The sequence below is a fragment of the Juglans regia genome, chromosome 3, assembly GCF_001411555.2.
Source record: "Juglans regia cultivar Chandler chromosome 3, Walnut 2.0, whole genome shotgun sequence".
Lineage (NCBI taxonomy): Eukaryota > Viridiplantae > Streptophyta > Magnoliopsida > Fagales > Juglandaceae > Juglans > Juglans regia.
The window spans coordinates 6,115,003-6,253,205 of NC_049903.1; the positions used below are offsets into that span (position 1 = coordinate 6,115,003).

A 138,203-nucleotide genomic window follows, 5' to 3' on the forward strand; every position below is an offset into this window, starting at 1 on the left:
TTTTTGCTTTGAGGTTTCATTTAGATGATTGCGATGGAGGATAATATAATTATTTGAATATGTGCTTTCAAATTCACTAGAAATCAGATACTAGTATTCTTAAAGCTACACCATTTGGTGATTGAGGTGGCTTATTTCTGGAATTCTCTCGAGATTTACACGGAGGGTACGATATGTTTACTTCAAAAGGATGCTGCAATTTTACCTTCGTGTTAGATTCAAAAGCATGCCAAACAAACTTTTTCAAAAAATACAAGCCAACAACCTAGCTACCCACATGGTAGAAGTTTGGATTTCAATATATACTTTGGTGCGTCATAAATGGCGGGTAGTATGGATTTATGAGACCATAATATTTCTAGGTATGTGAAATCGACGTCGAAGGCATGACCGTCATTCCATCTTCCTCTTCCCCCATTATGATATTGAAACTGAGAGCCCCAATAAGAGGACTAGTCAAGCATAGAATTTGGATTTTAAGAAAAATGATCCAATCAAAATGTAAAGATCACGATTACATTCAAATAGGATGAAAAACAAGGAAATTGTTAGCTGAGGTAAGTTTGTATGTAAAGTAGGTGATGAAAATCAATGAATGCATAGTACATATCAATTTTAGCATTTTAGTAAGAAATTATGAGTGAAAGAGTCAGGGAATTCAAACATAATCCATATCATAATTCTGAAATTTCTGCTACAAAGAATAATAGTATCTCACCACAAAATGCCATAAACCCAAAGAAATCAATATCGCAATGAGATATCCACTCTGATTAATTTCTATGGTCATGGTATCCAAAATCATCTCTTAGAAAAAAAAGAAAAGTTAATTTCTCTTTACAAATTCACTCTCTCTCTCTCTCTCTCTCTCTCTCTCTGTGTTTTGCCCCTCCGATCTGTGCAGACAAGTGTTCTCCATAAAGAACTAGCAACAAGTTTTTATGTTCAATTTCGGCTCCATATATTCAATCAGGATGTAATAAAATTAAACGAGAACATTATTATGAATGTTACAACAGGAATTGATGGTTATCCAACTTTTCCAAAGTATCGTAAACTTTTCCCTCGGGAACTTTCAAATTATGCAAAAAAAAAAAAAAATAAATAAATCAAACTTTAACATCATTGACCAACCCGTTTGTTGAATTGTCGGTTTACAATAAGGAAGCAAACCCCTTGAATTTTACTTTCTTCAACCGCATTTTGCTCGGAAGGTGAAGGAGAGACAAGGCATCGGGCTGTTTGGGAGGACCGATCTGATCCAGCCAAAAAGTACTAAAAAGAGAAGGGAAGAACATCCCTTAACCTATTGTTAAAGCAAGCAATTAGGATTGTAATCGAGCCGAGCCGGTCGTTAGCTTGCCGAGCTCGACTCGACTCAAAATACTTGAGTTTGAGATTTTTATTTTATTCTTTGTTCGAGCTTGACTCGATAAACTAAACTCTCAACTCGAACTTGAGTTCGTCTCACAAATGAGTTCGAGTCAAGCCGAGTTTGAACTCGAGCTGAAATTGTTTATTTTATTTTTTATTTTTGAATAAGATTTAATAATTAATAAATTAAGTAATAATAAATAAAAAAATCTAATATTGAATTTATACAGCTAACAAGTAGAACCTTAATTGAATTATAAAATTTAAAAAATTTAAAAATAATTAATATCTAACTTGTTGATATTTATCCAAAATAACAATATATTATATGCCTACATATATTATTAATACATACACTTAATATGATAGCATATATCTATTTCATATATGGTTCTCACATACTAGTATATGAAATTACTAAATTTTATCGACTAATTATTATACAAATTATAAAATATATCTATGAAGTATATTTACTATATAGACATAAGTAATTAGATTACATATTATATATTTAATTATAAAAGTGATATGTTTTTATTATTAGCTAACACACACACATACACACACACACACACATATATATATATATGTATGTATATATACATAGGTGTATGTATATATTTATCAATATACGAATGGGTTTTAATCGAGTCAAGCTAATAAGTCGACTCGGCATAAACGAGTGAGCCTTAACGAACCTTAGTCGAATCGAGTTTTGTCTGGTATGTGTCATTTACAAATCGAGCAGGTATATGGTTTCACGAACGAGTTATTTTTTTATTTTTTTTTATTATTTTTTTCACGAGTCGAGTTCGATTCGAGTTTAACCGAGCGAGTACCGAGTGAGCTATCGAATAGACTGGTTCATTTACAGCCCTACAAGCAATTCAGCCTTGCTAGACCTGCAAGCGGTGTACCAACAATATTCTGGGTTCAACAACTGGTTAAGATTTATGACACAACATTGATCTTATCCTATAGTTATCACAAAATCATTCTTTATTCTCGGCAGAAATACTTGACCCGTGCAACGAGCGGCGAGTGGTCCCCAAGCTTCAACTTGTGTGAAGAGCATCGTGCGGCGACTGCAGGGGCCTATAGGAGTGCTGGGCAGAGCGGTGCCCTGGGGGGTGAATGCGGGGCGACAGGGCAGAGATGTGAACGCGGGTCATGTGAGGCTTTTCGAAATTTTATTCTAGGCAAGACAGAGTGAGCGTTTCATTCAGGTAAAGGAAAAAAAGTGTTGCGTCAGGGGTTTGATGTTAATGAACAATGGCTGATGTATAGAATAACTCAGCACAAGGTGTTTAGAACAAAGTCCTAATTAATTTCGGAGGTACACAAGTCCTTGGTAAAAAGTCTTTCGTAAATGTACATTGGATATGTTAATGTAAAAAATTACACAACAGACCAAAATGGAGGAAAGAATCATCCCCGACCCAAGAGATGATTTGGACGTCGATACGGTGCTTTTCACATTCATTTATGAAATAAATAATAAATAAACAAATAAAAATAAATAAATAAAATAGAGATACAAGAATTTGCGTGGTTTGGCACAAAAGCCTACGTCCACAGGTTGTTTGGGGGCAAAATTCACTATAACATGTGATGATTTTACAATGTCTCATGACATCACATATCACTCAATATAATAGGAGAATTTAGTCTCAGGAAAGTCCCTCTAGAGAATTGGTGGAGAGTGCATGGAGAGAGCCTCTCATATTTGTGGGGGAATTGCTCCTCATATAGAGGTTATTTCCTTGGAGTGATAGAGTCCAACTTGATTTGTGATACATTTTCCTTTTAGGAATCTAAACTAACTTTTTTGACTTATCTCTTTCCTGCCTTATCTCTCGACTTAATGTCTTTCCTTAGTGATAGGTTTCCAAAAGGTTTGGCCAAGTCAATTTATTCTTGAGAACCACTTATGGAGATCTCCATTGCATAATAGTGAAAAACTACGAACCAGTTACCATAATTTTTTTCTTTTTGCAGGTTACCTCCACCACAGTTAACTTGAAGATTCTCAATGCCTTCTTTATAAACAAGTTGACCTTAAGAATCGATGGCATATGTTAGAGACTAAATTGATTGGGTCAAACCCTTTGGAAACCTATCATTAAGAGAAGTAGGGGTGTTACCCGTCCCCTACAGGACGGGGTAGCCCCCACCCAGCCCCCCGCCCTCGCATGGGTGGGGGAGAGAGTTTTTTCCCCATCCCCCGCCCCCGGAGTGCGTGGGCGGGGGACCTTATCCTAGATAACGGGGTGCGGGTGGGGGGGTCATCCGCCCAGGATAAAATGGCTTTTGGGCCATTTTAGGCCTATAAAAATAGATTTTGTTTTTTGTTTAAAAAAAAGTTAAAGAAAAAAAGTTACATGAATAAAAATAAGATATACATGACACAAATTTATATAATTAAGACTCTAATGAAGTACTACTATAGACTACAAGTCTACTACCTAATAAACTAATAAATAATAATAATAACTAAGCTATTATAAAAATAAAATGGAAAGTCTAAACAATTACAAAATTACAAAGAAAAAAGTGTCTAAGGGACATTGTATCAATATTACAAAATTACAAATTAAATACATAATATGTACAACTGATTCAAATTTCAATATTTTAAGAAATTAATAATCTAAAAGTAGAGGCGAGTTGTTTGGGTCTTTATATTTGGGGCGGCCGGATGGGTAGTCTTTTGAGGCTTAAGCACATATTCATATTGCAGTGGAGGTAGACATCATCTGAGTCGTCTCATGTGTTACTACAATAATTAATACTAAAATTAATACTGATGAAATCGAAATGAATATAAATAAATCAAAATAATAAAATAAAAATAACAATTACCAGATGGTCCAGATCCAGACTGATCATCACCCTCTTTGTCAGTCTCTTTAAAATCTAAAACATTCGGAACATAAATATCATTTCCCATTGTCCAACTCTGTGTGCATATCAATGCCTCTACAATTGTAGGAGACAATGAACTATGTAAATGATTCAATATGCGCCCTCCGGTACTAAAGGCAGACTCCGAGGCAATGGTGCTAACAAGGATGACCAACATACAACAGGCAATCTCAGAAAGGATGAGATATTTCTTTGATGCTGCCTTCCATCATCTTAATATGTCAAAATTATCATCATCTTGAATAAGATCTCCTGACAAATAATTGTCTTAACTCTGAAACCATTTTCGTAGATTGACAGACTAGTGTGAGATTATGTGCGAGGATCTTAGTCCATACCAATTTATGCTTCTTTGTTGCCTCGGTGTCTGGAGGAGGTGTTGGGATAGGTGCAGGTGTCGTAGATGCAATATCACCCTTAATTGCATTAAACTCATCATATAATTTATAAAGGGTATCTCGGGCCATCTCACTAATAAGATTAGTTCATGTCTGATCGTGCACAAGTCTCAAACCATATAAAATGCCTGGAATTTTCAGACGGAGATCAAGAATTACAGCCACATATAACAAAATATGTAATCTAATCAAATCTCCCCAATACTTGTCATATTTAACCCTTATGGACCTATGGTCAATGCCATCCCCTCATCCTTAGATTGAAACCCCTACACATATCGTCTAATTCTTCTTTCACCTTACATATTTGTTAACAAAATTCATGAGATGTAGGATGCAAAGAAGCAGATAACTTCAATATGACATCATAAAAAATCCCGAGAAAATCAACAAAAGTAGAAATTACCTCCCAATCATCATCATTAGGCTTTCCTAAACCCCTATGCTCATCAAAATATTTGACATATTGATGTCTTCATCACCTAATAATTGAAAGGCTACCTCATATTGTTGGGCCGCCTCCAACATCAAGAAGGTTGAGTTTCATCTGGTAGGAAAGTACAAAAACCCTTCTTTGATGTTATGCTCACAATCTTCGCAGCAATCTTGAATTTCTCTAATCTAGAAGGAGAAGACCTCACAAATTGCACAGCCAGTCTAACTCGTGCAACTGAATCATCAACATCTTTCAACCCCTCAGTCACAATTAGATTTAAGATATGTGCATAACATCTAACATGCAAATATTCACCACTCAAGAATGTCTTATTTGCCTCTCTAAGATAAGTCTTCAGATATCTCAAGGCAATATCATTAGACGAGACATTGTCAACTGAAACTGTCAAAACCCGTGCCAACCCCCGCTCATTTATTAAGGCATCCAAGGCCTTCCCAATCGTCTCACCCTTGTGATCAGTTATTTGACAAAACTTAATAATCTTTTTATGAAGAATCCAATCAGAATCAATGAAATGAACAATCAAAGACATATAATTGAAATTTTGGACAGAAGTCCAATTATCGATAGTGAGGCAAACTACCAAACCCGCCAATTGGCCCCTGAAAACATCTTTATCTTTCTAGTACATCTTTTTAATATCCTTTGTCATAGTGTGGCGAGAAGGAAGCGTAAATTTAGGTTCAAATTCTTGGAACCCTCTCTCATCCACAAACTGAAAAGGTAGCTCATCTATGATAATCATACGAGTTAACTTCCTTCTACACTCATCAACATTATACTTTGTATACCTCTTCAACATTAGACCCCCACTACTTTCATCCACAATTTTTTTAGTTCAATTTCTAGTCTAGATTGACTATTCTCCAGTAAGAATTTTAATATTGGACTCTTCTTGCATTGTTCCTCTAGATGGACCTTTAACTGAGATGTACCATGCTTCATATAGTGACATCCATATATTTTTTCCACAATAATTACATTTAATTTGGGGGTTATTGGGATCACCACCTTCTAGTTTGGTAAAATGAGACCAAAATACGTAAACAAATTATTTGCTTTGTGTGGGCTGGGGGCAGGGCAAGGTGTACTCTCACTCCCAAGGGTTGTAGTAGGGTCAGGTTCTGGGGCAGGGGTACTGGTAGGGGTAGGAGAGCTATCAGTGAAATCCCTTTGAGAAGACATTCCTGATTCCACAACACAATAAAAAATTATAAAATCAATCAACACACGACATTAGAAAATCATAATAATATACCACACATGAAAAAAAGGCAAAGTGCAACATCAACACAATTTTGGGGTTTCAATTAAATTTTAGAGGTTTTGGATTGAACTCCTAAATTGATTTAGGGGTTCAATCTGAAACCCCTAAACAAATTCACAATTTAGGGGTTTCAATTAAATCTTAGGATTTCGAATTGAACCCTTAAATCGATTTAGGGTTTTGGATTGGAACCCTAAATTGATTTATCCGAAACCCTAAATCGATTTAGGGTTCCAAATCTGAATACCTAGAGGCCATAAATAGTAAAATATAAATTACAAAAAAAAAAAAAAAAAAAAGAATCAAACACATGCACAAATTTCTCCACAACACACAAATTCACAATTATTCTCATCCTCCATCTCCGATTCAATCCATCATTCCTTCAATCTCTAATCCAAAATTAAAAAAATAAAATCTAGGGTTTCGAATTTCTTACCTTTGAGTGGCGGCGAATGCGAAGTTTCAAAATAAGTTCAAACGACGGTGGAGTGATTGGAGTCCCGATGGTGTTGCTCGTGTAGTCGTGCGAGAGTGAGAATAGATCAAGCGAGAGAGACTGAGAGAGCGCGAGAGAGATCGAGATAGAGAGAGTGAGTCAGAAGTGAGAGAGAAGGGAGTTCGAGAAGGAGAAGGGCACGGGGGAAAAGCAGAGCGGGGCTTCGCCCCCTCCTTCCCTCGCGTCCGCACCCAGCTTAAGTGGGTCGAAACCCCAGCCCCGCATGGGTGAGGGTGGGGGGAACGGGGGCGAGGCAGCGGGGTGCGGGGCCCCACTGCCCACCCCTAAAGAGAAGAGATAAATCCAAGAGATAAGACATGAAATAGATAAGGCAAAGAAGTTGACTCTGACTCCTAAAAGGAAAATATATCACAAGTCAAGTTGGACTCTATCATTCCAAGAAAATAGTCTCTATATAAGGAGCAGCTCCCCCACAAATCCGAGAGACTCTCCATGCACTCTCCACTAATGCTCTAGATGGACTCTCCTGAGATTAAATTCTTCTATTGTATTGAGCGATATGTGATGTCATGAGACACTGTAAAATCATTACCTATTATAGTGAATTTTGCCCCCAAATAACCTGTGGATGTAGAATTTTATGCTAAACTACGTAAATTCCTGTATCTCTATTTTATTTATTTTTATTTACTTATTTATTATTTATTTCATGGATAAATGCGAAGAACACCGTATTGACATCCGAATCATCTCGTGGGTCGGGGATAATTATTTCCTCCCTTCTTTGTGCAATTTTTGACATTAACAAGATAATTTGAAGAGAATTTTCCGATCTGGATCAGTAGAACAGTAGCATTGAAGTTTATTTATTTCCGCACCCTAAATAATTCACCAACCCTCCTGTGATGATCATGGACAAGTAGCTAGTCGCCCCGGCGATATCCAAAACTGTAGATAAAATTTCATCTTGAGAACAAAGTGGATGTCACCAATGACATTAGACCATTTGAGTTGGGTTTGCGAAGACAAAATTAACAAAGATTGATGATTATGTACTAAAGTTTTTCCCTTTCTTTTTGGAATGATCTCATCTATATATATTTCGTGGAAGCAAGTAAAGAAAAAAAACTAAATTTCACTTAATTACAAGAAACAAAGTCGTCCACATGATCTCTCTCTCTCACGCACACACAGACAGACACACCCTACAACATTCCAAATGTTTTCTCAAACGCTTGATCATATACCACGATAAGCTACCCTCCTAGAGTTTGAGGTTGAGATCAATGCCATCCTCTCCTGCCTCATTACCCTTCTCATCGTTTGAGCTAAGGGTAAATTCTTTCCAGCCCATCTGCTCCTTTGGTTGGAAAAAGCCATGAAAGGATTTTTCACTATCTAATCCACCCATTCCTGACCTTTGATCTGAGTCCTCCATGCTTTCCTTCAAGTTGTAATTTGGGTAAACATTATACAACATTCCAAAATCTCATAATCAATAAAAAAAAAATGAACTTCATTTATGTTTGGGTAGTGAGAAGTGTTGAAAATGTTTGTAAATAATAGTGAAAAAGTAATGAAAAAGTAATAATAAAATATTAAATAGTAGTAAAAAGTAAGTGAAAAGTAATATTGAATAGTAAAAAATAGATAAAAAGTAATAATAAAGTAAAGAATAGTAGTGAGAGTAGGTACTCTCTCACTTGCCAAACAATTTAAATTCCCCTGGGATTTTCAATTGGCTAAAGATGGTGGAGTACTATAATCTTACTCGGATAGCAAGCTTGTCAAGTTTGGAGAACTCCCTTTCATGAAGACTGTGTGCCATGGGCGCCGGAGGATTATTAGCAAGGCAGCCAAATCTGTACAAATTGTTTTCGGGTAAATTATTCATGTATGTAGTACTAAACTTCTTCGAGTTGATATCCGATGGGCCATCCCCTCTTGTACCTCTGAGATCGGTATTAAACGGAATTTCAGGCAACAAAATGGAGACAGATTGAAAAGAGTGAACAAATGAAGATAAAGCTATACCAACCTGAAGACTAATTTGTTACTGGGGCCAACATTAAATGCACTACTGCAACTATACCACGAAGATGATTGATCTGGTGTGGGGACGCGAGGATCAGTCAATTGAGGAACTTGGAAATGAAATTGAGGACCAGCTGCATTGTCTTCTGAGAAGGGCTTTGGCCTCGTCATGCCATGCACCTGTACAACGCAGTAACCAAATATATGTGCTCGCCATGAAAGATTACTCCATTTTTATGCACGTTTCCTCTTCTTTCTCAATTATATAAAATGGGGGGAAAAACTCAAGCGGAAAAATCCATAACAACAGAAAAATCAATGAAATCAAAGGAGGAAAGTATGTCTATGCCGGAACAATTAATCCTACAACATAAATTAGCAGAACAATATAAATGATCAGGAAATCGGACTCGCCTTCACTTCCTGCGGCGAAAGAGACGTGTAGTTGTAACTAGATCTTTGGTTTGAAGGGGGCTCTATATGATTATAAGGTTTGGCAGGTGATACGTCTGACGAAGATGGTGTGGCAGAACCAGGAAAATTACGATTTACCTGTAATTAGTTGCACGTGTTAACATTATTCTTCAAAAAATGAAGTGAAATAACATCAACTACCGAAAATCAACATGCCAACCACCACCCTAGACACTGGTAATTTAGCGTCTCATGGGAAAGGGGCAGGAAAAAAAACATGCAGCTGCAGGAAACTGATCTTTTGTTACCATTATAGAAGGATCGTGGCAATGTCTCCTTTGCAGTAATTTAGGGGAAGGAGACATTGGAGTGGATTCATTGGCAATATGAGTTGGTAATGGGATACCACAGACTGAGTTGCTTCCTTCCACCCCATCCACACTGGACTTGCTAGAAGCCCACGTTATGGCAAATAAGGCCTTCACGGGCAGAGCCACAGGCGCCCCGCCAACCACAAACACGCCACCGCCTCTTCCAATTATTGTATTACTGCTATCATTGCCATGAACGGAAGTCATTAATGGCGGATCAGGTGGTGGTGGGTTGAACTGAGCAAGATTTGGTACTAAACAAACATGTCGAGACGGAGAGGAACAGATAGTCGGTGTCGCTGGGTGCATTGTAGTTGTGATTGGAGGTGGCGGTGGCCGAGGAGGAGAGTTGATCAGGGATTGAGAATGATGATAAGGGTCGGGAAGAGAGGAAACGAAGCGTGACAAATGGCCATCCAAATTGGCATTCTCGGCAGTAGTACTAGTCCAGTCTTTCTTTTCCTGTTCTCGTAGGATCTTCTCCAGTTCAGCCACTCCTGGTCCTCTTCTCGGGATCTTTGGGCGCTTCAGCCGGTTATACGACCCCGGCGTCCAACCACCAAGGTCGCCAGCACTATCAGCAGCAGCACCGCTGCTAGTATTGCTACACATTACTCTCCTGATGATCTACAGGTACTTTTTTTTCTTTAATCCTGTGTACATGCATTGAGCAGAAGTCCATGAATCTAATGTATAAATATACAAAGCGTATTAAGCAAACCCTAATGAAAGAATGCAGAGTAACAAAGATACCGAGATATATGGAAAGGAAATCTCAAAGGATGTCGGTGTAGAACTCGGACGAGCGGCTATGTTCAATGAACAAGCGCAGAACAAGACACCCTTGTTTTCGGGGCAGAAAGATCTTAGAAAGTGAGACAGAGAAAGTGCCCGAACTTCCGGGATTTTCTCAGTTCATTTGCTTTCTCCAAGAAAAATGTACGAGTTTTCAAAGCGCAGAAATCCAAGCAATCATCATAATCTTCTCATATCTCGATTCTTTCGCTCAACTTCTGTCCCTCTATCTTTTCCCGTCTGAAAGCAAGATTTCTTAAGGGTTGTGCTGAGTCAATACTCCCTGATCATGTACAGAAATGTCAACCTCAAGGCCTCAGACACATTTGGCATGCATGCCTTATTTTGTCATCCAAATCTCCAGAAATCTTTGCCAAAGTGGGCGCTCAGTTTGGTGTATGTTTCGCCATCATCCCCCCAGTTTAAGATAAGCATGCAGGAGGTGCCCCTGCCCGGGGATACTACTAATTTTATAAAAATTACCAAGCAGAGACTACTACTTGGGTCAAGAGTACTACGTAGTAAATTAAAGAACATGTCATGGACATGCATGGAGGTATGAGATTTTGTGTTAAACTTGATTCTTGAATTAGTGAATACCTTATTTGGTAATAATCCGATGTGATCTCCAACCTGGCAATTAATTAAACCCGTACGTACGTTTTGCATATTTAATGAGTGATCAGCATCTTGATCATGAAAAAATACACATGACTAGATCATAATATATATATATATAGTTCTATAATAATGCCCAAATTTTCTGCAAACGAATTTAAAACTCCATTACTCAATTAATAGTATAATCTTTCTGCCGAGTGTCAATCTTGAATCATGATCATGTGAATTAAGCTTTAAAGTTTAATATATACAAGGGAATTAACAGTACTAATTAAACAATATATATAATATTCTGTGGAAAGCGACTTAATTTGGAGGACATTCACATGGGTTGTCAGATTATAATCTTGTTTCATTATGAAGAGGATCCCGACTTGATCATCCCCAAGTACTCCGTTATCAATACGTCTCGTTGGTTGCATGTAGCTGCAGATTGCAGAGTCTAATTAGAGAAAAATGATCATAAACGACGTCACATGACATATGAATCCTTTTCACAACACTAATTTACATATATAATTACATCTTAAATGAATTACATTTTTATAAAAACAACTTATAAAAATATCACCGACGTCTTAATTAGAAAAATACTCCAAATTTAAAACAAAATTGTGTAAAATACTGTAAAAACTGAAAAGGGTTGTGTTATAGAAGTTAAAATTACTGTTTATGAAGCTAGCTAGTAGCTTCATGAATATTTGTGGTTCTCTTTTATGTGGCCGAGTGCATCTAATAAATGCCGGACGGCCGAGAGATCAATTTCCTGTACACGATCATATGATCATCGATCGATCAGCTAAAATATAATTGAATATTATATCGTACTAATAACTGATTCTGATTCTGATTTTTTAAAAAAAAAAAAAAAAAAAAACAAACAAACAAGCTGCATGCTGCTAAAACTCCATTTTGACGTAACTCGAATTGGTGAGTACTACTTTGGCATCGATCTCACTTCATTTGAAATTTATAGGGTTTGGGTTGTGCGAAAATTCAGTGCAATTTCTGGCTAAATCACGTACACTTGATATCTACCTATCTTAATTAGCACCGCCAAAGATTCTAACCAAGAATTATATCTGTTTATTAATTTTATCAAGTTGTTGGTCAAATCCCATCAAACGACTCGTTCCATCTTAAGATAAAGTACTAAAACTCTGACCAGTTTGTTTTTTTTTTCAAATGTCAATGATCATTAAGAATTCACAATTTGTTCCTTGGGTCCATAAAATTAAACGCCCTTCCCCTCTATCTTGTGAATCCAAACACATTCAAATGCTTGAGCATGACGGTGGTGCATGTATATATAATATAATATAATATATAAAATTTTATACATGCACCATCATAATTTCATCCTACTACGCAAGATGTGACATATTTATCATTCCAAAAGTGAGAGTGTTGTGTATATTGTATAACATTACTATATATATATTATATATATAATTAATCATATTTGAAGATCCACAAAGGCATGAATTAATGTTAAGCGCGACTAGAAAGATATATAGACTCGCATCTATATATATCCATCTATTGTATTAATATTTGTCTAGAAAAAATAAAACACCACTAATTAAAGCATCGATCGGAATTTAGATATCATTCGCATACGATGCTATTTGGCAATATTTAGACCTATAACTTTGTGGCCTGATTGAAGTGAAAAATTTCCACAAAATGAAGCAGATGTCCTCTACGATCGTGCATCGATCGCAACATTCTTTTGCATACATATATGAAAATGGAAAACTACATGATCAAACGAATAAATCAATCAGTGCCAAGCTGCATGGTCATCATATATATGCAAACTGGAAAGGAAGCCGTAAGTACCAGTACTACGTGCCTCATTATATATATGGTAGAAAAGACACTTCATATCATGCATCATCCAACATAAATTTCGAACACCCCATAAATTTATATAAATAATATTAAAATTTTATTTACCTATACTAGTTTATGATCTTCGATTAAGGTGATCATATCAATATATAGGAGGCAATCAATCATTGTCTTTCCAGATCTTCTGAACCCACTTCATGATCTCCACAACTCTGAATCCTCCTCGACGATCTGCCCCTACTAAGCATCCTCCGAAAAGAGCTTAATCGTGAGCCTGAGCCTGATCCGGATCCACCTGCCTTCTCCAACTCGGCAGCACCATGCGGTATACTATTCTCTATAGGTGGAGCTGTGGGACGTTGGACCCCGGCAATAATACCTTTGTCATTGCGTTCTGGCTGGACCTTAGGATCAGCCACAGTACGGCAGACGGGGCAAGTTTTGTTTGAGTTGAGCCAAACATCGATGCACTCCACATGAAACATGTGCTTACAGTTTGGTAGAAGCCGAACCATGGCCTCCTCTTCTATGCTGCTCAAGCAAACTGAGCACTCTATAACTTCACTTTGATCGAGTGAATTAGCTGGTTTGTAGGTGAACTTAGGTAGTGAGGCTATGACGAATGGATCGAGCCCTCCGGCAGTCTCCGCTGGTGGATCGACAGAATCCATGTCGACCGATGCAATTTGAGCTAGTGTACTTACCCTATTCAAGATATCACGACGTGTTCTTTCTTGGCTTCTTGAGAGATACCTTGCATATGTACGGATGATGATGATAAAAACCACTACGGCAAGTAGGGAGAATATAGCAGCGATCAAGATCTCCCGGCCGACACCATATTTGCTACCTTTATCATCGTCATCAGAACTCATCGTTAATCAATTTGAATGATCGACCAAGGTGTATGGCTTTGCCTCTCTTTCTTTGATGATCAATTTCTCTATACAGTTTGCTTGATTAATTAACAGCAACGAGTTTTATTTGCTTTACGTACTACTTTGTTCTTGCAAATCGCGGAAATAATTAGTGGGGTTTCGAGAAATTTGTTGGGTATGGAAATTTTGTACCCCATGACTCCATGAGGTTTGACATTTTTGGAGCTCCGTCTTAGTTTCTTGGTGATTTCACATCTATTCCTTGATTTTTTGGTCCGACACGAGGAAAAAGACAAATATAAGAAGCTTCTCATACGTTTGTCCCTTTGCCCACGCAACTCGATCGATCCCACAAAGACTAGCTAGGAGCTAATGTGGGACTCTTGGAAAAAGAATATATATATATTTATAAAAAAAAATTTACTTATCATCTAATAACATGAATTAAGAAAAAATAATGAAACAATTGATAACGAATAGCCTTACTCATTTTTATATAGAAGAAGTATGTATGTATTCTTTTGCGGGTTGGAGGATGCATTTGGTACGTAAATTTTAGGCCTTGAAAGTCACAAGAGATGGACGTCATGACTTTGACCAATTGCCCCGTGTTTTACGGAACTGTAAGCCTTTGAATTTCCAATTCGAAAGTTTTCTAAGGCCACATGCATTCCATTAAAATCAAACAATTTCAGCCTTTAGCTTTCAAACCTGAAGATCGATGTATGTAACTAATTTCACTAATTACGTGGCTTAGAAAAAAGGAAGAAGAATTTGGAATGTTTGATTATTCACGTGGACGCCCCCGGGGACTTGCAGCGAAAGTTTTTCTTTCGATTCCCTTGGAGCATTATCAATGGCTCATATATGTAAAATACATTTTTTTTATAAAATATAAAGAAAGTTTATCAAAAGACATTTTTAGTGGATTTTGTATTTTGATATTTATTTTACAATCTTCTATATGTAGAAAATATTGTTAACAATTTTAAAATATTAATTTTAATTATTTTCTCTCTCTTTAGACTCTTCTCCGATGCTTTTGTCCATCAGTATTTCTGATCATTTCATTTCAGCCCCTATTTTTCTTGGAGTGAAGCTGTTCCTCGTCGAGTCCATTGCAGCCGTTTTTGTGTTTCCAGTCAAATACCTAGGTGCGTGAACAAGGACTTCACCATTGTAGGTGAACCTGCCAATAAAACAAAAAAAAAAATTTATAGATGGGTCAAACTTTTATAGATTGCTCAATTGGTTAACTTTGAAAAATTATAAAAAACTTCAGAATTAAAAACCTCTTTTTCATCATACTTTTAGCTACCAAATAGTTGTTTGTGCTTTGAAGGAAAGGTGTGTATGTCTGGTAAAAATCAGATATGAAAATATTGTAAATTCATAGTTAAGGAAAATATTTGAAATAAATAAAAAGATATTAATTTTTTTAAAAAATAATATAGACAAAAAATAGATAAACTGATGTATGACCTATTGTAAAAATCAATATGTAAAATTAAAAAAGTAAATTTTAGTAATGTATTTTAAATAATCGGATAAATAAATTAACCATTGGAAATGCTCTTGGGATGAAAGAGCTAAAACGATTTATTTTTTATTTTTATTTTTTCATTTATCAGGAATATTTAATAGTCTTTGTTGAAACATATATAATTAGAAACTTGATCTCTAACTTCATCATTACCTATAATGTAATGAATTGACAATTTGATATCGTTAATGTTCATTGGATCTTAGGAATATATCCTTATTTGTCATTACATGAAGAAATAATTTATTCTATTTCCTTTTGTTCTCTAGCGTCCTAGCTAGCTAGTAAGTACTTCGATCTAATATATTTGTTTTATTTCCTGAATTATTCCTAAGATTTAGTAGATTTATAGCTAGCTAGCCTATATATAAAGACTTGTAGCGAATTAACTTATAATTTCATGAAGTTTGTTGTAGTTTAATTTGTTTGATTAATTCGAGCCATCCCTATCGAGCCATTACTTAATTCGGCCCTTGTGTAATATGGGGGGGACCTCGATCGTACGTACCTACTCTCTAAAATTAATTGATATTTTTATTTATTCATAATTAAGGCTCGAAATCTCACTATATATCAACCTGATCATTGCTTGAGAAATTGATTAGGATGAAATTGTATCTTAAGAGCCCTATGTGCATGCACCTTTAATTTGATGCATGTGGTTTATCAGAATTTCTGAAAATAAAATCACTGTGTAGATTATAGCTTGCAAATTTGGTAATATCTTAAGTGAGAGTAATTACCAGTTTCTTCCTCCTCTTATTTTTTTTTTTAGAATTAATAACGATCTTGACATTTTAGAAAAATCAACATGCTTGAAGAAGATTTTCAAGAAAGTGAATCAACTATATATATATATTGATTTTCTCACAACATATATCCAATATCACAACCACAAGTAATCTCTAATTACATCACATTAGTAGTTGGCTACATTAAGTAAAAAAACAGATGCGCTAACGAACAAGCAACGGCGTGAAAGTCGACGAAATCATGACCATCACAAACACTAGTTTAAACACGTGAGGATTAGTGTTGAGAATTAGGCAAAGATGAACTAACAGCTAATGCTCATGTCTAACAGACGAATTATATTAGTTTTGTTGATCATGATGGACATATCAACTAATAATTAATAGTGGGAAAAAGAATTGATCATTTTCTATTGGGTTGGTCTATCTATCTAACCACCCATTAATTTCTTTATTAATGAAATTTGCTAATTTCAACTAAAAATCCTCAACAAATTCTCCTGATATGACTTGCTGGCCATTTACGCTGACTACTACTATTTTAATAAGGGAATTATATCATGATATCCTTGATAGATTCTCATCTATTTCTTTTTTCCTAAGCTAAAGATTGTGGCATACATGACATCCTTGTAATGTGCATCTTCAATACTAGTCTCCGATTATCCTCGTTAATTAAGAAGATAGCGGGGAATGTGATTTCTCATGACTTTTATTATTTATATATTTTTTATAAGAAAGAGGACGGTATTCTATACTTCTAACTCTCGACTAACATGTGATTGTATTATTGATATTATTTTTTTAAAAAAATATTTTTATTTTTAGATCCAGTTTGAATTGAGAAATTATTTTAACTAATCTCATTTTATCATTACAATTTTTTTAAATTTTAACATAAAATATAATAAATAATTCAATTTTTTAAATTCCAAAATATGAAAATTAATATTAAAAATTAATATTTTAATAATATTTTATTTAACTCATTTTATTTCATCTCATCTTTCAATCGGTAATTTTTTTTATATAAGTAGTTGATTTATAAAATTAATTTTCTACTATTTTTAAGTTACTTTCTTAATTAATTTTTGCCAGAAATCTCCAACTCATATACGGCCCAATAAACTTTGACAAATTGAATTCGCAAGTAGCTCCAAATCGCAGCCGATACGGAAGGCATCCCATCGCCATCAAATTCTGTCACAGTTTGTTTTGATGTCGCTGTAGCCTCCGTTGTAGGCTGAGCTTTAAAGGAAAAAACAAATATCATAATGTTCATATTCGTCGATCCACGAGTTGTAGCGTTCGTTGAGCCTATGATTAAGGAGGGAGAGTCAGACAGAACAACGCACAGGAGACAGAGACAGAGGGATTTTATCATTTAATACTATGATATTTTTTTTTTTTGTTCAACATCTTTCGAGGAAAAATACAAGTAAAAATAAAGAAATGCAGAAAAGCTGGTGTTGGGCCATGGCAATCCTTATTGCTCACCCACCTTTTATTCTTTTCTCAAGCCTTTCTTCTCCGTTACTTCTACTAATACTATTGTCATCGGCTTTTTGCTCCGAGATCTTGAGTGCCCATTTTCTAAAACTGTCTGTTGGACCCATTGGAGGAGCCGTTCTCTGGTATGTCATACTTAACCGGATACTCTTCTTTTGCATTTTTTGTGGGTTTTTCCCTCTGTTCTGGGATTCCAAATGTGAGCTTGAGATACGTATTTGATGTTTGGGAGGGATGGGTGGGATCTGGAAGCTAATTGTAAGCAAACTAGAAGGACTAATGCAGCTTGTTATGGAAATATGTCGTTATTTTCTGCCACTTGTTGGTTTGGATGTGGTTTATTTTTAATCATATTATTTTTATGTTTTGAATTTTTGGCAAGTATGATAGTGTATTGGACTCGTCTAAAGTTAGTTAATGATCAATTGGTGAAGTGTATTTGGCATATTTTGTTGTGGAATTATGGTTCTTCTCATTTGAATTGAATGTAGTTAATGATGCAATTTTTTTTAATCATTTTGTTTATGTTACTTCCGTCGCTGTTTTTTTGTAACAAGATATAGCAGCCTCATATTTTGTTTGTTGCTGCGAGGTCGAGGAAAAGAAAACCTGAACACTATAAATGCTAAAACTTGGTCTGTTGGATGTCTTTTAATGGCGATTTTGATTAGATCCAAATTGGAATTACTTCAGGGGCATGTTAAATCGGACACAGATTCTTAATCGCAGAGATGGGTTCTGGAGATTGGTTTAAGACTATAGTCCGCCTAAAGAAACCGAAAGATGGCAGGTCAAAAAAAGCGAAGGTACAGAGCCCTTTAATTGCAAACTCATTAATTAACTTTAACTTGGTTGAAACCAAGCTATGTATTTGCTTAATTCAACTGAGTATCCAAACTGTCAAGTTGTTTATTCCAAATCGAAAACGTATTTGTTATTCCCTTGAATGTCCTCGTGAATTGACGTATCTTAACTCTAGTTTGCAATGCCTCTAAACAATGGCATTTGCTCCTTATTAATTTAGGTTCAGACCCAAACTGAGGAGTTGTTTCTGCCTTATATATACACATATCTCTGCGTATATATACTTGAAGGTTGAGGCGATAATTGGGTAGGAATTTAGGAAACCCAAATAGAGTTTGTCGAGGTTTGGATTTTTAAGTATCTCTTTTCCAGTCTGAAATGATAGAAGCTTCGAAAACTATAGCTAGGTTAATGTCCATGACTTTCTACTTTTAGTTGTCAACTATAGCTAGGTACTTCTCATGTATACTCCTTGTGTACTTGGGCTTTGCCTATTATTATGAATAAAACTTCTTGATTACCAATAAAAAAAAAGTCTCTCTTTTACAGTCCTGTTTTTACTTGTCTAACAAGACATGCTAGAAGGTATGGCTTAATCTACCATTGGTATGATAAATATGAAGGATGTTTAATTTTTTTGGATTGAATCCTCTTAACTGATCATAAAAGTCATAAGATCATCAATCAATTGGTAGCATTGTTACTCAGAACTAAAGTTGGTTAAACTTTATCTGTTGGGAACGAGAAGAAGAAAAAGTAACATGAAAAACGAAATCAATCACACATGCCACACTAGATTTACATGGTCCAGCAATGTGTCTACGTCCATGGAGCTGCAGATGATTTTATTATCTTGAAAGTCGAATATACAGTGCGAGAATACAATATGTGGCCATACAAAATAGTACAATATATAGATGCGGCGAAACCCTAATTAGGGGTTGGGTCGAACTGGTTTAGGAGCTATAACCAGCCCAAACCTGCTCTCCATGGCCCAAGATCATTGAAAATACACCAAAAACCGCAACGAATTCTTCTCGGGTTGGGTCATCAAATCAGACCGCCACAAAAATAAACCAGACTCCACACAAACAAGCCCAACATTATCATCTACTTGATACCTCAGTATTGAATCCAATATAAATTTGCTATTTCTCATGTTTTCTGGTGCTTTGTTACAGGGCTCCTCAGTTTCTGCAAAATCAAAGAATCATCTGCGGAAACAGTCTCTTGGCAAGCCAACTGAGGATATTGCTGCAACACGTATTCAGACTGCATTCAGGGCTTACATGGTATGCTAGTCATAAGCCATACACACTGAAGTCATAAGTATATAGATCTAAGATGATTTGTTTTTTATGTATATTTTCCTTTTTCCTTCTTGTGGTACCAATCCATGAGCACTTTCACTGTTTGGTTTGCATTTCTCGTGGGTACTGATAATTGCATATACAGCAACACACACTGCCACATTTACAAAATATTATGTAAAAAGTGTATCCGCATGATTATAAAATCCGTTTAACATCATGCCTTGACAAGAAGTTTTAATTTGGTCGTAGATGGTTAACAGTAGGAGATCCAATTAAAAGAAAAGAGCCTCAAGTGGAGGTCTGATATCCAATTAGTTAAGTAGGCTGGAATTAATACTGAGCTATTTCTTTGGCAAATGATGTCAACCAATAGTGTTTTGGTTGAGTGGTCTAAATCAGATCTCATTCCTGCATAGTGAATTATGAAACACGGTTGAAAGAAAGTGAAGAAATCCTAATTGATTAATCCTTATAAAAGAATTCACATCAATTGACAATTGAACGGGATATCTTTGGCCCTGTTATGAGAGCTAAGAAACATGCATGGAGGAGAGAATGCTGATATTTTGAGAAGTAGGTAAAATGATATACATCTTATGTTTTCTAGGCATATGCCTGAATTGGATTGTAGGTATATGGTATCTACTTAAGTACTAGAAACATGTTTCTTTGTATTTTCGAGGGCATTATGAAGTTAGTGGGCAACGGTAGTGTTGGTTTATTGGGGAGGATTTAAGGATGGTTCATGTCAATTGTGATCTTCTTCTGACTAAGATTAGCAGATTGGCATGATTTATTAAAACAAGAATATGTTCCCCTCTTTTTACTGCTCAAGAATAGTGCACCTATGACTGTTACTTTTTTCTGCTTAAGAATGTGGCATGGGCGTTATTTCGAAGGCTTCAAAGCACATTTCCTCTCATTTCAGGACATCCTTTCACAATTTTAGCAAATTTTTGGCCCACAAAGATGGAGCCTGTTCTCTATTTGAACTTTTCACACTTGATGGGGCTCATTGGAAATGTCTATTCTTCCTGATATCCAAGCAATGCTGTTCCTGCTTTTTAGTTTCACATTTTTGCCTTGTTAACTGTAGTTACAGAGGCTATATGAACGATCAGCAATTTGCTTATTTACCTTCTAGTTTCAGAATTTGTAATTGATCTTTGCTGTATAATTGGTGACAATTTTACTCTACTAAACCTCGCTACTAAATACTGCGGTCGGTAGCTGGCCACTATGCAGTGACTGGGCAAAGAAGAACCTTACAGTTCCTTCTGAACAAATATTAGGTGGCTATCTCATCAACTCCTATAAGAAGTTAAAGAAACCAGAAGAGGAACTGTATAGCCATTCATTGCCAATTATTGGGGCCATGAACTAGCTCCATTTTTTTTTTGGTGCTTTTGATTCATTTTGCTTTATTTAATGTCTTGGGGATTTATTTTGTTGCTTGCAGGCTAGGAGAACTTTACGTCGTCTGAAAGGGGCAGTAAGACTACAGGTCCTGACCCAAGCATATTCTGTTAAGAGGCAAGCTACAACAACGTTAAGCCATCTTCACACTTGGAGCAACATACAGTCCCATATAAGAGCTCGTAGACTCTGCATGGTGACAGAAGGCCGACTTAGACAAAAGAAACTAGAGAATCAGATAAAACTTGAGGCTAAGCTTCATGACCTGGAGGTTAGACCACCTGCTCCCTGTGTGTGAGGACTTGCATCATGAACTTGTGATTGATAGTGCCAAATTATCGTTGGACTGAATGGCATCTCCTTCCTTTAAAAGGCTATGTTGTGTTTCTGAAAATGATATTGAAATTGCTTGGTTCCCACATCAAGGAACTCTTGGTCCTTTAGAACTTACCATTTCTCAGGAATCAGGATACAAAGTCCGAGATTCTTGATCCTTGTGTCGTAGGCACTTTCTTCAAATAGAAAAGGAAAAAGAAAAGATTTAGACTTAAAGCATCCAGTTTACCGACTGTTGCTAGGCCCTGGTGTCTGATTATTATATTTAATACATGGACCTTTCTGAACGCAGTCAACTCATTCTCTCTTGAATTCTTGAGTAATTAATAGTCTGAATGGATAACAGGTAGAATGGTGCGGTGGCCCTGAAACGATGGAGATAGTTCTTGCAAGGATACATCAGAAAGAAGACGCAGCAGTTAAGCGGGAGCGTGCTATGGCATATGCCTTTTCTCATCAGGTATGTCATTCTCCAGGATGAAAAAATGTCATTCTCGTTATTTAGGCTCACAGGACCAATTGACATGCATACAAATCCCATGATTTTCAGTGGAGGGCTAACTCCAGTCAGAATCATGGGCTGGGTAATTATGAACTTGGTAGAACTAATTGGGGTTGGAGCTGGTTGGAACGGTGGATTGCTGCTCGCCCATGGGAAAGCCGTGTCCCTTCCAAGTCTATTACCCCAAAGAAAGCCCAGAGTAGGCAGCCTAGCAAGGTTGGTAAAAATGTAAATTCTCCGACACCGAAAAAAGATGTTTCAGTCAAACCTCCTGTAACCAATGGGAAGGGAACCACAAAGGCCCGTAGATTGTCTTACCCTGTTGTTGAAAAATCAGCTGCGCATGAAGGGAGCATTAAAACTGAAGAGGCAAACAATAAGAAAGAACAGTTGGTTTCTTAGTACCAAACCAATAATATGGAATAGAAATTGTTCTATTGGATTTTCTGAGTAGTTGAAATGCTGAAATGTGAGGGAAAGCAAATTTGTTATTTATGTTTCTCGTGTCTGATTTTGTGCCTAGGGGAGTGGCTTGGAAGAAAATCTTGTTTTGTCTGCGGTAATAGAATAATTGGAATGACCTGGATATGGAACTGACCTAGTCATTGTTTCCTCGTCCTTATATTTGTTTTTCCTTTGCCCATGATGTATATAATGAAAGGAAGACAATATATATATTATTTCATTTAGAATGTAGATATTTGTTGGCGATGTTTCAAAGAATGTTTGCCAAGGCTGTTATTGCGCCTAATGTTTGCTATCCTTCCATACATGTTTTTGCCAGTGTGCTGAGATTGGATTAAACTGCTGTAAATAAGATTGTAATTTGAGTTACTTAACAATTTCTTCATTTTAACTAAGTAGTAGAATCATGAAGTCATACTCTGTATTCTTCCTTCGTTCGTACCAAACTATATTATGGGGTAAAGGTATTCCCATATTATTACACTTTTCTCTCATTTCTCCACATATAAAAATAAGAAACCAAATTTCTGAACATTTTGAAAAAAAAAACACTCTCGATATGGTCTCTAATGCCCAAGCAGTTCACACCCACGAGTCACGACGTCCAGGTATTTCCTGTTTGGTTACCCGAAAATGGTGGAAATAGAAAGAAAAAGTTGGGAGTTTGAATATGTTGCTCTTGGGATATTTTCATGAGCTTAAACTGCACTCATAAGTCATAACTCATTCAGTAACTAAATGGGTTCTCATTCATGAAATAAAAGAGGCATTGTCTTGCTCGTAGAATCAAAATGCAGTTCAAAGGTTGCCGAGGAATTGCTGGGTTGAACCGGTTAATGCAGAATTAGAAAGTTACGTTTTGTAGTTTTGTTTCAGGGAACATAGGCTTGGTGGAGGGAATCTTCCCCCTCCGCAGTTCTTCTACGTACAGGGAAGTTCGCGCAGGGAATGCGCACGAACTTCCTCTCATTTCCACGTCAATTATAATTAAAAATAAAATAAAATAAAAATAAAAATGACAAAATGCATTTCGGCATTTCCTTGCTATTTTCTTGCCATTCATGTAGAAGAACTGTAGAAGGCTGCCTGTTCGTGCACACTGCAACCCATCTCGGCATTTTCTTGCCATTCACTCTGTCTCCCTCATTTCCGAAACATGAGTGAGAACGTTGGGTCGCAACCCATTTCCGAAACCCAGTCGTCGGTAAGTGAGTTCATTTTTCCCAAATAATTTTGTTTTCATGAAGTGGCATTGGTGAGCACGTATTTATCTTACAGTTTTTTTTAGAACTCTTGGTGCCAGTGGAGTGTTTTCACTTTTCTAGGTTGTTTCTATTTTGTCTTCTACCCCACCCAGATTTCATCACAAATGTGTTAGGTACGATGGTCTAAGATTACTTTTTGGGGCATTGTTTTTTCTAAAAATAATATTATTCTAATTTTATTAATGGACTCATTCATGCGTTATGGCAAACAAATATGGGCTCTATCAAAGTTGTTTGACATAACATTATACTGAAATTAGCAACCCAAAGCTATAGTTCTACTGGGAAAAAAAATAAGATACCTGTCTTTGATGTTAGCAGTGGGTTGCATAATTTCTTGCTTGACAATTAATCCGTATTTTGTGGGTGTAAATTGCAGAAAAATATAATGCCTCAATTTCACTTATCAGTTAACCTGTCGATTGGCTTACACTTCGCAAGTCCAAGCAATGTTGAAGAGATATTGAGTACCACACCTGACTAAAGTTTGTCTACATTCACTATTCCTGATACTGTTGAATCCAAAGATGACGATGAGTCTAGGACACAGAATATAGTGCATACTGAGGTGAGCGATAATATTGAGGAGCCGAAGCTAGGGATGATGTTTAAATCTGAAGAAGAATTATTTTCGTATTATAAGAAATATGGAAAACAATGCGGTTTCGGGGTAAGTACGCAGAGAGTAGTAAGAGGTTCAAGGATGGAACTCTCAGATATATCACACTTGGTTGTGCTCATGGAGGGAAGGCACGAAATCGAACATCAAATGTCGCCAAACCACGTCCGACATAAAAAACAGAATGTAAGGCAAAGATAAATGTTACGTTTGTTGATGGGATGTTGAAAGTGTTGAGTGTACACAATGAGCACAACCATGGCCTAAGTCCACAGAAATCAAGGTTCTTTCGTTGCAATAGAGAAGTAAGCGAGTCTGTAAAGAGAGTCTTAGATACAAATGATCAGGCGGGGATCCGAATGAATAAGAGTTTTGCCTCTCTTGTACAAGGAGCGGGTAAGTATGAAAACTTGTCATTTTTAGAGAAAGATTGTTGTAATTACATTGACAAGGCACGCCGCATTCGAGTTGGGAAAAGTGGCGCTGGAGCCCTCCATGAGTATTTTGCTAGGATGCAATACAAGCATGATGCATTTTTTGCACTAATGGATTTGGATGATGACGGTAGGTTGAGGAATGTTTTTTAGGCAGACGCACGGAGTAGGGTAGCCTACAAATATTTTGGCGATGTTGTCACATTCGACACCACATATTTGACAAATAGGTATGGGATGCCCTTTGCACCGTTTGTGGGTGTAAATCATCATGGATAATCAATCATTTTGGGGGCAGGATTGATTTCTGGTGAGGATACTGAAACGTTTATATGGTTGTTTGAGACTTGGTTGAATTGTATGGATGGTAATGCCCCGAAGGCTATTATCACGGATCAAGATAGAGCAATGAAAAATGCCATTGCTACTGTCTTTCCAAATTGCCGATATAGACTTTGCTTGTGGCACATACTAAAAAAAGTACCTGAGAAATTAGGTTCCCACAATGCATATAAAACCGGGTTGAAAAGTCAGTTGCTCAAGTGTGTGTATGACTCACAGACCATTGAAGAGTTTGAAAAATGTTGGGACATGTTACTTACGACTTACAATTTGCAGGAGAATGCCTGGTTGCAATCTCTATACACTGAGCGTACTTATTGGGCACCAGTATTCCTTAAAGATTTTTTCTGGGCTAGAATGAGTACAACCCAACGAAGCGAGAGCATGAATGCTTTCTTCGATGGGTATGTTCATGCTAAGACAAACTTAAAAGAGTTTGTTGATCAATTCGATAATGCATTGAGGAAGAAGATTGAGAATGAGAATGGAGCGGACTTCCAGTCATTCAACTTCAAAATCCCAATTGTAACTGTCTCTCCATTCGAGAAGATATTTCAGGAGTTGTACACAAACTCTAAATTTAGAGAAGTTCAACAAGAAGTAATGGAGATTGTTGGTTGTCTTCCAGTTCTACAACAAAAGAATGGTGTAATTGCAATATACCATGTAGAAGATGAAATCCATGTTGATGGTTTCATCAAAGAGGTTACCTATTCTGTATACTTTGATGAGGCTGAGTATGAGGTGAAGTGTTCTTGCAGATTGTTTGAGATGAGAGGTATATTGTGTAGACATATATTTGCCACTCTGACGGTTAATCGAGTTCGTACGCTGCCTAAGAAGTACATATTGGACCGATCGAGAAAAGACATAAAAAGAAAGTACACCCTGATAAGTAGTAGTTTTGATGTAGTTGATGCGAGGCTAGACGTGAGTAGATATTCACGTATAATGAAGATATGTGGTGATGTCGCAAGTAATGCAGCTTTATCTGATGAACATGCTCAGGATATGATTGATAAGTTGCATGCAATGAATGAGGTCTATCTCACCAACAAGTCGCCAATCCAAACTTGTTCCAACGTTGCAATTCCAACAGCAGATACAACTGCATGTACGAGTTCGAAGAAAGTACTAAGTCCCCTTATTGTGAGAGGCAAATGCAGACCACCATCTCTGAGGAAAGCTTCCATAATGGAGAAAGTGTGCAAACCCAAGACCAGAAAGGCTACGCAAAAGGGAAAACATAGACAGGTAATTAATCCTTAATTGTTTTTGCTATATTGTCTTACGTTGTTTTTTAATGGTTTTATTTTTTATTCATAGATGCATGGAAGAGATATTGAAGTTGTTGACACGCGTAGGAATTTGTTTGGCGAAACATTGGTTGGGACTCAAGAGAGTGTTCCTATTCAGGTTTACAAACTCTTCATATTTAAATTATATTCTATTTTATTTAAAAAAATATTCTATGTACTCGGGTTAGTTTCATCTATTTTTTTTTTATTTAGCCGCGTGGAAACATTTCCGAGATTTTTGACTCTAGTGGAACCTAGTTTGGCGAATCAATGATTACGACTCAAGAAAGTGTACTTACTGATTCCATTTTGTTTCATCTCTACTTGATATTGTGGTACTTGATTTTGCTTCATCTCTAGTTTATAACTGCTACATTTTGTTATATTATCTTTACAAATGTATCTTGGAGTGGATGAAACACAGCCGGATAATGAGGATGGAGCACAGCCAGATCTTAGGGATTTTGATTTATGATTTCAAGATCTATTGAGTGTATTTTCTTTTTTGTGTTGTGATTGTAAATTCATATGTGAATGAGTGATTGCAATACGTGAATTGTGAGTAAGTGATTGTAAAAAAGATAATAAATATTTTGTTATATAAGATTTATCAGTTTCTACAAATGAAAGAAGCTTTTTTGTGGTTTTATAAATCAACCTGTGTCCAGTAACACATTCTCATAGTACACAACAACATTCCAAATAGTTTCATAATACACAACATTCACAATTTCGTTCCATAATACACAACAACATTTCAAATAGTTCTATAATACACAACAACATTCCAAATAGTTCCTTAATACACAACATTCCAAATACATCCAGTTCTACACAGTCGGATGTCTGCTTGTCGTCTTCCAATTTCAACTCCCTCTTCACAATTTATTCTCCTCTTTTCTGAAGCTCTTCCTCCTTTCAATGCAAGTCAGCTTCTATCTTTATCAGTTTTTTTTCTGTCTTCACTACTATCAGTCCATTTCTTGGCGTACTGTGCATAGCCTCGTAGTGTTGGTAGTGATAGCCACCAGCTGAACTAGTGTTCAATATGGTAGATATAGAAGCCCCAGAATAACTAGCCTTTATATAAGACTCGGTGCTGCAATTCTTACATGAAGAATTAGCATGAAATAACTGCCACTTCACAAGAAGTTATGGTTTCTACACCCTCCTTATTCTCATCCTTCATGCTCTTTGCCTTTTTACAAGCCACGCACAGAGAACCAAATCATTCAACTGCCAAAAAATGAAAAACCAATAGAATGGGAAAGGTAAAATTAAGCCACTAAAATTAATAAAAAAATATGGAGTCTACATGCATTTACAATATTTGGTGTTGCAAGCAACGCCCGCAGATCTCATAGGTTAGAAAAGATCATCTACAGTTAAAGCTATTGGCTTTCATGATAGACCTCTTCACACCATCACATTACACACACACACACAGGAAATATCATTTTTAAAAGGGAACTGATGGTGCAAAAAGTCCAACCCATGGGCTATATTCAACAAACCAATGATTAACTCCCAAGTGCTCAGGTAGGGAAGTGAATACTAGAGATTTTAATAATTTCTTCAACTAGAACTTGAAAAATACAATGCATCAGGTTTAAAGAAAAAAAGCATTGAGCTCAATATAACTTTTTATTAGTTATAAAATCATTGGAGTAATATTTCAAGAATTGCCATTGTTTTTTTTTTCCCAATATTTCTAACTGGAAATGATCCCATCAGAATCTGTGAGAAGCAAATAAGTTGGACAAATCTGCATCAGAATCTTTGAATTCAGTCATGAAACCTCTATCTCCTTAGCAAACCAAATCACCATTCCTCCATATAGATAAAAAGACAAATTGTGTTTCTTCCCTTTTCTATTATACAGAACATACTACCTCACTTTCTCCTAAAAACAAAAACCTTGGGTTCTATATGCAGACTCCTATCCATAGCTTGAAAAGCTACTAACAAGCAACATAATACACCCAATAACAAGTGACAGAGCTCCAAAAATTGTCCAAATAATTCTATAAAAAACAGAGTACAAAAATGCTGTCAAAAACAATTGTCCAAAATGACAAGCCACAGAGCTCCAAAAATTGTCCACATAATTCTGAACAAACAGAACAGAAAAGATCAAGATACCTTGCTATATTACAAAGAATAAAAAGATGGTCTATTATTTCCACGCTAACTTTGCATGGGCAACATGGATACACCACAACAATCATTCTCTTTCTAAGATTGTCCACTGTTAAATTCTCCCACTGCATCAATACATGTACAGGGAAGCAGAGATAAAATCATTCGAAATGCTTTTTTGAAGGAGAGAGGCACTATGAAACTGAAACTATTATTTGACAGAAACCGAAACTATGACGCCAAAACTTTCTCAAAGCCAAAATTAAAGCATATTTGAAGCCAAAACTATGACAGAAATCGAAATAGGCAAACAAGACAGCTCATAATTTAGGACAAATTGCTCATAATCCAGACCCAACGTGAATGAACTTGACCTCTTCGGTCAAGAACAAAATGGAATCAACCTGAGAGAGAGAGTGAGAGAGAGAGAGAGAGAGAGAGTACCTTCATGGGATCGAAGAAAAGCCTTGTTTGTGGCCGTCAAACGTTTCTGCTTTGGAGATGGTGGAGGTTAGGGTTTCTGGGTTCAGAAATCATCTCAGGTCTTGGTTGCCACTTCGGAGATGGAGGAGAGTGAGAATGGAGGAGGGAGATGGGAGGTTTGTCGGGTCTGGGTTTGTGCGAAGAGATGGAGGAGAGGAGATGGATAGAGATGGAGGAGCGATTTCGAATGTTTGGGTTCGTGTGAAGAGATGGAAGAGGGATTTCGAATGTCTAGGTTCGTGCGAAACGCACCGTATTATTTTCCACGTAGACGTTCGTGCGCAAACCCTGCACCAAGTCCCCTGCCTATATCATTTTCCTTTCTTTTAATGTTTCTGAACATTTATTAACCTCTTTTTTCATCGGCTAAGTCTAATATAAGTATGATTCTTAAATGTGCCTCCCAAATATTTTCACTCATATATTTGAAAATCTTTATACTATACATCATCCATAGTACTGATATCATATTTACTCATTTTTTTAAAATGAGTGTGTGAGATTTACACACACTAAGACTGTATAAATCATTTTCCATAAATTAAATAAGATCTAATATCATTTGAAAATTCTATTAAGATTTTAAATCTTTCTTGGGTCTCGTTTGATTATACATATTAGATTAGAATATAATTTTTTAAAAAATTCTTTTTATCAGTCATTATTTATCATCCTACATCTTATGAAAAATACCTACACACCTTATGAAAAAACTATAGGTGTGGGGTGTGAGAGTGAATAATGGCTGATGTATAACATTCCTCAATTTTTAATATTATTTTTGTTTTGAGATTTGAAAAAATTGAATTATTTTTTATATTTTGTTTAAGAGTTTGAAAAAGTTATAATGATTAGATTAGATGAAATGATTTGTAAAAACAAATTAGGCCTTAAAAGTTGGTTTATTGTTTAGTCACAGTTTTTCAATAATTTCAAACTTTTAAGTCTCTATGAATGCGAATGTTGAAAGAAATATTAGATTACACTGTATTGTTATTAGGGGTGTAAATTTAAACCGAGAAATCGACCCAGACCAAACTAAACAGGACCGGTTGGTTCGGTTTTGAACCGGTTTGGTCCATAATCGGTTTCTATATTATGAAAACCAGCTAAACCCGGTCCGATTTCGGTTTCGTAGTTTTCGAGACCGGACCGGACCGGTTGGAAAAATATATATATAAAATATATATTATACAAAATATTTATATATATAAGTTCTATATATAATATATAACTATATATTAAATTTTTATATATAATGTATATAATTATATATTATATATGAAATAATTTCATATTATAATTTATAAATTATAACATAAAATGTTAATCTTAAATATGAACATTTGTAATTTGTTTGATTATATGTTATTAATATAATATTATTATAATTTATAAAATAAAAGTTTAATCTTAAAGATTAAAATTTAATTGCTCATATGCTTTAAATAGAATATATGTATATATAAAATTATTAATAACATTTTATCATAAGAAGTAACACTTTATTATATATTTTTTACATTTTAAAAAAATCAGAAAATCGGACCGGACCGGTAACCGGTAATCGGTAAAATCGAAGGTACCAGTTTAAGAGGGTAACCGGAAGCGTAATCGGTTTTGAAAAATGTAAAACAAGTACAAACCAGTTCAGTCCTAAATTTTGTCTAAAACCGGACCGGACATGACCGATTACACCCCTAATTATTATGATCTTGGTAGATTAAAAATTTAAACAAATTAGTATCCAATAGTTTTAAGACTTTTTTATTAATAGTTAGATTTTTAACAATTAGTATCAAAGCAGGAACTAGGGGTGTAACCGGTCCGGTCCGGTTCGGTTTTGGACAAAATCTAGGACCGAACCGGTATGTACCGGTTTTGTATTTTTCAAAACCGATTACGCCCCGATTACCCTCCTAAACCGGTACTTCCGGTTTTACCGGTTTCCGGTCCGGTCCGGTCCGGTTTTCCGGTTTTTTTTTAAATGTAAAAAACATATAATAAAATGTTAATTCTTATTATAAAATATTATTAAAAATTTAATATATATATTATGCTTAAAGCATATGATCAATTAAATTTTTATCTTTAAGATTAAACTTTTATTTTATAAATTATAACAACATTATCTTATATATAATTATATTAATAACATATGATCAAATAAATTACAAATGTTCATATTTAAGATTAACATTTTATGTTATTATTTATAAATTATAATATAAAATTTTTTCATATATGATATATAATTATATATATTATATATAAAAATTTAACATATAATTATATATTATATATATAAATATTTTTATATATATTATATATAAAAATTTAACATATAATTATATATTATATATATAAATATTTTGTATAATATATAAATTAATTTTTATATTTTTTTTTTCCAACCGGTCCGGTCCCAAAAACTACGGAACCGGAACCGGACCGGAACCGGCCGGTTTTCATAAAATAGGAACCGGTTCCGGACCAGACCGGTTCAAAATCGGACCAACCGGTCCGGTTCGGTCCGGTCCGGACCGGTTTTCCGGTTTAAATTTACACCCCTAGCAGGAACTATGTCAAAAGTTCAAGTTACGGAAGAGGTGACCTATTGACTAGATTAAAATGCCTTAGTATGTGTATAGTGTTAAGTTATTGAATATTGATAGATAAGTAAAGCTCTTAAAGGATAAATGGTTACTACCAGGTCAATATCAATAAAGTGGGCCGCCGTTTATGTCGAATTCGGAAACTTGATGGAATATTATGATATTAATAGATTAAATATTTAACTTAAATTAGTATACAACCGTCTTAACATTTTTAGATTAATGATGGAATCTTTTAACACATATAATATTTATTTATTTTTAAAATTATTACTACCAAGAAGAATATCGCCATCTGCATGTCAAGAGTATTAAGCGGACGTTACAACGTGCGCTCATCGATAAATCTGGGAAATCAAACTCATAATAATTGAAAACTCAAGTAATCAATTTTTTTTGAGAAGGAAAACTCTGTTAATTGTTTCAGTAGTTTAGACCGAGTAAAAGCCAACTGGCAAACTCATCATTCCCAAATCCCATTATTCGAAACGTATCCAAATCCGTACCCTCCCCAAGCCCACTCTTCAAGCTCATGGATCCGTCCAGCTTCGTCGGATGTTCTCCGAGACTCGTCGCCTTGTCCCAACAGCTGCGCCTCTACAAGCCACAGCCTACCTTCGAGGACTCCGAGGAGCAGGACCTCGAAGGAAGCGCTGTGAAAGTGGTTTCCCAATCCCAAGTCGGTTTTGCGGAATCGGCCACCCCAATTGCACAAGATCCAGAAAGGTTTAGACCCAAGAGAGCCGCTGTTTTGGTCTGTCTCTTTGAAGGGGATGAAGGGGATCTGCGTGTCATTCTCACTAAGCGGTCTTCGAAGCTGTCCACGCACTCGGGTCAGCGGAACTGGAGTCACCTTTTTGTTTTGTTCCTAAGAGAAAGTTTGGAACTTTCGTTCATTTTCTCGGGAACCAAACAAAAATAACCAGATTGACTATTGGTTATTGAGACTCATTGGGCGTTTCTTTGCTGCAGGTGAAGTATCATTGCCTGGTGGGAAAGCTGAGGAGGGGGATAAGGATGATGGGGATACGGCCACAAGGGAGGCAAGGGAGGAGATTGGGCTGGATCCTTCACTTGTCAATGTTGTCACAGTACTTGAACCATTCTTGTCTAAGGTATCAACTTTTCGCATTCTTTTCTTTTTAAAGCGACTGTTGTACGTATCGATTGAGATCAAGTTACCATGAACTGTGTCAAATGGGTGAATGCAGAACTTAGTGGGTTCCAATCATGTAATATTTTCACATTTTCAAAATATGATGCGTTCAATTTTACCTGTAGGCAGTTACTAACGGTTATTCTTTTTTTTTTTTTTGGGTTATTGTAAATGGGAATTGAATGCTTCTAGGAAATGAACTAATCCATGGATCTTGATTATGTCTGTTTTATATAGGTTAAAAATCTTATCTACATTTTAGGGTTCCGGTTTCGAAAATAGGGGGAATGACTATTATGTGGATATGAGAAGACTATTTGCGTGGCAAGACCGCTTCAACTTATTTCCCAAAGTTAATCTTGAAGACTATTTTAGTGTCTGATCTTAATTATTTGGGTTACAAATGTTTCTCAGTGTTTCATACTTTTTAAGTTCGACTAGAAAACCTTTGTACTTCTGAACTCTGCATTTTACATTGTTCGTTGTGTTGAGATCTCTATGAATAATTTGAAGCCTAGGTTGAAACTCAAAATTTAACTTTGCCTGAGCATGAAGTGCGACATCAAATTTGGCACCTTGAATATTGTTAGTGAACAAAATAGTGAGGTTCATGAGTAATAATCATTTGGAATTTAATGATGTCATCATCAACTGCTAATGATGGGTACAATAGTTATTATCATTTGAATTTTAATGATTCACCTTTCCCTTTGTGATTATGATTTATGTGCTTTTGTTTCATGATAAATTACAATCCATGCATGCTATTGTCATAGAATAAGTTTGAAGCATGGAAAACTACATGTATAGAAGAATGCATTAGGTTCTCCCCCATTGGGAGGTTCTTCTACCATTGGCTTTTGTGTGCAGCACCTCCTGAGAGTTGCACCTGTCATCGGCATACTTAATGAAAGGAACTCATTCAAGCCTGCTCCAAATCCTTCTGAAGTGGAAGTGATATTTGATGCTCCCTTGGAAATGTTTATCAAGGTTTTTCTCTTGACTTTTGCTTCTTGACTTAGGGTTATGTAATTACATTTAAAAAAAAATCTTTGATGTTCTCTTTATCCCATATTTGATTCAGGATGAGAATCGGAGAGCAGAGGAGAGAGATTGGATGGGACAGAAGTATATCCTGCATTTCTTCGACTATGAAATGGAGAATAAGAAGTACATGATATGGGGTTTAACAGCTAGCATCTTGATACGGGTTGCATCAGTTGTATACCAGCGGCCACCAGCTTTTGTAGAACAAAATCCCATTTTCAAGTTTCCGAAAGTTATTGATAATGATACCGTAGTGCCTTAAATTCAAGCAAGTATGTTTTGGGTTGTAATTACCCGTAATCATCCTTCCTGCAATAATGTCCCCGCAACTAGCAGTTGTTGGACTAGTATTTTGTATTGAAGTTAAATTTTGAATTTGATGAAAACAAGGGAAAAGCTCGATCATGGCTTCAGGTGTGGAAGTTTAAAACTAAAGAGGCTGAAATTCTTTAGACTCAAGGAGGCAATCGGCATCAAATATCTATGCCTTTTCGCTGAGAATAAGTAGTCTGAACAAGCAGTATGGAGCTGCGCAGCTGAAGCTGAAGCTAAAGCTAGTCTGAACAAGCAACCGGGCATGCCCGCTTCACCTTTCTTCAGGTCAGTTCTGTTGCAGGACCTGATCTCATGAACGAAGAGATTATCCGGTTACTCCATATATCACAAGCTTATCTGCATCAAGAGCTTTGCCTTGTAAAGTTACAGAGGGCAGAGTAATAAGACCACTATAATTGACGCTAGTGGGTTGATTGATGGTGAAAACGCATGCGAAATTCTCCTTTGTTATCCGCTGAGATGAACGATAACATATATGGAACGAAAATATATAGGTACAGAAAACATTGCGAGGAAGAACGCAGAAGAAAAAGGAATATGAAAAATTGACGTGGTTTGACATTCACGACCTGTGAAGTTGGAAAGGTTTAATGTTTATCACAAACTTGATATATTATTGCGTTCTTGACATTCCTGCTTTTCTGCAGACTCATAAGATCATATGTGGTAACAACTGGATGCCCAGAATTTTAATCTCATATCAGCAGGGTGACAGCCCACTGGATGTCAAGAATGATCATGTCTGGATGTCAAGAATGATCATTGTTATACCCAACTTCATGAGGACTTTTCATTTCTTCTCAGGTGGTGTTGTGCATCTGAAACCTGAAAGCCATGTTTCCTACAGATTTAAGGAAAGAGATTTTATTTCTCTGATGAGTTATACTAGTAAAGGGACGGGTAGTGAGAATGCCTAAGAAGTGTTACACACTTCAGCTGAGTAATCCAGATCTAATTTACTAGAGGGTTTCTTGACCTGGTAAATAGTTGGCATTTAGCAACCTCCATAAGCTCAGAAGAGGAACCTTAGAATGGCTAGGCTTGGCAAATCTTATCACAAGCTCGTTTGTAAGAAAAGGACCTCTACACATAATGGATTCTTCAACTTCATGCCCCCGATACTACTATGAAAAATTAATATTCCCACAAAAGACTAGATGAAACAACAATCTGTTGAGAAAAACTTAAAGACAACTCCCTCACTAAGTAAAAAAAAAAAAATCTCCCTCAGCTAAACACCTCATAGAATTTTTCAATGACGAGTAAACCCGAGTCGATGGACTCCAAGGGATCCTTCCGAAGGCGGTGTCTTAAGCAGTTAGGAATCACAGTAGCAATATCTTCCGCCGTTACCTTATCTCTTCTCTTCAGAGAAGCTAGCGCTTTTGCAGCTCTATTTGTCACAATGTCTCCTCTCAACCCATCAACATTCAGTTCAGAGCAAACCTTGGAAATTTTCACCTTGAGATCATGATCAATCTGAACGGAGGAGAGAGAACTTCTAGCTGCGGAAATCTGTTGTTGAAGCTTTTCTTGCTCTGCCTTGTAAGAATGCCTGAATTCCTTGGGGTTTCTGTCAAATCGAGCTCTCTCCTCCACAATCTTGACTCTCAGCTCTGCATCCCTGACAGTCCCCACTTGTGCATGCATTCCAAAACGATCAAGCAGCTGTGGCCTGAGCTCCCCTTCTTCCGGGTTGCCTGATCCAATGAGAATAAATCGAGCAGGATGTGAAATTGAAATACCCTCTCTCTCCACTGTGTTCCAGCCTGAGGCAGCAGAATCCAATAAAACATCCACCAAGTGGTCATCCAAAAGATTAACTTCATCCACATAGAGAATTCCTCTATTAGCTTTAGCCAGAAGACCGGGCTCAAATGCCTTGACGCCCTCAGTGAGGGCTTTCTCTATGTCAATTGTTCCACAGACCCTATCTTCTGTAGCACCCAGTGGCAAATCAACCATGTTGATTTTGGCCAACACGGTAGGTAGTTTCTCTCCTTTCATAATGCTTTCTCTGACTTCCATGCCCATGGATTCTGGATCTTCTGGATCTGAATTATATGGATCACGAGCAACCACCTTGATTTCAGGAAGCAAATCCACCAAAGATCTAACGGTAGTGGATTTTCCAGTTCCCCTATCACCCATGATCATGACCCCTCCAATCTTAGGATCAATCACATTTAGCAGAAGGCATAGTTTCATCTCATCCTGTCCAACAATAGCAGGAAACGGATATACTGGCCTCTGGCTTTCCTTTGCAGCAAGCTTCTGGGCCTGGAAATCATCAAGTACACTCCTTGGGTTTCTTTTTTTAATATCTTCAGCAAAAATTTTCTTCCAAGAAACAATTCTTCCACGGGTTTAATTTCCTTTATTTTTTATTTTTTAACAATGCTAAACGTGTTATTCATTAACCATAAATCCTTTCGACAAACATCTAGAGTGCGCAAGGTCCACAAATCTTATTCAAACACTAAACAAGAACGCAGAGTACTTTCAATAATTCGAGTAACGGATTAGCTATAATATATGCACATACGGAAAAGCTAGCAACAAACCAAAGTTTGACACCAAAATAGCATAAATCAAGAACATTAGTACCAGCTCAGCAGAGTTTATGTCAGTGGCAACATTTGTAATTGCAACATGGAACTGAGACCTCCCCCTCTTACTATGAATCCCAATCCCTCCATAAAATTTCCTCCCGTTGCCCTGCCCTGAAAACTCATAATTGTCAAAATCAACAGTAATCCACTGATAAAGATAAAGCAAGACACATATCTTATGATCATTGCCAACGCCTAAAAATCAACAAATTTTAAAGATTGAGAACATAGAACCATAGACAAACTGGGTCTGTCGCATATGTACTCAATAAGAGGATGAACTCCCAGAAATTGGTTTCAGAGACCGAAAAAAATGAAGCGGGGTTTAGTTTCTTTATTCAGTGACATGCCTGGTGTTAAAGTGAGAGTGGAAACGGAAGGCTTTGGGGTCGGAGAAGTAAAGGGCCGTGAAGCCAATATTGCAGTTGCGGAAGTTCCCAGTACCGACGCCATGGGCAATTGATTATGAGTGCAGTCGGCGTAGCAGCGTTTCTTGACCTTCACAGCTTGACATGGTTTCTTACTTCCTTATTGGTTCGTTACGTTCCGGATAAGACGATAGATAGGGAAATAGTATTATCTATGGTACCAATAGATTATCTATGGTACCAAATTTCCTCTGCTCTTTACCTCTGCCTCGTCATATTTCGCTTATGATTTTTTTTTTTCCAAATTGCAGTGCATTGCAGGGACAAAAATACGCAAAAGCAAAAGCAAAAGCAAAAGCAAAAGCAAAAGAACTACGTTGAAGAAGATAAGAAAGGGAAATAGTATTAGTTTTTTCTTTGGCTTTAAAAAAAAAAAATTATATATCACTATTAAAATAATCAAAACTTTATATTACAAGGAAAAAAAAAACAGTGCATTGGTTGACCATGATCACTCTCTCTAAAGTCTAGATCCATTGGTATATACATACAGAGTATTGATATATACACAATATATTATATAATATATTATATAATAATATTATAAAATAAAAATATTTTATAAAAATATTACTCATATAAAATGTAATTATATAAAATATTATATATAAATCATTTTCTATACATTATATAAATCACACTTTATCTTTTTAACACGCCCTATGTATTAGGCTCCAAAAAGAAAACTTGTTCAAAGCGTCGTATGCCAGTCTTTTCCAGCATGCCTACACAAGTGACAAGAAGGCAGTTGGTTGGAAGCAAACGTGAAAGACGAGTAATTTAGTGGCCAATGCTATTTTATAAAAATAAATTTATATAATTGAATTTATTTCTATAAATTTACATAACTTGATATAGATTGTAAAATTATTTTATTATAAAGTAACTAAATCTAACTTATCATATAAAATTATATCAATTTATTAATTTATTTCAACGTAATTTATATCTGCAACACTTCTGAAATAAGAATTGGAGATAGATTTTTTATTTACGAACAACAATTCGGCCTGTCTGATTTTGCATATGTCATGCAAAATATACGCACAATAGATAATTAACCGCAACATCGACTTGATCTAATATCTAGACGACCCAAATTCTTGGCTGCTGCTGCTAAACTTCTTCATCTCTTCCCTGAAAGCAGGCATTGCACTCTCTTCCAAAGTCACTTGCACCTTGAAACCATCTCTACTAATTCCAGCACTAGCCGAAGAATAGGGCAAGAAAAAGCTAGGCTCAACGCTTCCAAGGAGGTTCCTTGAGAGTGGCAAAACAGTAACAGGACCACCCCATCCGAAATCCACTGTCGAGTGGCCCAAGTGCCTCCAGTCCGTGAATCCACTCACTCCTTTCCCTACTGTGATCCCATCTCCATAATGTAGCTCCTGGAAGTCGATAAAGGAGCGAACGTATTCGTCTGTGGCTTTGCTCTTGCTCTTTCTGATCAGGTCCGCTGTTTCCCAGATGGGTTTATCCAGCAGCTCTTCGGCGCTAAGCTGCACGTACATTGCAACGCAGCCATTTCCCCAATAGCCGATCGGTAATGGTGGCTCTACCTGTTTCCTCATGTTGATTGAATATGCAAACTTCACCTGCTCATCACCTGGAACCCCTGAGGCTTTAACCCTGTTCCGTCAATGGCGAGTAATGGAAGTCAAAATTTCGAATACTCCAGAAATGAGTGAATGCACACTTTTCAGCTGGTTTTTACAAGCAAATAACAGTGTTTCTCAGAATGCTGAAAGTTAAAAGGCATAAGAAAGCACTTACTTGGCCCGCCATATGAAAGCACCCAAAGCTTCAAACGTGGTGAATTTCGAGCCAGATCGCTCAAACAGCACGGTCTTGAACCGGTCCAAGCACTCGTCCCTCACAGGAATCCATTCCCTCACAACCGGACCAATCGTCGCCTGGCTGTACGGCGAAAACCCCTTATCCAAAGTCAAAAACTCGTGGACCGGCGCCTCAACTCTGGGCGGTTTTCTGGACCCCAACAAACTTGCCCGGTCCCACACCGGCGCAACCGATACCCGGTTCGCCCCTCGAGCTAACTCAGCCATAGCATTAAAGAACTGAGTCGCACCGAGGCCATCACACAACGAGTGGTGTATCGCTGCCCCGAGAGTAAAGCCGCCACAATTGAACACCGTGACCTGCAGCATACACGGGTCTACCAGCCCATCATCCGGGTTCGGGTCGGGCACCAACTTCTCTACGAACTGTGCATCCGCGTCGTCGAGGTAGTTCAGGGAGTCAAGAGTACAGTCCAAGGCGGCATGAACAAGAGGGACGGTTTGACCGGGGGAGCAAAACAACTCGAGGCGGTTGTCACTGTGGCGGAGGCGGAGAGTTGCTGCAAGAGGGTAGTAGAGGACAAGAGCGGAGGAGAGTGCGGTGGAGATGACATGGAAGGGATCGTTGGAGGAGTGAGTGCAAGCAGGGGTGTTGAGGTAGACACGGAGGTAACGGAAGGTGACGTTGAGGTTAGGGTCGGTATCGAGATGCGAGAGAGAGAGGACATGATCTTTCTCGAAGGGTTGCGGAGAGGGGGAGACGAGGGTGGTGTTTGAGATTTTGACATGCATTGTTACCGATCGGAGCGTGGGTTTTGGCAGCTGGGGATGGAGTGGCGGTTGGTATTGGGGGGTGGGGATTTATGGATGGTGGTTGATTCCCCAAGGTCGCTCTCACACCAAACCGAGAGAGAAGGGAGGCGTGATTCAGAGCTGCGAAGTTGGTGGGGGAGACGTGGAGCACGCTGTAACCTCAACTGCGCTGCCAGCGTGGAAGGGATATAATATGTAACATCGCTGAACTATAATTTCTCGACAACTATCAACAACTACCACAGGCCTCGCTTGGGTCGGCTCTTGGTGTGCAGCTAAAGTGTCGTGCTACATAGCATCCTTTACACGCACACTGAGTGACAGCGTGTTATGTTTTATATTTTTCAGAAGAGTGATATAATATAAATTAATTATATAAAAGTAACTTTATAATTTAATATAATTTTATGTGAATCGTCATGTTTATTTAAAAAAAAAAACATAACAATTTTAAAAAAATAAACATAACAATTCGTTCGTCCAGTCTATTTGAAAAAAACTACATTTTAAATAGATTTAAAAAAAAAAAACCGGGGCTGGGATGTAAGGTAGATTCCCAATCCGTCCCGCTTCCTTCTATTTAAAAAAAATTACATTTTACTTGGTTTAAAACTTATTTTTTAATCCAAAAATAATTAAAAATATATTTTTAGACCCAAATTATAAATTTAAATTTTTGTAAATATGACTATAATTTAAAAACTATATAATTTTTAAAATTGCTAGTGCATATTTTGTGTAAATTGTAGTGTATTAATTTTTAAATTATGTAGTTTTAAATTTGTCAGTGTATATTTTGTGAACAAGTTTAACAAATTATAATATATACATAATTTGTAAAATATAAATATATATTTATATTTACATATAATATATATATATATAAATATAAGCGGGGGTGGGGCGGAGTTGGGCCCTCCTTGCCACCCTCCCTCGCTAGGGGGCTTAGATGCGGGGTGGGGGCCTTTCCCCTGCATGGGCGGAGTGGGGTTGCCTGCCCCGCCATGTGGGGTTGGGGCAGTAGGGACGTCCCCTCTGCCCACCCCTAATTCTTTGCATTTATTATTATTATTTATTAGTTAAATTGTGAAGAGATTGTACAAGGAGTTGGTGAACTTTCATTATTCTTCTACTAAAAGGATAGAGAGAGATGAGAGAGATGCATAAGATTTTAATCGTAAGAAAACATTGAGATCGAGTGAGATGAAAACATTTGAGATATAAAATGAGTGTTTGTTTTTGTAGACTATCTACATACGAAAACATACAAAAAGTTTTGTGTTTTATTTCTAAAAGAAAACGAGGAAAAGGGAAGAAATTTACACATGAAATCAGGAGGCCGGAAAAGGAAAGAAATTCAAAACTTGGGAAGAAAGTAGCCATTGACGTAGCAATAGAAGAAACGATCGAGACTACTGGCAAGGAAACAAAAGCTGAGGGGGGGGGGGGGGAGGGACAATAAGCCAAGAAGAAAATTTTACCTCTTGTTTTGCACCTGTTTGTTCTCAAAAATTTTAAACCCGACTTGCCACGTAAACAAAGTTTGTAGTGTGCATTTTTAGGTTGACTACTGAGAAGAATTTTTCAGGCCAATATATAAGGAAAAGATCCCCTCATCGTGCTTAAACAATTCAACTTAGGCTCTAAAAAAGGAGAAAAAAATTATATGTTCAAAAAAGATGTTGAAAATAAAATTAACAAAAAAAAAATATAAATTAAAAAAATATATAATATAAATTTAAAAAAATATTGAATAGGACTCCAAGTAGAATAGGGAAAAATCTAGGGATGTGCAAAATACCCGTTGGACCCGTCAGCCCATCTGACTCGATCAGATTCGTTTGATAGAAGATGGTTTTGCATCAACGTCAGGTTGAATCCGGTAAGTAACGGGCAGACCCGACTCTTATAAAAAAAAATAAAACGCTTCAGATTGTCTAACATTCGAGTTTTCAGACACAAACACATCTCACTCCCAGAAGAACAACAAAGTCTTTAGACACAAACGTCTCACTCCCAGAAGAACAACCAAGTCTTCACCGACAGTGAGGCACTTGACGGGCCTTGTGTGAATCAGAATCGAGAGGCAAACGTGGGCCCTATTCTGCTCCTCCCATGTCCACACGCAAATATTCTTATTAGCCGACCCACTGAACACCAGATTTCCAGCCGTGGCAAGGCACAACGCCGCCAACTTGTGGCCCTGGAGATTCCCACCGTGAGACAAAACCTGAACCAGGAAGTGCTTGGTTCTCTTATCTTGTAGCTCCCTCCGCCATACCTTCAAAGTTTCATCTGTCGAGCCCGTGAACACAAATGCATCGAAGCCCTCGATGACATTGTTTACGACATCTTCATAGGCGTTGATGGACTCCAAGGATTTAGAGTTTGCGATGTGCCAAACCTTTAAGGTTTTGTCCCAAGAACCGGAATATAACAAGCCAAGCTCTTTGTTCAAGTTCATGCACGACACTGCGTCAAAGTGTTTGATGGGAACGACGTTGCGATGGCATCAGACTTCTGCATTGTTCTTCGGATTAAAGGAGCTCTTGAGGAAGTCCTTGAATGTGGGCAAGCTTCCGATACAATTCAAATTGCCGTTGTGCGAAAGTTTAGACCTGATCAGCATATTACGGGTCGGGTTGTTTTGGACTGGGTATTCAGACGAGGTTGGGTCGGGTCCAAAAACAACACGGGTTGGACGAGTTGCAGGCCTAGAAAAATCATAAGTAATGAGTTTTTTAATCTATAGTTTTTTACTTTTCAAATATTTTAAGAGCCAAAATTTTATGTTTTTGAGAAAAAATTAGTATTTTTGTTAGATTTGGGGCTACAATGTAACAAAAGCCTAAAATGTATATACTTTAACATTTTTCTAAAAGGGTTAAGATAATTTAGAATGTATTGATAAATAAATTTAAATATCTTAGAGTTTTCAATTCAAATTTTGGAGGCTAGATTTACCACTTCCCTTCTATTGTTAACGTGTGTATAGACCCTATCAATAGACTTTAGAGTCTCCTTCACAAATTCCTCCAGTCCAACCATTATCAATACCAAAACACTGGTGCACGCATGGCTCTGATCAGTAATTTGGTAGAAAGTGAAAATTAAGAACATTAGGGGAGGTTTGGATAATGAGTTGAAATGAAAGTTGAGTTAAATAAAATATTGTTAGATTATTTTTTAATTTTATTATTATTTTAGGATTTGAAAAAGTTGAATTTTTTATTGTATTTTGTGTGAAAATTTATAATGATTAGATGAGATTAGTTAAAAGACTTTTTGTATCCAAACCTCCCAGATCATCATAATTTGAGTTCATGATCTTATACTAAATGTTTGATTCGTTGTCAAAGTTCTTAAGTGATGAGGCAATTTTGGTTTAGTTATGTTTAGAACCAAAAGATAAGTACATGATATTACAAGAAAACTCTTTATTTGCTGTCAGTTATTTTCTGTCAAAATGAGTCTATTTTCTTTACAAATAGTATTTTTTATCGCAAATAACTTGTTACAAATACTTATTTTTCTTGTTGACATATAATTTGCGGTGAGATAGTTACCTTAAATTTTCCTTAATGTCTGAGCTCAAGAAATGCAGTTTTGTGGTCATTCCCTCCATACTTGAGATATATTAGAGCGTTAAATTAGCTGATTATAGAAAAAATATTAAAATTATTGGCATAGTAGGCTTTAACTTTATTAATGTTGGTAGTTGTATTTTCAGCCACGGGAGAAGTAACATAGGTTCAAGCATGAAAGTTTAATAACCTTTGTGACCATGCCTAGCTATGCTCCAAAGGTGCATTAATTTGGCATGCTACAATGATTTTAGTTGATATGTTGATCTAACTAGCTTAAAGTACTACTTGTGATATTGATATTAATAGACTGAAAAAAGATCAGCCACGTGTTTGATCATTAGAAGACGATCGATCGAGGATCCTAAGTATATATATAAATTTGATGAGGTCAAATTCACTAGTTAAGAAAAATTTATTAAGAGAAAAACTTAAAAGACAATGCATATGTATATGTGCATGCATATTAAAATAATTTCTTAGATGTTTATACATTTCCCCTATTTAAAAGAATCTCTGATCTTGATCAATCCAAGTTTTCCTCTCGATCAATCATTACAAAAATAAGGACTTTTTCAGCGTTCAAAATCGTCGCAAAAACCCCATATAATCGTTGCATTTGTATATTTTTATCGATTTTTAGTTCGTTGCATTTTCGATGAAATTAATTCTTCACTTTTGAGTTAACCAAGCAATAGGCAAAAATCGTCGGAAAAAGCTGATATTCTCGACGATTTTAGTTCGTCGCAAATGTCTAAAAAAACGACGAAAATGACGTTTCCTTTTACCATTAAATTGTTGAGAAAAGTCAATTACCGCAATATATATCGTTGCAAAAGGTTAATAAATCGCCGAAAATGACTCTTCTTTTTTCCAGCAATATAGAATTATTGTTGGCCATTATGTATTCCCAGGTAATTGTTGCCGCAAATAGACCACAAATCGCTATAAATATGCGTGACCTTTTTCAACGATTATTATTTTCATTGTAGTTGAATTTATTTCCAACGCAAATCGTCGTAAAAGCTATCCTCTCTGCCGCAAAAAATTAATCTCGATGATTTAGTTGGTCATCGGTATAGATATCTACAATTGATATCCACTTGTTATGTCGCATACAAATTGCCGGAATAACCTAAATTGCATCGATTCTTCACATCGCCGCAATAGCCAACATAGCTTGTTCTTTTCAGCAATCACGAATCGCCGCAAAAGATGTGTTCCAATTTTCAAGTGCTCTTTTCCAGCAAGTTTGAATTTCGCCGCAAGGCTGCTTTGGTTCATTTTTTTTCCTTCACCCAGACATGGTGGCTGGGCTTCATTTTCAAACTTCATCTAAATAATGTTTATTTTATTAATACGTGATTTATCTTATTTCAGGTTAGTCACTAAATAATTAAGTCATGTAAAATAATATTATTTCATCATTCATTGTGGAACACTTTTCAGTCATAATATTATGAGTTAATTTCCAATCATTTTCACCTAATTTTTTCTTGAAATAAACTGACTTCTAGAAGTGTTTATCCAACACTCATGCCTTATGATATTAAATACTTAGAAATAGAAAACATAAAGGAAAAAAAGATTGAACTTTCATTATATGCACTGATGAACATGTAGGATTCCCATCTCTCCAACATGACTGCATCAATGCCCTTATACTTTTGGGATATTTCATATTTCCATCTCTCCAACTCCAATCTGGCAATTATACATAAAATGCATTAGTACATAAATATTATACCAGTTATAGAGGAGCAGTGCATTCGTTGTGTTGACCAATTAACAAAAATAAAATATGAGATGGTCATATAAAAAAATATTGCAATATTATGTGGCCTACCAACATAATGCCAGCAACAGAAGTATGTAAGCAAACCTAAATTATTCATAATCAATCAGTCATCTCCAATACCCAACACTCAGATTTAGATGTTGGGGCTTATAAAAAAACAAAACCAAACGACTAAACCATAAGGGTATAGAGAATCCTAAAACTCATTGTGTTTGACTGTTGAACCAAACTCAACTTAGCTGAAACTATCATTAATAAGATCGTCATCGCCAACCAAACTTAAGGTAACATACCCTACTTTTCATCATCAACCAACATGTACCGATGTTAGCTTACACAAACAAAAAATTTCGTAATTAGATAATAAATCCATTCAGTTATATATGATGATTTTTTCCTGAAAGATGCAACTCCTAATTAATAGTAGATTGGAAGCTGGTCAAACCATTTCTATAACTATCCAACAAAGGATGATAAATGAAGATGGTGATCAACAGCAGGCTCCCTTATTAGCTCTTGGATTCTGCTTTAAGAACTCCTAAGCCGAGAAGCATTCTATCTCTATAACTGGTCATATATTAGAGGCCACCTTAATATAACCAAAAATGAAAAAGAAATCGACATGAGTGGATAAGTTTAACCATCTCAACTTCTATGCATGTTGGGGGAGCCTTAAGAATTTTCCAAAATCATTCAAGTGAGACTGTTGGGTTCTTATCATGCTGATTTCTTATGTTGCTTGCTTTCTAACTGTTTCCACTTTCCACTATCTTGCCACATGTAGAGGAGAAGTTACTGTTGGATATTGCCTTTAGGTTTAGTTTCTAACATTTCTTCTATGATTTTCTTGGCTGACAAACCAGTAATATATAAACTAAAGATGGAAGGAAATACAACAATTGTAATAGCAGAGATTACGAAGTAAAAAAATGCTTACGAGATGGGCAACGAGTATTTTGTGCTCAGATACAAAACATTAGCCCGAACTAGAGGGTTTGCTGCCTATACACACATAGAGAGACACAACAGGCGTGTCATCAGTTGCCACTCAATAAAACAAGAAATTATATGCATGTGTGGACTTGGTAAATAATCAAAAAGTGTACAAATTAATAATTGACACATACTTTAAGTACAGGTACTGTTACAGATCCATCCTTCAAAGTGAAAATATCCAAAAGTGACAAGGACTGAGATGTTTCACCATGTCTTGATTGATCATATTTTTTTTGGGTTTGTGGTTGTTTTCATTACTATAAGAAAAAAAAACCACTTCAGAGATGTACGCGCGTAAGGCTTGAATAGATCAACAGTACTACACTAGGTGGAATCGTGGATTACAAAGTTTGTACAACATCTAGCAAACTTTGACGTTGTAGATATCTATTTTATGATTGTAGTAATAAGGAAGATGAGCTAAGATTGTACGTGCAAGATGTAGACATAGAACTAGAGGTTGGATTTGAATATGAAAAGTTTACATCTGCATGAACAATACATGTTGAATCTGTTGATCAAGAGCCTTGGAAAAGACAAATTTGGAGGCTTATGATGGTAGTAGATCGAACATGATTGATTCCAACCGTTTATGTATTTTGCTTATAATCAAATGAAAGAATATTAATGTTAATAAAATATTAAAATAAGAGTTCTATCATATTATGCAAAAACAAATCAATATGCATTTAATTAGTTAATTCATTAAACTGAACTGATCATCTATTAATTTTTGTGGCATGATCACTATATCTTTTCTTTTTCTTTATCTCTCCTCTATAGAAAGACTAGGGGATGATACGTGGTGCACTATACCTTAACGTTTGGAAAATTTTTTATTTTTCCCGGCGAAAGATTTCGCTGCAACAACCCTATTATTTGCTGCAAATACAAAAATCAGGGGACCACCCACTTTAAATCGATTGTTGATGTAAAAACGCTACGACAATTCTAAAATCGTTGAAAAAAGTGACCTATTGTGGCTATTGTTTTTGCAACAATATAAAAATTGCCGCAATTGGTGGTTTTTCTTGTAGTGATCGATTGATGCCCATGCATGTGCTTCTTTACCTACTTTAATTTGGATGATACTTTCTAATTAAATACAAGTTCTTGGAATATTTCTCTTCATCACTCTTCACTACACTTGAACCGGTCAATTTCTTTGGGATGTCTTGTTATAAGCATGCATGCATGCATATAAATATATATATATAATATATATATATATATATATATATATATATATATACGATTAAAAACAAGGGCTTTTTTTGAGATAAAGTAGAAAGTATGGAATAAATTGCAAAATTGGAAAGACCAACTTCTATCTAAAGGGGGCAAGGAAATTTTGATAAAAGCTGTGGCTCTCTCAATTCCAACTTACTGAATGAGTTGCTTCCTATTACCTGGAACCTTATGTAAAGTGCTGGAATCTATGATGGTAAAGTTTTGTTGGGGTCAAAAGAAGGATGAAAGGAGAATACATTGGCTTAGTTGGAAAAAAATGTGTGAACCAAAAGCTAGAGGTGAGCTGGGTTTCAAGGATTTGCAATCCTTTAACATAGCTCTTCTTGCCAAGCAGGGCTGGAGGATCCTATAGGTAGAAAACTCATTGCTCTATAGGATATATAAGGCGAAGAACTTTCGACAAAGCACTTTCTTTGATTCTAGGTTGGGTCACAACCCTTCATATACCCGGAGAGGGATATGGACAGCTAAGAAATGGTTATGGAAAGGATGTAGGTGGAGGATTGGTGATGGCAAAATTGCAAAGTTGTGTTCTGAGACTGGGTTCCAGGGCATCCAAACCTTATAAGGGTTGCTAGTGCAATAAGGCCAGAGGAGGATATGGAGATAATGGACAGTCTATTTGATAATATGGGGAATGTTGGTTCAAGATGGTGGAATGTAGAGAACGTCAGAACCCTCTTCAATCCAAATGTAGCCTCTAATATCTTAAAAATTGTAATAGCCCTTGGATATCAACCATATAGGTAGGTATAAGCACAGGAAATGAGTGGAATCTTCAGTGTAAGAAGTGCTTACAGACTTATTAGAAAGCAGTTGTAAGAAAATTCAGGGGAATGCTCTTCAGCTAGCAGAGAACAATATTTGTGGAGGACCCTGTGGAAGATGAAGATACCTCATAAGGTTAAGGTGTTTGCTTGGAGGGATTGTAAAGATGGGCTCCCAACTCTGTCAAATTTGAAGAAGAAGAATATGTCAACCGAGGATGTATGCTATTTGTACAAAATAGGTATTGAAACCCTTCCTCATGCTTTATTTTACAGCACTCAAATTAAACCTTATTGGTGTAGTTTATTGCCTATGGTGGGAGTGTTGGGAAATGAATTGACAATTATGGATATGGCAATAAAGATACATGAGGATGGTAGGGATGATGATTTAGCTGTACTCTTCCTGGTAGTATGGGGTTTTTGGTTTAGGAGGAACAAGTTGGTAAATGAGAAGATCTGTATGGAGCCGAGACAAGTAACTGAGCATGCTTTATCCTTGAAAAAGGAGTTTTGTGCAGTGAAATCTGTGCTGAGTAGTGAGTTAAAGAAGTTTTGCAGTTGGAAGTCTCCTAAATCTAGTTTTCTAAAATTAAATTTGGATGGGGCTATGTTTAGTGATTTACATAGAGCTGGTGTTGAGGTGGTGTTAAGGGATGATAAAGGAGATGTCATTATGGCGGCTAGAAAGGCAGAAAATGAGGTGGCAGATCTTAAGGATCTTGAACTCTTAGCTATTTTCAGAGGTCTTCAACTATTTGCTAATATGGAAATTCAGAAGATTATTGTTGAAAGTGACTGCTTGTTGTTGATTCAGGACCTTCAAAAGGAAGTTGGCTTGTCATCTATGCGTATTATTATGTTATTAGAAACAAGGAAACTGTTATCTTTGTTTACTGAATCTAAATTTCTGCATGTTGGTAGGTCAGGCAATAAGGTTGCTCATAGACTAGCTTGATATGCTTGGAATGTTGAATCACTTGATATGTGATGAGATTGTTTTCCAAATTTTCTCTCTCAAGCTATTTGGCTTGATAGCTAAATATCTGTAAAATATTTTTTTTATTATGAATGAGAATATTTTATTATCAAGATATATATATATATATATATACATGATCGGTTTTGTTCTTTTGGAAGGGAGATTAATGATCACGAGTACGTACTCCTCAGGCCTCATTTGCTTTCAGGGATAAAACTAAAAATTCTAAAAACTTTTTAAGTTTTGTATGGTTAGACTATATCTGAAAACAAACATTCATTTTCAATCTTATATTATCTCTTCTCATTTTATCTCTCATTAATTTATTACTGTTTATAAAATTTACGAAAAAAGCTGGTCTACCCGGTTCTTGTTCTGTATGGTTAGAAAAAAAAAAAAAAAAAAAGGATCTGACCCTTGGTACTTGTAGTTGTTGTGTTGTACGGTTAGAATATAGCAACATCCAGGAAAACGCCGGAAAAAAGTCAAGCCATTTATTACTGTTCATGCACCGGCTTCAACATTTTGGCAATATTTTATTATAAAAAATTAATATAATTATAAGTGGATCCTACCAGTATTAAAAAAAAATATTATTATCCATACACTACATACTTATTTTTATTTTTTTCTCTTTTTTCTTAACTAGTATTGGTGTAGTAATAACGAGTAACAAAAATCATTACAAAATATTAGGAATAATTCTGTAAAATATTTGATAAAAGGAATATATTTTAGAAATAATTATGTGTAATATTTTTTAAATGAGATTGTGTTTTTTTTTCTTACAAATATTTTTAATGACTCAGCAAAATATTTGATAAAAAGGAAAAATAATTACACATAATTAGTTAATAAATGATGCACAAAAAAAAAAAAAGGAAAAAAAAGAAAAGCAAAACGCAACACATGATCCCAGGAAAATGCCGAAATGTTAGGAAAAAATATTTGTACCAGTCATGCGCGAGCTTCATCTCGTTTCAGCGCATATGTAATATAATATTATTGATATAAACAGCTGTGGATACTTCAACCATAAATACTTCTAAAAAAAGATAAATTAATCACATCTTATCTTTATAAATAAATACATATTTTATCTTATTTCATCTTTACTTAACATATTTTAATACTATTCATATATATCTTAAAAAATTTTATTTCATCTCATCTCTAGAAACAAACGAGATGTAGTCTCTACATGACAAATTTTACATGAGACCTGCTAGGGCAAAATTATAATATTGTTGATTCAAGCTTAATTTTGAACCCTGAGGGGATTTCTTGGATCTATCCCGCTTAACGGAGAAGTCAACTACTGAACGTACGTAGTGCCTCGATCGACACGTGTAAATCCTGATGATCAACTCGATCCTCATGAACTTCTGATTCGAGTATGCATCGAGTACTCTTGGCGGAACTCATACAAATGATCTCAGCTGAAGAGAACAAACTTTGCTCTCTAATATAAGAGCTGGCAAGAAGTTACCTGATCTTTCTAGCTTGAAAATTTCAAGGTACTGTGTGTGTATATAGGTGTATAAATATATATAGTAATCTTCTTCAGTCATGCCTACATCTCGGAAAACTTGATGATTCAGCTTTCAATGCCTGCATGTGATCTTCAGTATACGTAGGACTATTCGATCTATATATAGGAGAAAAACAAGTTCTGTCGAATTCTACTTGAGAAATAATTCATTGGGAAAGTACTTCGGGCCGGGGAAAACGGGAATTACGTACAAGGAAATATGAAATTGAAGATTGAGAATGATCTTTTTCACAGTACTGATCATGAAACAAATGTCTCCAAATATTTCATTGAGCGGAAAGTATATTTTGAGGTTTTATATTGTAAAGCAATTCCTCATGATCATAATTCATAGAGATCTATCGTAATTAATGATGTCACGGCGGCAGTGGTTATCCAATTTGGAACTTCTGAAAAATATATCATGATAAGTACCATGATGAAATATTCTGGGACGATTCACAGACCCATTAACGATCTTGGAGTGATCTTGTGAATGCGCCAACCACTTGTGATTTAAAGCACTGCCAACCGGCCGGCTGGCCAATCCGGGGAGCAACACTAGAGATTGAAGAATGCATAAAACGAAAAAGATCATAAAGAATAGAATTATGTGCGTGGGAGCCATCGACTAATGTAATTACATGAACTGAATGTGGAAGTTTGAAAGTCGCACCAAACATATATATATATATATATATATATATATATATATATATATTTATAGGCTTAGGATAAGCTGGGTGCTTTCGGTAGCAGCCAATAAACTGCATGGGAGTTTCAATCCATGTGCGGTGGAAGCTTGGAATTAAAGAAGGAAAAATACAGATTAGAGCTTAATTATAAGTAGGCCTACTCGGGCTTGTTTGGAAATAGATCTCATCCCAAAATTCTCATCTCATATTCTTCTTAAATATAATTCAAATACAAAATTTTCAAACTAATCATTATATGAACTTTTTCGAATTAATCATTACAACTTTTTCAAACTTTTATGCACATGTCGACATGATTACAATTCACTTGAGGGAATTGGATTGAATATATTAAACTGAGTTGGTATTTACCAAAAACATTTGATTGGACTGGGGGATCCTAGCTAGGAATCTCTTGTTGAAAACTTGGTGATCTATTAATGGCATCACAGTGCTGTTTTCATGTGGTCACCATGATCTTTTTCTTATATGATTAGTAGGGAATAGTCGACAAAGCTACGTACGGAAAGTGCTTACAAAAACATACTTAAAATCATTCGATAGTTCTCTTTGGAATTTCTATTCTACCCACTAGCTAGGACTAATTTAATTAAGAATATTCAGTACAGCTGCTATATATATCTATATATATAACACCTGCATATGTTCAGGTTGAGCCCATACATACTATTAAGCTTAGCAATTTCAAATCCTAAAGGCTGAAGATCAGTGAAAATGGATAAGTTGAGAATTTGTGTCCATCTTGTACTAGTATCGCTTTTATTCTTGAGGTCTGAAACTCGCCATCTTAGTCCAAACACGGTGGGTAGGAACCAATTATCCGGGTTATTGCCAGCATTGATCAAAGGTGACAAGGAAAGTACGCTTCAGGATCAGTATCATGGGTTGGGAAATGAAAACTCAATCACAGGCAGGTATAAACCCACACGAGAGATTCCGGGAGGTCCTGATCCAAAACATCATTAATTATATACATCAAGGTAAAGGAATTCATGAGATGTAGAGGCCGTGGGTACTGTACGTAGTTGGTATCTTATCTTGAAGTACTAGTAGTTTGATATGTTAATTTAATGAATAAACGTGTTTCATGAATTCACGTACGTACTCGGACTGCATGGGAAGTTTGTTTAAGAGCTCCTAGTCATGGAGTTCGAGAGTATCCATGATGTTTCATGTGGCTTTTGTACCATGATATATACATACATATATATATATATATATATTTAAATGATTTCCAATCTTAATTATGACTAATATTCTCCTTTATATATATATATATATATTAACATACAATGCAGCAGCAACGTATGATTAATTAATGTATATATAAGTACGATTAACAATTTAGCTAACCTAAGTATTGCTATTTTTAAACCACTTTTGGGATAATGATGGGCACGAAATAAGCATCCTTATTAAAGAAATATCGCTTTCCCGAGTTATAAAGTGCAGAAAGAATCCTATAAAAAAAAAAAAAAAAAAAGTGCAGAAAGAATCGCTTTCGTGCTGCGATCGAAGTGCACCAAAAAATTTGATCAGCTCATAATAAAATTTATTAAATTAACTAATTAACCATAAAAAGTAGCTTCCGGTCCAGGGCTGTTAATCATTCTCATATGACGCCCTTTACAGTAGTACTGTAGCCTGTAGGGGATCGTAGAACGACCCTAACAGATATAGCAGATAATTAAATTTGAAATTCTACATGCATCCTAAATATCTCGTATTTTAAAAATAAAATAAAGTATTACGAATGGAAATTAAATATTTTCCATCTTAAATATGTCATGGAGAAACCCCAATCAAATATCATATTTATTTTACATGACAAGCAGTACTTCAGTGATCTCCATGCAGCTTGTTCCTGTAATTAAACAATCCCTTTACGGCCAGTATATTAATTATACTTCCATTAATATTAGTGAAAGCTTCATGCATGTACCCTTTTTCTTTTTGTTTACGTGTGTGCACGCGCGTTTTCTAATTGGTAGCGTGGTTGTATACCTTCCTCTGTTTTGGAAAATTCGAAAATAAAAAAATTAATCTGAGAAACAGAAATCAGACATTTCCTAAATTTCTAAAATGGACATGCTCATTATTCATGAAGTACTCATTCATCAACGAGGATGTAAAATCAGTGTTTTAATCACAAGATCAGCGACTTGAATGGGAAAACACTACAACAAATTTTTGTTTTTGGGACGAAATGAAAATCGTCCCAAAATATGCTTTTTTAAGGGCGAGATTCAAATTTCATTTCAAAAAATTGACGGATGTCGTTATCCGTTTGAACGTAAAATTTTGTGTTCGAACGGAATATATTGGGATAAAAAAACTTGTCCCTAATTGATAACTTGTTTTACATGTCATAGTTTATAATTTCTCTTGCTAATATTTATAACTTCTATACAGGAGTGAATTTCTATAAACAAAACAAATAGATCGAATTTGATGATTTATCACCATGCAGGCTCAAGATATTTGCATCGCCTCTCTAAAAAGTTGGTAAATTTATTTTTTACTCAAGTTAATTGTTTGTTGTAGTCTAATGACTTTATATCTATATAATATTTGTCGTGTAGCAAGACTCATAGCAATTACGATCTGACAAAATTATATGCTGCATTATATATTAATTGTAATGGAGAGTTGACTCATCTCGATACCCATGAAAATTATGTAAGTATTATTATCTGTTTTAATTAAACTTATTTATATATTTGTAGCAATATTAATTATTTCTCTTATGTGTAGGAAAAAATGGTTGTCATGCGGGCTGAATTTGCAACTGATCAAAATTCCACAACAAGTTATGTGAAATTTTTTACGAAGGTTCTGTGTCCACGTTAGGCTACTTGAGGGGTTTGGGTCATTGCATCAAGCCTTCTAGCTCGTCCTCATCGTTCAGTAATGCCAACACATCTAAAGAATTAGAGGAAGTAAGGTCAAAGATCGAGAAATTGAGGACAAGCCAACATGAGTTAGCGGCCCCCTATGAGTTGACTTGACGATGCAAATGAAACAATAAGAAGAGCAACAAGTGGAGTTCAAGAGAGAAATATAACTCCAAATGTAGATGCTTATGCTACAATTCAGGTCTCCAAAAAACTAATTTAATTTATAGATCAGATTTTCAACTGTAAGCTCTTGTATTATGAAAATTATTGTTTTATTTAGTTGGTTTGCATTTATGAGACTACATTTATGATTGCTAAACATGTACTAATGTATTTTAAGATGTTATTTTTGTATATTCTGTTATCTATTAATGAGTTGAAACAAATATTATACTGTTCGAACACAAAAAAAATATTGTTTAAACAGTTAATAAAAACCAACCATTTGAACGGTGTAATAAAGACATTCAAACGTAATGCATAAACTGCGTTCAAACAACCATGGACAAATCAAACATTACATAACCGTTCGAATAATACGCTAAACGTTCGAACGAATTTGAATAGTAAAATGTTTAAACGTCAAAATTGAAGTTCAAACTATCAACTACATATATTTGAACATAAATATCTTTATTTTGAACATTCAACTATATATGTTTGAACATTATATATCGTTCGAACTTAAATTGTGACGTTCAAACGTAATACCGTTCGAACCAAAGTTATTCAATTGAACAAAAAATCTAACTTGTTCGAACCTTTAAATTTGATCGTTTGACCGACTTTCTAGGACAAAATTTTCAAAAAAGAATTCCGTTTGAACCTTCTGGGACAGTGATATTGGGATGAATTTGCGACCTTTTTTTTTCATCCAAAAAACTGTTTTGGGACTAAACAATATCTTTTTGGGACGAAAGAGACAAACCGTTATAGTGAAACCAAGTTTTGATAAACACTTCCAACGTCTGTATGAATTAAGGATTTGAGACCTCAGATCAACTTATACAATAATAATCCCTTTGAGACCCCCTGGCGTATATAATAATTATATAGTGCTTGTGAGACTAATTAAGAGCCACACATAACTCAAATTAAGAGCCACACACTCTTATCGAATGAAAAAACAAATAGTCTTTGCGTAAGTTTCGAGAGGGCACTTGGATTTTGCCCACATATAAAAGATGCTGGACGGGACATCAAGCTAGCCCACCAATATGATGCGGGTAAGGTGTGTGTATATATATATTAGAACAGAAGTATATATATATATATATATATATATATTTTTTTTTTTTTGAAATCAACGCAGAAGTATGTTGACGTTGTAAAGGAAAATTGTACTGTAATTATTTTTATATGTTTTGTGCATGCATGGACCACCAATATTAATGTTATGTATATATTAATATATATTAAAGTACTTCCGACCGAAAACGAGGAAGCCAACCATAAACCACCGGCCACTAATATATATAGTGCTGCATGCCTAGATCAGTAGTGCTGTTGTTTTTTTAATTTATTAGGTCAACGAGAAAATGAAAACAACGGCTTAATTAGCCATGTAGTGTAAGCGCTTTCCAAACATAGGAGGACAAGTTAAATCGATGCCTTCAATTTTCCTACTCTCTCACATATACATATTATATATATATATGGCCAAAACTCCTGACTGGATCTACTGCGCATGCATTCAGCTATATATCGATGTTACTGAACAAACGCCATTGGAAAATTATGAGAAGGAAGAACTCAAATTGAAGACTTCAAGCCCATGCAGTTTTGCTCATATATTATATATTAGCCTAATGGCAGCACTACACGATCACCTATATGGCATGGTACTTGTTATCAGTCGGCATGACTCTGTTTTATTGTGTCGAACGGAAATAAAACTCAACCAAAGATAAGAAGACAAACACCAGAAAGGCCTATAAATACCAGACGACCTGACCCTGCCCTTTGAGAACCTCCACACCAGCTCGATCGATCTTCTTGATCCCCCATATATAAGTTATAACCCTAATTGAGACTTGAGAGAATATGAAAAACTCAAGGTCTTGGTTGTGCATCATTCTATTGTTTTACTCACTTGCAGTGTCTGAACCTCGCCAGCTTTTTTATCCAAATTTTGGGACGAGAAATCCAACCACCAAAGCTTACCAACCTGCTGCAGTGGCCTTGCGTGTCAAGGAACTCGGGTCGCTACTCAAGGCCGGAACAGCCAAGAACCCGCGAAGGACTCAACGCATGAGTCCAGGGGGCCCCGATCCGAAGCATCATTGAATAATGCTCAATTAGAATAACATAGTATCTTCTTGGGAAGATTGTTTTCGATAATGAATAATGTCAGTTCAAGCGGGTACTGTGTGGTCATGATGAGATGATCTCTCCTTTGCTTTTATCATTTGATCTTGAATAAAGTGCGCATAATGCTGTTGAAACCATGTATAACCAGTGCTCATATTCTAGGCGCTGTTGCGAATGGGATGTGTACGTACGTGATCCTGAATTTGATACCTAATTAATTATATATTTCTAGTAATTATTTTTTTCCATAGTTGGCTATATATAGTAAAAGGTTAAACAATGCAACCATATTATTATAATTATTTTTTTATTGCTATATATTATAAACTACTGAATATATAGATCATGGTGCTCTATGCATGAATATTGGAATATGATTATTGGGGAATTAGTACGGCTTGGGGATATGCAAGCTTATTAATATAGCTTCTTCATTCATTCTTAAATCTTATAAAAAGGATGGTGGCAACTTTCATAGTGCTTGTGAGTAGGTACATAGCATGATCGATAAATGAAATTGTTAACATAGCTAGGGACCAATTAATTAAGAAATTAAAAGAGTGAGATAGGCAGACAGAGATTTGAAAAAAGTTATATATATGTTAAAAATAAATAAGGATGTCAACTAGTATGCTAATGATCGGTCGATCGATGAATGAGTACTGCATATGGCAGGGATACACTTGGGCTGGCGAGCAGGAGCTCAATATATCTCCCATGATTCAATTAATAAACAAACGTACATGATATTGATCTGCATATTAACACTGACCAATACCAAAATCAAGGGTTGCTAGCTAGCAGGCTAGGATCCAAAAAGAAATGTGGAGGGTTTAGATTCTTGGAAAACGAAGATATTCTCAACAATTAAAACGCCATGCATATTAATGTTTCGAAATTGATGTGGAAATAAGAAAAGAAAACAATTTATCTAAGCCAACTTTTGCTGTCAAGTCCATTGCATGATCATGACTTCTCCATATCCTCAAGTGTAATATATATCTGATTCTATCAGGAAAAGGTTGGACTTAATTTACGGGAAGCCTCGAACAATAGGAAGTTTCTTTGGTCACTTGGAGTTGCAGTACTGCATGCTGAAAAAGCCAGGCCGAGTCTAGTACGCATGCATGCAACTCCTCCATTCCCAATAGCAGAAGTAGAAAAACCAAGATCAGGAAGCTCCTCGATCCATTTTGCCGAACCTGAGCATCTAATATATCATGCACCACCATGATTTACGTGTTGATGACAAAAAAAAAAGAAAAAAAAGAAATCAAGAAGTGCATGCAAATTGAAGAGTGGCCGAAAAGAAAAGTTGGAATTCAAGAGGAGATTGTCCTCAGTTCAATTAAGGGTCCTGGCCCCAGGCCAGGCTAGCTGTCTAATGCTTAAAAAATATATTCAAACTAGGTTGCAGGCCGTTGACATTACTTTTCTCATCGTTAAGAAGATAGGATCACAAGGCTTACGAAAATGACCCACCCACAAGCATGCATGAAAGAAGCTGCAATATTGCACATATATTGCGCTATCGATTATCAAGGCCCCGGCCTTCGACCATTGCATTAGATGATCATGAGTAAGATAAGAAAATTAAAGAGACGAGCTTCGCGAAGCTTAATTATGCTGCTTAATTATAGATATTACTTGCTAGTTATAGATATTATATATAGGGAAGATATATATACATGGAATGGTTTTGGCCGATAATCGATCAAAACGACACAGTTAACAAACCTCAGATTGAATAGGAAAAAAAGAACATGTAGATTTCATTAAAACATGAATTGATCATGAAGTATCTCCAACATGAAAGTATAAGTTGATGATACATATCTTAATGCATGCACGCGTTGATCAAATGTCATTTAAAGCAGCCGCTAAAAACGCTTAATTAACGAACGAAAAAACTTCTTAGAGAACGGTGTCTCGATGAGAGAGAGAGAGAGAGAAAGAGGCAGCATGTCTCCAGAGCCCATGCATGCATGGTCATGAGTAGCAACGATGCATGGCTTGAATTAAGCAACATGCAATTAGGGTCAGTGTAATTATCCTTTATTAATAATCTCTTGATCAGGAAACTCGATAAATGATAAAGTCTTTTAGTTATTTTCGTAATATTATATTGGGGAGTTATTTGTTAATTAAATTAAAACAAAACCTTACTATCCAACGAATTAAACCGAAAAATTATAAACTGATCGAATAGCTATCTAGCTACACTTAATTATTATATACGTTCTTGATCTTAGTGCGGGTGGCATATAGTATTTCAATTAATCAAAGGTAATGAATAGGAATTTGATCCATGCATTAATCACGCATGCATATGCACTGGAGGCCACTAATATTACATGAGTATTAATAATTTAATACAGTACTATCATCGAAATGCTGACAATGCTGTGCTTATCTATCTTACTTGCCGGCCGTCACCAGCATTAAGATCGAAGCTGTGGACACTACAAAATTGTCCCTTTCACTTTTTTACACTAAAACCAAGTTTTTCTTTTTCTTTTTAACGGTCTTAGTGCTTATCCGTGCATGCGATCGATCAGGGTCATCATGATCTGGTCAATGGACGTGGAATATTGATTAATATATTACAGCTTAAAGCTAGCCAGCGATGATTTTTATTTATTTATTTTTGAAGCCTCCCCAATCTCTTCGCAAGAGAAGCAGTCCGCCGAAAGGTGTTTATTAGAAATAATATTTGAAACGAAACCCATGCAGAACGACAAAGCTATAGAGTGATGATCAGTCGCGGATCGAGGACCTGACCCACGTTGACAATCATTTTATCCTTGCTAGGTTCGCTATATATCACGATCATCTGATTTCCCCTTTCATGTAGAGGGTATCTACAGGTGCATGTTACTCAACTAGGTCAGCGATATATATATATATATATATATATTACCAATATATAATACCATATTATATATATATAGCACGTATTCACTTCGTACATATATATGTTCTTTATTTAATTGATGTTTTCTAACCTCTGTTTTGAGGTACAAAAAATAATATGTTTCGTACTATATATATACTTTCTCTTCGTTCTTGAAAAAAGAAGGCTGCAGCCTGCATGGATTATCGGCTTAATTAGAAAACCAAAGGTCCAAAACAAATAGAAGCTGACCATCTCGCAAAAGTGAATATTAAAATTAAAGCTCGATATATACCCATGCGTCTAACAGCGTTAATGTTGTAGGCTTGTAGAATGGGTACTTCACTTTATATCTTTGATGGTGGTCTACTTTTCATAGATATTAATTACAGAAGCTAGCTGGTTCGATATCCTTGAGATAATGGGACTGAAAGAAGGGCACGTAAACGTTCTATGAATTGTTATTGAATATTGCTAATGTTCCCAGCTAGCTTGCACGCCTGTCTAATATTATATACAAGGTCGCGATAATAAGCTGGAATCCAAGTAAGTGCCAACTACAGCAGAATCCATGGGGCCTCGATTCTCTTTTTCGTTTTTTTTAATATGCATTTGACCTTAATGATAGCCTCCAAAAGTACTTCTGACTTTTAAACATGAACCGCCGGGCAATAATAATTTAATCCAGAAATAAGCCCTGATGATCAGGCCAGTAGTTGCCCATAACATGATCAATATAGCAAGCAAAACTTGAAAGAAAAATCAAGAAAGCCTTGTATATTCTCAATTTGTGAGCTCTACGATAGCTCATCTCGATCGAGTATTACCACACCGCACTACTAGATCAGTACGTTTATAATTTGCTTCTTTACTGATTAAGCTGATCACATGCATGGATCGATCATACATCGCAGCGATACATGAGTTAGATACTATTAGAGATCAATCAGATCAGACTAGAGACCAATATATATAATACATGATGAAAGGAGTTCGATCTGTAACAATATTAATCATAAAGCATTTAAGTAATATTTTCTAAAGGCACATGTAGGCATTTTCGGTAAACGGCTCTTTTTTTTTTTAATATTTTTTAGGATGGCTCTAAAGCCACCGCGCGCTGGGAGCTCCTGCTGGGGCTCCCGATAGTACATTTTATTTGTTTTGCTTTTTTTTTTTTTTAACATGTATTTTTTAATATTTTTTTAAAAAAATTCAAAACATTATTAAAAAAGACTTTCTTAATAATTAAAGGTATCCCTCGAACTTATCGATTCCGAGCCATCATGATTCATGAAGATATCGTGACATGATAAAGCGGTACTGCCCGAGAATTTTAAAAAAGTAAGTCAACAAAATTCATATATAGACTCACTAGTTAAAAGAAAATATAATGATACTTCTAAATTAATAGAACTTCCGTGTATATATATATATATATATATATATATATATATATATATATATATGCTCAAACAATGGATTGACGCTTGTTTTCCATTTTTGTTCTACAACATTGACTCGATCATTTGTTCCCCGATATATCAAATGTATCAATTAACAATATTTATTTGTAGTTTCCAGTACTCTGAAATTCTTCCAGTACTCCGGCCAAAAATTAAGAAACAGATCAGAACATCATTCGATTGATCGATTCTCAATTAGAATCATGTTATCAATCTGTTGAGGTCTGTCTTTCCTATGACGTCCTGTATTACCCGTGGAATTAAAGTAGATCCCATGATTAGGATTCTACAAGCCGCAAAACAGAAGGTAGCATTCATAAATTGGAAAAGCAATTAAGCATAAAGCAGACAACATATATATAATGCAATTTAACAATCAGCGGGCGGAGTTTTTTTTATTAGCAACCATTCTCCAGGATCATCTATAGTGGGCAAGACACATTTGGACGTGGGGCCTTACTTCTTAATGAAAGCTATCAAACAAAAAATAGTGAGCTTTTATTATATTATTGCACAGATCATCAGGCCAGCTTCCACATCTATGCAATTTCTATTGTTAAAATTTGATTTATTTCCACGAACTGCCCAATTAGAATTTACATGTACACATGACTACACATGAGCAGTACTGGACGACAAGATCGAGTGATCATATAATATATACATGGACATGAATCTATATATATATATATATATATATATAATATAGCTAATTATCAATGCAAGAAACTAGAGGAAGGAGGTAGGACTGAGAAGATAATATATATATATATATATATATATGAGCTACTGTAAAGATTTAAAATAAAAAATAAAATATACCTCTTTTAATTAATTTAAACTAGAACAAGTGATGATTTCACATAGTATCAGAGTAAAGGTCCTGAGTTCGAGCCGTAACTCTAGACTCTACACAAGCGAGCTTTTTTTTTTGTTCATGAGTCGAGTTCAATTCGAATTTAGCTAAACGAGTACCGAGCAGACTATTGAACAGACTGATTCATTTATAGCCCTACCTCCCATTATTACTTGTGAAAGAATATTATTGCACCCAATATATAATTTTCCTGTTGAGATGAAAGATGAAGACCTTTGACTGATGATTAACAATTCTCAATACCCCAAGCTGAAAGTAGTTGCTTGGTAATTACTGCCCCCATCATCAATTGCAATGATAATACAGCTGGCCTTTTAAGTTTGTCAAAGTTACCTCTAAAGTCGCATACTTTCGTATTATAATTCAACCATGTGCTTTTTTTTGGCTATGCTCAGATCATTATTGCTGTCTATGAACAAACGTGGATCTCGATATTAATTAATATTGTAAGATCTTTATGGAGTATTTATTTCTTTTCGAATTGTTAAGAGTTGTGTAGACAGAGAATTATAGAACGTCGCAATGATCCAAAACAAATAAACTATATAATTGAGTGATGTGTATGAGAACAAAGATGTGTATTAATGTAAATATATTTATAACTTCGTCATTATCGCTCTCTTTTTATTAGTTCAATTTTAATCGTCTGCTTCTTGAATTGGTGAGAAAGAAAGAACAAGAAAATTAGCCCATGCGTATAAAGCAATGAAAGGCAAGAAACTATGATCTGCCTTAAATATTGCTGCTGCTTTGAGGTCTTTGGGCTTTCTGTTTGGGCCTGCCCTCCGTCTCTCTCTCTCTCTCTCTCTCTCTCTCTCTCTCTCTGTGATCTGGAATGGTTCACATGCAAAGATCCCTTGTTAAAATTATAATAATTCATGAGATCTTCTGATACAAATTATATATTTGTCGGTTGATATTTGATTCTCTTCATGGTAGACTTGTTCCTCGACAGATAGATCGATTTATGAGATCACCTAATTCTCTGCTAAAGAAGATAATTAATATCAATCCTTGTTGCGGGTTGTCGATGACAGAAAATTTATAATATAATAGAAATATTTCTGAAATGGAAACAAGAATTAGAAGAGAATGAGAGGAAGTGATTCTGAAATGCAAAATAGCTGGTAAAAATAAGTAATTTTTTTGTACTGCACAATATCTTCGTGAATACTCTTATTTTGAGTTTTGAGTTGAGATGATAATTTTGAGTTTTGTTTTAGTGTTTAAAATATTATGTTTTAGTATTATTATTGTTTTAGAATTTGAAAAAATTAAATTGTTTATTATATTTTGTATGTGGATTTAAAAAATGTATAATGATGAGATGAGATGAGATGAAAATTTTGTGTCTCATCCCACCCCCAAACCTGCCCTGAATTGAAACATGTTTCTATTTATATATATATAAAAAATCATCGTAGAAATAAGATACGATATATATATATGTCTTGATAATTATCATGAAAAGATTTGAATAATAATCAATTATCTCTAACATTGGAGGATGATATGTTAGTAGACGTTGTTGATCGGGATTAATTATTATTAGTAGCTTTCCGATCCTTATATAATTATATCATGTACTTGATTATTTTCTTGTTAAACTGGATCGTGAGCATGCAGACGTGGCTTGACTGATGGATTATTTATCGATTTCTAATTTCTTGGGACAAGAGTATTGAATAATTAGTGCTGTACGTAGTTGATTGGGATTAGCATGCTGATCCTTTTGTGAGGGTTTATGCATGTATGATATATCCATCACAAGTTATTGCATTTCTGTTTGACTACGCATTCACAAACTAATATTGTAAAAAAAAAAAAAAGTTATGTGAAATATTCAAACATCAGAACTGGATTTTTTTTTTTTTTAATACCTAGAGAAAATCAATTAATATATATCTTTATATTCCTCAATGCAATGCAGCAAATATAGTCTTTTGCGGGAAAAAATATTTCCACGAGCGAGTTTCAAATGGCCTCAAATATAGCTTTTTTCGACAGGTTATGACTCGCAGCAAATCAATGGTGATCAACGACATTGACAATTTATGACCAAAATGTTTTGCGGCAAGTATAAATTGACCATAATAGAGAATATATACTGTTGAAATAGAGAGACTATAGTTGAATATAACCAAAGTAAATAAGAAAATACAATGAAGAATGAAATATTCTAACCTAGCATAATTACAAGAAACTAAGAATATTATCATAATATTCTAAGGATATTAGGCATAATATAAGATACATACATATATATATATATATATGTATGTACACACACTAACATCCCCTTTCAAATTCTTGGTGGCGAAGTCAATTGGAGTTTGGAAACAAGATCACCAAATCGACCAAGTGGATGTAATTTCATAAAAATGTCAGCAAGATTATCTTCAAAGGGGATTGAGTGTAACTCGGGGACATCATGCTAAACATGATGGTAGATGAAGAGACAATCAACAGCTCGTTGATTTTATTAGTATTCCTAGACTGCGCATTACATATTCGAACGTAGTGCCTAGAGAGTCTCCAGCTTCAGGTGATGGGGAGACGACAGAGGACGACAGATCAGCTTATACAGATGAGCTTAATACCCTCGCTGATCAAGAGATGAGGGAGTTTATTGTTGGTTCAAATGCTTCTCTGTATGATGGGAGGAAGTACATCAAGTAGACAGATCTATCTACTTTCTTAAAGATCATGAACTTGATCATCGCTAATAATATTGATTTTCGATAGCACACGACAGAGGTTAGCATGGATTGGGCGAAGCTTATGATACGCGTCGCTCGTGGCGTTCTTATCGACTTAATGAGTTATATATTCGATAGGACTCGATTAGAGGCTCAATAGATTTCGACGGATATATTGCCATACAGTATCATGATCACCCAATTTCTGCTACATGACGGGGTCTTGCAGATATTGTCGAGCGTATCTAGGAGCTGATGTGACCGATCAACAACTCTACCTTGTCACAAAGCATTGGACACTCAAGACTTTGTCTTTGTGGTCCTATTCCAGACTCGATCGATACTCAAAGAGATGGACACCTAGGAGATCGTGGAGTATTGGCCGGTGAGACATCCATGCAGGTTGAGACATCACGCACAACTACTCATGAGGAGATGATTGATATAGTGGGTGCAGAGATCAGTGGACAAACATCAGCGGTGATTGATGCGGGGCATACGGGGATCCGTACTACTATGTCTGACTTACGTACATAAATTAATGCTAGCATCTCTAACTTACGTACAGAGATTAATACTAACATCTCTAAGTTACGTACATAGATTGATGTTATGTCTGCGACTCAGATCACGATCAGTACTCTCGACTGACAAAGCCAGAGACATGCCTAGTTGCAGTCGAGGATGTGTGCAGGTTGTTGGGATCTTAGTAGTTTCTACTTTTTATTTACATTTTTTTTTTCTTTTTGGTATGAACAATATTTGGTATTTTGTAAATTTAATTAAATTATGAATTAAATATTTTTTTGTCTTTTCTAAATTAATTATTGATTTCTATTATTTAATTGCTAACTTTTATATAGATTAAATATTTATCCATAATTAAGTAAGGTATTTTATACTTAGAAAAACAATTAAGGTATTTTGTTGCCATCAATAATGGTAAAAATTCTGTAACCATTCAAACGTAATATTTCACGTTCGAATGTTTCCAATCTCTGTTCGAATACTTTATTATACGTTCGAACTCTGATAACTTATTAGGTTGAACGGCATAATAATATGTTCAAACGGTAAGTTAATGTCCCGCTAAAATTATCGACTTAAACTGCCAATTTCCGATTCGATCATATATTATGTGTTCGAACATTGATTATCATTAACATTCGAAAGTTTTGTATGTTGTTCAAAAAGTAAGTTAATGTCCCACTAAATTTATTGACTTAAACTCTGCTAATTTCTCGTTCGATCATATATAATATTTGTTCGAACATTTATTAATGATCTTGACGTTCAAGCATTGTTTTATGATGTTCAAATGGTAAGTCAATATCTTGCTAAATTTTATCACTTAACATGTCAAATTGTCGTTCAACCATATATAATTTTTGTAAGAATGTTTATTTTATTTTATTTGAACCACGTTTATTTTCTATCACGTTTGAACGGTTAACACCTTCTATCGTTTTTTAAGAACAAAATTTGAATTTCATCCATACATCTCATTTTTTGAGATGATTTTTATTTTGTTCCAAACAAAAATATCCCAAAAATAAATTTTTATTGTAGTGTAGACTGAAGATAAAAAAAATCCCATACTCCCACAAGGTAGATTGGGCCGAGTGAATTGGGCATTTTTAAAAAAATCTACTCAATAGTCCTATACTTACATATTTGCTAAAGAAAAAACAAATAAAAGAATTATTCTAATCCACAAATGTACGGTGTAGAGCTGTTAATTAGTTATGGCAATGGATACGTACGTACAGACTACAAAGCCTTGAAACCGACGCCATGGTTAGCTGTGATCTTAGGATTATATATATGGTTAACTGTTGAAGCACACGACAGATTCTGCCGGTTGTTCGCTCTAAATTGTCTTCATCTTAACCAAATATATATTTTATTCTTCTCACATGAAAAGAGAGGCAATGAGTTCACAGTTCCCAATTAAGAAATCGAAATAAGTCATGTCTTTTAGGCAAATTATACGTTTATCCGATAATTAAGTTGTTGTTTAATTGATAATTGTCTTCATCTTAACAAAATAAATATTTTACTCTTCCCACGTGAAAAGCAGCTTGTTAATTAATTAAAGAAATTGATATTTTATTCTTCCCATTACACGAAAAGTCCGATAATTGTCTTCATCTTAACGAAATAAATATTTTATTCTTCCCACATGAAAAGTTCGATAATTTTTTTTCATTTTAGCGAAATAAATGTTTTATTCTTCTCACATGAAAAAGTACATACAAATCGAAATAGGTGTATTTTTTTTTAGTTTAAACGACCTACAATTAATCATCTTATAAGCTAGACTAAACCAAACACAATGGTTAAGAACTTAAGCTAGTAAAAATAAAATAAATTGCAAATAGAGATGAGAGTGATCATCAACGTGGTGGATGCCATACATATACATATATATATAATATGTACAGTTGCATCTTCGTTGGATGAGCGAGGTTGTTTTGTCCTTGTCTTTTTGGATGTCTTTTGTTTATATTTCTTGTCTTTTGTTGTGAACGATTTTCCTCCGTAAGTAAGCTAGATTAATAAAGAATGGAGGTGCGGTCCTCCTTTACATGAAAAATAAAAATAAAAAATAAAAAATGCATCTTCGTTGTCTTTTGTTTAACAATAAAAGATTTAAAAGCTAGCTGGGTCCTGCATGCAGAATGAACCATGCATGCAGGATATCCTGTGATCTGTTTCCAAAGCCTAATTAAGAATCTATATAATAATTCATCTATAAGTACTGAACATAAACTACTTACAAATTACCAGGAATCCAAAACCAGACATACTACGTACCCACATGATCGATCGATCTGATTTATTGGGATCAACTGCAAGTCTTAACGTTAAAACGAGCCCACAAGAAATACGTATTATAAGATATTAGTGAATCTATGCCCACACCGAACTCTTCAGAACGTTTTCTCTTTCTTTTTCTTTTTTTGTATAAACTGTGTTGGATCTCAGAATCATGAGAAACCAGCTTTTATGAACTGGATGCAGTATTATCAATAACGACCCTGCAACCAATCGCACCTCTCTGTGCTGATCTCTCTCTCCCCCCTCCCTCCATCTGATGCTGCATGAGCCTTCTCATCCTCACAACATCTACCACGTTTAATTTCCATAAAGCCTTTTTCCGGCACCGGCCATTTTGCCGAAATCAATATATATTAACACCATCAAAGCCAGTCAAAAACTCCAAAACCTGATTCATATCAAAGCGTCAGTTAAGTATCATGGAAGCTGCTAATCACATCGCTAGCGTGCCCGTCTACCCAGCCCACTCGACAGGAACGTTGGGGCGCCACCTGGCCAGGCGGCTCGTGGAGATCGGCGCCACGGACGTGTTCTCCGTCCCTGGCGACTTCAACCTGACCCTTCTGGACCACCTGATCGCCGAGCCGGAGCTGAACTTAATTGGCTGCTGCAACGAGCTCAACGCTGGTTACGCAGCCGACGGGTACGCGCGTGCCAAGGGCGTGGGCGTGTGCGTGGTCACCTTCACGGTTGGTGGGCTCAGTGTGATCAACGCTATTGCTGGCGGTTACAGTGAGAATTTGCCGGTGATTTGTATTGTTGGTGGGCCCAACACCAACGATTTTGGGACTAATCGGATTCTCCATCACACGATCGGGTTGCCCGATTTCTCTCAAGAGCTTAGGTGCTTTCAGACAGTCACTTGTGCTCAGGTAACTTGGGAAAGAAAGTCACTTTTATATACTGTGATGTTGGTTGGTGATGTGTAATGTTGCAGGCAGTGGTGAATAACTTGGATGAAGCGCACGAGCTGATCGACACGGCAATTTCGACTGCCTTAAAGGAAAGCAAGCCGGCTTATATTAGTATCAGTTGTAATTTGCCTGGTATTCCTCATCCGACTTTCGCTGGGGAGCCCGTGCCCTTCTTTCTGGCACCGACGTAAGGATTTTCTCTCCCTAATAGATTCTGGGTTTTCATTAGTTTTTCTGGACTGATCTTGAGCCGATATCGGGGTTTCATGACTTGGCCGACACATTGTAAATCTAACTTGAACCTAGATGCAACTGTAGAGCAGAGAAAGAACCTTGCTTGCTAAATCTAGCTCATGGCAAGTACGTGTACTAGATATGTACTTTCGTCCAGCCACATGGGATTTGATAAACTCAATTCCAAACCATGTCATCTCATTGTTGCCCAATTTTGAAGGGATCAAGTTTGAAGAGAGGATTTTTAGTTCTTTACAATCATTGGATTTTAGTTATATATTAATGAAGTGATCGCTCCTGATGGCCACACTCTTCATGCAGGGTCAGCAATCAGTTAGCATTGGAAGCAGCTGTGGAAGCGACAGCTGAGTTTTTGAATAAAGCTGTGAAGCCTGTAATTGTGGGTGGGCCCAAGTTAAGGGTATCAAAGGCGCAAAAAGCCTTTGTAGAGCTTGCAGATGCCAGCGGGTATCCAATAGCTGTTATGCCCTCAGGTAAGGGACTAGTTCCAGAGCACCATCCCCACTTCATTGGGACATATTGGGGCGCTGTCAGCACCAGCTTTGTTGGGGAGATTGTGGAGTCTGCCGATGCCTATGTTTTTGTCGGCCCCATCTTTAATGATTACAGCTCTGTTGGCTACTCCCTTTTGATCAAGAAGGAGAAAACAATAATGGTGCAGCCTAATGGTGTGACAATTGCCAATGGTCCTTCTTTTGGCTGTGTTTACATGGCTGATTTCTTGCGTGCATTGGCCAAAAAGCTCAAGGGAAACAGCACTGCTCTTGAGAATTACCGCCGGATCTTTGTGCCCCCAGGCATCCCTCTAAAATCTGAGAAAGAAGAGCCTCTAAGGGTTAATATTCTTTTCAAGCACATTCAGGTAGGACACAAGTATCACCAATTATAATTCATGTTTCTTTTATATTGGTTCTAATAGTTTGTTAAGGTTTTTGATATCTTGGGTTGGTTATTTTGAGCACTAAACACAATCTTAGTAGTACTCGATAATCCAGTCTCGGTGTCTTTCCCATTTCTTTGTCAATGTATGCTGCCGTGCCTATTGATTAAACAGGAGATGCTTGATGGAGACAGTGCAGTAATAGCTGAGACTGGAGACTCATGGTTCAATTGCCAGAAGCTCCGCCTCCCTGAGAACTGTGGGTAAGCCAGGGTTCTTCGTTGAACACCTTACTCCTTCATAACTAGTACTGCATATGAAATGTTTATCAGAAATCGGCTGGGTACCAATGTTTTATTTCGATTATTTAGGTACGAATTTCAGATGCAGTATGGATCTATTGGCTGGTCAGTCGGTGCCACTCTTGGATATGCTCAGGCTGCTAAAAATAAGCGTGTGATTGCTTGTATTGGCGATGGAAGTTTCCAGGTTAGGGACAATTTTCACACAAACCTTTTAACACATTTTTGCTGGTCGGAAGTAGGGATAGCAATGGGAAGGGCAGGCCAGGTACCTATTCCTGTCCCTGCAGTATCCACCAAGCAAAACTTTTTCTTGTACCTGCTTTGGGGATTTATGGGGATCATCATCCTGACCCTGTCGTCAAATCTTGCTATGGGATTTCTATGTTTTGGGATATAGAGCTTGGAAATTAGAAGAGTTCTTCATTTATATGTCAGGTTACAGCTCAGGACATTTCAACAATGATTCGATGTGGACAAAGGACCATTATATTCCTAATCAATAATGGAGGTTATACAATTGAAGTAGAGATTCATGATGGCCCATACAATGTGATTAAGAACTGGGACTACACTGGCCTTGTTGACGCCATCCACAATGGCGAAGGCAAATGCTGGACTGCCAAGGTAATTAGCATCCATTAAATGAAGTTCTTACATCTTATTGAGTATTTTGTTCATCGATCCAGGAAACTCGGGAAAATCACACGATTCACAAATTCTAGTCTTTAAGATGCTAAGTGGTGCATATATAAAATCCTAGCTAGTATTGAAGTGGCGATCTGAATGGATTAGTTAGAACCGGGACACATCACAAATATATACTAAACTACTAGACCCGGATTAATGTCCCGGTCAGATTCAAAAAGATCTTAAATAGTGCAGTAATTTTATAAAAAAAAAATAGTTAAACTAATTGCATGCTGCATGCTCAATTCGGTCCAGAAGTATATTCATGGATTCTGTTGGCCGTTATAAACTGCAGGTAAAAACAGAGTGTGAACTGACAGAAGCGATTGCAACGGCGACTGGAGAACAAAAAGATGCTTTATGTTTCATTGAAGTATTCGTGCATAAGGATGACACCAGCAAAGAGCTTCTGGAGTGGGGATCCCGAGTTTCTGCAGCAAACAGCCGCCCTCCAAATCAACAAGAAATAAATAAATAAAAAGGGTGTTTGGATAATTTATTTCTCGATCTGAAGTTGGTATATATCCTGACATCTGGTTCAGGCCAGGACATGTAGCAGCAGTCTAGTAGAACTACAAATAAGAGAAGAGAGGTTTGCTTGATTAATTTGAAAGAAAGAACCAGCTTCCACCAATCCTGTTGCTGGATCCTGCTTTCTATTATAACAATATTAATAAAGGCTTCATTTCTAATTCTAATGCTGCATGCATACAAGCATTGAATCATTTGGAGCAAACCCACCCACCTAGCCACCTACCTCAACACATTCGCGTGCGCCCGCCAACTCACTTGAATGTATACGTTGTATGTATGTATGTATTATTCTTCACAAATAAATTTAATTAATTCCCACCGTCGAAATATTGAAATCGCAGTACTTTATGGGTGTCGACTTTTAAGAGGCATGCACCAAAGATTTGACATGCATGGCGCATAGCCCTACGTCTTTTCAAGTGAGAACCGTGGCTAATTCTACTCAGGAAATTAAAGGACAAAAAGAAAAACAAAAGAGAAAAGAACATGCACGATTTTCATTCAGGCATCAATGTCGTCCTCCAAATTTTTATAAATTTCAAAACAAAATATAAAAATCAATACTTTTTTAAAATTTAAAATAATATTAATATTAAAAAATAATATTTAAATAATTTTTTAACTTCAAAATATTTTTATTTAATTTATTCTCTTTCATTTTTTAAAACTTAATAAAATATCTTAACTCAAATAATTTCACTACTATAATAAAACATCTAAACTTACAATATTAATTTTATTGATAAATAGAATTTTTGTTGATTTAATCAATTGAAATCGCACCAGTTGAGTCGAGAGCTCAAACTTCATGATCTCCATATATAAATGCGACACGTATATAGCATTGAAGAGAACCGCAAAATCTGGTTCAAGGTGCGTCCTACATTTAATACCCAACCGTTTCGAGGCATGGGGTGGGAGAGGGTGCTAGCCCTTGATAAAACTTGGCAGAAGACGACAATCTACGTACAGCTGCAACATTTGATCTTGAACTCCGTTTCCGGCCACCGCATCTGCTTTCAAAATGAAAACTTTTTTTCTCATCCTATCCTTGTTATACATCTCATTTGGGGAAGTCTTATCCACTCCTGATCCTCAGCGATATGAGTCAATTTTCAACTTCGGTGACTCGCTCAGTGACACCGGAAATTTTCTTCTTTCAGGCGCCTTGGCATTTCCAGTCATAGGGAAGCTCCCTTACGGCGAGACCTTCTTTAAACACGCAACAGGGCGGTGCTCCGACGGACGCCTAATTGTTGACTTCATTGGTATTCACTCATGATCTCTTCTCTTGATCACCATGCATCTTTCATAATTTGTACTTGCTCAAATATTCTTACCTTTTCAATTGAAAAAGAGACAAGGAATTAGTCTCATTAATTAATCAAGTTAAAATGTTAGAGAAATGCATGAAAAAAGGTTATTAAACATTGTTAATTCTGATGCGAAAGGAAAAATATTGCAGCGGAGGCATTTGGGTTGCCATATCTTCCTCCCTACCTATCAATTACCAATGGTCAATATCCCCGGCATGGAGTAAATTTTGCTGTTTCTGGAGCCACTGCACTCGACCAAGAATTCTTCAATTCACAAAGAATTGGACAACTCCTATGGACAAATGACTCTTTGAGCGTTCAGCTTGGTTGGTTTAAGAAGCTCAAGTCTTCCGTTTGTGCAAGCAAACAAGGTAACAAATATATGATGATCTAAGACCTAAGTAGTGTCACTATTCTTTCTTTCTTTTCTTTTTTCTCCTTAATATTATCAAGTAAAAAATTTATAAATACTGCAACAGATTGTGATAACTACTTCAAGAAATCGCTCTTCCTCGTGGGAGAAATTGGTGGAAATGATTATAACTACGCTTTCTTTGCCGGGGGAAGCATTAATAAACAACTTCGAGCTGCCGTTCCTGCTGTTGTTGAAGCAATTACTCGGGCCACCAGTGTAAGTTCATTCATAAATGAATTGTTGAGAAAAAAGAATTGTCAGGATGTAAAAACCTATTAACATCGCAATCTTCGTCTATGGGTTTCACGACAGGCATTGATAGAGGAAGGGGCGGTGGCGCTGGTCGTGCCGGGGAATTTTCCGATTGGGTGCTCAGCAGTTTATCTAACCTTGTTTCCAAGCACTCGCAAAGCCGACTATGACAAGAGAAATGGGTGTTTGAAGGCATTCAATGCTTTCGCTAAGTATCATAATAATCAACTAAAACGTTCCCTGGAGACGCTGAGACAAAAGTATTTGCATGCAAAGATAATTTATGCAGATTATTACGGTGCTGCAATGCAATTCTTTCATGCACCACGGCATTACGGTGACTTCTACATGCTTTTTGTGCCATTCTCTCTCTGGTCTACTGTATATTTTAAGATCAAGCTAATCTTCTATTATTACTCTTTTTTTTTTTTTCTCAAAAAATTATCTTCGGTCAGTTTTTTGGTAAAATAAGCATTTTTTTAATTTGGAAATACGTAGATATAATATATATATATATATGAACTTCATAGTATTAAATACTTTCTACGAATAATGTAGATGTTGATGTCGTGTTTCACAGTCCGAACAACTCCATGTTGGGGTCGATCTGTTCCTGTGAATATGGAGAAATGAGTGCTCGGAGCGGTGAGAAACACCTCCAATACCTAAGTCAACTTTGGGTTCTTGGTCTATAATTTAAGGGAGCTCAAATGAAAGTGTTTAAAGAGTTTTCTGCCTCGCGAGGGGGGGAATATATACCTAGTGGCTGTGGTCCCCAGGCGAGCTGATCGTGGTGATGTTGCTCCATACTCAAGTCGTGCCCTCTTCCACGTTCTGTCATGTGAAAAGCCATCGATGCCTGATCGTGGTAACTACTGACGGTCTAGGGTTCGTGTCGTGGCGTGTCCGTCTCCATCCTTCATTAAATGAGGTTAGGCCTCAATCTGGCGCACCCCACCTTTCGAGTTTGTCTAGCCGTCTGTGCTCAGGGACCAGGGTTGACCCTGATCCTGTGCATATGGGTTGTCGGCCAGTAGAGGTGTCAGGCCTTCTGACTCAGGTCTATGTCCCACGTGTGCTACCTCACTGCTTCTTCCTGGGCTTCCTGGGCCAACCATGCCCTTCTCAGCTCAGCCCAACCAATCTCATCCTCTTATACCGATTTCCTTCTGCCAAGTTGTTCTTAGGCCCATCGGTGCCTTGTGGGCTGGGCCCATGTGGTTCGGCCCGACACTAGGAACAACCTCCCCAATAATATCCCGCGAATTCCCACCATACACGTATGGTGAGAATTCAAAATGTTTCCTTCGTCCTTTCTCAGGTTAGTTTCCCTTGGCGCATGTTCGGCGCCACACGACTGTTCGGTCGCATCATTAATGTCTTGACAACGCCTCATGTTCTTCCTAGGTCTCGTGTTCAAGGTAGCGGGAAGTTCGCCAAGCGTTTCTCGAGGCCTAGAATGTCCCTTGGATTTCTGGCTCAGGGTCGCTTCACTGTATGCTGAATGCCAACCATCACGTCCTCCTCAAAGCCCCATTTCTCTCATTTTCTGTCATTTCCACTTCTCATCATTTTGCATTTTTCTTCGTAGTTCCTCCACTTTCACTCTCGGGATTCGTTCCTTCTTCCTTCTAGTTTCCAATGATTCCCAAAGGATTTTCCAACGCTTGTTATTTGTACTTCGCTGGGCAAAGCTAGGAGTCGTCAGTCTTTCTCGATGAACTCCGCACGCTGAAGAGGACGTATAACATTCTAGAGTTGGCGATTCTAGAGATCCTTGGGTGACCTGTAGCCACAGTGGACTCTAATGGGATGGTGTCTCGGGTTGTGCTTTATCCCTTGATGTTTGCGAACAGTCTTCATCTTCCGTTATGCTGCCCCCATTCGGGACGTCCTCAACATTTTGGATTTGGCACCAGCCCCCGGCACAGCTCCAACGAACACCTGGCAGGTTCTGGTTACCAGCTACGTGATCTTCCAAAAGGTGCTCAGCTCTGGTCTTAAGGAGTATCCTGACCTAACAACCCAAGATTTTCTGTCAATATACCGGGTACTACGCCTCGACTGGAGCTTGGGTAGCTTCCAGGCTTGTTCCTTCGAGAAGCGCATTGCCAACCTAGAGAAGGGCATTCCCATATCAAGGACTGGTCTCAGCGATTCTTTTTTGTCTCTAGCTCAGGATGGGAGCATCCTGAGGGGGATGAGGTCCACCAGGAGTTCCCAGTTTGAGCATCTGGTCGTACGTACCCAATAACAAGAGCCCGTCCATCAGGTTGTACAGCAGGAGGAGGCTAGGCTGGCGATCGTGCAAGCTCGGGTGGTAGCTCACCCCCTCGACATTGAGACTGACGTGGTGTTAACTGAGGCCAACATCAAGAGATTCCTAACCTCCCGTATTTGTTGTATTTGTTGTTGGGGTTTGTTGGAGTTTTCCTCTTCGCCTCGGGCCACTCCAGCCTTCTGTGACTAGTGATAAGGAGAAGCGTCGGGGGTGCGTGGGGTCATCCAGAGCGAGGGATTCTAGTTTCCGCCCAATCCCAATGGGTGACACGGTTGGCGAGGCTTTTGGAAGTGGGGCTGGGGTTTCTCGGTCCCGTGTTGGGATCCCAGTTCCATCTTCTCATAGGGCCTTTGTGTAAGAGCCACAACGCCCCCCATTCGTACTGTCTGTGGCCCTATTGTCTTCGGGCCATGTTATCGTTGAGGAGGAAGGTGACGGCGGCCTTCGGATGGCCTTCTTCAATGCCTTCATCAAACCCGCACCCCTCGAGGCTGTATTGGAGGTCGGGTCGTTCCCTTCTTTTGAAGAATCTTTTCCACCGAAAGACCCCATTCCTCCGACCTTAGAGGCGGAAGTCCCCGCTTCCCCATCTAGTTCCCGACCAACTGATTGAGAAGAGGTTGGGCCAAGTTCTTCTTTTGTCGAGGTGCTGAGCAACGACTGCGTGTCCATCCCATCACCTTCCCTCGGCTACTCTTCGGAGCCAGAAGTTGGTTCCTACTTGGCTTTAGATGAAGTGGTGTTGTAGTCTTCCCCCGCTAGTGAGCCGAACTTTCCTGAGGTGGAGGTCGTCTCCAAGATGGAAAAAGCGCCCACAGAGGTCTTCTCCAAGACGATGTTGGTGGTGCCTGGGCCTAAGCCGACTAGTGTCGAGGTTGTGGGCGACGCAGGCCCCCTCCTTTGAGTTTGTTCCGGACATGTCCGGGCCTTCGTGGCAATTGGAGGGAGTCGGACCGTCCCTGTACGCTGGGGCAGAGAGGCCTTAAATGACGGGTCTAGACTTCTAAAGGTCTCTCTTCACCCAGGTAACTTCTGCTTGCACTTTGTTCAATTTTCTGAAACTTCCCTCCTCCTAACATCGCTTGTGACGCAAGTTGCGGACCAACTGGCCAACATGATTGTGGAAGAGCGTGGGTTGCTCGAGGAGGAGAATAGGGTGCTCCACTCACTGGTGCTTCTTGCCCACATAGAGATTTGCAAGGCGAACCAAGAGGTGGTGGAGGTGACCCACGAACGTGATGCCTTGGTGGAGGACTTGGACAATGTGAAGAAGCGTAACAAGTTCTTGTGAAAGAGGGGCAAGGAGCTCCACAATGGGAAGGCCCTCGCGGAGGGCAAATTAAGCAGAACCAAAGAGGAGCTTTCTCAGATCCATTCGAAGTGCAAGCGTCTTAGGGACGAGTGCACAAGAGTCCAACAGGACTTGCGAAGGGGGCTCCTGAAGCTCCAGCAAAAAAAAGACCTATTGCTTAAGCAGCATGCTTCAGATGTCAGGCGGTGTTTGCAACTACTATCCAAACACTTTAAGTTATTGATGTCGTGTTTCGCAGCCCGAGCAACTCCACGTTGGGATTGATTTGTTCCTGCGAATATGGAGAAATGAGGGTTCGGAGTGGTGAGAAACACCTCCGATACCTAAGTTAGCTTTGGGCTCTTGGTTTATAATTTAAGGGAGCTCAAATAAAAGTGCTTAGAGAGTTTTCTACCCCGTAAGGGGGGTATATATACCTGGTGAGGGTGGTCCCCTGGTGAACCAATCGTGGTGATATCGCTTTGTACTCAAGTTGTGCCCTCTTTCAACGTTTTGCCATGTGACAAGCCATCCATGCTTGTTCGTGGCAATTGCTGATAGTCCAGGGTTTGTTATATCGTTGTGTGTCTGTCTCCGTCCTTCATTAAATGCGGCGTGGTCTTGGTTTGATGTGTCCACCTGTCGAACCATCTGTGCTCAGGGATCGAGGTTGTCCCTGACCCTATGCGTATGGGTTGTCGGCCAGTAGAGGTATCAGGCCTTTTGACTCATGTCCACGTCCCGTGTGTGCTACTTCGCTACTTCTTCCTGGGTCAACATTGCCCTTCTCAGTCGGCCCTGCCCATCTGGTCCTCTTATACCAATTTCCTTCTACCAGACTATCCTTAGACACATCGGTGCCTCGCGGGGCAGTCCCGTGTGGTTTGGCCAAATACTCAGAACAACCTCCCTTTGAGTAGACTCCAACATTAACTAGGTACATGAATAGATCCACTGCATGCATACTATGTCTATTATATATATTCCTCCAAATTATAAAAAGAACTTAAATATGAGAATTGTAAAAAAAAAAATTGATCTATTATATATTCTCTTAAGAAAAGCTTTACTTACAAAAGAATTTAACAAAAATAAACTCATAAACTTTCGTGGTTTAATGTGGTATGTCAAATTGTAAAATTATTTATACTCATGTAAAGTTGATCTAACGTATTACATGAATCTATGTCAGTTTGTGAGTTTATTTTTATAAAATTTTAGTATCTTTTGCGCTACTCATTTCTTTTTAAGTTTATTTTTTCTGATTAACAATTTAAATCAAAGTCGACCTAGGTAGCTAAGTTAGAGTACTTTCGGATGGTTGCAGCTAAAAGTGAACATTTCAAGACCGATGAGCTAATCGATAGGAAAAGAAAAATTATAGTACTTGAAAGTAAAAGAATTCAAAGAAAAAAAAAATGTGATTTTAGGAATTAATTTCCAGATGATTTGAAGAGGGGCGAGCAACGTAGTCCCATGCAGAGCTAGCTAGCTTCATTATTTACGTACAAGAATTGTTAATATATAATGTACGTATTGGTGCTGCAGGTTTTTTCAATGGAACTTTAAAAGCATGCTGCGGAGGGGGTGGACCATACAATTTTAATTACTCGGCAAGGTGTGGTCATACTGGGTCCAAAGCCTGTGCAGATCCATCTACTCATGTAAACTGGGATGGAATTCACTTGACCGAGGCTGCTTACAACCATATATCCAAGGCTTTGATCACTGGTCCTTTTTCCACGCCTCCCCTCACCTCCTGATCTCCTCTTATATATACTCTCAGACACTGTATAATTGATGTCGTAATTCCATCAGTACTAGATAGATATCATCATGTATTTGGATGGAGGTTTCAAGGTGAAACTAATCGATCGATCGAGTGGCTTATGTTTTTAATTCAGAACCTGCATGCATTAATTCTAGTACGTACTTTTGGCTGTGTCTAGCTCTATATTTGCAACGGATCGAATTGATCAACAGTCACCTGTGTCGAAATTAATTAATGCACGGTTGGACAATTAATGCAATTTGTACCACCATGCCATATTTAGCATGTGACCGGCCTTGGTATATGCGAGATGCCAGCCCCGCCTAATTGACATAACTTCCGACCTTTATTTATTTTTAAAATAAAAGTTTGAAATTCGAAATTATCCTCCTTTTTAATTTAAAATAAATTGGTATGCGAGACAGACTGAGTGAGTCTAATGTTAAATAATTTTATTCATGCAGTCTTTTTTCTTTTACCAATTTATAAGTTTTGAGAAAACAATTTTAAACTATTAAATTTTTTAGTAGTAAATTATCATTTATATATATATATATATATATATATATATATGAAGTGACTGGCCATGCGGTAGCCCTATATATACCACACCTAGCTGCTTGCTGAGAGAAAAAAAAAAAAAAAAAGAATTATTCTGCTTAATAGTGTGTTATAAGGTTTCTTACTGGAATAAGTGAGGAGATATTTGGATTTGCAAGTCATCTCTTACTAGATTATTCACTGATAAGTTGACTTTAGATTAAAAAAAAATCAGCTTAATTTAAATTCTTGTGGTAGGTGAATTAATTAGAAGGATGTTATTCGCCATAAACTTGGTTGGCCTATTAATTTCGTTTTTTTATTTTTAATCTGTCTGTCCCAATGCTTGGGTTGCTAGGATGAGGTTTGAAACTTATTAAAAAAATTTGAATAGTGAATTGAATTGAGATGAGATGAGGTGAGATTAGATAAAAATTAAATAAAATATTATTTTTTAATTTTTTTTTAATTTAAAAAAATTAAATTATTTATTATATTTTATATTAAAATTTTTAAAAAAATTAATATTTAAATATAATGAGTTGAATTGAAATATCCCTCAATCCATTCGAGCCGCTTGGTGCTGTATAATGAAGTACGGTGGGTACTGTTGGATTGAAGCTGTAAATTTTTGGAACCAAGAGCCCTCCCCTTATATAGGTTCCTGCTAGTTTGCCATTGACATGAACGTTGCGGCCGCAACGTAGTTTATGATGGATATCCACAATTTTTACCAAATTTAGAAGGCATTTTTCATTTTATGGAGAATTAATTATTTCTTGCAATTTGCTCACCGGTAATTTGGAAAGAATAATGTTACGGTCAGTCATAAAATGTGTAAGTGCCGTGCAATCGTTTTGAAATAAAGTAGGATTTATTATTAAAAAATTAATTTTTTTTTATTTGAGTCTCGTATTTATTTATTTTTTTTAAATAACTGCACGACGTTTACATTCTCACGACTACTGCAAGTATCATTTCTCATTCGAAAAACTCCCGTAAATATGGAGGGAGTACTGTGCCTGCTGGGTGGGCGGGCTCAACACCCTAGGCTTTGTTTGGATCCTAAACTAATCTCAACTCATCTCAATTCATCATTATAACTTTTTCAAATTTCAATATAAAATATAATAAATAATTTAACTTTTTCAAATTCTAAAATAATAATAATATTAAAAAATAATATTTTAACAATATTTTATCATCTCAACTCACTTCAACATCCAAACACAACTTAAGTTGCTCTCGCGTGATGCATATTTGCTTATGCATGAACTTCGATGGAGGGGCATGAGTTGACGCGAAACTTGCAAATATTCGATAAGAGAGTCACAGGCAATCCGGGTCCATTTAATAGACCGGGGTTCCTTGCATAAATCTATTGTCCAGTATTGCAGACAAATGTAATATGGGTGGACGCCACCATATATACACCTACACTCCTTCCCGACCTTTCGGCAATATTCTAGCCAGACAGGAGATTGCAGGGATCTCAAATTCTCAATTGCATTGTCAACTGGTTTAGTTCTGCCGGCAACCTCTTTTCCCTTGCCGTATGAAACTGCTAAATTTTATCGCTGCGTTATGCTGCTTGCCTTCGTATTGCAGACATCATGTGTTTATTTTTCAACTGCGAGGGCATTATCCAGATGGGACGTGTGGTATAAAAAATCATTTGCCAGTCTAGTTCCTTAAGTTTGTTCAAAAGACGGCAAACAAAAAAGTAATTTAGCCAAAACTTGCAGTTTGTTGAAATTTGTATCTCCTATATAAGCAATTAATCAAATTAATTTGTGGCCGCTTTTATACATATTTGAGTAATATATCTTTAAGCATACTTATTAATGTGACATGCATGTTTTAAGAATGACAGTATCTTGCTCTGGATGGTACTAAGGATTAATACTTTTAGCAATGGGTTCCAATAACGACGTTTTTGGAAGAAACAGGGTACCTGGAAGAAAGAGAGTCCCAAGGACTAAATATTTATAAGCTTAGAAAAGATACTGAAGGTTACAATTAAGTAATATAATTTATCGAATAACTAGTGCTCCAGGCTTGGTGTCCATTTAATGATTAATTTAAGACCAAGTACTGATCAAGAAGTTAATTGGTGTCTTCTATAAATGAAAGATAAATATTTTAGCAGCCACAAATTAGATATCTAACAAAAATAAACTTATAAACTGATGTGATTTGACGTTGAATGTTAGATTGTAAATTTATTTTTATTGATATTAAAATAAGTCTAACATATGATATGAAATTATATATGTTAATTTGTGAATTAATTTATTTTTTATAGGTCTGTTTGTGGGTATAGTACATCCAAGAAAGAAACAGGTAACATGAGCACCAGAAACTTCAATCGAGAATTGTTAAAGAAAATGCAAAAGGGTTAACGTTGTCAAAGCGATTATGGAAAATATGAGAGGATGAAAATGAAATTAATGCACAAACTACTTGAGCCTGGTTTATGGTGAAGGAAAAAAGAACATTTTTTAGCGTGCAGGACCGATCATGTTGGATTTACGAGTCCCATATTGGACCAAAGGCAGGAATTCCAGCGGTTTTGCATGTATTGACAACGTCCCTACTTCCTTCTGGATTGCTGGTTACGATGACTACTTGATCTGCCCTCCAGTTTCTAGCAGCTTCAAAGCTCAGTTGAGACACATTGGGACGTCCCAGCACTGCGGTATCATGGACAATCACCTTCTCTTTTGGCCATCCACAAACCATCTCTTTGATTTCCTTCCCAAAGTTTTGCTCGATTCCCTTCGCTACCCAAACCAAGCACACATCAGCTGAACTTTGCTGCAACAGGAATGATAGAAAGACGCAAATCCCCGAACCGGTTGCCACCAACACAACCCTCTCATACATGTTAACGAGGTAAGGCAGGCCCGCAAAGTGCACCTGTCGAACCCACAAATGGCTGTAATGCCACCCATCTATATTAATAGAAATTATAGTTAAATAAATCAATTTTGACATATTGTATGTCAGAATAGACGAAGCGTTGTAAATTTAACTCGATATGTTTGAACACAATAAATGAGAGAAAATACACATACCTCCTTATTGAAGTATGTAAAATACACTTGTAAACCGTTCAGTTTCCTTTTTTAGTTTATTACACGTGTGTAGCACATGCATTCTTTCTTTGTACATATATTTAGTATACTTTGTATTTTCAGTGACAGTTTTTACATAATACACAAGCTTTCGGTTTTTTTCCCTTTCATACGAGTTCCAGAATCTTCTTGATCTTTCTTGAGTTCTCTCAAGTTTCTTGCATCTTTTGGGTGATTAGATCATCCTCAATTAGTTTTTCTACATGGTATCAATAGAAGTTTTTTTATTCTTGATGGCTGGTTCTTCCGGTTCGTATTTTCTTCATCATAGTGATAATCCAGGGATTCTTCTAGTTTCTCAGTTGCTTGATGAAGATAATTATAATTCTTGGAGTAGATCTATGAGGATTGCTCATAGGAAAAAGAACAAATTAGGATTTATTGATGGAAGTTTGAGTTTTTCTTCAAATTCAACTAACCCTACGCATGATGCTTGGCATCGCTGCAATGACATGGTGTTTTCATGGATTCTGAATTTTGTCTCCAAGAAAATTGCCGCAAGTTGCATCTATATTGATACGGCTGTTCCACTATGGGCTGATCTCAAAGAACGATTCTCACAATCGAATGGGCGACAAACTTTTCAACTCTAGAAGGAAATTTTCACTTTGCTCCAAGACGATATGTCTATAAGTGATTACTACACTCAATTGAAAACCTTATGGGATGAATTATTGAATTTTAAACCCTTGTTGAATTTTGGTTGTGGATCAAATTGTGACTATGGAGTCTTGAAAGTAGTACTGGAATATCAACAACAAAAATATGTGATGAGGATTTTAATAAGGCTTAGTGATGCATATTCTAATGTTAGAGTCCAAATTCTATTGTTAAATCGTCTGCCACCCATAAACAGAGTTTTTTCTCTGATTTTACAAGAAGAACGCCATCGTAGTCTTCATGTTCATAAATCTTCCAATTTGGAGTCCAAGGCTTTTGCTTCTATTGTGCATGATTCTCATAGATCTGGTCCAAGATTCAAGTCTTCTTTTCCAAAATCGAAGCCTATTTGTAGTCATTATGGAATGACAAGACACACAAAAGAAAAGTGTTACAAATTACATGGGAATCCTCCTGGCTACAAGAACACCAAACCAAGAATCAATTTTGTTGATGGTAACTCATCTGGTAATATTTCACAGGACAAGCAGGTTAGTGAGATATCTTCATTACCTTTTACTCAAGAACAATGTCAACAATTACTTTCTTTGCTTGAGATACATAATTCATTTGACAAATCTGCTTCAATTCATTTAGTAGATACTAAATCTTGGCAAAATCCTCAGATTTTTTTCAATCAGTCATGTAAATCCCTTTCTAATCTAACTTTTGACCCTTGCTTGTTTTCTGTTAAGAAATATCATTCAGATCTTTATATTTCATGGATTATCAACACTAGAGCAACTGATCAATGGTTAGCTCCATGTCACATCTTTCCTCTTGCATCATTGTTAAATCAGCTTTTGTAACTCTGCCAAATGGTTATAAAGCACCAATTACAGACACATGAATTGTTAAACGTTCAAATTTTATGGTTCTTCACAATGTCCTGTGTGCCCCTTCCTTTTCTTTTAATCCTTTATCAGCTAGTCAGCTTATCCATTCTTCAAATTGTTGTCTAATTTTCTTCAATAAATTATGCTTTATTCAGGACCTGTATGCATGGAAGATGATTGGTCTGGGTGAAGAAAGAAGTGGTCTTTACTATTTGTTACACACTAAAGCATCATTGTCTGATGTAACTGATTCTAGTGCATCTTTAGTTATACCTTCAGTTTGTACTTCTGATTCTGTCAATTTGGATCTATGGTATTATCGCCTAGGTCATCCTTCTTTTCTAAAACAGAGTTTTATGCATAGACTTTTTCCTGTTGTAATTTCTTCAAAACATACAATCTGTGATGTATGTCATTATGCAAAACAATCTAATTAGTTTTTACACATAGTGAATTTCATACTTCTTGTACTTTTGAAATAATCCATTGTGATATATAGGGCCCATTTTCTACTCCTACTCTAGATGTTTTCGATATTTTCTTACTATTGTTGATGATTTTACAAGAACAACTTGGGTATATTTAATGAGAAACAAATATGAAACCAGAACCAAACTCATTTCTTACATTGCCCTTGTAGAGACACAATTTAGTTCCAAAGTGAGAATTCTTAGGAATGATAATGGCTTAGAGTTTGATATGTCTTCTTCTTTTTCTAAAAGAGCTATGTTGTCACTCCTCAATAGAATGGAGTAGTAGAAAGAAAACATAGGCATTTATTGAAAGTTGCATGTGCCCTAAGATTTCAAGCCAATTTACCTCTTTATTTTTTGGGTGATTGTGTTTTGACAGCAGCTTATATCTTACATAGATTGCCTACCCCTATTCTTTCTAATCAATTTCCTTATGAATTTCTTTTTTCTCAAAAGCCAAATTATTCCAATTTAAAAGTGTTTGGTTGCTTATGTTATGCTAGAACGCTTCATTCTCAACGATCCAAATTTGATTCTAGAGCAAAGAAATGCATTTTTCTGGGCTATCCATTTTATATCAAAGGATACAAGCAGGATTATTTACCCTCTAAATCTGTTTTGCTGTCTAGAGATGTTGTTTCCTATGAACATCTTTTTCATATAAACACAGTAACCACATTTCTAGTTCCTAATTCAGTTTCTTTAGATTCCTTTGTGATACCCACTCCTATTTTTCATACACATGCTGCTTCTTTTCCCATTAATCCTACAGAATCTTCTCCCATTCTGTGCCCATTGATAAATCACAACAAGTTTCAGATCCTCTTCCTTCCACTATTAATTCTTCTGTCAGAGGAACTACTAGAGTTAGACATACACCACAATATTTGCAGCAATATCATTGTGATTTAATCACTTCCTTATCAAACCATGATTCTTCTATTGCTACCGCTTCTTCGAATGTGAGTATTCCTCATTCTTTGTCCACTTACCTTTCATATAACAAACTTTCTCCCACACATTTGCTTTCACCATTAATCTTTTATTTCAGTTTGAACCTAAATTCTATCATCAGGTAATTAACTTTCCTCATTGGCAAGAAGCCATCAAATTAGAATTATCTGCACTTGAGAAAAATAATACCTGGATTCTCACTGATTTGCCTCCTGATAAACATATCATTGGTTGTAAATGAGTGTACAAAATTAAATACAAATTAGATGGGACCATTGAATGGTATAAAGCTAGGCTTGTAGCTAAGGAGTACACTCAACAAGAGAGGTTGGATTTTATTGACACTTTTTCTCCTGTTGCCAAGCTTACTAATGTAAGACGTTTGCTTGCTGTTGATTCTTCACAAAATTGGTATTTGCATCAATTGGATGTAAATAATGTATTTTTGCATGAAGATTTGGATGAGAAAGTGTATATGACACTACCTCAAGGGTATGGCACCAAAGGGGAGACTCGGGTATGCAAGTTAACTAAGTCATTATATGGCTTAAAACAGGCTTCAATGCACTGGTATTGTAAACTCACTAATTGTCTTTTACAGCATGGTTTTACACAGTCAATATGCGATTATTCACTCTTCACTAAAGTTTCTAATTCTACATTCCTTGCTCTCCTGATATATGTTGATGATGTGATTGTGGCTAGCAATGATTTTAATGTTGTCCAAGACATAACATCCATTCTCCACAGTGCTTTTCAGATTAAAGATCTTGGAGATCTTAAATACTTCCTTGGATTAGAAGTAGCTAGAACTTCTAAAGGAATTTCACTTTGTCAAAGGCATTATGCCTTGAAAATATTGGCAGATTCTAGTTTTCTTAGCTATAAACCAGCCAACATTCCAATGTGTTCTAATCTACAATTGAGAAAGACAAATTCTGCTTTGTTGAAAGATCCAATTGTTTATAGAAGATTAGTGAGGAGGTCGCCTTACTTGACAATAACAAGACCTGCTTTGGCTTACTATGTGCAAAGTTTAAGTCAGTTCATAGATAGGCCTGCTCAAACACATTTAGATGTTGCACATCATGTCTTAAGGTATCTCAAAGGTATACCTGGACATAAAAAATTTTTATCATCTTCTTCTTCTTTACACTTGAAGGCTTTTACAGATTTTGACTGGGCAACTTGTCCAAATACTAGAGAATCAGTGATTGGATTTTGTATGTTTTTGGGTAATTCTTTGATTTCTTAGAGATCAAAGAAACAAAATACAGTTTCAAGGTCTTCAGCTGAATCTGAATATAGGGCTTTGGCTTCCACTGCTTGTAAATTGACTTGGTTAATTGCTTTACTTCAAAATTTTGGCATTACTCATCATTCTCCAGCATTGTTATTTTGTGACAGTAAACTTGCCATTCACATAGCAGCAAATCCTTTTTTCACGAGAGAAATCACATAGAATTTGACTATCATCTTGTTCGTGAGAAGATACAATCTGGTGTGCTTAGAACTCGACATTTCAATTCTTAGGGGTGTCAAATCGTGTTAACGGGTCGTATTCGTGTTGTGTCAAGGTATGTACATTACACTTAATGGGTCAACACGAACACGACCCGTTAAGGATTTCATGTCAAAATTCTAAACCCGAACACGACACGGTAAGATAACGGGTTGACACGACACGACCCGTTTGATTTAATTGATTTTATATAAATATTTAAATATAAATAATATCTATAAAAAATAAAAAACTAACTACAAGTCTAAAATTACAATCCAAACAAATATGACCCACACAATTTGTAATAATATTCATTATTAAAATTACATCCCAAGTATAATAAACAAAACATACAAGGTAAATATATTAATGTTACAATCCAAATATAATAAAAAATTTAAAACACAGATCTAAACAAATTTAAAACTTGAAGAATGAAGTGGAGCGTCCTCCTTGCCCTTTAGGTCTAAGAGTAAAAAGGTAAATTTAATTTTCTTAACGGGTTATAACAGTTGACCCGTTAGTGACCCGTTAAGCAATAATGTCTTAACTGGTCAACCCGTTTTGACCCGAACCCGTTAAGGCTAAACCCTAACCCTCTTTTATCATGTTGTGTTCGTATTGGATTAACAGGTCGTATCACATATTGTCACCCCTATCAGTTCTCAGCATCAGCTAGCAAATATCTTCACCAAAGCCTCGTCTTTTAATCAGTTTCTTTTTCTTCTTTCCAAGATGGGTGTTCTTGATATTCACACTCCATCTTGAAGATGAGTGTTGAAGTATGTAAAATATATTTGTAAACAATTTAGTTTCCTTTTTTAGTTTATTGCATGTGTGTGGCACATGCATTCTTTCCTTGTATATATATTTAATTTACTTTGTATTTTCAGTGGCAGTTTCTACTTATCATTCCTATACCACACATGATTTTTTATCTTTTTAGTTTTTTCCTTAACAAGTATATGGTGTAGAGACAATAAGTTAAAAAACTCAATTAGTTTAGTAGGAATAAAATAAAAAAGTTAAAATATGTGTGGTGTGTGGTGTAGGATGGTGTATAGCGAAACCCATATATCTATACGGGAGACTTATAATATATGGTAGTAATCTTTATGATTACAGTCTCTAACCAACTGACATGTTGATACCAAATATATTTTTTTATCGAAGCACTAGCTATTCTAGTAAAAAAGATAAAATATTTATTTCAAATAGAACACAAGATTTAAAATTAATTTTGAAAAATAAAATGTTACAAGTTTTTTTTATTTTAAAAAAACTAAATTCTTGAGAGATTAAAAAACGTACAATTCAAGAAAATAATTAAACCCAAAAATATAATTAAAAAAAAAAAAAAAGTTAGCCGGCCGTTTTTCATTTTCTAAGTTGTTTTTGGAGTTTCCTAACAACCATTAACCTCTTTATAGTTTTACCACAAGTACCAACTCGATCTCTACAGTTAAGACAATTTTGAAAATCCATCTAGCCAATGAACACATCCATACCAATGAATTCAGCAGTATCCAAACACAAGAAAAATACAATGGAAGTATGTTTATCAGGAGAGAATAGGTGTTCTTTATGCAATGGATCACTTAGAACTTTCTCTCAAGAATACAATAAATACATCAAGTCTCTTTCCAAACTGGGAAGTCATGCATATTATTCTATATATAATTAGTATTTGAGTAGACCACTTAGAGCGTCCAGGCCCAAATGGAAAAGTTAATCTCAAGATTTTAGCTTGAGCAAAGTGTCATACAATGAGCGAACATTCTATTCAGTTGTTTTGATCCCGTAAATGTTAGAATTTGAATATTCTTGTGAAATATGAATTTAACGTGTGATACACCGTATTTTAGTGTATTTTAACTAAAGAATTATTTTAATTAATTTAAATATAGGTTCTCTTGTTTTAAAATTTATTGAGTTTTTCATTGGTTTATTTCATAATTTTTAAGTTGTGAAATATATTTTGGTGTGCTTTCTTAATATTAAATATTGTTTTACATTTAAAGTTCTTTAATTTAAATTAGTTGTTTGTGGGTTTTAAAATTATTGTGTTGTTAGATTTAATTATTTTATTTTACTTAGTCTTTGTATTTAAATTATTTTATTTAAATTTATTGTTTTGAAATGATTTTTGTTGGATCATTTTGTGACCCAATTTGTGAGAATTGGATCTCATTTATTTCCCTCTATTTTTCTTTCCTCTTTTCTTTTTCTCTTTCCTCTTTTTCTTCTTTTTCTTCCTTCCTCCCCTGCTTCCTCCCGCGTGCACGAGCCTCTCTCTCCCTCTCCCGTGCTTTTTCTTCTTCCTCTCTCAGCGCCACCGTGCGCCACCCATTGCCGTCACCACCCCTCTCCTTCTCTTTCCCTCCGGCTGGGGACTACCCCACTCCAATTTCATCTCCTCTCTTGCCGGCGTTTGTCCCCACGCACCACCACCGGTCACCATCTTTTCACCACATCACCATCGACCTCCCAGCAACCTAAACCACCCTTCCTCAGCTCCGATCTGCCACTGATGAAGCTCCACCATTTACTTTTTCAATTTAAGCATCTTGGCCTCCAAACACCTCACACGCCGCCACCCACAACCAACCACCACCACCACCATTAGCTTTACCAACATCCTTAAGCCCTTCACTAGTAATCTCAAGTCTTAGTTTGTCCCTGTTCAAAAGTGAGTTTTTGAGACCCACGGCCTAGTGCATTTTGCACTATTCCGTTACTGCGTCGCCACCTCTTGCACCTCCGTGATCCTTCGAAAAGTATGTTATAGCACTATTAGTATTTTCCCAAAGAATTTTGAGATTTAAATGTATTTTTGCACTAACTCATATTTATTGTGAACTGTTGGTTGTACCGGAGTGAGTCCGAGGAGTAAGGGGGTTAGTTGGATTGGATGATGGAGTTGTTTGTGTGATCGGTTTATGATGTGAGATTTGTTGGCTATTTCGGGTTTAAATATTGGTGTTTTGAGTTTGACGTTGGTTATGGTGGATATTGATGATTTTAGAAAGTGAAGATATATTTTTGGATTATGAGGGTTTTATGTTTTGAGGAATTAAAATAGGTTATTTTAGAAGTTTATGCTTAAATATCAAAATACATGATTGATTGGAAACTTACGGAAATTACATGATTATTTTTATAGGTGACAATTTATAGTCGGCTCGATATTTTTTAGGAAAATTCTGAAAAGCTAAATCGTTCAGGTAAGCAGGGTTTCTATGTTAGACTTTGCATAAAAATAAAATAGACTAAGGTCAATTCTGAAAATGTGCATGTTTTGTTATGAAAGAAAATTTTGAAAACAACCTCAATTATTTATTCTACATTACTCATGAAATTCTGTATAAGAATGAAATATTTTCTGTCATGACTAGTGTATACATGAGCTTATTTTGACATTTTACTTCCGAATTGTGCAAAAGAGAGGGAATATGAAATTTTGTGCATAAATTATATTTTTGTGATCTGATTCTGTTCTGTTCTAAAAATGTTATGTACTTTGATATGATAAGATATGATTTCTGAAACCTCTGGTATGACATTTTGTTTCTGTTCTGACCTTACCACGGGTGTAAAACTGTGGCCTCTGTTTGGATTGGTACCAACTTTTCTGTTTCTGGTGCACCCATTTTGGAAATAAAGTGATTTTCTTCTGCGTGGTCTTTCCTATGTGTACACTCGGGGCTTCGAGAATGATAAGGGGAAGATTCATATTCTGTTTCTGCTCGGTTAGCCGCCACGATTTGCACAACCCTACCACGGGAGTTAAACATGGAATTATGTTCTGATATGATATTTCAATTATGTTGTGCCAAAGAAATTTTGAATAAGAATATTTTTGAACTTTCACTCTGATATTTTGATAACATGTTCTGACTCTGCATTCTGAAAATAAAAAGTGTTTTGTTCTGCATTCTGAAATCTGTAAATGCTCATGTTTGCATATTAGTATATGTTCTCTACTTATTGAGTAGTTGATAACTCACCCCCTTTATCTTCACAATATTTTCTGATGATTTTGGATTTTTCAGTTGAGGATCAGAACTATGAAGCATTAGGTGAGATGACTTAAGAATAGTGGATTAAGAATGGAAAATTTACTATGAGTATTGGTGATTTTTGTTATTTATAGTGTTGAAATGTGAGTTTAAGTGACATGTAGAGAAGTTGATATTTTTGAGGAGTCTGTATTGAGAATTTGATATATGAGTTTGTGCAATTAATTAAATTTGAGGTGTTTACGTTTGATTTAGAGCTTTTGAAAGTATATTAGCAGTGTTGGAGTTGATTATTAGATAACATGAGTTAACTCTCCAAACCATCGGAGACGGGGTGTTACATAACGCCACTAGGATCACCTTAATCCGATAACACTATAAAAATTTACTTATTTGTAGCTAGCTATTTTATGTGAAAATGGATATTTCTTACTAAAATAAGTCTATTTTCATCACAAATCATTATTCTCGTTGTAAATAGTCTGTCACAAATGTTCATTTTTCTTATACATAGTGTAAGAGAATAAAATGTTTTGACCAATTTATTCATGATAGGTCGATCTCATCCTGATGAGATCACGTCTTGCAAATTTTCAATCTTTGCACTTTTTATTACAATTGCAACATAGACTTTGCTCAATATGTTTACAACTCAATTAGGCTAAATTTTGTTATAAAGTGCCAGCATATTATTTTTACACTTCCAATTATTGTTCGCGCGGTTGAAAGCCTCAAGTAATAAGAGATCATGGACGTATATATAAAAGTAGATCATCATTTACTTTTTATTGATTAATTAATTGATGCTGTTCCAAATATTTACGCAGATAGCAACAAATACTATAGGATTTACTTTATATCGTAAAATCGTTGGAATGGAACAAGAACCTGAATTTTTTTAAAAAAATAAAACCATTACTATTAACGTACACTATGGGACTGCGGGCGGACTTACGAATCCCATATCGGACCGAAGGCAGGAATTCCTGCGGCTTTGCATGCATTGACAACGTCCCTACTTCCTTCCGGATTGCTGGTTACGATGACTACTTCTGCTCTCCAATTTCTAGCAGCTTCAATGCTCAATTGAGACACATTGGGACGTCCCAGAACAGCGGTATCATGGACAATCACCTTCTCTTTCGGCCATCCACTAACCATTTCTTCGATTTCCGTTCCAAAGTTTTGCTCGATTCCCTTTGCTACCCAAACCAAGCACACATCAGCTGAACTTTGCTGCAACAGGAATGATAGAAAGACGCAAATCCCTGAGCCGGTTGCCACCAACACAACTCTCTCATACATATTAACGAGGTAAGGCAGGCCCGCAAAGTGCACCTGTCGAACCCACAAATGGCTTGGAGGGTTCGAGACCAAGGACTTGGTGAAATCCCCAACAGCACCTGCTAGCATCATGTGCTCCTTGTCATCAGAAATGATTCCGAAAGCGTGCCATTCAGATAAAGGAGACGGACTAATCCTACCGAATATGCCAGCTTTCACTCCGCCCTCAAACTTGATGATTGAGGCGTGGCCTGACGGGGCAGAGACATTGACGGCTACACGTCTCACGGTCAGCCATGGCAAAATGATTAGCAGCGTGATGGCGGCTGTGAACCAGAACTCTTGCTGTTTAATCAGCCTGGAGCCCATATCGTTCTTGTAAGATTTGGTTTTTGGATCGTAACAGATTGTGAGTATAATAAAGGCCCAGAGGAGTGCTAGAGCAGTCCACCCAGCAAAGCGATGCGTTCTTTCGAATACATTGTGGTGGAGATGCCGGACGAGAGGAAATGCTGCCAAAGAAGAGAGACAAAGAAGGCAAAGAATCGTTGACGCCACACCTATAATCTCAGGTGACGTGTTTTCTCTGTCTTTGAGGGTGAGGACTAAGGCATATACGAGCCATGCAACAGAAGAAACACCGCAGCCGCTATGGATTCCACCAAGACTCTGTAGAAGAGATGTAGTCGCAGTCTTGAGAAACAGAGGGATCCATGGTCTCCCAAATATCTTCACCGCGAGCCAGAAAATAACACGCAGGAAGGCCTCGCTCCGGCAGAGCGTCAAAGCAAGTATGTTTGCAATGGAGAAGAGCGATGGCTTGCGTCTTGCATATGGGAAATGCCCTGTGGCAGCAAGAACCAAGCCTGTCATATTCAGAACCAAGCAAACCGCAAAGAGTCGCTTGTACACTGTGAGCAACCCCTGATAGAGCAGTATAATCGACAGCCTTGAATTCTTTTGAGCAGGCTTTGATGGATGTTCACGTTTGCTAGTGGCCTGAAGTGGAAGTGGTCTTTGCGTCTGTTTCTCCTTGTGGCTCCCTTCTTCCAGCACAACCTGTAAGTCTGCGTCTTCTTCTTGATCTTTATTCAGGTCAAGATCACAAAAGTGGCGGCTGGTTTTACTTAAAGACCTCTGAATGAAAGAAGTCCGGAACTCTCTGGAAGAGTCATGCCAAAATATTGTGTTGCTTGGAGACGTCTCTTCCGCGCCTGGTATTTTGATGGCAAAGGGATCTGCACGAAGCCGATTGATCTCAAACGCAACGCCTCGGCAGCTCGAAAACCTTACTGGGCTTAGCATATTTGTTTTCCTACAAGGGGAAGTTATATAGAGAAGAAATAGATCTTGAGAGAGGGATCGATATCTATTGTTTGTGCTTCTGTTTTTTTGTGGACAAGTAATTTTTCTCATGTATGAGAACTGAACAGAGTCTGGGCAATGCCCATACAGCTTGTGTCAGCAGGTGCCAAACTCAGAACTTGCTTACGAAGAGCCTTTAAGACAACAGGATTCAGCAACGATTTTACATCTAGCAAAAAAATGTGCAAGCTGCATTTGTAAGCCTTCGGAGCTGATCCTGTCTAAGCATCTTATGACTTTGATTTTGTAAACGTGGTTTATACTTCCATATTTTCTTCGCCTTCTCATTCAAAAATTATTGATTGAGTACTGCACTTGCCGACATTCTAAAGGTCACTGTATATAGCCATACAAAAGTGAGGATAGCACAAGATTGAACAGTAAACAGGGCCCCAATCAGGGTTCCCTTGCGTTCAGGGATTGAAAAGTTGAAAACTCCGTTTTTTGGGAGAGTTTTGGCAAAATATTCACCACACTTTACATTTTATATATTTCTTTTAATTTTTAATTTTTTAATATTTTTTTAAATTTTTAAAATTTATTTTTTTAAATTATTTTAAATTTTCTATTCATTATTCATATAATAAATATTTGATTAAAAAAAAATATATAGAGTATAGAGTATGAGGAAATTATAAAGATTCATTTAAATTCAAAAATAAATTAAGATGAATTGTAAATAATAATAAATTGAGTTGTGAATAATAATAAAATTTATGAATTAAAGTTGATAAATAATAATAAATAGTAGTGAGATGAGTTGAGATAGGTTGTGAATCCAAACTCTTTTTTAGGGGATACTAACATTATCACTAATCTCTTATTTAAAAAAATTCAGATTTTTTTTTAAATTTAATAAAAAAAAAGTGTTATTATGTTAGCGTTAATATCAAAACAAGGATGATTTGATTTTCATAATTATCAAATCTAAGTCCATAATAATCAAGATATTTTATCTAATTATTTTATTTCCATGTAATTTGCTTATATATAAGGACCTATATTTTATATTCAATCATAATTTAAAATAAAGACATATATATATAGTCTTCAAAATTCATCTCTTACTTTTCTCTCTTTTCATTTTGGTTTCTATTTACTTTTAATTTCTATCAAATTGGTCATCGCTATAATTTTCATTATTTCATTTATCTCCTTAAATAATAATAAATGATCGATCGAGCAACTATTTGCCTATATTTTATTATTTATCTTTGTTTTGGTGCTTTTTACAAGAGAGGCTTTGTCGTCCAGTGTTTTTTTATTTTTCTTTTTCTTAGATAAAATATATTTATAATTATGAATTATACAATTGTTGTATAATTATTTAAAAAAAAAAGTGAATAAAATATGAGACTCACATAAAACAAAATTAATTTTATAATAATAGATCTCATTTTTTTTCAAAACGATTACGCGATGTTTATACATTTCACGGTTGTATATAAAATTATTCTTTTTTTTAATATCTACTTTAATTAGTATTAAGCAGTATTTTTTTTCCAATTCATGCTAACTAGCTAGATTTCAAGCTTCAGTCTTGTTTGAGTTATATAATCGGTATGTGGGATCTTGGATACGCCGTTCTTTCGTCTGGATTTCTTAGCGCGTTATAGATAACATGCTACTCCTCATTGAAGCCTTGAAGGTTCATAAAGTCGGCAGTATTCAGTTCACAATGGCCGTATGAAAACTTAATGCTGAAGTAAAGGAGAGGACCACCTGAAATCTTTTCATATTAGGCTCTATATATATATTCCCACTTATCTGCAAAACTTTTCACATGGATATTAGTTGATTGATTCAATAACAAAAGTGATCTTGAGGTCATGTACGTACGTACGTGCCACACGTTTTTAAAGTAAGTCCAAAAGATCCATGCATATGGCTGACACGCATGTTAGACGTACATGCAGCAATTATAAGGGTCATTTAAGGCTGCTGTTTTTTTTTTTAAATAAAAATAATAATGAGGATATTCAAATTTTATTAGCATAGGAATAGTACTTGTTATTATTGGTTATAATAATGCAAAATTCAGAATGATGAAGAAGTAATTAAAGACATTATCAATGTACGTAGTACTTTAAGTATCAAATTAAACAAGATCATGATGATCAGTACCTAAAACCACAAGTAAACTAATTGCAGAAGTAAACATGTATGATGGTCTCACAGCTCATGATGTATGAAATAGAGACACCACCTCATGATTCCATAATTAATCCAGATATCGCAAAGGAGCTAGGCTGCTTCAGTCCCTTCTTTATCTAATTAATTAACAATTAGACATGAATCAAGTAGTCCAAGTATCAAATCAGTACTAAACCATGTTTTCCGGCAAAATGATTACATCGACTTGTAGATTCTTTTTTCGATTGGGTCGGAACTCGCAAAATCGAGTTCATTCAGGCGGATATCTACCCTAATTTTATTCAAAGATATCCAAATTTTGTACATACCCAATTCTATCCGAAAGTGTATAGAATTATATAATGCAGGTTCCGAATTAATCATTGTTTATTGTAATCATGTTCAAGCAAGAAGTCATCAATATATATTATATATCCTTCCTCCTATCCCTTTCCAAGAAAAAAAAAATTGTCCACTTTGATATGGATAAGATTTAAATAATTAATCTGTTACGAAATTATTGTGCCATGCTCCCTTGTTCCCTCATCATTTTGAATTATTTAATATCGTGTATAGACGTTCATAAAAAAAAATACATTTCATATACATGCATATATATATATATATATATATATATATACAAGTCAGGTCCCATCAAAGTTGCAGCTCCTGAAAATTAATGTAAGTCCATTTGTTTTTGTAAGAGCATTCTTATTGGATTAGCTAAAAGTTAAATTCAATGAGTATTTAATTATTTATAAAGAGTAAAATATGCTCACATTAGATTAATCAAATTTCAAATATTTAGAATTTAATTACAGTGATTTTCAAAAGTTTTTTCAAATTTGAAAGTTATTGTACATACATCAAATACATATTTTATTAATTATTTCTCTCTTCCTTTTTTTCTATCACATATTTTATCATAATTAATATATTAATTTGATTTACTGATATATTAATTAACATATAATAAGTATAATAGTAAAATATAATAAAATTTAAAAAATTAATAATTAAAAAAATTAATTATTTTTAAAATTATTAATTATTCATTACCATATAATGAATAAATGTATAATCTAATATGAATATTTGATGTGAATAATCAAAACTAAATTCATCTTATATTATTTTATTATTATATAATGAAAAAATAACTATTTGTGGAGATTTATGTGAATGGAATAGTTAAAAGTTAAATTTCTCTTACATTCATCAAAATTATCCTTTAATTTTAACTAATCCAATAAAAGTGTCAAACTCGCAACCTCTCAATCTTTTACCGGAACAATTATTCAAAGAGGCCAGGTTACCATAAATGGAACAATGCACTAAATTAAGACGGTCAATTCAAGAAAAGCTCAACATGCTAAATTAATCTGGTAGTTTCAAACAAATTAAGAAGGGATTGACGTTTCATAATCCAATATGAATGTATATAAGAATTTTTTGTCCACGAAATTGTTTTTAAAAAAAATCAAAGCAGATGTGCGATGTGGGATCGATATTGTAATTAGATCGTGACGAGTACAATTTTTTTTATATCAATATTTTAAATAATATATCTTTTTTTGGTTAATAATTGTCAGAAGTTATTATTTTTCGTACTAGTCTTCAATGCGATGATATTTTCGCTATTTACGACGATATTTTGTCGTATTTAAACAATCCATATTTGCAACCAAAGCAAAAAAACTTCCGAAAAAATTAGACAATTGCTTCCGAGACGTACAGCACTGCGTAAAATATCGCCAACAATACATATTTTCGGCCATTTTTATATATAACATATATGTATATATATCATATAGTAATTAGTAATAATAAAGCTGTAGTACTACTGATATTATTAATTACTATATATCAAATTCAAATCATGTTGAATTTCAATTTGTTCAAAATTCGTTTATTATTATCATGAATTAAACCAAACCAGCGTGCGCCGTGCATGGACTATTCTTCCCTGTGCGGAGGCACTGACCACAGTCTGACCGTACTAGTTTTATATTTTTTGAATTAGAAATTTTCTACAAGAAAACTGTTTATTTGTGACTATTTAATTTCATCGAAATGACTATTTACAGTCAAAATGAATCTGTTTTGATCACAAATAACATTTTCGCCGCAATTAAACGGCCACAAAAACCCATAAATGGAATGATGCATCCACTTGTGCAGTCAATTCAAGAAAGTTTAACGAGCTAAATTTGTAAGTTTCAACTAATTAAAAATCGATTAATGCTTAATTAATAATTACATCTTGGTCAGCTTTTGATCCATCTGTCATTTTCTCGCATGCATGACGAGAATTTACGAAATGAACGAATTAGTAAACTCAAACCTATTAATTTGACAATTATTGCATTTTAAAATAAAGATATTTATATAAAATGATATTATTTTTATAAAAATATTATCATTTAAAACAAAATTATAAATAGGATTAATATAAAAATAATTACATGTCTATCATTTTCTTTAAAATATAGACATTGAATTAGCTGCTAAATCTCCATTAATTCTCTCTGTGTGATAATGGCCAAGAACATTTACAAGCTAATTTCAACGTAGGGCGTTGCTACGTCCACATTCTGATCTACCGAACACTCGAGACATTTTTTTTTTCTTTTTCTTTCAACATTTTTTAAATTATTTAGATATTTTTTTAAAAATAAAAAAAAAATCACATATTCATTTAAAAACATGACTTAATTAAAAAAAAATCGATAGAAAATTTCGGTAAAAATCTTATGTGGGAATAATATTTTCCTCTCAACGTATAGAGGCTCGTCCTTTTAGCCCAAAGTATTGGGAAAGGGATCACAAGTTGATGCAAACCTAAATTGATATGGGTATCTAGATCAAGATTCTACGTTGATTGTATTGAAATACTACTTTAAGAAGATGAATCTGTACAAATATATAAGGAAAAGTTTAATATATTCCTTAAACTAAGGGTAATATTAGTTATTTTTCATCAAATCATATATTTTTGCTTATTTTTGCCTTATTAGTAAATATTTGGTTTCAAGTTTTGGAAATGATTCTTCTTTCGATTTTGGCCAAATTTTTTATAGGATTCTTATTTGTTTATGTATTTATTTCTCATACAATAAATTATATTTTTCTTTTTTTGAAAAAATCATCATAATTCCAAATTTTACAACTATTTAAGTCCAGCTTGTGGGTTTCATAAAATAATTTTGAATTTTACTATTAATCAATATTATTCAGAGTTTTTTTCTCTGTATTTTGGACGAATCTCTTGTCTTCTCTGTGTTGATCATCTAATGGAACTAGCCATTAGAATTACTCTCGGCAATTGGCATCAGAGCATCAACATCTTTCCTGGGGTGATATCTCATCAGTTTCCATGGTTGGTGGTTGTGATCTTCATGGGCAAGTTCCGAATGAGGAAGTACCGCACCGTGATCGTAGCATTTAGGATGTAATGATTGAGGATTTGTAAAGATAGGTTGCAGAGTTAACTCGGTGTCTCACGATGCTGGATATCAGTGATTGTGAGATGGAAGATCACGATTCCGATTCTAGTTTTGAAAACCCGTATCACAAGCGTGCTCTATTTTAGGGGTACCATGGTAGGGAGGAGCGTCATGAGGACCTCGATTTCAGAGTTTATTTACTAGAATTTCCTGGTACTCTTCAGACTGAAGGTTTCGTTGATTTATTGCATGAGGTTGAGTAGATTTACGACTCTGAGGAAGAAGAGTTTGAGGATCGACATTTTTCCATAGGGTGAAATTCTATACCAATCTACGATACTTATCCTGATGAAGATAACCTAGTGGATGAGGTAACTATTTTTATTAAAAACATAGAAAATTTGGAAAAAAATAAAATGGCGGTAAAGTTTTGAAGTTTGAAGATCATGAAATAACTTTTGAAACAATTAACTATGTTGATTTTCTTGGAGTTGAGGATTTTTTTTCAAATTCTCCTATTCAAAATATATATATATTTTCTGTATTTGAGATTTTGGAAAGAAATTTAATTTTGGAGTATAAGATGCTCAATATTATTTTACTTCGACCCGATCAAATTAATTTTAGTTTTTCCATGATCATCAGGACAATACAACAAAAGGAAGGATTGACTAATCTAACTGGACATCCAAAATATTGGTGCAAGAAAGTTTAGAATTCTAGGATGAATTCTCTCCAACCCGATGAGAATAATGCAAACCCAAATTGATATGGGGCATCTAGATCTAGATTCTACGTTGATTGCATTGAAATACTAACTTAAAAAAATGACTCTATACAAATATGGATTGAAAAGCTTAATATATTCCTTGGATTAAGGGTAATTTTAGTTATTTTCCATCAAATCATATATTTATACTCATTTTTGCCTTAATAGTAAGTATTTGGTTTCAGATTTTGGAAATGATTCTGATTTCTATTTTCACTAGATTTTTGGTAGGATTCTTGTTTATATATATATATATATATATATATGTATATCTCATACAATAATTTATATTTTTCTATTTTTGAAAAAATTTCATAATTTCGATTATTGCAGCTATTTAAGTCTGGCTTGTGGGTTTCATAAAATAATTTCAAATTTTACTATTAATCAATATTATTTAGAGTTGTTTTCTTTGTATTTTGGACAAATTTCTTATCTTTTCTGTGTTGATTATCTATTGGAACTAACCGTCATAATTAATATCTATTATGTCTGGCGTCACAAGTATTATATATATAGTGATACATAAGGTAATCCGCCATGTCTTCCACTATATATATATATATATATATATATATATTATATACTAGGAAAGGACAACGTGCCCTGCACATGTGTCCAATTTAATTTTACATAATTTTTTTATTTTCTAAACAAATAAATCACTTTAAAAAAGTAGAAATAATGAATTATAAAAAAGAATTTAGCTCATCATTTCCTATATTATACAGTAAAATGTAATTTCTCATTTTTACCATTCAATTTAAACATATATATGTAGATGTTTAAATATGTGTGTATACACATCAAGAAAAAAAATAGAAAATCACATATTAATGTATGGTGTAGAAATGATGAATAACATTTTAAAAAAAACATTTTAAATCTAATATCTTTATTTTAAATCTAGCCAATGATTTTTAAATTGAGTCAAGTATTCTAAAATCTTCTAAATATTTTACCAAAATCATTTTAAATAAGGTATTTGTAGTGTTATTGAACAAAAACTAATTTTCAAGTAAACCTTTTTATATTTTGGAGTTCTGGAAATAATATAATTTTTAAAAAATTAGCTTATTTAAATGATTTTACTATTTTAAGAATATTATTTAATATTCATTAATTTATTTGATCCAAAACATGTCGTTAAATACCATTCGAAACGACCCAAGCATAAACCGACCATTTTTCTAGAAAATGGTGCTCGTATCCATTAAACCATAAATCGCCATTTTCTCATTTTCTCATAAAATGGCCTGACATATTCATTTATCAATCACTGTAGGCGGGAATCGCAAGCGGAATTACCATCATCTCTACTTATCATCATTCCTACTGCTAACATTATAGGCGGTAGTCACAGACTGGACTTACCACCATCCCTACCATAGGCAGGAATCACAGGTGGGACTCTAACACCATCCCTGTTTACTACCATCCCTACAGTTCTTTTTCCTTTCTCTTATTCCTTTTAATCCATTCATTTCAAACGTACACAAAAATCACCTTTCACGTGAAAACCCAATTTTCATTCACGACACATCATGAGCATGCATGAAATGATCATGCAATAAATGCCATGATGTCAAACACAACATAAATACACACAAGCATAATTCAATTAAATAAACAACACATTCTCACATCCAACCGACTCCCATACTCATCGGGCTCAAAGTCCAACACAACCAAACTGACTGTAGAAAATTTGTTAGTGCAAAAATATATTCAAATCTCACAAATTCTTTGAAAAATTACTTACAATGATGAAATATAATTTTTAAAAGATCAAGGAGATGTAAGAGGTGGCGGCACAACAACGATACAATGTATTTTGGACTATGGCCGCAGGTCTCAAAAGGCCAATTTTTGAATAGGAACAACCTAAGACTTGGGATGGCTAGGGAAGGACTTATAGGTGTTGGTAAAATAAATGATGGTGGTGGTTGGCCACGGGTGGCAGTATGGGCGGCGGTTGGAGGCCAAAATACCCAAATTGAAAAATGAGCTAAAGGGGCTTCAACAGTAGTGGATCAGAGCTGACATTGGGTGGTTTAGGTGGCTGGAGGGCCGATAGTAGTGTGGTGAAGAGATGGTGGCCAACGGCGGCGCGATGACGGCGTTGTAATGAAAAAGGGCAGCGGCTTAGATTCCCTCATGGCAGTTAACGGCGACATGAGATGGGCTGATATTGGAAGGGGAGGGATGCTGGCCGGAGGGGAAGAGAATGAGCTGGGTGGTATTGGCCATGCCGATGTGAGGTGGCGCACTAGAGGGGACAAAGAAACGAACGGGCCGCGGTTTGGATTCTCTCATGGGGGTTAACAGTGACACGAGAGGGACTGAGATTGGAAGGGGAGGGGCAAGAAGAGAATGAACGGGGTGGTGTTGGCCATGCCAGCATGCAGCAGCGCACTACAGGAGATCATGAAGAAACGGACGGGGGAGAGGGGAGGAGGGGCTCGCGCGCGGGAGAAGACCAGGGGCAAAATGGAAATTTGGGAATAGAAGCAAGGATAAAACGAGAAAAAAATTGTTAGACAAAAATACTATTCATCTCGATTCGCACTTATATATATATATATATATTATAATATATATATATATATATATATATATATATATATATAAAGTCATCTTGTTTGTAAATGAATAACAGCCAAGCTTATAAAATACTAATAACTAGATCACCCTAAGGATCTCATGAACTCAATTGATTTTCCAAAAACTTGATTATTGGCGGGCCACGTACGACACCTTATAAGAAAAATATATGATCATCTCCATGTATAGTTTTGTTTTGTTATTTTATTGATCTTAATGGATCTAGTAGCTAGACGGCGTTTGTAGCGTGTTAAGACAACCGATCAGATTGAGCTGATGCATCACTCTGCCATGGTCAAAGATTTCAAGCATAATATTCAAAGCGCCACGAATGACAAAAATACTAAATTTTATTCAATACTAATTAATAATTATAATTATGGAACTAAAATTACCGCCCCAAATCTAAGAAAATAAAGAGCCATGAAAGATGTATTTCTATTCTTCGAAATGGCATGGAGAAGTGTTTTTTCTCTACAAAAAACATTTATGATGAGGTTCCGTTTATATCATGATCATCTATAATATTCCATCCCCTAATTAATACCTAACAAATTATACTTAATTACATGCGTGTTTATCTTGTAACTAATACGATTAACGCCTTAGAGTAATAGATACGATTCACTAATTTCTTGAAATGCATGAGCATATATAGGCTTGACTAAACTCGATATCGCATGATGCTCTCATGAATGCTCAGCAATTAAAATACGTATAATATATATATAATAATTGGGTCGTGATGTCGTTGCGCACTACAATAATATGAATGTTGAATATTGCATCACCCTGCAGCCACCCGCAGCCACCTGATTATTTTATATATAGGGTTAAGTTGGTTCATCGATCTTTGGAATTTCTAGATCGAATATTAATGAAGACCGTAAACATTTCAGGGAGTGACCAGAAACTGCAGCAAGCTAGAGAAATCCTTGTAGTGGCGCGCGGACAGTTTTGACTCTTGAGGAGTCCTTGGACATGTCTGCTTGATCTGAAACTACAGCTAGATAAACCATTTATGACAATGTCCCGCGAGAGTTGACGATGCATGCATTCATTGTATGTACGTACGTAGAACCATTCGTTATATATGTTGGATCACAGGAAATTGGGAAAAGTACACAAACCTCTTTAACTGTTTTAAAATAATTTATAATTGCTTACTAATTATCAATGTTAACAAGAAATTGTAATATACCCAGTTTTCCATAAAAACGATAATATTATATTTAAAAATTCTGAGAAATGAAAAATTATCAATTTTAGTGGGCTTTTTTCTCGAGGCTAGGTACCCAACGAGGGGGCTGGCTGGCAACCACAATGACTGTGGCAAGACGCGGGCTTTAGATGTGTTTGAATTAAGATATTTTATTAAATTTTAAAAAATAAATTAAAAAAATTATATATTAAAAAGTTATAAAATTATTTGAATATATATTTTTAAGGAGACTATTAGGGGGACTAAATAAAATAAAAATACACAGCTGGTCAAATATAAGGTACACAATCATCGGTTTACTAAGCATTATCATTTTTTTAATATTATTTTTATTTTAAAATTTAGAAAAATAATATTATTTTTTATATTTTGTTTAAAAGTTTGAAAAAGTTGTAATAATTAAGTAATGACTAAAGAAAAAAATTTAAAATTTAAAATTAAAAGCGTTTTGAGTTTGAATGATTTTAGAAAAAAAATATATAAGAACACTTAAAAGAGCAATTGTATTACTAAATGGAACTTTGCTCTTCTTGCTATTTACCCATTTTCTTCGCTTCTTTTTATTCTTATGAGCTAGTTGGCTCTGCCAATCTAATAGGCTTTTATTTTTGGACAATGCTAAAATGACTATCAAATGTGCCTATCAAATATGTTCATTAGTACAAATGAATTTTTCTATTTCTTTTTTTTTTTTTTCTTTAAGCATTGCTTAAACATCTTTAACAATTAAAAATAAATAAATAAAAATAAAAATTCACAGTCATACTATATTTTCCTTCATACGGTTGACTTATCAACCGATTTTTTTTTTTTGTTAACGAATAGGTAATAAAGTGATCAGTTAATCTTAGAATCAGTTAATATATTTATAGGGAGACTTATAATATATATGGCACAACATTTACGATTACAGTTACTAAATAACTGACATGTCGGGTATCGACACAATATTTTTTTTCGAAGCATTAGCTATTCCAGTAAAAAATGATAAAATATTCATTTTCAACTAAAGTTCAATATATATAACTAATTTCAAAAAATAAAATGTAACAAATTATTTGTTTTAAAAAAGGAAACACTAAATTCTTGAGAAATAAAAAACATACAAATTCAAAAAAAAAAATTAAACCCAAAAAAAGTAATATAAAAAAAGAGAAAGAAAAAAATCATCCCTGCGTTTTTCTTTCTTTTTTTAATTTTTTTTTTGTTAGTTTAGTTTTTTCTAAATTCTATTTTTTTTAATTCTTTTGTTTTTAGTTGAATTTTTGGGTTTTTCCTTTTTTATTATATGATTGTAGGCTTTTTGCCTTTTAAGAAGAAGTTCATGTTAACTTTTCGGGGGTGTTTCTTCTATATTTTAAGATATAATAATTCTATTTAAAAATCTTTATATCCCACGTTATTTATGAGATATTATTTAATTTTAAATTTTATAAATTAAATTATATAAATGTATAGTGTACAGTGTAAAGAAATATCCTTACTCTTTCAAAAAATATAAATTCTCCTAATATTTTGAGAGGGATAACGAATAATGATAATTTACATCTCATTTATTACTGTTTTATTATGCATTTATTCTTTTCTTTTTACTATTTGAATTTAAATTAAAAAGCTTGAATATGTCTTTCTTTATGTCTTTCTTGTATAATTTTAAAAAAATAAAATCAATCAACTAACGTAATCATATAAATTAATTTAAAATAAATTTAATTTTATAAAAATTGATTAAAAAATAAAAAAATAAATTTATTTTAATTAAAATATATGATTAAATTAGTTGATTAAATTTATTTATTTTAAATAATGCAAGATTTTCCTGTTATGAAACATTTTAAATTTAAAAAGTAAAAAAATAATTAAATAATAAATAATATGTAAAGTATCATTATCTTTTGTGAGGGCGGTTAACGTGACCGTAACTTTTAATTGACTGAAATAGACTTCGACCACGTGATAATTTTTCGTTTAAAAGGAATCTGACGAGAGATAGCTGGCATAGCTAATGCTGACCATACAAACATGGTCCGTACATCATGACTCATCTAGTAACATGAAACAACTTCATTTCGTTTGATGAAATAAAATTAAAATTAAAATTAAAATTATGATTTATTAATATAAGAAAAATTTAAATTATAAGTCAAATTATGCATTTATTCTAAAATATCTCTGCACATAAATCTTTTTATAACAGACATTATTTAACTTCTTAAAAATCATCTCCTGCTTTCTCTATAGTAGATATATACGGTGTTAGCAGTACTTAATTGCTAGATTTATTTTAAGGGCATGGCCCGTGACAAGAGATGTATGAGGTATTATTTATCTTCATCATTTTTATATTATATATTATATTTAATATTTAATTTTAATTTTAATTTTAATTTTTTTAATTCTTGTTAAACTAAAATAATTAACTCTTTTATTCATTATATATACACCACACATTTAGTAAGAGATAAAATAAAAATATAAAAAATCAAATGTAGTGTGTGATGTAAAGATGTTGATTAGAATTATCCTTTACGAAAAATCAAGATTTTAGCGTATAATGATAGTTAAAAGAATAATTCTATTAGAAGGCATTTATACTATATATTAGGGCTGTAAGATTGGACCAATAGTCTTATTTGTCGGTCACGGAGTTATTTTTTTAGATCGGACCAGACCGAGCAAATGTATATAATTTTAAATGTTATATATATAAATATTATTTTATTTTATATAATAATTGTATAAGTTAATTATATAATTTTCATCTAATGGATCGCCATTGATCATATATACAATAAAATTATTTAATATTCATTAACCATATATAAAATGTTCAAGAGATTACTTAACTTTAATTTTATTAAATTTTTTATTAAATTTTCTGTATAAAAAAAAAGGAGGAAAAAAATGTTAATGGATTGACTGAATGGACTAATAGCTAACGGTTCAGTTCAGCAAAAATGATGGACTAAAATTTTCAATGTATGATCCCCTAGATCTGACCGATTACACCCGTACAGTATATGCTATTTACATGACAAAATTTGATTTAAAAGATGATTTTAAAATTTAAATCTTACACAAATTATGTTAGATGATAAAAACATATATATAAAATAAAAAAAAAAGTCTTAGGATATAAAGCGCACAAGTTCTAAGGTAGATGATCATCCTTTGTTTAGGAATAATAGTCCTTCAAATTACCGGTCTAGCTTGAAAACTAACTTGATAGAAATAGATGCATAAAATAGATCATTATCTTTTATTGATTACTTGATCGGAATTTTTTGAAATATTTATTTAGACCATAATAAATACTATAAGATTCATTCTGTGACTTTACTATCTATTCCTACAGAACCCTTGAACTGGAACAAGAACGGTTTCTTTGTTCTTTCTAAACATTGTTTAGCGTACATATATTGAGGGACTGCGGGTGGACTTACGAATCCCATATCGGACCAAAGGCAGGAATTTTTTCTGCTTTGCATGCGTTGACAACGTCCCTACTTCCTTCTGGATTGCTGGTTACGATTACTACTTCTGCTCTCCAATTTCTAGCAGCTTCAATGCTCATTTGAGACACATTGGGACGTCCCAGCACGGCGGTGTCATGGACAATCACCTTCTCTTTCGGCCATCCACTTACCATCTCTTTGATTTCCTTTCCAAAGTTTTGCTCGATTCCCTTTGCCACCCAAACCAAGCACACATCAGCTGAACTTTGCTGCAACAGGAATGATAAAAAGACGCAAATCCCTGAATCGGTTGCCACCAACACAACCCTCTCATACATGTTAACGAGGTAAGGCAGGCCCGCAAAGTGCACCTGTCGAACCCACAAATGGCTTGGAGGGTTCGAGACCAAGGACATGGTGAAATCCCCAACAGCACCTGCTAGCATCATGTGCTCCTTCTCATCAGAAATGATGCCGAAAGCGTGCCATTCAGATAAAGGCGACGGACTAATCCGACCCAATATGCCAGCTTTCACTCCGCCATCAAACTTGATGATTGAGGCGTGGCCTGACGGCGCAGAGACACTAACGGCTACTCGTCTCACGGTCAGCCATGGCAAAATGATTAGCAGCGTGATGGTTGCTGTGAACCAGAACTCCTGCTGTTTAATCAGCCTGGAGCCCATATCAGTCTTGTAAGATTTGGTTTTTGGATCATAAGAGATTGTGAGTATAATAAAGGCCCAGAGGAGAGCTAGAGCAGTCCACCCAGCAAAGCGATGCGTTCTTTCGAATACATTGTGGTGGAGATGCCGGACGAGAGGGAATGCTGCCAGACAAGACAAGCACAGCAGGCCAAGAATGGTGGAGGCGACACCTATGATCTCAGGTGAAGTGTTTTCTGTGTCTTTGAGAGTGAGGACTAAGGCATATGTGAGCCATGCAATCGAAGAGACACCGCAGCCGCTATGTATCCCACCAAGACTTTGTAGAAGAGATGTAATGGCAGTCTTGAGAAACAGAGGGATCCATGACCTCCCAAATATCTTAACCGCGAGCCAGAAAATGACACGCAGGAAGGCCTCGCTCCGGCAGAGTATTAAGGCAAGTATGTTTGCAATGGAGAAGAGCGCAGGCCTGCTCCTTGCATACGGGAAATTCCCAGTGGCTGCAAGAACCAAACCAGCAATGTTCAGAGCCAAGCAAACCGAAAAGAGTCGCTTGTACACAGTGAACAACCCTTGATCGAGAAGTATAATCGACAGCCTTGAACCGTTCTTTTGAGCAGGCTTTGATGGTTGTTCAGGCTTACTAATACCCAGAAGTGGAAGTGGGCTTTTCTTCTGTTTCTCCTCGTCGTTCTCTTCAGGCACAATCTCCAAATCAATATCCAGTTCGTCTTCGTTGAGGTCAAGATCACAAAAGTGGCTACTGGTTTTACTTATTGACCTGCTAATGAGAGATGGGAACACTTTGGAAGAGCCTAGCCAAAATATTGAGTTGCTGGGGGCCTCTTCTACGGGGAGTATTTTGATGGCAAAGGGATCTTCATGATGTTTGATCTCAAACGCCACGCCTCGGCAGCTCGAAAACCTTACTGGACTTGGCATATTTTTTATTTTCTCACGAGAGAAAAAGATAAGAGAACTTGAGGAAAGGATTTCTATTGTGTGTGCATGTCATGAAAAAAGAAACTGCTGCCTTTTTATAGGCATCTTCGAGGAGAGTAACGTATCAGAAAATCAGAGTCATGAGGCCTTTAGCAATGCATTTATGACTCTTTTCTAATCTAAGCATCTTATGACTTTGATTTGATAAAATTGGCATATATTCATCTATTATTTGCATTTTTCTTGAAATTTAAAATTATTGAAAAACTACATGTACATTAACTTAATTTATACGGAAGCTCGAACTGACACATGACCCTAGCAATTAACCCTACAAGGTTATCACAATATCTTTATCTTGGATGCGAACATAATCATTCTTTGTTTTCATTTTCTTCATGATGATTACAAAAAGAAATTACCTAACTAATTAATATTAACATGCTGTTTCTTTTTTAAATCTCTTGATATAATACTTCAAACTCTTGATAATACTCCAAGTTTGGTTCAGTTTTTTTTTTAATTCAAAGATAGGAGAAGGGGTAGAACTTAGTATGGATTCTTCTTCAAGGACGAAAACATAGTTTGACTCTAATACCATCAATGGCATAATTCATGGTTAGTTTGACTCTAATACGTCCATCAATGGCATAATTCATGGTTCAAAGTTGATGGCCAGTTTTCTTGATCCCCTTGATCTTCTTCTTCTTCTTTTTTTTCTTTTTTTTTTTTATTAGTTGCACTATGTCTATAAAGAATATAAAAATTCTACTCATCATTCTCACACCACATATCATATATAATTATTTATTTATTTTTTCTTACTAATTATGTGGTATATAGATAATGAGTAGAAGAACTCAATTAATTTAAGAGGAATAAATAAAATAATAATAATAAAAAAGAAGTATTATGTGGTGTGTGAGATGATGAGTAGAAAAGTTCTAAAGAATATGGTATTCATATATCATGACTTTTCATCCACCAAATCTTAGAAATATGAGCTTCACCCTAGTTAGGTTCTATATAGATAATTAATTAAGACCGGAACATATAATTTGAAATCTTCTCGCACACTAGCTTATTATAGGTTATATATATAAATATATATATATATACACACACACACACACACACACATACATTCCCCGCCTTGCTGGCCTACAAATGTTTAAATGTTTCAATCAATTATGGATGGCTTTAACGATATTTTAATTAATTGAGGATATTGTCAATGATACAAATCAATAATTATGGAGACGGCGGCTAGCCTTAGCGATTTAACGAGTTTTGCCAACATGTGCAAGATCAGTATTAGTATTAGAGCCTAGCTGGGGCTAGCTCAAATCATTCAAGTGGTATATATCTCCTCTTCTTATAAAAGAGAAAAAATATATATATACATAACTGTTTTGGATATGACTCACAGCATCACACGCACGACCATCTACAACTTAAGAGGAATGAGATTTGGAGATTTGGGAGAACCTAAGTACTCAATGATCAAGATAATGAAGATTTCTCTAGTAATTCATTCAGATGAGTTTCATAATCATATTTGGATGATATAAATAGAGTTCTCGATACTTCCTCTTGTTACGTTACTAGCTACTAGCAGCTAACTGCATGCACTGCATAAAAAAAAAAAAAAAATGATGAACACGTACAATTTGTTCAAAAATATTATATATAATCGTGAGATTTGCGTGAAATCTTGTTGATTCGGAGCTGATTGTAATTTAGTAAACTTTTTAACCAGCTACTGGCTAGGACAATTAATCAAAGAGATCGAGTTACCATAACCGTACGGCACAAGGCATAAACCGCAGAAATTCCAAAAACATGAAGTTTCTGCATGTCGACATGCATGATCAAATTAATTAACTGCAAGTTTCAACAACTAAAAAAAAAGAAGCTAAATTTCGAAGTATGCATGCCGTGTCTAATCTCATGTGCAGTCAGCTTAACTTCATAAATGCAATTTTGAAGTCTTACTTGTCGTTCAATTATCATCCGTGGTTTGGTTCATAAACACATCTTAACTCATCTCAACTCATTATTACAATTTTTTCAAATTTCAATATAAAATATAATAAATAATTCAACTTTTTCAAATTCTAAAATAATAATAATATTAAAAAATAATATTATAACAATATTTTATCATTTCAACTCAATTCAGTTAAATATCCAAACGCAGCTGCAAATTAGAAAGACTAGGACTTCCTGTTAAGCAATGTTAATTATCAGGTCTTAACTAAAGTCTATAAAGCCGGTCAATATATATATAAATATATATCAAAGTAGTTAAGAAATTTGGAAATTCAAATGTTGTTCGATCTTGTCCACCCTGGCTAGGCTAGTTATTAATAGAAACAAAAGTATCAAGATTGTAAGGAGACGTTCAAGACTGAGAAAAAAACTCTAGCATGCAATTTAGATTAATGATCAAAGTGATCTCATCCATCCATGCATAAGTCAGGCGTAAGTAACTTCTGAAACCCAAAATCACGAAAGTCTGGAAAATGTACATAAAACTTCAATTATTGTTTGAAAAGTAAATGTGTAAATAAAAAATATATGATCCCGACACAACTTTTGACAAAATCGGAATAAAAGTTAATTTCAAAACTTAAAATGAATTAATATTTTTTTAAAAAAAATAATTAAATTAAATTGATGATTTGAAATCACTACAAGAAAACTGCTTATTTGTGACCATTTAATTCCATCGAAATGATTATTTACAGCCAAAATGAGTTTGTTTTAGTCACAAATAACATTTTCGCCGCAATTAAATGACCACAAAAATCCATTTTTCTTGTAGTGAATATATATATATATATATAGCAAAAACTTATATATATGGACAAATTTCTGTCATATGCGTACTGATGATATTGCCTCAATTCAAGGAAGTAATATATATATTTATCAAGGTGGTCCAACGCCACCAGTGTAAAATCAAGTAATTATGCATCATTATACCCAAATCCCTTGCATTATTAACTTAACTTAAACTATCAATTGTATGGAAAATATATATATATATATATATATATATATATATATAAGCTAGTTAGAATATTGGGTAAATTTATTTATTTGTTTAAATTATAGCTTGACGCTACGTACCACTCAGGTGTGGTCAGGCTCCGTAGAGTATAATACGTGTAGGGTAAGAGTTTAAAGTTAAGATCCCTATTCTAATTAATATATATATATATATAGTTAGATTAAGACTTATTTAAAAGTTTAAACTAATAAAAAGATTTAAATTTATTACTTAAGTTATATGTTTAACATATATGAAGAAGGAATCGTATAATTATATTATACTTGCACCATGCTGGCCTGTAAATTCAAGATATATACCTATATATAGACGAAGACCCTTCGCGGCGAAGTCCAGAAACTAAAGAATATTTGATGTTAAAAGTAATTATATATATAATTGGTTTCATTTTTCTTTAATTTGGCTAAGGCCGGGAATATTGGAAAATGAATTAATAATTAGATTCATGAATGTTCAACTTTTCTTTTTTTGATTCTTTAGTTTCTTGCTTTCATGTATTGGTTGGAATACTTTTTAATTAATTTGTTGGGATTCTGTATTTTTCTATATATTTCAATTTTGACCCAAATTTGATCATGTGGATGGAATACTGCTCCATTTTTGTGCCTATAAATTAAACCAATGCAAAGTTAATTTAAAGATCAAGATCAGCTCAATTAAGCAGCCAATTAAATAAAGCCTCGATTGCTGTTGGAGTTTACAAAATCATATAGAAGGTCTGGAGTTAAAAGCTCAAGAAGCCAAACAGAAACAGAAGACTACAGAAGGCTTACGTTCATGATATTGGTAGAAATTGGTAGTTAAGTTAGTTATTCATATATGAGTATTAGTGGTCCAGATGGCAAGTTGTAAATGGTCATTGTATCTATATAAACAAACTGATTGTATAGCATTTAAATTCACTTGATCAAATAATGAGAAGTACAGATTGCATTATTCTTCTATAATTTCACATGGTATCATCGTGTATAAAACTTCCGCTGCCCTCTTAAAGTTTTTTTTCTTCTTTCTCTCTTCATTTCTTCTGAAAATATTTCTTTCCTGCTTCTATGGCGGATTCTAATTCTGAGTCTACTGCGAATTCTTCAAGAAATACTGATAATTCTTCAAGAAATCCATCGGATGATTCTTCAAGTTACTATTACTTACACCCTTCAGATAATCCTGGAGCACTCTTAGTTTCTGAGATTTTTACTGGTGAGAACTACATTGCATGGAGTAGATCTATCTCCATTGCTCTTACAGTAAAGAACAAGATTGCATTCATAGATGGTACTCTGCCTCAATCCAATCTTGGAAATTCTCAGATTCGAACTGCTTGGCTGAGAGCCAACAATCTTGTTCTATCTTGGCTCATGAATTCCATAACCAAAGAGATTCGTGGAAGTCTACTATATTTCACAAGTGCATATGACATTTGGAAAGAACTCAAGACAAGGTATCTTCGAAGTGATGGTCCAGAGTCTTTACTCTAGAAAAATCTCTTAGTTCTATCTCTCAAACATCAAGATCTGTTACCGAGTATTTTAATGAATTCAAGACCCTCTGGGATGAATACATTAGTTACAGACCAATTCCAGCTTGTAGATGTGGAATTCTTGACAAATGTTCTTGCAATCTTTTACAAAACTTCACAGAAAGGCAACAATCCGATTATGTGATGAAGTTTCTCATTGGCCTGCATGATTCTTATTCTATGAGAAGAAGTCAATTACTTCTCCAATCACCTTTGCCTTCTATGAACAAAGTATTTTCTTTACTACTGCAAGAAGAAAGCCAAAGATCATTAACTAATACTATTGGCATTTCTATGGACTCCCATGCAATGGTTACTGCACAAACACATAAATCAGTTGCTACAAATGGTACTCGGTTCACAAAGTCAAAAGCAAAAGTAGATGTCATTTGTTCTCACTGTGGATACAATGGACATCTTGCAGACAAATGCTTCCAATTAATTGGATACCCACCTGGATGGAAAGGCCCACAAGGCAAGAGAGTTTTTCCTACTCAACATGGAAATGCAAACACCAGATTGCCTACTGCAAATGTTGCTTCTTCTTTGGATTCAGATTCAAGCATCTTAAATATATTTTCTCAAGAGCAAATTCAAAACCTGCTTTCCCTTGCAAATAGCTTATCCCATACAAACATAAGTCCTAATTCCACAGCAAATACTGCTTCTACCTCAGGTATTATATCTTGTCACACTGCTTATGTTGGAAAAAATAATTCCCTATGGATTCTTGATACAGGAGCAACAGATCATATGATCTGTTCTCCACATCTTTTCAATACCATTTCTTTACCCAGAAAATCCTCTATGGTCCATTTACCAAATGGCCAATCTGTTCCAATTGCCTTCATTGGAAATGTAAATTTCTCATCTGATATAACCTTACATAATGCCCTTTATATTCCTTCATTCAATGTTAATCTCATATCTGCTTCAAAACTCACAAAAGATAATTCTATTGGATTATTTTTCTTTCAATCCAAATGCATTTTGCAGAACCTACACAACTGGAGGATGATTGGGCTTGCTGAACTAAAGTCTGGCCTATACTATCTACAACAACCTTCTGCTTAAGAAAGGAGTAAACTAGATTTGACTTGTGCACCTTCTGTTTCCTTAGCAAATAATTGTAACCTTCATGCTGATATTTGGCATCTTCAACTAGGACATCTTCCATCTGCCAGATTAAAGATCATTAGTCAAATAGATTCCAATGTACTAGCAAATCAAAACCATATCTGTGAAGTCTGTCCTTTAGCCAAACAGAAAAAGCTATCATTCTCTGTATCAAATAGCTATTCAAATAAACCATTTCAATTAGTCCATGGTGATATTTGGGGTCCTTTCTCAACTATTTCATATTCTGGTTTCAATTACTTCTTAACAATTGTAGATGACTATACAAGATTCACTTGGCTTTATCTCATGAAAACTAAAACAGAAACTCGCATTATTCTTACAAATTTTGTTTCTTATATTCAAACCCAGTTCAACACAACCATTCAAACTCTTAGGACTGATAATGGTCAAGAGTTTAACATGCCTAATTTCTATAATGAACATGGCATAATACATCAATTATCTTGTGTTGAGACCCCACAACAAAATGGTAGAGTTGAAAGAAAACATCAACATTTACTTAATGTTGCTAGAGCTTTGCTTTTTCAGTCAAAGTTGCCTATTTCTTATTGGACAGATTGTGTGTTAACAGCAACACACCTCATCAATCGAACCCTTTCTTCTATCCTCAAAAATCAGACACCATACTTCCTTCTGTTTCAAAAACATCCAGATTACAACTATTTTAAAGTTTTTGGATGTTTGTGTTTTGCTAGCACACTCACAGCTCATAGAGGAAAATTCCAACCAAGAGCTTCAAAGTGCATCTTTCTAGGTTATCCACCAAATATCAAAGGGTATAAACTTTTGGATCTTGTCACTCTCAAAACATTTGTTTCCAGAAATGTGGTTTTCCATGAATCCATATTTCCTTCAATACCAAACACAGTCCATACACCCTTTGTTTTTCCTAATTTTCCTCAGTTTTTTGAATCTTCAAAACCAAATCTTCCTTCACCTCCTATTACAGCAAATTCCCCTTCATTTCCTATTACATCAAATCCTCAAATTGAAAACACTCAAACTGAAACTCTTAGAAGGTCTCAAAGAATCATAAATGCTCCTACATACTTGCAGAATTTCTATTGTGGTCATACGGCACAAACAAGTTCAGTTGCTCAATCATCTCCCAACTGCAATTCAGTCTCTAATGCAGGTAAGCCTCATTCTATATTTCCTTATCTTTCTACTTCTCAATTATCCCCTAGATATAAAGCCCTTACTGCTGCCATTACTTCAACCTTTGAACCTAAAACCTTCAAACAAGCTATTTCTCATCCTCAATGGCAAACTGCCATGGCAGAAGAAATAAAAGCTCTTGAGCTAAATAAAACTTGGGATCTTGCTATCTTGCCTCCAAATAAGATTGCAATAGGTTGTAAATGGGTCTATCATATCAAGTTTAAGGCTGATGGCACAGTTGAGAGGTATAAAGCAAGGCTAGTAGCAAAGGGCTACACTCAACAAGAGGGGCTAGATTTTTTTGACACTTATTCTCCTGTTGCCAAGATGACAACTGTGAGAGTATTACTTGCTATTGCTACCATAAAACAGTGGCATTTACATCAATTAGATGTAAATAATGCTTTCTTGCATGAAGATCTTGATGAAGAAGTGTATATGCAACTATCACCAGGCTATTCCTCTACTAATGACCCTCGAGTATGCAAGCTTAAAAAGAGTCTTTATGGGCTGAAACAGGCATCAAGACAATGGTTCTCCAAATTGTCTCATTCCTTGATTCAACTTGGCTTTACTCAGGGTAAATCAGATTCTTCATTATTCATCAAGCAAACACCTTCAAATTTCATAGCTTTACTCATTTATGTGGATGATGTAATCCTTGCATCTGATAGCATTGATCAGATTAATATGGTAAAGCAGTTTTTACATGACTCTTTTACAATCAAGGATCTTGGTGAACTTAAATATATCTTGGGTCTGGAAGTAGCTAGATCAGCTAAGGGCATCACTGTTTCTCAAAGAAAATATGCCCTAGACATTCTCCAAGATAGTGGTTTTTCTGGTTGTAAACCAGTAGCCTTTCCTATGGAGTCCAATCTAAAACTAAGTGCAACTGATTCTTCACCAACTCTAACTGATCCTACATCATATCGAAGACTTGTAGGTCGATTGTTGTATTTAACTATAACTCGACCTGACATAGCCTATTATGTTCAAGCATTAAGTCAGTTTATGACTAATCCAAGTACATTGCATCTTCAAGCTGCCGAGAGGGTACTCCGATATATTAAAGCTACACCAGGACAGGGACTTTTCATGTCTGCCAAATCATCTCTACATCTGAAGGCATATTCAGACAGTGACTGGGGTGGCTGTTTGGACACTAGAAGAAGTGTAACTGGGTTCACAGTGTTTATAGGAGACTCTCTTATTTCATGGAAATCGAAGAAACAGCCTACTGTTAGTAGGTCATCTGCTGAAGCTGAGTACAGGGCTTTAGCAACAACTACATGTGAAATCCAATGGCTCATATATCTGCTAGCTGATTTAAATGTTCAACATTCTCAAGCTGCCTTATTATATACTGATAGCAAACCCGCTTCTGAAATTGCTTCCAATCCTGTGCATCACGAAAGGACTAAGCATATTCAACTGGACTGTCACTTAGTTCGGGAAAAATTACAAGAATGCCTCATCAAAATCATACACATTCCTTCTAAATATCAATTAGCTGATATATTAACCAAACCCCTTGGTTCACTCAGTTTTCATCATCTTATTTACAAGATGGGAATGATTAATATCCATTCTCATCTTGAGGGGGGGTGTTGGAGTTTACAAAATCATATAGAAGGTCTGGAGTTAAAAGCTCAAGAAGCCAAACAGAAACAGAAGACTACAGAAGGCTTACGTTCATGATATTGGTAGAAATTGGTAGTTAAGTTAGTTATTCATATATGAGTATTAGTGGTCCAGATGGCAAGTTGTAAATGGTCATTGTATCTATATAAACAAACTGATTGTATAGCATTTAAATTCACTTGATCAAATAATGAGAAGTACAGATTGCATTATTCTTCTATAATTTCTCTGTTTTTCCATAACTTTACAATTGCATGCATGCTTTTCCGAAGGGATCTCCAGACTCCAAGGGTAGTAAAGATCATGGCCATTGATCATTCATCATCATGAAGTGCCCAAAACCGATAAGAATAATTAAAAAAAAAAAAAAGAAGTTAAAAATCCCAATCATAAAATTTTTATTTATTTTCGTATTATTAATATATTATACCACATTTGAAACGTAATTATATTTTGAGAAAGTTTACTTTGCCTCCCCAAGTTGACTACTCCTTTAGTTATACTAAACTATAACATGTGATCATATTGAAATAATTTAGTTACAGTCATTTTTAAAATTATTTTTAAATTTAAAAGAAACTATTTATTCATCAAATATATTTTATATTAATTATTTTTCTCTTCCTTTTATATTAATTATTTATCTCTCCCAATATAATTAGAATATAATTACTAATTAATATATAATATTATGAATAGTAAAATATGATAAAATAAAATAAATTCATAATTAAAAAAATAAAAAAAAAATTAAAATTATTAATTACTCATTACTATATAATAAATAAATGGATAATCCAATGTGGAGATTTGATGTGAATAGATAAAGTCAAATTCATCTTATATTATTTTATTGTCATATAATGAAAAATGACTATTCTAATATGGAGACTTATGTGAATGGAATAGCTAAAAATTAAATTCATCTTATATTCATAAAAAAATATTCTTTAACTTTAACTAATCTAACGAGAGTTAGAAGTTAATGGTTTGAAAATTAGTAACATGAACAGGCCATTGGGCTTTACTGTTAGATGACTTGCAAGAGCAGTAGGACCAAAAAATCTAGTTTGGGGAGTAAATTTATAAAATAATTTTATTGGAGGACCTTAATCGATCCCCTTAGAACAATAATAGGCACACGGGACCCTCAGTACTATATATAATTCCGAGCTGCTTTGATTGCTTGGGTTATCTAGCTTTGATCATATCCTTATAACAACTAAGATCATTGAAAAAGAACAACCATGCATTGAGAATATGGATTAAGTAGTAGTGAGAGGCTTACTTCCGAATAGTTCGATAAATGAAAGGGTACTATATGCTTCAAATATATATATATATATATATATATGTATATGGACACTGATCATAAACAGATAAAAAAACCAACTTGTATCCATTATCTGATCTATTGAGTGCTGGATTAGTACCACTGTAGCACTCTTGATCATGGAGCTGTGATCATACTAAATAACATGGCTTAACTACATCTTTTGGCCGGCCAGTACTTATCATTTTTCATCTGCCTATGTTGTAAACTCTTCGTGAATGTGTCATGTGTAGACTCTTTTTGACAAATAAAATGAGAAATGTATAACTATTTTACATTTCTATTTAAAATAAAAGTAGTTAAGTACTATACAATAAAAAGTGTTTGTAATGAAGTGGTATAATTGTATTGACAGATTGTAAAATAAATATATCATTACCCTTTTGTCAAACTTCTCGAGGGTAAAAAGTTGGTTCTACACCAGAGGTACATATTTAGTACTCTCTCTCTCTCTCTATCTCTATATATATATATATATATATATGAGAGAGAAGTGTTATATTGGCCACAGAGAGATCGACATCTAATAAAAATAAATTCACAAATTGATATGACTTGATATGTTATGTTAGATTAATCTATTTTATAATAAAAGTATATTTAGAATCTAACATATCGCATTAAATCATCTTCGTTTATGAGTTTACTTTTATAAAATCTCTTTATAAATAGTCAAAATATTTCTCTATCTGATTATCTATGGCGCCAAGGTGCCCTCTTAGCCTAAATAAATTATAATGAAGAAGAAAAGTCTTGAAGGAAAGTTTTCCACGCAACTCATGTTCACGACCCACAAAAATACATACCAATTTTTATGTAGGACTTGCCGGCCCAATACAAAATGAGGCCTTGGGGCAAAAATGTTTTGGCAATGTTATTTGTCGAGGGAGTATTTTGCACATCAATAGTCTTGTCATGACATTATCACTCTTTATAACAGTATGCAACATGCATGGAGATCATGTCAAGTAACTTTTTTTTTTTTTTTTTGTATTTTTGTATTTTTGTAACAGGGCTTTCACTTTTTTCCATTTTTTTACATGAGTTTTGTAAATTAGGCCTTCTTCCTTTATTTATTTTTTTAATTTTATAGATGAGATCATATATTAAGTTTCTATATAAATTTTATACAAGAAAATGTAAACATTATCGTGTAACTTAATATAATACATTAGATCTACTTTATAAAAAAAAATTATAAAAGAGATTGAAACTAATGTTTATATATTCTTCTTCAATGAATATTACAAACGATATGTGATGGCAAATATATACAAATGTATGTCAACGATGATCCCATGATTAAAGGAGGGAATCTGTCAATATAAATATAAATAGTAGCTAGCTGTCCGCATGAATTGAAGGGGAAGATATCTGCTTGTGAGCTGGAGTTTGATTCATGGGATTGTTAAGTACCGAAGCTTTCAATGTGGAGGATTTATTCACATGAAGCAGGGGATCAAATGTATGTCATGTGCTGTCATAATAATCTAATACATCGTATTAAAACACGTCAAAGAGTTATATCAACGAAATTTACGTGAAAACTAGACATTTATTTTCGTTTGAAAGCAAAAGACCAAACAGAATTTTTAAGGTTATTAGATACCCGCCTTGAGCGGCCCTGTTTTTAGTTAGTGCATGCATGATGCGTTTCAGCTGTTATATACGTCGTTCGTATTAATGCCGTGACTCAAAAGTACGTAGTACTACTATATGTGTGATACCTTTAAGTGGAGAATCATGCAATACGTACACGGTACGTACATAGGAGACTGGAGACCCACATAACTTCGTCCTTCCATGGCAACAACAAATTCCTAGCAGATCAAAGGAATTAAAAGGATTTACATATATATAGATATATATATATATATAATATATGTACATCATGAGAGAGAGGAGCTTGATAAATCATGCAGAACCACTAGTTGTGAAAGATAAATTTATAATTGAAAATATTTGCGGCAATGTGATTTTTGCTGCAAATTAAAAACCACGAATTACCGACATATCTTAAATGGTCAGAAACAAAAGAACGAAAATGTAAGAATTGACCTTTTGCAACAAAATTTTTATCACTGCAAAAAAATATTATCTACAAATTTTTTCTAATGAGTTTAATTTTGTGGGAAAAAATATTTAATTTTCAAAGATTAAACTCGTGACAAATAAAATTTGGTCTAATATAATTATTTGCGGCTAGAATTTTTTGACAACGTGAATTTAGTGGCAAAACGTAATTATTTGCTACCAAATAGTATTCGCAGGAACTGTAAATTTTTTGTCACCAACCAATTCTGTCACTAATGAATGCATATGTTATCGTGTAAAAAAATATTACCTTCAAACTTTTTCTGATGAGCTTAATTTTATGAAAAAAAGTCTTTAATTTTCACAGATTAATATAACTCGTGACCAATAAAATGGTCCAATATAGTTATTTGCGGTTAGAGTTTTCTGACGACATGAATTTGGTGGCAAAGTGTAATTATTTGCTACCAAATAGTATTCACGGGAATTAAAAAATTTTTGTCACCAACCAATTTCGTCACTAATGAATGCATATGTTATCGTAAAAAAATATTACTTGCAAACTTTTTCTGATGAGCTTAAATTTGTGGAAAAAAGTCTTTAATTTTCACAAATTGTAACTCGTGACAAATAAAATGGTCCAATATAATTATTTGCGGTGAGAATCTTCTGACGACGTGAATTTGGTGGCAAAATGTAATTATTTGTTATCAAATAATATTCTTGGAAAAAATTTCTGTCCCAAAAGCCACTATTTGTAGTAGTGGCATTATTTAGCATGTATCATATTATTGATGTTGAGCACACGGACAAGAGGAGAATATATTTATTTAGCATATATATAAGGTTCAAACAACGATCCTTATTAATTATTACACAAAAATAACCCTAATTTCGCTTTTTAACAGCAAGGACGACGACCTGGAAATTTTACACACTGACACGGCTTATTCTTTACTTATATTTTCTAATAATTAAGCTAATTAATGCCGGCCAAAGCAATTAACGCATGCAATCAGATCTCCACATGATTAATGTAGCTAGATCAAAGAGCAATACCAAACTTATACTTGGAGACGATCGAAAGAAACCCAACCAATGTAACGCCCATATATGTATAAAGCATTAATAGTTCAATTAATTAGGATTGAAGTCTTCCTCTTCATGATCCATCATTTTCCAGGAACCATCAGCCTGTTGAACCATGCCCTTGTTCTGCACGCATCGCCATGATGTCGGAACAAGATACTCATCCTTCAAAGCATCCATCGTCTTGTTTACAAGTGCAATATCCCGATGAACCACCAACTTGAACCTTCCTAATATACTCCCGTCTGTCCCTGCAACTCCATGCAGGTAACCCTCCAAGTTATGCCAAGTCGATAGATTTCCAGGGCTCTTCAGGTAGTTCGAGTTGCGAGTATCGATTTTCAACTCTTCTCCCACATCCGAGTACCCTATTAAGGGATAGCTGGGAACAAGATCGGGAGAATTTCGGACGCGTAAAACTCGAAGACGATCTTTATATCCAGAGAACACCTTCTTGAAATTTGAGTCTCCCACGCGGGGGCTGGCAAATACTATTGCTGTTACCGGACAGGCTACCTTTCTCTGATCTTTCGGCTTGTTGAATCCATTGGCAACTATGTCAACAGCATTTAGAGTTGCAATTGCTGCACCCAAGCTGTGGCCAGTTATTGTTATGCTGATTTCCTCGTTCTTGAATTCTTCCAATAGTCTCCTAATCTCACCAAGAACCTGGATAAACGAAATAATAGTTTGGTTGTCGGCAGGACCGGAACCAGGAATAGGAAATATAATATAGAGGGAGGGCAAATTAATTATCGAAGTCTGCAAAATTAGTTTTTATCGAAATTTCCTTGTAGAAAAAACATAAAACTTTTATGATATGGGGTTGTCGGATATTTTTGTTTCAAATTCATCGATGAGTTCTGAACTGCATGTTTCATAAATAATAAAAAAAAAAAACAAGATCATTCGAATACGATAGGCAAAGAAATTGTCAAAATATTGCGTAGTCGTACCTGGTTCCTGGCACTAGTCTTATTGAAGGAAGAACGGGGATCATCAGAAGTGTAGATGGAATACCAACCATGGTGCACCTTAGGATCACCCTCAGCTCCAAGTATTTTGGAAGCTGAAACCAGAATAAATTCTAAATCGTTTATCCACTCCAAAGTCTGTACTGTTCCTCTCCAAGCAATCACGATATCCCTCCTCCCTAGCAAGGCCTTCCCTTCATCCGTGGCTACTGCAACATAACCTAACCAATTTGATTCCTTGCTCCATGCCTCCCTCGATAACGACTTTATGATAAATGAGTCGGGGACGTCGATTTCTGATGTTGCATACAAAAACTTTGTCACATTATATTTGAAAGGATTGCCCTTCTCTAAACTCACCTTAGAGAAGAAATCCTTCTTAGCATATCGGCTACTTCCTGCAAATCTAGACACCTTCTCTGTATCAAAGGCATCATACGTAGCTTGAGCCATTTCTCCATAGTGAATTAGGTACCGGCGAAGATCAATGTCGAGAGGGTCCAACAAACCCTCCCAATTATTCTTCCCGCTAAGGCTCTTCCAGTTTTTGGCTATGCTACCCATCTTTTTCTTCAACCCAAACCACCTTGTGAGGATAACTCCTATCGCATGCTTTATAGACACTGCTTGAGAAATCAATGACTTCATTTATATAGAACACCGATAGTCAAACTTTTGATCCAACCTTCTACCTTGTATTCCTTTGAATTCTCAACTAAAATCTATTTAATGATAGCTGGATTGTGTGGATGAAATCTTGCTACCATAATCATACTTTCAAAGCTAGATCTCTAGCTAGGATTCAATAACTTGTTCAAATAACTCAAGAATATATCAACAGGTTTAATTCCTTTCTGCAAACCAAACAAAAGAAGAAAAGGAAAAGTCAATTGATATGTTGTCATTAGAAATAAGAAAGCGTTAAGCACACTACAATTTTTACTACAAAAACTTTATAAAGTGAGATATTGGCAGTTCATGTGCATGATTGCTTCCACATTAATTATCAAGGTAATATATATGGCTTTGATTATAATTTTGATCTGCGACGCATCATTTTTTGAAACTTATGCAGTAGTACTGCATGTCTCTAGCAATACTCTAATTAGATATATAATTGAGATATGTATGGCTAATTGGACCCTTGTCATGTTATTCATTAAACCGTCGTCTTATCCAAGGAAGGGCAGTTCAAACTTCAAATGCGCCCCGGTTAGAGAAATCGAAAAAAACCCTTAGCAAAAGATTTTTAAAAATTAAAGTGTTCATGAAAGTCCTTATTTGACCAAGTCATGAAGAAATTGAAATTAACTGAATCACAAAGAAAGCTACGTACTCAAAGGGATAGCTTGCAACTAAGGCAGTAGTATTGATCGATCGGCACCGCCTTTAATTTATGGGAGAAGGTCCCAAGTAAAAGGAAAGAACAAGAAAAAAAAAAGCGAGAGGCCTCCGACGGAGAAACCGAGAGAAGCCCCTAGCAATAAATAAATTATTAGTTAATTAAAATTAGAATTATCATGTTAATAATCGCCTAATTATTAGACCTCGAAACATATTGACGTGCCGCCCTGCTCTAAAGACGACGTGCATGCCACGTTAGCTAGCTCCCATTAAACCGATCGAGATATTATAAAAAAAATGGCTTCCCAACATAGATCATATAAAACCTCAAACAGCTTGTCAAAGGTAAATATATACATGACGGTTCAATGAGTGAATCAGGCACGAAAAAATGTCGTTTAACGTACGAATGGGAATTGATCAGCTTCACTAATATTTTAATTTAAATGCTTAAAGCGAGGTGCTTTCTATATCCCTTCAAGACTGGCATGCGTACGTGTCGAACATGATCTGCAAATCTAATGCCATAGATCATGACCCAGCTCGTGCAATGCATATAAGGCTGATGCAGTTTTGATAATTAGTCAAGTAAGACACCGTGATCATGCATGCATGAGACCATATATCCACATGATGAATCGTGATATTCTTGTCTTTGAAGGCTGGCCTTAATTACCACTTTTTCTTCCTTTTTTTTTTTTTTTTTTTCCCTAGGCTTTTTTTTTCTATAGGCCAGAGAGACCTTCCCACTTTTTTCTGTATAGAAATAATTATTCTCCCCAGATATTCGAAGTCATCAAAAACAATATTAATACTAGAAGTAGTACTAGTACTACTGATCATGGTACGTAGTAGCAACCTCGCTAGCAGCTTCATACTCATAGTACTATTGTTTTAATTTCCAGGTCTAGCTGATAGAAATAATTATACAAAACTTCACCTGCATGCAACATGGTGTATGCTGCAGGTCTTTGAAAGATTAATGAATATTAGCTAGCCTTAGTTTTCAATGTATAATTTTTTCAACCCATATGGTAAGAAATTAAGTACATTTTCTCATATATATATATATATGAGCATATTAATTATGCTAAGTACATGATCTGCACTCCACTCAAAACTTGATGCAGACAACTCAACCGCGACTATATATCCTTGTTGACAAATAATATCAATGCATGAACGCTTTTCTTGTGTGGTCGTAAATCATCTCAAGGCGCATGCAGGCAGGCAGTCTTGGCTTTGAAGTTATCAAACCAAAACATACATGGAAAAAAACAAAAGATGCTTGGAAGTCTAAGAAGGCAGGTATTTATTGCAAGTTTAGATACTTTGCTGAGCCTTGACAGAAAAGGAATGAAAAATAAAAGGAGAAATATTCTATATATGCATGCCTGAGGGTTTTATAATTTGATCATCCAAAGCCAGAGGAGTGTGACTCCCCCGGCCCGGCCTCCACACTTATTAACTCTACATGGAAGTGTCATAACATGAGTCGTGAGTGTTCATGCTCTTTACCTAGCTACCCGACGTTATAAACACCAATTCCTTCCATGTCAGTTTACTTTTCCGGATGAAAATTTAAAAAAAAAAAAGAAAAAGAAAGCAAAAGAAAGGAGAAGAGAAGATCAGAGACAAATTAATGAACGGATTCGGGTGTTAACGGGTAGGTAAAGTGTCAATGTGAATAAATTATATCTTCTATGTTTTGTCATTGCAGCAGTCTCGCACGGCACTTAATTCCTTGAAATGCCAACGTTTTTCATTGCCAAACAATCATGATCACCACCATCGGCTTGGAAAGTGACTGGGATAATTTAATTATATTTGAGTATAAAACTTAAGGACTACTCCTTAAGTTATCCTAAAATACGATTAGAGTACCATATACAGAACATGATCAGAAACATCATAAATAAAATTTAAGAAATTAGAAAAAAATGTTATCATGTTATGAATGTCGTACCTAGGTACGTATAAATTTGATAATCAGCCTTGTCATCCTTGTTAGATAAACAGATTGGACCACTAATGTGCATGCACTAGTTCGATGTCTAGCTGGTGAGAGAATTCCCAATCGTATTGCCATATTTCTCAACATGCATGCATGCTATAAGAGAAATAACTGGTACTACAAAAATATTTCATAAAAGTAAACGTACAAATTGACTTGATTTAATATCATAATATGTTAGATATATTTTACAATAAAAATAATTTTACAATTTGACTTATTATAGCAAGTCTATAAAAAAAAATATTATAAACGTATATTTTAAAAGAATAATGCTAGAGAGAAGCCATTATAGCAGTGCATATGCTTTGCACTCACTGCATGACTGCTTTTAGTTGATTGTTTACAACACTCACTTGGAGAGATGTGTGGTCTAAATGATGTCACATTATGTGTACAAAATAAATACATTTAATAATAACTCTATCTATATTTATTCATTTTAAAATTGACGCGAGACATCAAGTCCATATCATATCATGTCGCGGATAGACATATAATGATTAACGCAGAGGATGGGCTTTTAGAATTGGGCCTATCGAGGATACTTTTCCCAACACTTGCTTCAATCAGAATATCAATTTTTGTGCTTACGCCAAATTGTCTATTTATTTTCTAACTTGTTATTTAGAAATATAAGAGCTGATCTGGTTCATGAAAATACTTATAAATATGTTGGAAGTGGGATGAATATTTTGTACATGAGAGGTGATAGATCTACAAATAGATCTTATAAAAATAAATTTATAAAATAATATAACTTAACATAATACGTTAAATTTACGTTACAATAAAAAAAATTTACGATCGGTCTATTTTAAAGCACATGAATTTATAAGTTTATTGACAACATTTTTCTTAGTATATATAACATAAAATTCAAAGAAACAGTGACACCAGTCAGGTAGAGTCAGTCCAGGTCTGCTTCATTCACTACTTTAGATTGGGCCTGGGCTCAGGTGTTTCTTTCTGGGCTTAAATTTAGGCCGAGCGCCTGGAATGCGGACTCCTAGTTTTCCACACCCGAAAAGAAAAAGTAATCCTGTCCAAAAAATAAAAAAGAAGTAATAAATAAATAAAATAAATAAATAATTTAAGGTATTATTCAGAGTGGGGATTGTTGCCTGTTGGTCTCAACCAAGTTACGAGAGTTCTAGATTCCGAAACAAGCTCGGACCTCGACCTCGATCTCTGCTTGGTTTTTTGGTTTTTTTCTACCTGGATGTGTGAAATTTTTCCCTCAGACGCTCACCATAAGAAGATAAATTCCCTAATACACGAGAAGCGACGCGACCCGGCCAGTAATCCGACCCCAAAAGCATCGACTTCCACTATTTTCTATTTTTTATCAGACTCAAATTCAGCAATTTTTCAGGTCAGCTGTCCTTTTCTTCCTGTTCTCTCTCTCTTTTCTACAAGCATAATCATATATATTGTGGGCTTTTCACTCTAATGTTAGGTTTTTGAATTTTCTGGTCATTATGTGCTGCTTGTATTGATTAGGACTTATTGTTGCAAGAAATCCTGTTGTTGTTTTCTGATATCTCTGAATTGCATGAACTCAATGGATTATTAGATCACTTCTCTTACGATTCTTGTGACGCTTTCAGATCCCAATTTGTCTGTCGTTTATGGGATTGTACCTTTGTATCTTGTATTTATCTCATTAATTCTTATAGTCGGATCTCAACCGCTGGGGTTGGCTCAAGTGTAAAGAGCTTTTGTCTTGTTGGGATGCTCCCTCCAAGTTTTAGGTTTGAACCCAGCGAACAATTTATTGAACTAGAAAATTTTTCCGTTGAATTACTTGAGGCACTTCCGGGAAACTGGGCAACAAACTCCGTTCCTGTCCACTCCCACAATTCCACAATTAGTGGCAACATTGTTCCAGACAACCGGTGCCAATAAAAATATTATAGTCAGATCTTTATGATTTTCTGCGAATAGTCTTATTAGGGAACCAAAGGAAGTCTCATGGAATCTCAGGTCACAGAAATTATTTCCAGATTGGATGGAACTTAATGTTAAAATCGAAAGGGAGAGCCTTGTTGTAGGCTGAGTTCTTGAGACGATACCGTGAGGCAATTTCATTGGTAGCTATACTAATCATGGAATTCTCAGAAGCCCCAGATTAAGCATTAGTTGAACGTTATTTTTTATAAGTAGTTAGTAGCAGTTAAACATGTAATGTATCTATTGAAAAGATAATGAAAAATACTTTAGTTTGTCTGGACATTCGATGTGCACATGGAATACTTGCGTTCACTCATTTTGAGTTTTCTTCTGCGAATCTAAAAAAGAGTTTTTTCCCGAGTGGAAACAAAGAAAGTTGGGTTTTTTAACTTTCATTATTTGGTTTTGATTGGGATATGTCCCAAAGGGGGGTGGAGATGTTGGCATGCTGGCGAAGCCCTCTTGGAAGCCACGGTAATTTTGAATTTGGATGGTCTATTTGTGTTTAATGGGGTGCATTTGACGGGAGTGCAATGCTAGAACCTTTGAAGATTTCGAGAAGGCAGTGTTTGTGTTAAAAGCCATTGTCCTCCAAACTCTTCATTGAGTGATGACTGCTCACAACTACTCTTGGTTTTTTCTTTGTTTTATAGACTTTAGGAACTTGTTCCTTTTAATTGGTAGGGTGTGGTCTCTTGTGCTTCCTTGTGTTTCGGATTGGAATTTATTTTTATATTTACCTTTGACGGCAGGTAAATACTGAAATTTGGGTTGCTTCTATGAGCCGATTAGACCATTGTATGACGCTTCATGAGTAGGTAATGAAGGGTTTCTGTGAGAGAGCTGTTGCTTCAGATTTTTCTTCAAAAACTTTAACAGATACCTCAAATAGAAGCCCGACATCCTTAACTTCAGACCCAGGAATCAGTGATAGTAAGTTCCCCAAGGCCTCCTTATGGTCAAGTTTCTTTGCATCTGCTTTCTCGGTCTTTGAAACACATAGTGAGCCATCAGGTAGTGAAAACAAGGCATCTCATAGTGATTCACCAGCTTATGAAGTCCATGCCAAACAAAATGGGTGGACAGCCGCTGTGAAAAAGGCTGTGGCTATTGGCTCAATGAGGAGACTTCAGGAGCGTGTGCTAGGGTCAACCAGGACTGGCATTTCTAGCTCAACTAGTGACATATGGCTTTTAGGTGTGTGCTATAGAATCTCACAAGAGTCATCTGGAGATGCTGATACTAGCAATGGAGTACCAGCATTTGAACGAGATTTTTCATCAAGAATTTTGATGACATATCGAAAAGGTCTATTTAATGAAATAATCTCTTTTCTATGAGGGATCTAGAAAGAAAGCTTTTGCAAGTTGGAATGAAACCTATATCTCCGTTTTCTACAGGTTTTGATGCTATTGAAGATTCAAAATATACCAGTGATGTAAACTGGGGTTGCATGCTTCGCAGTAGTCAGATGCTTGCTGCTCAGGTAATGTTCTGCTTTAATTTTGCCTCAGTGGCTTTATATTGTTTTAAAACGATTTTCAGGTTTAGTGCTCATTTGGTGGTTTTTTTCTTGCTTTAATCAGAACAAATTGTTAATGAAGGCTTTATCTTTTCTCTGCAGGCGTTGCTTTTTCATCGATTAGGGAGATCTTGGAGGAAACCTCTGCAAAAGGTAAGGTGTATGGTGGTTCCGTTTACTTATCAAAAAAAAAAAAAAAGGTAAGGTAAGGTGTATGGTAGAAATGAGATATATATATATATATATATATGTAGTGCTTTAGTTTTTTTTCCTAAAACCATGTAAGATGAATTTTGATTCATCTTAGAGATAATAATTTTCTGATGGTTTATTTGCAACATGTGCAGCCGCTGGATCGCGAATACATTGAGATTCTTCACTATTTTGGGGATTCTGAGGCATCACCTTTCTCTATCCACAACCTTCTTCAAGCTGGAAAGGCTTATGACCTAGCTGCTGGGTCATGGATGGGCCCTTATGCCATGTGCCGCACATGGGAAACTCTAGCCCGCTTTCAAAGAGTAGTAACTGACCTTGAGGACCAGCCACTTCCTATGGCTATTTATATTGTTTCTGGAGATGAAGATGGGGAGCGAGGTGGAGCTCCTGTTCTTTGCATTGAAGATGCCTCGAGGCATTGTTGTGAGTTTTCAAGAGGTCAAGCTGATTGGACACCCATTCTTTTATTGGTTCCTTTGGTTCTTGGACTTGAAGAAGTCAATCCCAGGTTTGTAACATTACAGGTTTTTCACTAATTGTCCTTTGTCTCTGGGCTTTGGTTATCCTAGGAAGTTTTAGAATCTAGTTTAGCATGGGTATCTCAAACCATTGTATATTAATGACTGGTTTGGTTTAGTTATTTTCCCCTTTTTAAACTGGTTTTGGTTTAGCTGGGATTGTATATTCACTGGGTTTATTGAAGTATCTTCTTGTGGAAAGACTTGATAGATGCTTTTTTGTCTACCTTGTTTAGATGCAAATCGTGAACCCACATGGGATCAAACCCGTTACATACCTTTCACTCCTTGTTTTAGGGAGAGAGGTGTAACGACTCAAGGAAAGAGCTAGTCACATTTGTGTTTATATTCCAAAAGGACTAGGGAAGTTAAGATTGGAGTTCTTTGGAATCATTATTAAGGCCTAGAACTTTTCACTCCCAAGCAATATGTGATTTCATTCACTACGCTCCTGTTTACCACCCTTTCATTGATCTGGGATGTTAAAATTGGTCCCCAATCAAATCTCCGATATCCTTGTTCGGACATTCCCTTGTGACACTACTTAAATCCCACATTTCTGGCACGGATTGACTGTGATACCATTTGTAACGCTGCGAGAGTCATGTTTGTGCTTACACTCTGAAAAGACTAGTTAGATCTACAATTGGAGCACCTTGAACTTATTTTTATTTTTATTTTTTATAAAGATTATGAACTTCCCTTTCCCAAGCAATAAGGTTGAGCACCCCCTACATGTAGAAACATTTATTTTATCAGTTCTTCAAGAATTTCATATTTCATTGATATGAGAAAGGCATTTGATGATTATCCCGTTTAACTGATCTTAGTGAGACCCATACCCCTTTTTAAATATACTAATCCTCAAAATATGGGTATGCAGAAAATATTGACTAGTATTCAACCCAATGATTTTATCAGTGAAATTTAGAACATATTTCTATCCTGCTTCTTACTATCTATTTAATAACTCACTGTCATATTCTTTGCAGATATATTCCTTTGTTGCGGGCAACATTTATGTTCCCACAGAGCCTTGGCATCTTAGGTGGGAAGCCTGGGGCTTCAACATACATTGTTGGTGTGCAAGATGAAAAAGCTTTCTTCCTTGATCCACACGATACTCAACCGGTATGTACCCTCACTTGAATTAATTACTTCCTATGCAAGTATATGTAATTACTTATGTTAGATGGATAGAACTATACTGTAGAAATTGATATATCTGAAAATAATAATAAAACCTTGATCTATTTTAATTTTAGAAAACTAGAGGAATAAGATGAAGGGAGATGGTAAGAAGCAACATGATGGCATGTGATTTTGTGGAGAAAGCTGTCAATGACTAAATTGTTCATGTTTTATCCACTAATTGGGGTTTATAGTTTCTTTGGATTGAAATTTGAGAAATGATTAAACAACAACTACTTTACAATTTTTCTACAATCTATAAATAAAATAATATTTTTTAAAATATTTATTTTAATTTTGATTTTGATTTGACAGATTTGAGTTTTTTTTTTTAAATATTATTTTATTGATAAGTTGTAAATAAAGTGTAGTTCGGTTGTCAGTTTATCATAGCTCTTGTAAATGGGCTATGCCTATTTCATTCATATCAATAAATTTACTCTCTTATAAAAAAAATATATATATATATCATCTTGTTTCCCCTCTGGTTTTTGTTTTTCAGTCTTGAATATGCTCCTTATGCTGGTTGTTTTACATTCTAGGCTGCTTGAGCATATAATGCAATTTTGGTTTCTCTCTTTGCTGACTATATTATTTTAATGCTATTTGTTACTAGGTAGTTAACATTAGTAGGGATGATGTAGAGGCTGATACATCATCTTACCACTGCAAGTAAGTTTATTGCTGAGATCGATTTCCTGTTCATGGTTTCTTTTTGTTTGGCTTTCTAATTCTTTCTTTCTCAGTATCATTCGGCACATATCGTTGGACTCAATTGATCCATCCTTAGCAATTGGATTTTATTGTCGAGACAAAGGTTTGCTGCTCCCTTTCGATTTAGTTTCATGGTTCCACTGCTCACTTCCTATGACCAATGTTTTATTGACTGGAATATTTTCTCTTTCATTTTTCCCGGTTGACAGATGATTTTGATGATTTTTGTCTCCGGGCGTCCAAGCTAGCTGATGAATCAAATGGTGCCCCATTATTTACCGTGGCTCAGAAGCATAATTTGTCGAAACCAGTTAGTCACTCTGAATCTTCGGTCAGCACTGATGGGCTCCAACATGATGATTCCTTTGGTGTGGTGGCCATGAGTGATGCCGAGGGCCATGCACATGAGGATGAGTGGCAACTCCTTTGATTAAAGTTAACTTGGTGGGTTCTCAGGCCGGCAAGAAGATTGAAAATTGTTTTACATGATTTGATTTGTGTTGGGTCTTATATGTGCTAATTCCGCGAAGTTCAGCCTTGCTCCTCCAGTTGATTGGATCTTACATTTGTAGAAAGTACATTAAATTACTACAATTCTTTTTATGTATTCTATCAATAAATTTTCAAGTGTTAATATGATAAATTAATTGGAGATTGTTATGACGCATTACTTCATATTTAGTATATATTACCTGGCTTCTTTTATTTCTTGATTTTCCCCGAGTGTTGTTATGATCGGCTCTAGTGGGTTTGGAACTCTTGATAAGATTCTTGACCTGGCATTTGGGGATCGGTACTCTTTCTTGTTACAGGGTGGCGGCATTGAATTGTCATAAATCTCTATTAGCTTCTCATTATGGTCGTTTCATTTTCTTTATTTGCTGTGTCTCCATATCTTCAAGTATCACTTGAAGTACAAAACGGTATCTTGCTGAACACAGGTAAGAAACGTCCTTGTATTACCATGTGTTGTAGTCGGTGAGCGGGGCCAGAATACGACACTTTTCCCTTTGCTAGCAACACTAGTACGTAGTTCTACTTAATTCCCACCCCCAATTCACTGCAATACCGCAACCTTCCGATGGACAATAAGTAAAAGAAGAAACTGATGATGCAAGACACGAACATACTTCTCTAATGGGTCAAACTCAATGCACAGCTCTCATGCTTTATTGCATGCAGACAAACCATCCATATTATCATTACCCTGATGCAAGACAAAAAAACATTGTCATAAAGCATCATTCATGGTCCCGAAAATGAACCCTCACTGAGCTGTATGTGAGTTAAAAAAAAAAAAAAGAGTTCCAAACTCCCTGGCGCCATAAAAGCATGAAAGTGGTCACTCCAACTTCTGGAAAAAGGGGGAAGGAGGCCAGGGAAGGCGAAAGAAAACATACTCGGACAGCCCTTTCAAGTCACTTGGCATAGTCACGTAATGAGACTCTTTCATTGGACGATATCTTATATCTGATATCAACTTATAATAAGAAAACTTTGGGGCATGATGAAAAGTGACACTACTTCATGAATTAGGACTGTGCATTAAATTCAGTGAATTTTACATGCTGTGGCTATCTCTCTCCGAATTATAGAAGATATATATATTAGAAGAATTGTATATAGTAAATCTCAATCCACTTTTTTTATATGTGTGCGTTAAATGCAGTTTTGTTAATTGAAAACGATCCTTCAGTACTGCAACTTTTCTTTTTTCTCCAGAAGCAAATCATGTGTTTCAAAGCCCGTGACCAGCGTCAAGAACTCCAAACATTAGACTCACGGGAAGAGAGCAGGACCTACAAAGTCACAGCCTATTTTATTGGTTACAAATGGTATGTTGGGCATTCATGCAGCTCAAAACCACCGACCCCACAGTTATTGGATGCATGTGTTACTTACTCCCTCTCTCTCGGACACATTCGAGAGCAAGCACGTGAACTTCTCTTTCAATCCCCTGAGAAAATTCGAACTCAGCTCAACGTCTCCATCATATATATTTTTTTTTTAAATTTTTGTTAGGGCAGTGCGTCGATTTTTTTGAGAAAGTTTATAATTTTGGCATATATGCAAGGTTGGGCGGAGAAAAGATATATGTGCCTATATGACTTTTGAAAAAGAATTTATTTGCAAATTTGTATATTAGAGCATTCACATCCGATTCATTAAATTTTTTCTTAAATTTTAGCTAAAAATGACACTTCCTATAATTTATCCTAAATTTTACTCATTTTTAAAAAACCTTCTACATCTCATTCCCTATCATTTCTCTATTCTATTAAAATAATATTCTTCTATTATTTCTTTATTACTTTTTTCTCTCACTTCTATTTTCAAACTTAACTACTTAATATTTTTTCTTATGTTTTGAACTATTATTATAGTGAATATTTTAAACAAAAATTTAAATTATTTTTTAAGGGTTTAATAATATTTTTAAAATTATTATTTTTATATTTTAGTAATTATTTAAATTATTTTTAAAAATATTATTTAAAAGTATAATAAATATGAGTATAAGAGAAAATGTAATTGATTGAAAAAAGAATTTATTTTATTTATTTGAATAAAATATTAATAAAAAATAATTTAGGGGATGAATAGTAGTTCCCTATATTTAGAAAATTACTGTTTATTTCCTAAATCAAAATCTTAAAATAGGGAATGGGATGGGAGGTGGTTTTTAAATTTTTTTTTAAATTTTTTTCTATAATTTAAAAATAATAGTGATATAGAGAATGGGATGGAGATGCTCTTAATATACCCATCGAATATGTAGAAGTTATACACTATTAAAAATGCTAAAGCCTATAGTGTTCTTTGAGATCTCTGCCTAGATATGTACAAAGCTAGAGCCTATATAAGGTGCTTTCGAGTCCGATTTTCTGGTTCAGTGCTTGAGACCATGAGAAGCGAGGCCAGGGACCCCTGACACTTGGACAAAGTAGACAGACATTAGGTTTAGATGAAAGTACATGTTGAAGAACATGCTGCATTTTGTCAGGATTAATCTAATATCCTGATTAGATTCACTATTATTCAACATCCGTACAATTTAGTCTATATTAGTTGGAAAAAGTTAGTCTGCCGTCCCATTTTAACCGTTCTATTTGACAGTTTGTAGAATTTTTTTTTATTGAGTAATTAAAAAAATAATTTCAAATATATTAATATATTTTTTTTATTTTAAAAATATTTTAAAAATATTAAAATATATCAAATAAATAAATAAATAAATAACGCTAGAGCGTACTGTCTAGCAATAAAAGTGGAGTGGCATGATAGCCCCACTCATATTAATTTAGCTTTCCTTTTTAACTAAGCAAGTAATAGCATGAAACAAAGATTCAGTTATGTAAAAATCCATTTAAGAGAATTCACAGATCACTATATCCATATAGTCATTTAATTAGATCATGCCACACCAAGTTTTACTGAAAGCTGCTAGGACTTCTTAATTCCGAAACGGGGGTCAGCAAATCCAATAGAATCTCTTCAGGATGTATCATATATAACTCAAACCCAAGGGATCAAATCCGAAATGCTCCGAGTGTCTTTGAACTACTGTTTGGTACTGCGTCCGTTGAATTGGAGCTGCACATGCACCATTGCAGCATGGCATGTCGAGATAACTACTGGACCTGATCATTTGTTTAATTAATTTGGTATCAGAAGTTAGTTTTTTAATTGCATGTCTTTGCCCTGGAGTTCTATAAGGAACATGAGTAATCAAGGTGGCCTCAAAATCTTATGTGAGGACAAGGTTGCTGGATTCGGGAGAAAAAGTTGACTGTCATTTTGTTATGTCTATGAGCTGTTCTTCAGCTATAGCTATTCTACGACACCAATGATGTGAGCCCCATGACTGCTCAGAACATAAATAACAGACCCAGTGACAAGGCAGATCACTATGGAGGCCTGATAATTTGGGGAGAATACGAAGAAAGAACTGAAAGTAGTCAATTTCGAAGGCAAAAATAACCCTCTTTTCTAATCTTTTACTAACAAAAAATGGCTTTATACTGAAGCAAAAAGGGAAAAACATTTCGGATCATTTGAAATGCATATATAATATGCCGAGCTCTGTCTATTTATGTGTTACTGTCTCCCTCATTACAGTACAGTGTTGGCATGTGAAAGTTGTCATTGACTCAGAGCTCTGTGTAATAAACAAAACACTTGACCTCCATTCTCAAAGGACCATACAAGCAAACCTCCATAAATTTGTACAAGTTTTCGGGAAAAGTAGCGTACTTCTGGAATTCGAATCCTACCGTACGTACGTGTAACCAAACCGGCCATACAATGTATGATGTACACGAAATTAAAGTTGCAGCGTTGGAATTGAATTGCTGGAAATTTTTATTAATAATGGTTAGGTCAAGTGTAAGACAACATCAATGACCAAAAGAAAAGGTACGTAAGATATATAAGATCTGTTCAATTATAAGTAAAATCAATGGAATATGAACTCCATAAGGCTGGCTTGAATCCTTGATCATACGGCCATGCATGCAGTTATATACACTCGGCCTGATCCAGCATATTCTCAAAAACAAATAAATATGAACTTTGAATATTGGCTCGAACCAAGCATGTCATCCAATATATAGCAGCCCCGGCATCTACCCACAAATATAAATTAAAGAAAGAAAGGATATTGGAAAAATCCCAATCCTAATCCGCAAACGCGGAATGTTGTCGATGAGAGTAGGTAAAATGGAGCCTAATAGAGGGGATGCACATTAACTACTCATTCATGTTCATGCTTCGTTGCCATTGCGTGCAAATGGGACATTATGGATACAGATCAGAGGACCACTTTCTTCGATCGATTGTTCATTCATTTATTTCCCACCTCTTGTGTTTATGACTCCTTCTTGCTTCTTATAGATATCTCACATGCAGGCTCATGCCAATAGCTAGCTAGCTCACACGTAAAACGTACTTAAACAGAGTAAGATGCTCTAAAGATCATTCAAAGACTCAAACTCAACACTTCTTAATTTGATAATTAATTGAATAAATGTTTGAAAAACTTTAGTTATTTGCTCACTATTCGTTACGAAATGAATGAAAAGGTAAAAAAGCTAACCAAGTTATAAAGTGGGAGAGAGTTAATTCTCGTCAGGCCAGCTAGCTACAACAACGTACGTACAGTCTCTCATGAATCACTACTTGTAATTAAGCCCTTTTTATTTCACCACTACTTTGTGTCAAATTAAAGAGTACTGAATGCAACTTCAGAGTTAAAAGCGAAACATAATTCGAACCCATGCATGCATCCTCCCATCTCATCAAAAATCAATACACCGCCTGAATTTAAATTAGTAGTTGATAGAGCTCACGGTTAGGTACAAATAAGATTACGTGGAACGATGTTTGCACGTAAACATTTTACAGTCTTTTTAATAAAAAGAAGTGCACATAAGACTCACTTAAAAAATAAATAAATAAACTATTTTCTAGTCTTGAATCCTACATTTTGTTCAAAAAAATTACCCGAGACTTACCACGCACATAAAAGCTTCATTAATTTTTCATTTACTTCGGACTTCAGAAATTTCCCCTCTCATTAAAGTCAATCGTTACTAGGGGTAAAAGAAAAATCGGTGAACCGGTAAACTGAGCTAGTGGGTTTGGTTCAGTCTGATACCGGTTCTTCTTTTCTCATAACTGGTCGAAATCGGTCTGGTTCCGATTTTCTTTTTTCTAACACCGGACCGAACCGGTTCATATGTATTAATATATTTTTTAATTTTTTATATTGTATAAAATATTTTTTATATTATATGATAAATTACTAATTAATATAATATTAAAATTTAAAATCATATATAAATAACTATATATTATCACTATAGTATTAGTAATTATACTAATACTATATTACTATATATTACAATATATTACAATGTATCACTATAGTTTATAATACAATTATAATTTATATTATAATATATTACAATATATTATCATTATATTATAATATATATACTATATAATATATCGAAAAAATAGGATCAAACCAAACCAGAATCGATAAAACTGGAACTACCATTTAGGGATGTAACCTGTGTGGTATCAGTTTTTCAAATTTTAAAATCGATACATACTGATTCAATTATAAAATATGTTCAAAATCAGATTGAACTAGACCAATTACAATCATAATCGCTACCCATAATTGGTATCAATTGCACATATTTTTCAAATCAGAAAAACCTAAATTAATTATAACTAACACATAGTTTGGTGTGATATATATATATATCTTTTTTTGATGATTTATATATGAGCAGCTATACATCAGTCGCACTCTCAACACTCTTTACATGTTTTTTTTTTGTTTACTCAACACATAGGT

The 138,203-nt window shown here is 35.2% G+C and overlaps 12 protein-coding genes and 1 pseudogene across 14 annotated transcripts; 6 read left to right on the forward strand and 7 right to left on the reverse strand.

Moving 5' to 3' along the window:
- Window positions 1-7,985: 7,985 nt before the first annotated feature.
- On the reverse strand, window positions 7,986-9,684 carry LOC109004416. Its single transcript, XM_018982954.2, has 4 exons — window positions 9,641-9,684; window positions 8,923-9,470; window positions 8,656-8,836; window positions 7,986-8,328 (listed from the first exon to the last, which is right to left on the reverse strand). Exons 2-4 carry the CDS (start codon window positions 9,087-9,089, stop codon window positions 8,149-8,151), a joined length of 528 nt encoding a protein of 175 aa, XP_018838499.1. The 5' UTR covers window positions 9,090-9,470; window positions 9,641-9,684; the 3' UTR covers window positions 7,986-8,148.
- Window positions 9,685-12,821: 3,137 nt separating this feature from the next.
- Window positions 12,822-13,973, reverse strand: LOC109004417 (RING-H2 finger protein ATL40-like). Its single transcript, XM_035688846.1, has one exon. The coding sequence runs from the start codon at window positions 13,846-13,848 to the stop codon at window positions 13,138-13,140; it is 711 nt and encodes a 236-aa protein (XP_035544739.1). The 5' UTR covers window positions 13,849-13,973; the 3' UTR covers window positions 12,822-13,137.
- A 3,636-nt stretch (window positions 13,974-17,609) lies between these two features.
- LOC109004418 (protein IQ-DOMAIN 1-like) lies at window positions 17,610-22,789 on the forward strand. 2 transcript variants are annotated; one of them, XM_018982956.2, is made up of 6 exons: window positions 17,610-17,780; window positions 18,349-18,461; window positions 19,641-19,751; window positions 21,232-21,459; window positions 21,871-21,984; window positions 22,075-22,788. In XM_018982956.2, exons 2-6 carry the CDS (start codon window positions 18,387-18,389, stop codon window positions 22,426-22,428), a joined length of 882 nt encoding a protein of 293 aa, XP_018838501.2. In that variant the 5' UTR covers window positions 17,610-17,780; window positions 18,349-18,386; the 3' UTR covers window positions 22,429-22,788. The 2 variants fall into 2 exon arrangements, with proteins under 2 accessions (XP_018838501.2, XP_035543901.1); XM_035688008.1 differs by lacking the exon at window positions 17,610-17,780 and having other exon boundaries at window positions 18,327-18,461; window positions 22,075-22,789.
- A 1,807-nt stretch (window positions 22,790-24,596) lies between these two features.
- Window positions 24,597-26,924, forward strand: LOC109004383 (protein FAR1-RELATED SEQUENCE 5-like). The gene is made up of 4 exons (XM_018982915.2): window positions 24,597-24,939; window positions 25,108-26,405; window positions 26,478-26,567; window positions 26,874-26,924. The coding sequence occupies exons 1-4, from the start codon at window positions 24,597-24,599 to the stop codon at window positions 26,922-26,924; spliced, it is 1,782 nt and encodes a 593-aa protein (XP_018838460.1).
- A 5,147-nt stretch (window positions 26,925-32,071) lies between these two features.
- LOC109004421 (nudix hydrolase 15, mitochondrial) lies at window positions 32,072-34,836 on the forward strand. Its single transcript, XM_035688242.1, has 4 exons — window positions 32,072-32,519; window positions 32,659-32,801; window positions 33,713-33,832; window positions 33,927-34,836. The coding sequence occupies exons 1-4, from the start codon at window positions 32,219-32,221 to the stop codon at window positions 34,149-34,151; spliced, it is 789 nt and encodes a 262-aa protein (XP_035544135.1). The 5' UTR covers window positions 32,072-32,218; the 3' UTR covers window positions 34,152-34,836.
- Window positions 34,837-35,232: 396 nt separating this feature from the next.
- Window positions 35,233-37,573, reverse strand: LOC109004419 (magnesium-chelatase subunit ChlI, chloroplastic-like). The gene is made up of 3 exons (XM_018982959.2): window positions 37,188-37,573; window positions 36,833-36,948; window positions 35,233-36,505 (listed from the first exon to the last, which is right to left on the reverse strand). Exons 1-3 carry the CDS (start codon window positions 37,288-37,290, stop codon window positions 35,453-35,455), a joined length of 1,272 nt encoding a protein of 423 aa, XP_018838504.1. The 5' UTR covers window positions 37,291-37,573; the 3' UTR covers window positions 35,233-35,452.
- Window positions 37,574-38,162: 589 nt separating this feature from the next.
- Window positions 38,163-40,059, reverse strand: LOC109004422 (spermidine sinapoyl-CoA acyltransferase). Its single transcript, XM_018982961.2, has 2 exons — window positions 39,039-40,059; window positions 38,163-38,894 (listed from the first exon to the last, which is right to left on the reverse strand). The coding sequence occupies exons 1-2, from the start codon at window positions 39,851-39,853 to the stop codon at window positions 38,345-38,347; spliced, it is 1,365 nt and encodes a 454-aa protein (XP_018838506.1). The 5' UTR covers window positions 39,854-40,059; the 3' UTR covers window positions 38,163-38,344.
- Window positions 40,060-67,434: 27,375 nt separating this feature from the next.
- On the forward strand, window positions 67,435-71,215 carry LOC109004423 (pyruvate decarboxylase 1-like). The gene is made up of 7 exons (XM_018982962.2): window positions 67,435-68,354; window positions 68,420-68,583; window positions 68,952-69,513; window positions 69,706-69,794; window positions 69,903-70,020; window positions 70,272-70,460; window positions 70,819-71,215. The coding sequence occupies exons 1-7, from the start codon at window positions 67,902-67,904 to the stop codon at window positions 70,999-71,001; spliced, it is 1,758 nt and encodes a 585-aa protein (XP_018838507.1). The 5' UTR covers window positions 67,435-67,901; the 3' UTR covers window positions 71,002-71,215.
- A 766-nt stretch (window positions 71,216-71,981) lies between these two features.
- Window positions 71,982-78,625, forward strand: LOC109004424 (GDSL esterase/lipase At5g45910-like). Its single transcript, XM_018982963.2, has 5 exons — window positions 71,982-72,325; window positions 72,523-72,744; window positions 72,853-73,004; window positions 73,101-73,377; window positions 78,161-78,625. Exons 1-5 carry the CDS (start codon window positions 72,082-72,084, stop codon window positions 78,373-78,375), a joined length of 1,110 nt encoding a protein of 369 aa, XP_018838508.2. The 5' UTR covers window positions 71,982-72,081; the 3' UTR covers window positions 78,376-78,625.
- A 12,729-nt stretch (window positions 78,626-91,354) lies between these two features.
- Window positions 91,355-93,357, reverse strand: LOC109004388 (adenylate-forming reductase 03009-like). Its single transcript, XM_018982921.2, has one exon. It carries the CDS (start codon window positions 93,204-93,206, stop codon window positions 91,458-91,460), a length of 1,749 nt encoding a protein of 582 aa, XP_018838466.1. The 5' UTR covers window positions 93,207-93,357; the 3' UTR covers window positions 91,355-91,457.
- A 13,530-nt stretch (window positions 93,358-106,887) lies between these two features.
- On the reverse strand, window positions 106,888-108,395 carry LOC109004389 (annotated as a pseudogene).
- A 12,732-nt stretch (window positions 108,396-121,127) lies between these two features.
- On the reverse strand, window positions 121,128-123,158 carry LOC109004425 (phospholipase A1-IIgamma-like). Its single transcript, XM_018982964.2, has 2 exons — window positions 122,344-123,158; window positions 121,128-122,056 (listed from the first exon to the last, which is right to left on the reverse strand). The coding sequence occupies exons 1-2, from the start codon at window positions 123,007-123,009 to the stop codon at window positions 121,436-121,438; spliced, it is 1,287 nt and encodes a 428-aa protein (XP_018838509.1). The 5' UTR covers window positions 123,010-123,158; the 3' UTR covers window positions 121,128-121,435.
- Window positions 123,159-126,835: 3,677 nt separating this feature from the next.
- On the forward strand, window positions 126,836-132,496 carry LOC109004426 (cysteine protease ATG4-like). 2 transcript variants are annotated; one of them, XM_018982966.2, is made up of 10 exons: window positions 126,836-127,094; window positions 128,425-128,605; window positions 128,687-128,980; window positions 129,073-129,158; window positions 129,297-129,347; window positions 129,542-129,921; window positions 130,924-131,062; window positions 131,739-131,794; window positions 131,869-131,939; window positions 132,046-132,496. In XM_018982966.2, the coding sequence occupies exons 2-10, from the start codon at window positions 128,494-128,496 to the stop codon at window positions 132,264-132,266; spliced, it is 1,410 nt and encodes a 469-aa protein (XP_018838511.2). In that variant the 5' UTR covers window positions 126,836-127,094; window positions 128,425-128,493; the 3' UTR covers window positions 132,267-132,496. The 2 variants fall into 2 exon arrangements, with proteins under 2 accessions (XP_018838511.2, XP_018838510.2); XM_018982965.2 differs by having other exon boundaries at window positions 128,425-128,980.
- The last annotated feature ends 5,707 nt before the right edge of the window (window positions 132,497-138,203 follow it).

Excerpts from the sequence above, each read along its gene's own strand:
- LOC109004416 (XM_018982954.2), bottom strand. The coding sequence starts at position 9,089 with ATGACGAGGCCAAAGCCCTTCTCAGAAGACAATGCAGCTGGTCCTCAA. Across the intron at positions 8,837-8,922 it reads AGTAACAAATTAGTCTTCAG|AGGTACAAGAGGGGATGGCC; the intron begins GTTGGTATAGCT and ends TACCGATCTCAG. Across the intron at positions 8,329-8,655 it reads TTGACAAGCTTGCTATCCGA|GAAAGCATGGAGGACTCAGA; the intron begins GTAAGATTATAG and ends TACAACTTGAAG.
- LOC109004417 (XM_035688846.1), bottom strand. The coding sequence starts at position 13,848 with ATGAGTTCTGATGACGATGATAAAGGTAGCAAATATGGTGTCGGCCGG.
- LOC109004418 (XM_018982956.2), top strand. The coding sequence starts at position 18,387 with ATGGGTTCTGGAGATTGGTTTAAGACTATAGTCCGCCTAAAGAAACCG. Across the intron at positions 18,462-19,640 it reads GCAGGTCAAAAAAAGCGAAG|GGCTCCTCAGTTTCTGCAAA; the intron begins GTACAGAGCCCT and ends GCTTTGTTACAG. Across the intron at positions 21,460-21,870 it reads CTAAGCTTCATGACCTGGAG|GTAGAATGGTGCGGTGGCCC; the intron begins GTTAGACCACCT and ends AATGGATAACAG.
- LOC109004383 (XM_018982915.2), top strand. The coding sequence starts at position 24,597 with ATGTTGAAAGTGTTGAGTGTACACAATGAGCACAACCATGGCCTAAGT. Across the intron at positions 24,940-25,107 it reads AATGGATTTGGATGATGACG|GATTGATTTCTGGTGAGGAT; the intron begins GTAGGTTGAGGA and ends TTTTGGGGGCAG. Across the intron at positions 26,406-26,477 it reads AAAAGGGAAAACATAGACAG|ATGCATGGAAGAGATATTGA; the intron begins GTAATTAATCCT and ends TTTTATTCATAG.
- LOC109004421 (XM_035688242.1), top strand. The coding sequence starts at position 32,219 with ATGGATCCGTCCAGCTTCGTCGGATGTTCTCCGAGACTCGTCGCCTTG. Across the intron at positions 32,802-33,712 it reads TTGAACCATTCTTGTCTAAG|CACCTCCTGAGAGTTGCACC; the intron begins GTATCAACTTTT and ends TTTTGTGTGCAG. Across the intron at positions 33,833-33,926 it reads CCTTGGAAATGTTTATCAAG|GATGAGAATCGGAGAGCAGA; the intron begins GTTTTTCTCTTG and ends TATTTGATTCAG.
- LOC109004419 (XM_018982959.2), bottom strand. The coding sequence starts at position 37,290 with ATGGCGTCGGTACTGGGAACTTCCGCAACTGCAATATTGGCTTCACGG. Across the intron at positions 36,949-37,187 it reads CACTCTCACTTTAACACCAG|GGCAGGGCAACGGGAGGAAA; the intron begins GCATGTCACTGA and ends ATGAGTTTTCAG. Across the intron at positions 36,506-36,832 it reads ACATAAACTCTGCTGAGCTG|GCCCAGAAGCTTGCTGCAAA; the intron begins GTACTAATGTTC and ends GATGATTTCCAG.
- LOC109004422 (XM_018982961.2), bottom strand. The coding sequence starts at position 39,853 with ATGCATGTCAAAATCTCAAACACCACCCTCGTCTCCCCCTCTCCGCAA. Across the intron at positions 38,895-39,038 it reads GCTTTCATATGGCGGGCCAA|GGTTAAAGCCTCAGGGGTTC; the intron begins GTAAGTGCTTTC and ends TTGACGGAACAG.
- LOC109004423 (XM_018982962.2), top strand. The coding sequence starts at position 67,902 with ATGGAAGCTGCTAATCACATCGCTAGCGTGCCCGTCTACCCAGCCCAC. Across the intron at positions 70,021-70,271 it reads TTGGCGATGGAAGTTTCCAG|GTTACAGCTCAGGACATTTC; the intron begins GTTAGGGACAAT and ends TTTATATGTCAG. Across the intron at positions 70,461-70,818 it reads GCAAATGCTGGACTGCCAAG|GTAAAAACAGAGTGTGAACT; the intron begins GTAATTAGCATC and ends TATAAACTGCAG.
- LOC109004424 (XM_018982963.2), top strand. The coding sequence starts at position 72,082 with ATGAAAACTTTTTTTCTCATCCTATCCTTGTTATACATCTCATTTGGG. Across the intron at positions 72,326-72,522 it reads CCTAATTGTTGACTTCATTG|CGGAGGCATTTGGGTTGCCA; the intron begins GTATTCACTCAT and ends AAAATATTGCAG. Across the intron at positions 73,378-78,160 it reads TCATGCACCACGGCATTACG|GTTTTTTCAATGGAACTTTA; the intron begins GTGACTTCTACA and ends TTGGTGCTGCAG.
- LOC109004388 (XM_018982921.2), bottom strand. The coding sequence starts at position 93,206 with ATGAGAAAAATTACTTGTCCACAAAAAAACAGAAGCACAAACAATAGA.
- LOC109004425 (XM_018982964.2), bottom strand. The coding sequence starts at position 123,009 with ATGAAGTCATTGATTTCTCAAGCAGTGTCTATAAAGCATGCGATAGGA. Across the intron at positions 122,057-122,343 it reads AGACTAGTGCCAGGAACCAG|GTTCTTGGTGAGATTAGGAG; the intron begins GTACGACTACGC and ends TCGTTTATCCAG.
- LOC109004426 (XM_018982965.2), top strand. The coding sequence starts at position 128,494 with ATGAAGGGTTTCTGTGAGAGAGCTGTTGCTTCAGATTTTTCTTCAAAA. Across the intron at positions 131,063-131,738 it reads ATCCACACGATACTCAACCG|GTAGTTAACATTAGTAGGGA; the intron begins GTATGTACCCTC and ends ATTTGTTACTAG. Across the intron at positions 131,940-132,045 it reads ATTTTATTGTCGAGACAAAG|ATGATTTTGATGATTTTTGT; the intron begins GTTTGCTGCTCC and ends CCCGGTTGACAG.